The 126,625-nt window shown below is 43.2% G+C and overlaps 1 protein-coding gene across 1 annotated transcript; it reads left to right on the top strand.

The window, feature by feature from the left end:
• Positions 1–1,753: 1,753 nt before the first annotated feature.
• WIPI2 (WD repeat domain, phosphoinositide interacting 2) lies at positions 1,754–82,119 on the top strand. The gene is made up of 12 exons (XM_068244847.1): positions 1,754–1,942; positions 10,970–11,052; positions 22,182–22,351; positions 32,075–32,171; positions 33,038–33,135; positions 37,100–37,192; positions 45,684–45,754; positions 52,578–52,685; positions 54,078–54,242; positions 61,254–61,361; positions 70,249–70,376; positions 80,276–82,119. The coding sequence occupies exons 1-12, from the start codon at positions 1,869–1,871 to the stop codon at positions 80,386–80,388; spliced, it is 1,308 nt and encodes a 435-aa protein (XP_068100948.1). The 5' UTR covers positions 1,754–1,868; the 3' UTR covers positions 80,389–82,119.
• Positions 82,120–126,625: the final 44,506 nt, after the last annotated feature.

Consider the following 126,625-nt stretch of genomic DNA (forward strand, 5'->3'; position numbering starts at 1 on the left):
AGGTCCCTCCCTCAACAGGCAGGACAGCATGAAAGACCCCATTTGAACAAGGATGGATGCCAAGATAGCCAGCTCCTCTTCCTCACTGAGGTCACAAAAGGTTTCCTCCTCTCCCAGCCCTTCAGTGACAGTGTTCTGTCTGTGGCGTATCACACAAACACAGAGCTATGCAAAAGTGCACACACAACACAGTGATAACAGAGGCCCTGCTACAGTGTTAGTAGTCTGCTGCTTGTGTAATGTAGGCTGTGGCACACAATTATATCACACTAGAAAGGTCCACACCTGTGCGTCAGTGAAAGTGTTCTGTCTGTGGAGTATCACACAGACACGGAGCTGTGCAATAGTGCAAACACAATACAGTGATAACAGGTTTTTTTTTTTTATTTTGACATTCTTCACTTAGGCCTCTTTCCAAGCAGTTCAGTCTCCTATCTGCCACCCACCAGTGCAATTCTGGGGCAATTTAACCCTCCTGGCGGGTTATAAAAAATCCGCCAGGGGGCAGCAAAGTCTTTTTTAAAAAATTTTTTTTTTCATGTAGCGAGACAAAGTCTCGCTACATGATAACCGCTGCTCAGCGGCATCCCCCCAGCCCCTCCGATCGCCGCCGGCGATCAAAGAACGGGATCTCCTGGAGGGCTTCCCCCGTCGGCATGACGTCACCGACGTCGTGACGTCATTGGGAGACCTGATCTACCCCTCAGCGCTGCCTGGCACTGATTGGCCAGGCAGCGCACGGGGTCTGGGGGGGGGCCTCACGGCGCGGCGAGCGCCGCGTAATCGGTGTGGAGCGGCGGCGATCAGAGGGCACACGCAGCTAGGAAAGTGCTAGCTGCATGCTGCAAAAAAAAAATTATCAAAATCGGCCCAGCAGGGCCTGAGAAATCCCCCTGCGCGGCATAGCCCGTGCTCAGCACGGGCTTACCGCCAGGGAGGTTAAATGCATCCCAACTGCAGCTTGAGTAATGCCCTTTAAACTATATGAAAGGAACACGATTATGCAATGAGTAAAAGTTTATCTCGGACCCACTTTCAGCTAGCTGTTGTGGTCTGGCTGCAGATGTGAATCTAGCCTCACTTCACTTCTAATGCTGGGAATACACGTTACGCTTTGCGCGATCTATTAGCCATTCAATTTTCTGCTCGATTCTCTTATCTTCCACTCGTTTTTATCTTTTTTCCATTGACTTCTATGAGAAATCAAGCGGAAAAGAATCGAGCGGAACATCGGAATTTTATCATCGAAGGCATCTGTCGGCACGATTCTTAGCAAAAAAAAAAAAAAAAAGGGTACCGTGTATTCCCAGCATAATTGACTAAAAGAAATTTCGAGTTACTTGCTAAGAGCTGAACAGAGCATTAAACTTTCTCATGTTATAAAGAAAGTTTGGGTGGAAGACCCATTTCAATAATAATCCTAATTATTAGCCAATCAATATGGTGTAAACAGTAACCCTTCAATTACTGATGTCCCATCCCATATAATACGCAGCACACAAATCCGAAGGCATTGGCACTTCTGTAAAACAGCAAAGCTCTGATATACATGTTATAATTATTTTTTTGTTGTGACATAAAGAAGATGACTGCTACAGTTACAGCTTGCCTGCCTGCCTGTCTCACAATACACCACCACCACTCCACCGTATACTCTACCAAACACTAACATACTTCGCGCACATTATAAAGCGTCATTGTGCACCTGGAACACATGCGCAGTGAAGTGCTTTAACAGAGTGCGCTTGCGCAGTGGAGCGTCACGTTCAGGCCGGTAAACAAGGAATGAGGCAGCTGCAGGATCGGAGTTTTCAGCCAGCGAAGTAATCACACTGTTGTGCTGTGGCCGCTCGCACCACAGTCTCGCAATGAACCTGGCCAGTCAGAACGTGGAAGCCGGAGCTGTGCAGCTGTTGTTCGCGAACTTCAACCAAGATAACACGTACGTGTGTCAAGGCTGAAGACTGGGAGTAATTTGGGATGGTTGGGAAGCGGATGTGAATGGAAGCCTAGGAAAAATGGCGAGTGGACAAACAGCTGGAGCTGGCAGTTTACTTCTGTGTAACCATGTTCAGAGTGTGTCTCCCATTAAGAGTCAAGTGTTTTGGCAGAATATATATTTATATATATATATATATATATATATATATATATATATATATATTCTTTATACTGTTTATATTTATGGTGTTACGTGTGCTGTGTTACACTTGATTAACTTAAGATAATACTGTAATAGACTTAGAGGTGTGGCATAATATGTATATTCTCTATCTTTATATCTATGCACACACTGTTCCTCACTGTCTAGATTTAATGTGACTAGTCCATTCCTTTGCTCAGTGGGTTGGCCTTCCCATGAATCATTACAGATTTACATTTCCGAATGAGACTGTGTAAATGTACCCATAGTCTTAGGCTTCTTGCACACAGGGACGTTACAGGCGCACGTTAGTGCAGCCTGTAACGCTCCCCCAACGCACAGCAATGTAACACAAGTGGGCTGTTCACACTGCCCACGTTGCGTTACATTGTAACGCAGCAAAGTGCTGCATGCTGTGCGTTCTAGGCGGCTAAGCCGCGTTAGACTGTTTGCCCATGCTCAGTCATGTTGGGGAGGAGGGGAGAGCGGCCGGGCACATGGCTAATTAATATTCACTGCACTCAGTGACGTGCAGTGTTTACTTCATGGAGCAGCTGCTCTGTGCGGCGATTGGCCGGGCGGGACCACGTGATGCCGCATGCGTCCAAGAGTACGCATCAGGGCATCACGGACGCCAGAGTGATCTGCACAATGCGGCTCACTCCGACGTCCACACCAGAGAGCACCAGGCGTTGCGTTAGGGTCACGTCCTGGTGTATCACTAGCCTTAAAGAGTACTGGTAACTGTTGGGCATAACATCAAAAATCAATTCTTTAATTTTTATCTGCTAAACAAGTAATAAGGATGCTAATCAGGCAATCCAAAAGTTAAAATCACTATTACTTTTCTTGTTAAATTGTCATTCCCCAGTTTTCATGACTCTCTTATTTGGTACACAGAAAATTTGGTACACAAAAGAGAAGTTGCAGGGCATGCTGGGTTGTCTTTTTTTGCTTCTCTACTTCCCCTCAGACTTAACCAATGCAGCCTGATTGGCTGAAGCCTCTTTCCCTCCTGGTTTCCCCTCCCACACCTCTGTTCCTCTCTGGCTGATACAATGCACTTTCTATAGTGAAGGGCAGGCAAATCGGGCAGAGGAGACGAAGGGCGGATATTACATCATGGCTGGCTTCAAAATAGCCACAGTATATATGGAAACTGTCTAGAATAGGATTCTTTACTTTTCCTTTATAAAATTCACAGGAATCATAATGTGGACAGTGCAATACATATGTTATGTAAGTAGAGCAAGTATTTATCGATAGATCGGCTGTTGCTGATCTGTCGTGCACACGCTCCCGTGTGCTAGCGGCTAGCTACATTTGTAGCTCATGAGTATGGGCCATTAGACCTGAACGATTTTAGGAAAAAATTAAATTGAGCGATTTCTGACTGAAATCACGATTTCGATTCATGATTTCTTTCAAATCAAGCATTGTTCCCCTCCTCTGTGCACCTCTGTCCCCATCTCTCCTTGTGCCACCTCTGGGTTTGTCTCCCTCTGGGTCTCTCTCTCTCTTGCTGGACATACCTTCCAGCACAAGTCCACTTTGCCTCCTGCAGGCTCTAATGCACGGCATACTTCTTGTATGTCATGTGACACACAGGAACCAGGAAGTATGCCGCGCACAAGAGCCGGCAAGAGAGGAAGGTATGTCCAACACTGCCGATACTGCGGGCTGCATGCATCCGGACTTGGGGTAAGTTTGAAGCTGCTTCTTCAAACTTCCCCATGTGGAAATGATGTAATCACAGAAATTGTCGCTTTGATGATTTTGAAATTGTGATCTTGGTGATCGCGATTTCGGTTTAAATTTGATTTATCTTTCAGGCCTACTGTTTATCATCTTAAACTTTACCTGTTTATAATTTTGTAATTGTTTAGCCCTCTCTGTAAGGGCTGGGACCCTGTAGAGCGCTTTTGTGAGTGTTTTTGGGTCATCAATTGCTGGCGATTTTTAAAAAACGCTTTGCCAGTTAAAGTGAATGGTGGTGAACCCACTAGATCGATTACGATTAAAGTTAATTGCAATCGCAGGACGTGCAGCATTTTGTGAGCATATTGGAGAATGGAAATTGCTTCTAAAATTGCTTACAAAGCGCTACCTTAAAACGATAGAGATTTGCATTTGGTATACAAATTTTAAGATTAAGGTCCCAGCCCTTACACGCTACTGGACTTTGTCAGTCTTTGTGCTGATGCAGGTGGAGATTTTCTTGGGTCCGGAATCTAAGTGAACCCTGATCGGGCTGGATGAGTTGTTGGGGAGCAGGCCAAGATAGTTGGTAGTCCAAAACAATGTGACAACCATGCTGGAATTGTGAGGGCAAACAGCACTGAGCGTGGCACTAGTGTACTTTAGAGGACCCAGCAGGAAACCTCATAGGGAACCGTTCTCCAACCACCACACCCTCTACAGAGCGAAGCGCTGCAATTAGTCAAATAGTGGGTGTAGTTTACTACAGGGCTGAGGAGTCGGAGCAATTTTGGGTACCTGGATTTGGAGTCGGTGGTTTAATAAACTGAGCAGTCGGGAGTCAGATTTTTTTTTTTTTTTTTCTTTTTTTCTTTTTGTACCAACTTCACAGCCCTGGTAAGTATTAGACTAAAAGCAATAAGAGCAAACTGCAGCGAGTGCACTATGTATTAATGCCAATAGCCACATACCATAGGTGGTGCAACATCTGGAACAGGTTTATAATTACATGCACTATATGGTAGAGAAAAGGCTTTCCAGGAGCAGCTCAACCAGTAAAAAATAACTTTTAATAATCCTCTTCATCTTAAAACGACAGTGGCATAACAATGGCATAAAATGACAATAATAATGTATCCAAGTGGTACTTAGCCAGACACTGCAGCAACATGGAGGTGCGGAGGTGAGGTCGACGGCCGTTTCGCCCCTACATCAGGGCTTTCTCGAGACTCGAGAAAGCCCTGATGTAGGGGCGAAACGGCCGTCGACCTCACCTCCGCACCTCCATGTTGCTGCAGTGTCTGGCTAAGTACCACTTGGATACATTATTATTGTCATTTTATGCCATTGTTATGCCACTGTCGTTTTTAGATGAAGAGGATTATTAAAAGTTATTTTTTACTGGTTGAGCTGCTCCTGGAAAGCCTTTTCTCTACCATATAGTGTAAGTATTAGACTAAGGGGTTGAGAAGTCTGGGTCAGAGCAATTTTAGGTGCCTGGAGTTGGAATCGGTGGTTTCATAAACTGAGGAGTTGGAGACGGAGTCGTATGATTTTTTTTTTTTTTTTTTTTTACCGACTCCGCAGCCCGGATTTACTACAACCTATCTAAAACCTAGCATTTCAAGAGGCTGCTGTCCACCCAATCACATTAGCAGAATTTCCTTATCCCCCTAAAATAGACTAGTGCCCTGAGTGCTGTTAATTCAGAGTTTAAATAGCCCTGACTGTCACGCCAGTGCTTTAGCAACTCCTACCACCAGGCTTATAAGTGGAGCTAGGCATGTCTCAGCAGGGAAAGAGCCTTGGAAGATGGCAGAAACTAGAACAGGATGAGGACAGCGCTTGATCCCTGTGAATCCTGGAACACATGTTGTTGTATTTTAAAGTACACCTGAAGTGAAAATAAAAATGCAAATTAAATATAGTTTTAATTTTACTTTCTTTTTATACTCCTCATGGATACTCTTCAGTATCCTTTCAATTCCCTATTCTCATGATCTTTAACATTGAACTGGCCCTTCAGTTGAATACTCTGCAGGAATTGGCATTGCAGGAGCACATTTGAAATGGGACATGTGCGAGTCCCAAACTGCGAATGCCCAGTAAAGGGAAGTGCTCATGCACAAAAGGAAGAAGATATGCAAAAGCGCATGCTTTCACTAGGCATGGGCAGTTCACAACTGGACCATGCCCAGATACTATTGTTTACAGCCTGGTGAACTTCCTGGACACTGTAAACAGTGGGACCAGTAACGGGAGGCACTTAAACGACAACGAGAAGCAACAAAAGTGTTCAGAAAAGCCTCTTGAAGGCCTTGTTTACATTATAAATCGCAAGCACTGAGTGATTTATTGAGCGTTTTAAGCACATCTCCCTGCTCTTTGCGTTTACAAAAGTGTTTTTCTAAGCGGTTTTGCAGAGCGATTCATTTTTTCACTTCCTGACATCAGTCAGGAAGTGAACTCTTCCACCCGAAAATGGATAAATACTATGTATTTATTCATAATAAATAAAGGTAGAGGCCACCGCTCAACTGCACCGTGCAGAGTAGTGCTGGACCCAAGGCAGCCAGACCCAGATATTGAAGCAAATATGAAGAAAGGTGTGGTCCGCAACAAAATTCTCTCCACAAAACCGTAATTTATTTAGGACATATCCTCAAGCAAGTATAAAAGTACATAAGTACATAATTATTCATAGATGCACTCTGGAAATCAATATACAAAGCGCTTTTTCAAGCGCTTTGCGATTTCCCTATAACTTCCGTTGAGCCAAAGTGCTCAGAAAATGGTACAGGCAGCGCTTTCGAAAGCGGATCGCTATTGAACCGCTCATATGTGAACACTCTCATAGGGGATCATTGATAAGCGCTTTTAGGGCAATTTCTAAAATCGGCGCTTGGAAAAAAAAAATCGCAAACACTCATAATGTGAACAAGCCTGAACACCACACATTTTATTTTAATGTTTTGGCACACTTTAGATGCACATTTTAAAATGTGCCCCCTCCTTTATTAGCATATTGTCAGTTTAACATGGCATCCTTGTTTCAACATTCCACTCTATAAATTCCTTCCTTAGACCTCTTTCACGTTAACAACGTGTGCAGGAGCCGTTCTCCTGCACGCGTTAAATAGGCTGCGGCGTGTCGTCGGGAATCTGCGGTGCGACGCTGAGTAGCTGCGGTAGTAATTGATTAACTAACGGGGAAATGCCGATTCCCGACCATAAAATGCTCCCGGGTGCGTCATACCGCAATGCAGTGAAAGTTCTATAGGCTTTCATTTTACCTTGGTCAACGCAAAGTTTCGACTTCCCATTTTACCTTGGTCAACGCAAAGTTTCGACTTCCCTACTATGGCAATATCCATCTCTGGGTATTTCTAAAAAAAACAAAACAAAAAAAACAAAACAAAACCCAAACGTGTTACATGTGTTTTCTATTGAAACAGGTTATACATGAATTGTACGCAACACACAATCGCACCTGCAAAATTGCTGCATGCGTTTGTTTTGTTTTTTATCGTGGAGTTGGAGTCGGGGCAATTTTGGGTGCCTGGAGTCGGGGAAAAAATGCACCGACTCTGACTCCTAATGAATTTAATCTGTAGTTAAAATAGAAAACATGATAAAATGTTCTATTTCTCAGATAATAGTCATCATAAATAATTTATACATACAGTAATAGCTGTGCTTAGTCCACAAAAATGAAATAAACCAATCAAAATTAGTTGTGCTGCTTCAATAAAGCAGTCCCCGTATTTTTAAAGTCAGATATACACATCTGATTGTGACTGTATATATGATGTGTACACAGGAAATCTCTTATATATATACTAAATAACGTCTATGCTGTAAGTATAAAGCCTGATGTGATGTGTAGCCGTGTCACTAATAGAGATGGTCAATGAGATGGAAATCTGCGTTTATTTTGATCTTTGCTCATGAAATCAAATGTTGGTAAAATTTGGTTTGGTGACTACGAAGTAAATGGTACCTGAGAAGGATGAAAAGAAAAGTTTTATACATACCTGGGGCTTCTTCCAGCCCCCTTCAGGCTAATCGGTCCCTCGCTGTTCACCACCTGGATCTTCTGCTATGAGTCCTGGTAATTAAAGCCAGTCAGCGCAGTCCGGCCGCATGCCGCTTCCACAGCCAGGAGCGTTCTGCACCTGGCAATAGTGATGCGCAGGTGTAGTACGCTCCTGGCGGCGGAGTGTGTACATGCACACTACACCTGACTGGCTCAAGTACCTGGACTTATAGCAGAAGATCCAGGTGGCGGAGGAGGACAGCGAGGGACTGATTAGCCTGAAGGGGGCTGGAGGAAACCCCCCAGGTATGTATAAAACTTTAATTTCATCTGTCTCAGGTTTACTTTGTTACACAGTAGTACTATACTCTACATATGCACTCTCCAAAGAGCTGCAGGGAATCCACTCAGAATGTTGTGCACATTGAACACAGAGGTGTTGTCTATCACCCATAAACCTGGTTCAGGTTGTGCATGAAGAATGTGTAATAGAGGAAGAATCTCCTTATTCCCCTGCAGAGTACCTGCACATCACTCTTACATGTACCCACAGTTACATTGCCTAGGGCCTGATAGATGTTCTTTGTTCCGGTCTGTACCTTTTTACAAGTACTCTTACTAAGGACTAGTTTTAGTCTATAACTAAAGGGAATAAATATGGCAGTCTCCATATCCTTCTCACTTCAGTTGTCTTTTAAAATTTCTAAGCGTTGGCAGTTAAGAGACGAATTTCATGTTACATACTTTCAATCAACGAGATTGTAATATGGAAATTAGGAGTCGGAGTCGCTGAAATCCTAAACTGAGGAGTCGGGAGTCAGTGGATTTTTGTACGGACTCCACAGCCCTGCTTTCACATACCATGCGTTCTAGTGCAAATTTGCATGTGCGGAAAATGCATGTAGTGGAAATGGGCCCATAAAGGTTGCTGCATCAACATCTTTGTTTTACTGTATTTTATGCTGGGGGGCAGAGTTTGCACTTATTAGTACATAAACCGTGAACGTTTTTGGCATGCAAGTTTTCCGGACACAATTTGTGGTTGTTTGTGGTTTTTTTTGCATGAGTTCTTTTTAGAGCATCTAATTTTATTCAATGAGAATTTGCATGTGATATGCAATTTTTTTTTTTTTTTTTTTTTTTTTTTAATAGTAGCCAGTGATTTTCAGTGAGGAATTGCATGCGTTATGTGAAAAAGTAATGCAGTTGTTACTTTTTTTCAATGCTATTGCATATAGTTACCCAAATCGCTGCAGGCACATAGAAAAACCATTACTTGTATTTTCGCATGCAATATCATTACTTGTATTTTCGCATGCAATATCAGACTGGCTGCAATTTCCACAGGTGTGACCACTGCCTGAACCTTACCTGACTCCCCTGCATAATGGGGTAAATAAACCATTTGTAACATACCCAGTCAGGATCTGCTTATTAGGCAACCAATAAGCTATAGGTCAGCATTAACAAACGTTAATGACAGAATTATATTGTAAAATACCATAATATCCTATACAGTAGGTCAATATAGACAATTGAACAAAAAGAGAAAAACCAAAAGGTCCCACCAGGATATGCTAATAATGTTACCTTTATTAATCACATGAAAGTATTAAAAGAACTCGGTGAGGTGTAGTGCGCTAGTTTGCTGTCTCCATCCAGGTAGTATACCTTCCCCGCACCGTCACATTCTTTACCTATAGAAAATAATTTCCGTTTCACATGCTATTTGTTTTTTTTCACCTTTCTATGTGTGGCTGTCACTTCTCTATCTCACTCTTTCCCTCACTGGGGTGGCTTTTCTCTCCAGGAACTTTAAAGCTCTGTGTGTAACCATTCCAATACTGGTCTAGTAAAAAAAAAAATATGCTGGTTGCATATAATATACTGTAAATAATGTTTTAGAGCAAAGTTGAAATGCAGGGTTATATTCCACTTTAAAATGTATTTTACATTTCACCCTCCCTCCCCCCGCCAGCCAATCAGCTTGATCGGCTGTCATAAGTTTCAGCCTATGTAGATCACTCCATACGATTCGCATATCTTACACATACCCACATGTGGATTTTTAAGATGTTGTAACTGTTTTTAAGAAGCCGGATAAAGAACCTTTTTAGATGGTGCGAATCGTATGGAGTGATCTACAGTGACTTGCGACTCCAAAGGGGATTATGGCACATCTATTCACCATTGGTGCAGTGGCAATTACGCTATTTATAGGCTTCAGCCGATCACTTCCCTGCCTACAGAGGGGGCAGCCCTGTCACACGGCTGTCCCCAATACAGCGCTGCCTTAGATCTCAGCGCTGAACAGGATTATTAGACTGCAGTTTCGTCGTCTAACAGTCTCCGAGAGATGATTGCTGCTGGGAGACTGAAGGCGGAGCTCCACCTTCCAAACGGAGATGCACGCTCTCCTGCAAACCCCATAGAAAGCCATTCAGTGGAGTGGTCCTGGCTGGGGCTGCCACAGTGTACACGCCAATCGGCAAGCAGTTAATAAAGGTAACCTATATTATTAGCATATCCTGGTGCGAACTTATAGTTTTTCTCCTTTTTGTTCAAGGGTTCTGCTTATTACGGATGATCAATGAAATGCAAATATTTCCAAGTGAATCCAGGATTATGTACATTTGTATACAAATTTATGCAGCTTGTCCCATCCAGGATTAAATTGATTGGTCCACTTTCAAGCTGTATACATTTACATTCAAATTTACGTAATCCTGCGTGAACTCAGAAATATTTGCATCTCATTAGTGCCTGCATCTCATTAGTGCCTCTCTATGGTGGGAAACAGCTTATTCAAGTTCCTTTTGCTGAAGTGGTGGGCTGTAAGTGGCTTCGGACAGCCTCTGAACCATTCAGAGGCTTTTCACTACTGAGGTAAGAATGGGCATACTAGAACACTTTTCTGAAATGAGTGCATCAAAAATATTTATTTTGCTATTTTATGTAGTTCTCGTTTTTTAGCTTTGCGAACACTGAAAAATCTGGGAGAGTGAACTAGGGCTTTAAAATTGATTCACCTTCTTATAATTGTCTAACATCCTACTCACTGTAATACATGGTATGTGTTTTTTCTCTTACAGATCTCTTGCTGTTGGAATCAAATCAGGTTATAAGTTTTTCTCCTTATCCTCTGTGGATAAACTTGAGCAGATATATGAATGTAGTAAGTTTACAATTACATTAGGAAGTGTAAATAGTACCGTAGTTATTTTATGTCTGTGCTCTCTAGCCATTTTCTGTAGGGCTAAATGTAATGCTGGCCATACACTGGTTGTATATGGATCGATTGACCTATATCGATTTCTTAGAATCTATTCAAAATAAATGAATTGATCGAATATGAATCAATTTTTTGCCTGTACACTAGGGTCACATTTTTTTTTTTTTTGTCTCTCTCCACCATTAAGCGATTGGAGGCTATTTTCAATCATAAAATGAGCACCCTAAGGGCCCTTTTTCACTAGCAGTCGCTAGCGTTCACGCTGAACGCTAGCGATTGCTGAATCGCAAAACTAAAAAATTACCGGCGATTTCCCGACGTTTACGGCCGCGATTTTGCTATGCACTACATAGCAAAATCGCGGCAAATATCGCGCCGCGATTGCGTTTCAGGCAAAAACGAATTGCGGTAGTGAAAATACCCTACCGCGATTCCTATGTTATTTAGCAAACCCTAGCGATTGTAAAATCGCTAGCGGTTTGCGACTCTGCTAGCGCAAATGCGCTAGTGGAAAAGGACCTTAATCAGATTAAAGGTCAATCGAATACATAATGAAAAGCTCTCGATTCTTGTTCCATCGATTGAAATAACCCGACATACTTGATTGGTTCATTTTAAAGCAGAACTGTAAAAACATTTTAAGCACAGTGTTTCACTTACCTGGGGCTTCCCCAAGCCCCCAGCAGCCGACCTGTCCTGCGCCGGTTGCACCCGAGCTGCCGTTCGCCTGCCGCCAGCTAGTTTCGGTTTCGCCGCCGGGACACTGCGCCTGCCTCTCGCCACGCGTATCCTTTTCGCGTCCCCTGCTATTGCAGGCGGCTGCTGGGGGCTTGCAGAAGCCCCAGGTAAGTGAAACACTGTGCTTAAAATGTTTTTACAGTTCCGCTTTAAGAACTTGATCGAATATCGGGCAACAAGAATTGATTCGACATCAAAATGACAACTCTATATTTGATTCATTTATCGGTTATACTAATCGATCAAAGTAAAAAATCAACCAGTGAATGGCAACCTTAAGGCGTAAAAGCAGCTTTGTTTCTATCTATATTTCACTTATGTATTTATAGTGTAAGGGGTCTTGTGCATGTTTGTAAAGTATCTGAAAGAAATATGCCATTTTAAGAAAGATTGTTTATTTCCTAAGTTTTAATGAACTTTTAAAGCTGGCCCTACACTAGATTTTCACCCAATGTTCCAAAACAATCGATTCAGAATGAATTAATTCTTACCATACAATGCACATCAGTTTCCAATAGATTGCAGCAGGGAATCTATTGAAAAGTGATCAAACTGCAGAGTTGCTCTGCTATAGACCATCTGTCAGTGCTCTAGCCTGGCCCGATTATTTTAAATTTCCTGTCCGATCGTTTTTTTTTTTCGATTGCTTTTAAGTCAAGATTGATCTGCCATTTTGGGGAGTCGATGCCCTCCAGATGTGAATGTGAAAATTGATATGTATGGCCACTTTAAGCGGACTTAAAGTGGACCTGAACTCTTGCAAAGGACAGAAGTAAAACAGAGAAATGCACCCTGTATGTATTCAGAAAAGTTAGCCTGTCTCACCCCCCCCCCCCCCCCCCAGTCTGTGACTAATCACAAGTTGTGGAAACAAAATATAGGTAGAAGGCTGCGCATCCCTGACCCAATACTGTACAATTGAATGGTTAATCGCTGTGGCGCACACCGCCCCCCCTGGACTAAAATGTACGCCCGCATCCAAACAATGCAATACTGGTCTATGGAGAAATTTTAGCTTCCATCATAGTTTTGCATGCAAAAATATAATATACTGGACATCTGCACCAACGTTGAGGTAAATCTCCAGAGCAGATTTCCTAACACTAAACTGACCTATGTTAAAAGCAAATGTCTTTACCCTGGCAGCAGCTATGCTAAAATGTGTAACTTACAGAAAACAGAGCAAGCGCTCACCAACATGGGCTACAACTGAATGACTCATCACCTCATATGCACTGCTTAAATAGCTCAAATGCACACTCAGCAATCAGACAGATGCAAAACATATGCAAAACTAAATACTTACCATGCAAAACAGGATAGCACAATTTTAGCTAAAATTTCTCCATAGACCAGTATTGCATTGTTTGGATGCGGGCGTACATATTAGTCCAGGGGGGGCGGTGTGCGCCACAGCGATAAACCATTCAATTGTACAGTATTGGGTCAGGGATGCGCAGCCTTCTACCTATATTTTGTTTCCACAGTTCTGTAACTACCAGGCTAGCAGCACCCATTGTGCTATCCTGTTTTGCATGGTAAGGATTTAGTTTTGCATATGTTTTGCATCTGTCTGATTGCTGAGTGTGCATTTGAGCTATTTAAGCGGTGCATATGAGGTGATGAGTCATTCAGTTGTAGCCCATGTTGGTGAGCGCTTGCTCTGTTTTCTGCTGTCTAATCACAAGTTGTAATTTGATCTCTCTGCTTACTGCCACAGCAGAGGAGCTAATTGGTAAACATAAGATGTTAACCCTATGTCTGCTGCCATGAAAGCAGGAAGTAGATGAATTTCAGATTTATTGCAGGATTTGTATCAGCTGTAACAAATGTTTTCCTTTAAAGGTAATTATGCTGTTTCGTATCTTTTAGAGAACAGAGGAAGTTCTGAGTTCAGGTCCATTTTTAAATTGGGGTCCTGGCCAATATTGTAATATACATGCAGTGTATATACTGCCTTTTTATGATAGATATATTATTCCTAGTATGTACACTTAAAGTGGCCATACACTTATAGATAGCCACCAGATTTTTCTTATCAGATTACTGTCAGATCAAATCCAACAGAAATCCGTGTCCCACACATTAGGAACAGACTTTCAATAGATTACAAAATTAAATCAATCAAAAATCTACCAAGGCACAGCGTTGCACTATTCAATCCAGTGCAATGCTATAGGCCGTTTGTTCTGCTGCGCTTTCGACATGCTGCCAATCGAGCTATTTGATAGATTTTAGCCAGAAATGGGTCAGTTGAGCAGGCTGCCTGCTACATGCATTTCTAGCCAATTCCATCAGTGAAAGAATCGGGCGTATTTCGAGAGTTGAAATCAATGAGTGTATGGCCATCTTAAAATCTATGTCTCTGTGTATGCTATTAGTAAACTTCCTACAGTGTGTGCTAATGTTTTGAAAAATGTGCTTTTAAAGAGGATCTGTAAGAAAATAAGTCCCCCTATGGGATACTTACCTCAGGAGGGGAAAGCTTCTGGATCCTATCAAGGATTCCACAGTCATACTCTGTACGAGCGCTGCCAGCCGGAGATGCTTGACTCTGCATGTTACTCTGTCGGCTCACTCTACTGCAGTTTAATGTGCAAAGGGAAATGATGCAATTTACCTGCCCCAGGCTCTCATGCCACAGGACATTCGCACCGCACCATGGGACATTAGCTTTAAAAAGCACCTGGCAATAACCGATTAAGGCTGGACTCGCTGTGGTGCATTGCATAACGCATGCATTATGTGTATGTGTAGCGAGTTAGAATAAACTGATCCATTACAATGTAAAGATGTTAACAGGCCCATAGAATTGTATGGGCAGTGATTTGGCATTTATTTAATTCTTTAAGTATTTATATAGCGCCAACATATTACGCAGCGCTGTACAAAGTATGCTATGAGGATACATAGCAGGAAAGCAGAGCCACAAGGGGGCAGGCTTGGGCTTGAAAAGACATCACAGAAGACCTGACTCAGCTATAACATTCCCGGGCAAAGCTAGACTGAATGCTCAGTCGGGGATTCTTATCAGAGCTGATAACAGACAGACTTAGCAGTATTATATATGTATGTATGTATGTATGTATGTATATGTGTGTGTATGTATGTATGTATGTATGTATGTATATATGTATGTATGTGAGGGTGCTTCGTCTCTGGTTCTCTTTAAGAGCATCTGCTGCTGGATACTTTTCTGGAGTAAAACTGGGAATCTTGTCTTTAATTGCTAATTTTTTTTTTTTTTTTTGTACTGTACATGTTTCTTTTGATACTCTCCTCCATAGTATGGCATTTATTATGGCTCGATAAGCTATCTGGCTGAAGGTCTAGGATATAATTTATTAGTTATAAAGCACTGACCTCTTCGACAGTGTTTACCAGTCTTTTTAACCACTTAAGGACCAGCCTATGCTGGCCCGATCTGTGCTGCGTGGGCTCTCCAGGCCACCGCACAGATCGTTTTGAAGCCAGGGCGACCAGACTACGCCACCCCCCCCCCCCCCCCCCCCGAGTTCCGTCCTGCGCATTGAAGGATAGGCTTCCGCCTATCAGATGCCGGCGATCCCCGGCCAATCAGAGGCCGGGGATCGCCGATCTGCCTTACAGTGCTGCCGTATGATGTAAACAGCGGGGATTTCTTCCCCGCTTGTTTACGTTTTGCCGGCGAGCTACGATCGGCGGCTCTCCGGCTGTTCACGGAGACACCCTCCGTGAACTGACATGGAAAGGCCGCTCGATCGAGCGGCCGTTTCCATGGTAACCCACTTAAGACCTGCTGACGCCTATGGGCGTTAGCTGGTCGTTAAGTTTAAAGAGACTCTGAAGCGAGAATAAATCTCGCTTCAGAGCTCATAGTTAGCAGGGGCATGTGTGCCCCTGCTAAAATGCTGCCATCGCGCGGCTAAACGGGGGTCCCTTACACCTGGAAATCCCCCTCCGTGCAGCCGGGGATCACTTCCTGATTGAGGCAGGGCTAACTGCCGCAGCCCTGCCGCACGCGCGTCTGTCAGCGCGTATCTCCGCCTCTCCCCCGCCCCTCTGTCTTCCTTCACTGAGAGGGGCGGGGGAGAGGCGGCGATGCGCCGCTGATAGACGCGACTAGAGGCAGGGCTGCAGCCGTTATCCCTGCCTCTAGGAGCAGCAAAATCTACGACCAATTTGGTCATTGATTTTGTGGGGGGGGGGGGAGGTTGGGGGTGAAGGGACCCCTGTTTAGCCCCTGCTAACTATGAGCTCTGAAGCGAAAGCGAGAATTATTCTCGCTTCAGTGTCTCTTTAAGGTGTTTACGGTGTTTACGAACTCGGGACCTGATCCACCAGCATAGTCAGCCTGCAGGTATATGGGTCAACAGGGCCGGCGCTACCATAGAGGCAAAAGAGGCATTTGCTTGGGCCCCAGTAGCGCCGACCCTGCGATAGTTTCTCCCCCCCCCCTCGCACTCCTCCCTGGGGCCCTGCTGCAAGTATATTAGCAGCCATAATTACCTCCTTATCCCCGTTGGGTGAGCGGGCGAGCAGCGGCTGCACTCGGAGACACTGTCTCCCTCCTTCTCTATGACCCGGCACGTCTAAACACACGCTGGGTCATAGAGAAGGAGGGAGACAGTGTGTCTCCGAGTGCAGCCGCTGCTCGCCCGCTCACCCAACGGGGATAAGGAGGGCCCCGGGGAGCAGTGCGAGGGGGGGCCCCCAACACTGAAGTTTGCCACAGGGCCCCTTGAACCGGCCCTGTGGGTCAATGTCCTTTGGTTGGCTAAGGGGTTTCAGCGGCTGCACCTGTTCACTAGTAATTTGGCAAGTCATGGACAGTCATGTGCACCCCTTTTGTACTTCTGTATAGGTGCAGGATGGTCCCGGGTGCGGGAGCGCTACATGGGGTGAGCGCGGCCAGCCAGATTACAGTGCTGCCCATAATTCATGCCCCATGGAAAATTTTGACTTGGTTACTGTTATTCAACCAGGAAGTATCTTTATGATAGGAAATGACATAAGAGTCTCCCAAGAAATAAGACAATGTACAAGAAGCATTATTGTGTGGAAAAAAAATTCTCAGCTTTTATTTACATTTGAGCAAAAAGTGTCCACTCCAAAATTATTCATACCCTTCACAAACTGTCAGTCTATGGGAAAATCCAAAGTTCTATACCATTCCACATAGTGTGCACGCACGCACACACACGCCTCTTGTACATTGTCTTGTCTTGTCATTTCCAATCAGAATTACTTGCTGCTTGAATAAAAGTAACTTTCAGTCAAATTTTGCCAGGGGGATGAATAATCATGGGCAGCATTGTACATGACTCTTAAAGGGACATTTAAGCCAGGAATAGAAAAGTCATTTTTACTCACCTGGTGCTTCTACCAGCCCCCTCTAGCCGTCCCGTGCCCTTGCAGTCACTCACGGATCCTAAGGTCCCACGCCGCCAGCTAGCTTCGTTTTTGCTGACAGGCCCAACAGGACTGGCCACACGTATTTTTCTTTGCGTTCCTATCTGCATTCGCATCCTGCGCCTGCGCAGGATGCTGTTGAGGACGGGAACATGAAGAAGAATACACGTGGCCAGGCCTGCGCAGGTACAGAGCTGCCTGTCGGGGCCTGTCAGCGAAAATGAAACTAGCTAGCGGCAGGGGACCGGAGGCTCCGTGAGTGACTGCGAGAGCACAGGACTGCTGCATGAGTCTGGAAGAAGCCCCAGGCAAGTAAAACTGTTTTTTTTTTTTTTTTTTCTGGCTTAAGTGTACCTTTTTTTAAGCCCCATACACACACTCAACAGCAGTCTTTTATGCAGCACAATTATCAATCAACTTTTGTTGTGAAACAAGCTTAACAACCCCAAAAAAAGTTGCTTACTATTGTTCACACAACTGATAAGACGTCAATCCAACTTTTGGATTGCTGTCTTTATCAGCTGTGTGAACAATAGCAAGCAACTTTTTTGTTGTTGTTGTTGTTCAACTTGTTTCACAACAGAAGTTGTTTAATAATGGTGCTACATAAAAGACTGCTGTTGAGTGTGTGTATGGGGCTTTATTTCATAGCCAGGGCAATTGTTCTCTTCTCAAAAGATGTCCTTGAACTTTAGGTACCTGACCAAGATGTGCTCCCCTACTGACTTTGTTTGTTTTGCTGGTCTCTTAGGCATGTCCTGTAAGATAACTGGGGAAATGCCATTATACTTATGGTAACAGTATTTCTGGAAATCTTCACGACAGTAGTCCTATTTCCTGTTGGTCACTTTTTTTTTTTTTTTTTTTTTTTTTTTTTTTTCCTCAAAGAATGAAACCAGTTATCCTTCAGATATAACTAACCTGGATGATTCCTATAAATTCATTTATTTTAAATTTGAACAGATTAGAAAGATTGTTTTTATGTCTATCTAGAGTTCAGCTTTTTAGGTAAATTGAAATGAAGTCTGCTGAATTGGTGAGAGTGGCTAAAGATGCCCACTAATTATACAATCTCAGTTGTACAAACTTACTAAAACTATGTAGTAGAAAACGGAGTAAATATACTTTCAATGGATACTTTAGGTAGTCGATCCTATTACATAGAAGTTGTAAGATTGTACAATCATAGATTGTGTCGTTAGTGGGCACTTTTAGATTCTGACAGTTCCAATTGTTCCCCACTTTCCAGTAGCAGGTTATAAAATGTAATACTGTAGAACATCATTTTCTTATTTGATTTGTGGTTAGTCAGAATTCTACAATATGAGAATAAACCCCATAAAGATCCTCTCAACCCTAAACACTATCACCCCATTTCCCTCTAAAACTTAGACTACAAAATCATAATGGCGGCTCGACTCAATACATTCCTTCCTCGTTTGGGCTCCAGGGATTAGGTAGGCTTTGTCCCACACAGAAAGGCCTCTGACAATCTTAGGCAACATTTTTTTATATCATTGCTCGTGCTCAACAAATAAGGGCTTCTCTGGTTCTATTGTCCCTAGATCTAGAAAAGGCCTTTGACACTGTGACCTGGTCGTATATGTTTGAGGTCTTCCGGAGGATGGAGATATGGGGGACTTTCTTACAACGGTTCACCCTGTTGAATTCTTCCCCTCAAGCCACTCTGAAACTACCTGGGACTTCCTTTCAACCAATTAGTATTTTCTGTGGCACTAGACAAGGTTGCCCCTTGTCCCCTGCTATTTTTGCACTAGCCAGGGAGCCACTTGCAGAATGAATCCAAAATCACACAGATATTTTGGGTTACACTATTCCCCCTCCCCCCCCAATGTGTCAAAACTAAGCTTATATGCGGACGATTACCTCCTCACTTTGACTAACCCCAATGTTATCGATCTTCCCCCCCCCCCCCCCCCCCCCCAGGTCTCAGGCCTGCAGCTCAACATTGAGAAATCAGAAATTATGTTCTGTGATCATTTGAAAGATATGGGTAGGAATAATGGCCTCAATTTTTCGTTTCCAGTACCAGCCTCACTATATCCAATACCTGGGGGTTAAACTGTGTAATAATATCTCAGGCTTACAGATGGAATTATAGGCCTCTAATGCAAGGATTGTTGACCCTCCTGTCCCAGTGGGATTTCCTGCACCTCTCATGGCTTGGTCACAGTCATAAAATGTCCTGGCTTCCTAAGCCTTCATATTTTTTCAGGGTCTTACCTATTCAGGTCTAAGCCTTAGATATAGCTAAGCTGCAAACAGCATTATTTAAAATTTTTTGGAGGAACAAACGCCCTCTGATTTCGAGAAGGACTATGCATTGGCACAGGAAAGAAGGGTGCCTTTCGGTTCCCCATCTAAAGCAATATTATAACTCTTCTCAACTAGCCTCATTACCCTTGATCTATGCTGGCTCCCATACCCCGGTCTGGGTTCACATTGAAAATGCTCTTCTTTCTCCCCCCATCATGGAGGGGTGCCCTATGGGCTCAAAAACTTCTTACTGTGGCTATAGCTAAAGAATCTCCCCTAACAGCTCATACACTAGCTATCTGACGCAGAGTTCGTTTTAAGTTCCTCCAAAAAACCCCAATAGTAGAGTTCCTCCAAAAGCCAGACTTCCTGCCTGGCCAAGACCTTCTGGCTTTTTGATGGTGGCGATCCCAAGGATTAGTTTCTCTCAGGAATTTTTTTGATAAGAGGTAAATTTTGTACCTTTAACCAATTCATTACTGAGAAAAATGTGCCATCCTTAGTTTTTTTTTTTTTTTTTTTTTTTTTTTTTTAGAACCCTTAAGCTTATCACTAGTTTAGCTCCATAGTAAAACCTGAACAGGAAGTCTTGCAGTCTTCCTTTGAGAACATATACCTCATTGACCCACTACGCAAGGGCATTTTTTTTTTTTTTTTTTACTCTTCTTTTAACCAGCTTCCTCTCAATTACAAATTCCCATATGGGCTGGAATGGGAGAAGGACTTATGGTACGTACACACTTGCGACTATGGTCGTTTGAAACAGCAGCTTAACGATCGGTCTGCCGACAATTGGGTAAAGAACTTTACCAAACTATCATTAAGTACAACGAGGAACGAACGATATCGGCACGATGAGAATATCCAACAGGACGGATCATATTGAACGACAATCGTTACAAAACTATAGTGTGCACAGTTATCTGCCGAGAACGATCGTTACAAAGACCAATGCGCCTGCGTTGGATTTTGACCAGCTTCCGTACTTCCTGTGTAGCGTAGCCTGTTAAGATTGTTACATTACAAATTTCAAATAAACTTTGTTTGCAAGTTAACTATCATATATTTGTATCACCCCATGTTTGTGTTTTGTTTTTTTTTCTTATATAAATATGTACACAACATTTCCCTCTGATCATTCTTTTCTGCAAAAACGATCATTAAAATGTGTATGATTGCTGCATCCGATCGTTGCATTCCAATCGTTCCAATATTTTTCGGCTGGTAACTATCGTTCCTTGTAAATGATTGTTATCGCAAGTGTGTACGTAGCATTAGCCTCTTCAATGACAACAGAACAGTGGTCTCAGCGTCTGGATACTCTTTCCAGAGGAAGCCTGCAAACCTCCAACTTTGAATCCTCTCTGAAGGTTCGTATACACGTCCGATAAAGATCGTTCGTTACGAACGATTCGTGACGTTTACACGATATTCAAATTAGACGGAAAAGATTGTTCGTAATGAACGATTGTGTACACACGTGAACGATATAAGTATAAAGTACTGAACGACGAACGATTAAATGCGTGCGCAAACGGAAGTGACGTTATGACAGGCAATAAGAACATGCGTTATCGGACGATCTTTGTACACACTGCAACGATTGAACGATTATCTTTCGAAAAAATCCGCCGGGTTGGATCGGTCCGATTGAACGATAACGATCGTTATCGTTCACAAAAACGATCGTTCACACTTTTTGAACGCACGATTATCGTTCCGATTGTCATCGTTCGTTTTTGAACGATCGTTATCGTACGTGTGTACTCAGCTTTAGACTCCTACACTGGTCTTATTTGGACCCAGTCCACCTCCATAAAATTGACCCAACCCGCTCTTCTCAATGTTTTAGAGGCTGTATTGTTGTTAGTACAACCTTCCATACGTGGTGTCGAAATTTTGGTCCAAACAGAGCAGAAAGGTAACCAATCTTTTTTTTCTCCTCCCTTAATTAAATATCCCAAAGTATCTTTGTTAGGCCTTAAGCCCCCGAAACTTAAAAACTCACAACATAGGCTCCTCCAGTTTATACTAGTATCTGCTAAAACTTACATAGCCTCTCAATGGGTAAAGCCTTCCCTTTCACTGGCAGTTCTGGAACAAAGAATTGACCATATTATGGTTTGTGAGCTAACAGACACTATGGACCAGTTCACCACTATCGGGGAACCTTGGGTAGACTTCCGTGGGAACCTTAGACTCTCCTTTGTTTTGGTAGCTTGACTTTTGTGGCTGTGTTCTGCCAGGACAGGACGGTCGTCCTTGAGCTCTTTAGCATTTATTGTGCTCTAATCTCACGGCAATCTATGTGCAACCCCCATACCCCTCATTTGGTAAAAAGTATGTGGAATCGCTACGCTACATGTATGCACTCTACTTGCCTTTAAATTAAGTCCCCTTTGATATTTGCTATTTATGTAATTTTTTTTCTATGATGTATATTGTCAGGATTGTAGTGGATTTTTCTGTTCTAGTTGTTGGTCTACCCTGCCCATGTTGTGCAGAGGTAAATTTCTGGCTGCTGTGTACCATTTTTATATTTAATTAATAAAAGATTTTGAAACTAAAATTCTACAATATGAGAATAGAGCTTAACATGAAGACTTGAACTGTGTATAAGTCACAAGCTATTAATACACTTCTTTTTCTATCCCACTTTTCCTAAGCTGATACAGAGGATGTCTGCATTGTGGAACGGCTATTCTCCAGCAGTCTTGTTGCTATTGTTAGCCTCAAAGCACCACGAAAGCTTAAAGTCTGTCATTTTAAAAAAGGAACAGAAATCTGTAACTACAGCTACTCCAATACTATTTTGGCCGTGAAACTGAATCGTCAGGTGAGTGAGGGATGTGGATTTGGATTGTAATAAGAAAAAGCGATTGATTTGCAGGGGAACTATACAGTAAATAAGATGTTATGAAATTTAGCATGGCTATTAAAAAATGGCTACTTGTCCGGCTTCCTTACTGATCTTTTGGCTTCTGCAGTTTGAGACCTACTGAAACAAGCCTGTAGCTCTTGTTTAACAGGTGAAACAAAGTAATGCTGGGAATACACGGCTCGATTTTTGCCGCTTGATTCTCCTGCTCGATCGATTCCCCCCTCGATTCCGCAGGCAATTCTCTTATCGTCCGCTCGTGTTTTTTATCTTTTTCCATTGTGCTCAATGCGGAATCGAGCGGAGAAACGATTTAGCGGGAGACCGGACGAGTCAGAAATGATCTATCAAGCCATCTAAATGGCTCAAAATCGAGCCGTGTATTCCCAGCACAAGACAGGTGTAGGCAGCAAACATTTTTTACAATAAGGTCAGTAGCTGTTTTATAATCTCAGTATATTTTTTTTTTTTTTTTTTTTTTTAATTATGTTTTTGTTACCCGTGCAGCTAGCATTTTTTTGCTACCTTACCAAAATGCACTATGGGCTTGATGCACTAAAAGCTGGTAATATTACCATGTAAATGGGTAATGTGCCTTATACGTTTGTAACTCATGTTACCATAGCAACGTTCACATTGCCGATGTTCCACAGATTGCACTGATTGTTAAATGCGCTACACTTTGCTTGTGTAAATACCGGTAAATTTGTTGTGAGCTGTCTGTGCACAGCAGTATTACCGGCTTTTAGTGCATCAAATCTATTAATACAAAGTGATATTTCAGCCTGAAGCTATAGGAATGTTATGCTGGATGCATTTTAGGCAGACTATGTCATTCTTTCTTGTTGCTTTCCAATCTTTCTCTCCAAGCCTGTAATGGATATTTTATTGTGAGTGCACTTTCACTTCTAGGAATTTAGGATCTGGCTTAAACTCTGTAGACACAGTACTGCTTTCATCTTCTTGCTGTCAAGCTTTATATAAAGTTGCATAATAAACCTCTTTTCCATTTCTAAAGATCTAATTCAAAATCCTGTGCAAATAGTATGGGGAACGTGCAGAGCATATCTGTTCATAGCATCCAATTACTTTTCTTTATATCATAGCTAGATTTTAAATGAGACACTCAATGGATTAGAAAAGACTTAGTTGACTTTTCAATTTGCAATCTACTATAGAAAATACCGCCTGTAATACAGTGTAGGTGAAGTAACTGCCATGGCAAGAAAACCATCATATTTTTCATTGTAATTTAACAAACACAAATTTAACAAAATGTAAATTAACAAAATGTTCGTTTAATTGCAAATTTCTGCACAGCGTTCAGTGTGGATTTGTACTGGGGTTAATAGGAATTGTGAACAGCTGGTCATTTAACTACCAGCTATTTATCAGCTAGGGCCTGTTTGATCTGCAGGTACTTGATGTTGTCCCTTATGCAAGCTAGAAGCTGAAAATGTCCCCAGGGAAGTTGATATAGCTCTGTAAACACACTTTGTATTAAATCAAATTTGTAGGTAGTTGTATTACATATTATGAACATGTGCCTCCTGTTGCACAGCCCTTAGCTGCACTCTATCCCATACCAGTACGACCTATTGAAATGTTCAGGCATTGGCAGTTGTGTACCAGGTGCCGAGGGGAAGGTTACAGTCGAGCTGCTTTTTCTGAATGGGGGCAGGGATTTCTCCTTGTATGGCATGTAGTGGCCGAGCAAGTGTCTCTTTCCAAATTTAATTATAGTATACAGAGATGGTGTCATTGACTCAGTTTGAGTACTCGATGCTCGTTAAAGGTAACTTGAGATAAAGTGTGTAGATTTATACTTACATGGAGCTTCCTGCAGCCCCCTGTAGTCTGCTTGATCACCATCCTCCTGGGTTGCTCAATTCTCCGTTGCGCACTACTGCGCATATGTGGTCCTAGCCGCGCTCCTGTGATCGCACTCCTGTGGTTGAGAGCATTCTGCGTTACATATTTAATGGACTGCACGTGTGCAGAACGCTACCAGTCATGGGGGCACACAGTTGAGCGCGACTAGGCCAGTTGAGGAATTTTCTGGGTCACACTGAGGGAGAATGAAGTGTCCCGGGAATACAGTGATTAAGCAGACGGACTACAGGGGGCTGGAGGAAGCCCCAGGTAAGTATAAATCTATACACTTTGTTTATTGCAGGTACACTATAACTGATATTTGACAATATTAGAAATGAAGTATCAGTTTAACAGCTTTTTCTAAATTATTTGCTCATTTGTTCTTGTTTTATGACTTGGAACATTACTGAAGCCAAAAGTCCTCATGTTGGTGAGGCAACTAACATGTTTTAAAAAAGTATTCCTTTACCAGTAAGGATTGTATTTTTTTTCTTACAGGAAACCTGTAATGCTACAAACATTAGATAGTAACCTAAGTAGAGGGAAGCCTCTAAATGGTCCAGAGGCTTCCCAATCAACCCACGAGCACACCATTTCTGTGCAGGGTCCCTCTGAACATATACAACAAGCACCCATGGCCACCCTCTCCTTTGTGTAAGAACTGGGCCATACTGTGCATGCACAAGTATGGGAACAGTGGCTGTGGCTTACAGTGCAGGCGCTGTCCTACTCGCACCTGCACTGTCCTTCCACACTTGTACATATAGGAGAGCAGTGACAGTAGGCTGCTAGATGGTTCAGGAAGCCTCTGGACCATCCAGAGGCTTCCCTCTACTTTGGTAAGTATTTTTGTTTGCAGCATTACAGATTTGGTTTATATTTCACTTACATTTTTTCTAACCATAAACTGATCAATGTAATTTTGTGATATTGCTTACAGATGCGGACAAATTTGATGGTACTCCTACACGTTTAAAGCGAATATGAACTGTTCAACACCCCCACCCCCATCCCCCGGGAAAATTCCTAAAATATCAGCCTCTTACTAGGCTTTACCTGCAGCTTTCTCAGTATTATACCTCCTGTGTTTCTTCTTTTGCCAAGAAAGTTTCCATCTTTAAAATGGCACTAATCCTGGCATTAATTTGGGACCACACCGTGGACAGATGTTTAAACAGGCTGTGACCAAGTGCATTTGTACTGAGCATATGTGAGTTCATGAACCATACATACCCAGTAACGGGACCTGCCCGTACACGAAAGATGTTCAGGAGTTATTCCCATTGGTTCACAATCTGCACATGTTCAGTACAAATACTCGTTCACAGCTGTGGCTAAAGATGGGAATGCAGCTAGAGAAGGTAGGCCACATGAAGGCAAATGGATTTTGCTCCTATCAGTGGACTAAAATGATCTTTAACTGGGAATTGGAGGGACACAGGATGAAAACAGAGTGCAAAAAGAGTAGTTAAAATAAAAGGGACAATATTACATAATTACATTTAAAAATGTAGAGTTCAGGTACACTTTTTTTTTTATGAAATAACTTAAAACTGACAAAGTGATTGGCACCTGTCATTGTTTGTTCTGTACTTATCAAGAATCAGACTTTGTTGTAGTTTTGCTTCAACAGAATATTTAATACAGTAACACAAATGGAAAACATAATGGGACCCATAACCTAGTATTTTGATACAAAACCTTTTCAGAAGCGGTCACTGAAAACAAGTGATTCCTGTAGCTCTCAATAGGGTATGTTCACCATACTGCAATAAACGTAATTAATGCAGGCAGAGCACATAACATTTACCAACTTTTATGCAAATTATGTTACTCATTATGCAGCTTGTGTAATTCTCATTATACATGCAGCATCTACATTGCTTCTGTAATTGGCAAACTAGGTGTTGCATGTATAACACAAGTTATGTACAGTGCTGCCCCTAATTATTCCCTGGCAAATTTTGACTTACTTTTACTCAACCAGCGAGTCATTTTATTTTTTATTTTTTTAACCGGAAATGATGTCTCCCAAAAGATAAGATGATGTACAAGAGTCATTATTTTGGGAAAAAAAATTTCTCCGCTTTTATTTACATTTTGAGCAAAAATTATCCTGTCCAAAATTATTCATACCCTTCTCAATAGAAACGCCTTTATTGGCTATTACAGCAATCAAACGCTTCCTGTAATTGCAGACAAGCTTTTTGCATGTCTCCACGGGTATTTTTGCCCATTCATCTTTAGCAATGAGCTCCAAATCTTTCAGGTTGGAGGGTCTTCTTGCCATCACTCTGAGCTTTAGCTCACTCTACAGATTCTCAATTCGATTCACGTCAGGGCTCTGGCTGGGCCACTCCAAAACGTTAATGTGGTTGTCTGCTAACCATTTCTTCAAAAGCTGAGAAATGTTTGTTTTTGTCCACAATAATGCCTCTTGTACATCAGCTTATTATCTTTTGGGAGACACCTATGTAATTTCCAGTCAAAAATGTACTTGCTGGTTGAATAAAAGTAACTTTTTAAATTCGCCAGGGGTATGAATATTTATGGGCAGCGTTGTAACACTTTGCCTGCTCTGACTGTGCATGTAACGTTTACCACACTATAGTGTGGTATATACACCGATGAGATTTCTGCACCTATGAACAGGTAATTTAGCCTGCTATTTCTGAGCAGACTGCATGCATCAGCCCTTCTCATATATGTTTGATAGGAGTTAAATCGGGGATTGTAGAAGTCCACTTCAGAGTGGACCAATGTTTTGACCTTAGCCATTTTTGGATGCTTATAACTAGGAGGTGTGGGTCATCATTCATGTTGGAGAAAACTCAACCTTTGACTGAGATGCAGCTTTTTGACACTGGATAGTACGTTTCATATTTTTTTTTTTATATATATATATATATATATATATATATATATATATATATATATATATATATATATATATATATATATATATATATATATATATATATATATATATATATATATATATATATATATATATATATATATATATATATATATATATATATATATATATATATATATATATATATATATATATATATATATATATATATATATATATATATATATGTAGCTATAGTGCTTATGTGACATGCCAAGAAACTCGTTTTTTTTCTCACCTTTTGAAAAGGCATTCTTCTACAAGCAGTATGGATCATCAGTATGCACTTTAGCAAATTCTTGTCCTGGCTTTTTCATAGTTTTCAGTAGTATAATCGTTTGGAACTTCTTCTTTGAACCCCACTGTCGCCTTTAAAAGTCATAGTGTAGGCACACACTGATGAACCCTGACCCTGGAGTTCAGCTTGTATCTCTTTGGAAGATGCCCCTTGGTTCTTGTCTACTATTGTCTTTCTGTCTATTCTAGGATTCCTTTTCCCATTGTGGTAGTGTCCTGGCCGGTTCTCTACAATTCTGTGGGGTTGATTCACTAATGTAACCTCTTGTTACTCGTGCTATTTAATCAACGTGCCTTAATACCGATTCCCTAAACACTGCAGGCGCTAGTGGCAGCCTATTGGGCCAATCAAAGTGCAGGCATCACGTCCTTTAAAGCGGTATAAAACCCTGACATAATATTTAATAAAAACATGTTTTCCTACTTTTTATATGCCATACGGTTATCATATTTGCTTTTATGCATAAGTATCATTATTCATTTAGAAATTACAAGTTTCCAAAGTACACTTTTTTGCTTTGAGAGCTGACTTTGCATGTTGTTCATTACGGTTTCTTTTCATGTTGAAATACAAGCAGAAATACTTTGTCTTTGTTCAGGAGACTCTGCAGTGTCAGAGGAGTGTTGTGTTTAATTGTATCAAGTGGGAAATGTAAACAGATAACATTATCTCTAGTTCGGATTTGTCCAGCTTTCCCCGCATTGAGCTTTTCTGTCCTGTGTTTAACCCTTTGAATGGTGTTCTAGTAAAAAAAAAATGCTGGTAGTATATAATATGCTGTAAATAATGTTTTAGAACAAAGAAGAATTGCTTGGATTAATTCCGCTTTAATGTCATTGGACTTTAAGGGGCTAGGGGCAGGACAAGTGGAGTGCCAGTTGCTGGCAAGGAACGGGCATAAGTTACCGGCGCTCGCAATGCTGCACTGCCGCAGCCTAACGTGCGCCGAGCGGACGCTCCTCTGACTGACCTTAATTGCGCACGCTACACTGCCACTAGCACGCAGGGAATTGGAATTAAGGCAAGCTGATTAAATAGTGCGAGTATCAGGAGGTTACTCACGCTATATACGTTAGTGAATCAACCCCTTTGTGCCTTAACAGTTGCTCTCCGACCGCAGTCACTGGAACATCAAGCTGCTTGGAGATGGTCTTGTATGCAATGCATGTCTATATAGTTTTTTTTTTTTCTTTTTTTTTCTTTCTGACCTTCGACAACTTTCTCCTTCTTGCTTTCTCTGGTCCATGGTCAGTGTGGGACACATGATGATACCAAACGGCAGAGCTACTACTTTTTCTTCATTTAAGTAAGTTGAATGATTGCTCAATTGGAAACACAATACAAATATAAAAGGAAAGATTAGTTTGTAGAATTACCTTTATCCAAATACTTGTCTGTTTTTAGTGTAATCAGCAAATGTCTTTCCCAGTTAAGCTCTTCTTTTATTTTTTTTACAATGAGCAATACTTTCTCTGTTAACACTTGCCCATTGCTTTACTTGATGGCATGCAGGTAAACCCTTGAATGAGCAATAGGAGTACCAGCATAGTTGTCCACGTCTGTATTAATTACTGAAAAGTAGAAAACTACTGCAGAAGGCAATGTGTTGAAAAACTGTGTATTTGCAATTGGTAATGCCTGGTTAGTTTTCATTTAATGACCTTTAACCCTTTCCAATCAATTAAAAGCATGCCGCCTCTGCCAGCGTTAACTTTTGTATGTGCTGGGGGGAATGAATGTCTTCCTGCTCTGCTGAGGGGAGCTGATGGGTCACGTGCACGCTAGCTCCGTGCTGCAATGCACTTGCACCGACGTAATGCATTATTTACACTTAGTCTGACACTTTGGTCAGAGGGGCTTGACACCGTGCCAGACTAATTCTGACAGTGCTGCCAGGGGCAGCCCATACACTTCCACATTATTTATATTACGTGGCGCAGCATGGTCCTGGAGATGATCACCTGACACTTTGATCACAGGGCCTGCACCGTGTCTGATTAGAACCGGCGGCACTGGCAGTAATATTGCTCCTTATCGGAAATTTTCTGACATCAGGAACTGGGGGAAAGAGGTCAGTGGATCGGAAAGGGTTAATCTTATGGCGCTTCAGAGTTTATTTACCACTAACATGAATACAACCTTGACTACACACATGAAATGTGATAAACACCCCAAACAGAGGACCCACAATACATTAAAACAAATACTAGCACACAGATACAGCATGATCTGTAGAAATCAACATAGTTAAATAAATGGAGTACTTTTAGTTCTCCTCATACTCACCCTGCTTACTTGCCTGGCTCTGGCTCCACATGTGACCTTTCTAGTGTGAAGGCCAACCTATATAACCTGATTTTAACACATTTAAAGTGGACCTGAACTCAGAACTCCTCTCTGCTCTAAAAAAAACACAACCACATACAAAACTTTAAACAAAAACCCTTTTTCTTTCAGCTGATTCAACTCCTTAAATAAATCTGCACAGTTTCTACTTCCTGATTCATGAAAACAGACGCATTGTTTACAGCCTGTACTTTCAAATGGGCTTATCTGCCATAGGCAGTCATGTGACAGAGGGAGATCAAATTACAACCAGTGATTAGACACAAATGAGTGGGAATTACACAGGCTAAACTCTTTGACTACATACAGGATGCATTTCTCTTATGATTTCCTTGTGTCCTGTACAAGAGATCAGGTCCACTTCAAAGCAGGAGGATTAGCCATACTATGCCAGGGAAAAAACACTTATATAAGTAGATAAATACTTGATCTACTTACAAAACAGATGTATTGTACTGTCCACGTTTTTTATTTCCGTGAATTTTATAAAGTAAATGAAGAGAATTCTGTTCCTGGTGGGGACCATGTATTTTTCCCACAGTTTGAGGCTAAATCCTAATGTCATTTCTTCCCTTAACTTTTTTTTTTTTCTTTCTCCTCCAATCGCTGAGTCACCTCAGCCTTGCTTGTAAACAGAGTGAGCAGAGGATAATGTTTCAGCTAGGCAGCTTCACACTGCATTCTGCTCAGCCAATCAGTGAGAAGCAGACTGGTGGGAGGGGAGATGACAAGCCTCCCTTCTCTCACTGTCCTTGGCGATGGCATAGAACAGAGCCTGAGAGAAAATAACAGAGAGATTCCAGAATAGATTGGAACACTTGTACTGTAGGGTGATTTTTTTTTTTTTTTTTTTTTTTTTTTTTTCTGGCCGCATTTTAAACACACTGCAGTGTTTTAAATAGAATTTGGTTTTGTGGCTGAGAATCCCGCTTTAAGTACACCTACCCCATCCACTACACAGTTTATTTTGTTCGACTTTAAACAGTCTACTACTAGTTTGGCTACCATAAGAAAATGGAATGTATTTTTATTTTACATTCTTACCAGTAAATTTCACCAAGGCATAGCCACAGCTAAGAAATACATTATTAAAGAATTCCATCACAAACCAATGGGGATGGTCATTGAGATGCAAACAATACCGAATTGATGTATGCAGCTTGAAATAGGAATAATTGAATTTGGCCAAGGTGGAATTTAGTCCATTGTTAAAGAGAATCTGTATTGTTAAAATCACACAAAAGTAAACATACCAGTGCGTTAGGGGGCATCTCCTATTACCCTCTGTCACAATTTCGCCACTCCCGCCGCATTAAAAGTGGTTAAAAACAGTTTTAAAAAGTTTGTTTATAAACAAACAAAATGGCCACCAAAACAGGAAGTAGGTTGATGTACAGTATGTCCACACATAGAAAATACATCCATACACAAGCAGGCTGTATACAGCCTTCCTTTTGAATCTCAAGAGATCATTTGTGTGTTTCTTTCCCCCTGCATCTCCCAGGCACTGAAGTTTCAGGCTGCTCTTTTCTTCCTGCAAACAGCTTTGCCCTTGTCTGTAATTCCTCACTATGTGAAAGCCCAGCCAGCTCAGAGGACGATTTATCCAGCTTGTAAAAGATGAGAGAAGAGAGAAGCTGCTCTAATCTAAATAACACACAGGCAGTGTGCATAGAGGGGCCTGGAAGGGGGAGTTCATAGCAGAACCAAAACACTGAAGAACTTGGCAGCCTTCCAGACACAGGCTGGCAAGTCTGACAAGAGAGAGATAAGTTGATTTATTACAGTGACTGTGATAGTACAAAGTGCTGCAGTAAGCCAGAACACATTAGAATAGCTTTTGGAACTTGTAGGATGATAAAAAACAGGATGCAATTTTTGTTACGGAGTCTCTTTAAGCTACATGTTGGTTTTTGTTTTTTTACATTAAAAGCTGCATGTATTTGCATAATCCTGCATCAGATTTGAATGATCTGCATTTCATTGGTCATCCTTACTTTCATCAACAAGTGATATGCTGAATGTGTGAGAAAAGTACTTGTGTCCTAGAAAATCTGTTCTAAAGACCCGAAATGGGATCAGTGTCTGCCCTGCTCCACCCAGAACTGAAGCTTTAATAGTGTGAACATTTTTGAAACCTTGTTGAATGGCATTTGTTGTGGGGCTTGTTGGGTACAATTGCCATTTTTAGTTATCTGTCAAATATCCTTTGAGAGCCATCTCAACCACTATTCTTTCACTGCAGAGGCTGATAGTATGTCTGGAAGAATCTCTCTACATACACAATATACGAGACATGAAAGTCCTGCACACAATTCGAGAAACTCCTCCTAACCCTGCAGGTATGTTCTTTAAGTCCTTTTCTTCTAGGACGCTTGAACGCTAGAATATCACACATGCCTTTTAAATGTATCAATGTAGCTGGTAATTTAAATTGTAGTTAGACCTCCATGACAGAAAAATGTAATCCTATGTTTGCTATCAGAGGTTTGAATGTTGCTAGTTTTCTTGTTGGATGTTACTCAACTCTAATGAATGGAACTTAACTTTTTTTTCAGTTATGTAGGAAACTTATGTATGTGAAGTCCCATAAGTAATCTGTAGTAGTAATGGTTGGAGAAAAAATTCCACCCACGAGGCACTGTTAAGAAAATAAGGCTTTGCCATCACTTTGGGTACCCTTTTAAAGGGAATCTTAAGTAAAAATAAATTTATATGTATGTAGATATGAGTCTAATATTGTTTCCAGTACAAGAAGAGTTAAGAAACTCCAGCTATCTATGCAAATAGCCATTGTTCTCTCCACGACTTCCAAAGTCGCAGAGAGCTCTGTCTTCTGAAGCTTATCTCAAGTGTCTGTCATTTTGTTTTTTTCTGCAGAGGAAAGTTCAGAAGTTCACTAGCCTGCTCGTGAAATCATTTACAATGCTGAATGTAGTGTGTAAACTGTAAATATTAGAGAATGATGCAATGTAATAAAAAACAACAACTATATAACTGAAAATAAAAATGAGAATATTTTATTTTCTGCTAATGTTCTAGTAATTATCTGTACTACACAACCAATGCATTATATCATATTTTTTTTTCACTTCAGTGTCACTTTAAACTGGCTGCAGGTCCATATATGCAGTCCTTGTTGGATGTTAAATTGGAATTTGTTGTTATGGAGGGCACTTTCTAATGTTCGGGTCTTTTTTATTTTAAGGTCTGTGTGCTCTGTCAATCAATGGTGATAACTGCTATTTAGCATATCCTGGAAGTGCTTCCATTGGAGAAGTCCAAGTGTTTGACACTGTTAATTTGGTGAGTGAGTGCTTAGTGTGCTTTATAGTTGATTAACATCCCACATATACGTTCTAAATTAAATGCCAAATACTCACTTGAACATAAACTATACAGCATTGCATAGATCACTTGTTTACTTTTGTTTTCCAAGTGCTGTGGATTGTGGATACAGGAAGCTGCTGACTCGCATGCATGCTGTTGATACTGGATTTTTCTCCCAGCATGTATCTTGGTAAACTGCTTCCTTTTAGGCACAATCGTTTGATCAGTGCTCAGGGAATATGAAAGGAAAACTTTTAAGGTTCAAAACTAAATTTACTTGTTTGCATAGTGTTTCTTGCTGTTGTTTCAGACATCCTAAACATTAAATACACACATTTCACTGCTTGTAGGAGATAAATAATCTTGTTTAAATTTTAACTTTTTTAATATTTACAAACAATTGCTGCGTTTGCCTATGATAACAGCATAAGAGAATGAAGGTAGAATATGAATATGACCCACTTTTAGTGACCGTAAGGTACACAATATCTTCAGGATGTTTCCCCTTTAAATCCCTCTTATTCTGAATATATGTTTCTAAACACAACACCACCTTCCACCTAGCCCAGTGATCTGCAAACTTGGCTCTTCAGCTGTTAAGGAACTACAAGTCCCATAGTGCATTTGCCTTTATGAATAATGACACTGGTTTTCAGACTCCTGCAATGCATTGTGGGACTTATAGTTCCTTAAAGTGAACCAGAGACGAAACACCCTTTAGCTCGGGTTCCCATTGACTTCAATTAGGCTTGGTGTTCGGCCCAATATCCCGCACATCTGGACCATGTCCGGCCGACCCGAGCCCGAATACACTATCAGCCCTGATCAAATCCCCGACTGAGCATTCAATCTGGCTTTGCTCAGGAATCATAGCTGAATCTGTCTTCTCTGATGTCTTTTCAAGCCCAAGCCTGCCCCCTTCTGGCTCTGCTATGATTCCTGAGCAAAGCCAGACTGAATGCTCAGTTGGAGAATTTATCAGGGCTGATAACAGGCAGACTGAGCAGTGAAGGATGAAGCAGAGAGCAGGGTAGGTGCTTTCTCTAATGTTCCTACTGATATAGATGGTAAAATACATGAGTCATGCTCGGGTTCCCATTGACTTCAATTAGGCTTGGTGTTCGGCCCAATATCCCGCACATCTGGACTATGTCCAGCCGAGCTGACCCGAGCCCGAATAACTGGGTGTTCAATGCTCAGCCTGCTTGTTATCAGTAGTGTTGATTGAAGTATGAAACAGAAAGCAGGGTAGGTGTTTTCTCTAATGTTCCCACTGATATATATGGCAAAATACATGAGGGTGCTTCGTCTCTGGTTCGCTTCAACAGCTGGAGGGCAAAGTTTGCAGATCACTGACTTAGCCCAACATGTTTCACCCTCATAGTTTCTGGGGGCTTTGTCAGGGGACAAATGCAAAGTGCAGTAGTGCTTTGTGCAAAACATCAATCAAACATCAATTTTGTTACAGATTTATTTATCTGAATTTGATCACTGTTATTACAGATTCTGTACTTTGTGCTGATTCTGTACTTAATGCCAACTCTGTATTTTGTATATTGGTGTATACCATTGTCTGTATTCTTCCTCATGTTTGTTTCTTTCTTTGTACAGCGCCACAGAATATGTTGGCGCTTTATAAATTAATAATAATAATAATAATGGATTTAATTCATCAAAGATCATAAATAGTAAAAGCCTAAATCAGATCACTATGTGATGTGACCTTACCCTTAAAACAACATCCAGTGGCTGGATAGTGTAATGGTTAAGGGCTATGCCTCTGACGCAGGCGACCTGTGTTCGTATCTTGACTCTGCTTGTTCAGTAGGCAAGACTCCCTAAGGGCCTGTACACACTGCTGCGCTTGTGCTGCGCTTTTCAAATCGCATGCGCTTTTTAATCGCAAGGTCTTTTGAAAAATAAATAAAATTGTGAAGACCTGTACACACTGGTGCGATGCGCTTTTCATAATTGAACACAAAATGCAGTTTTAAATGATGGTTTTTATTATTTAGTGAGAAAAAAACTCCAAATCTACATGGCCCTGTATGAAAAAGTGATTGTCCCCCCCTTGTTAAAAAATAACTTAACTGTGGTTTATCACACCTGAGTTCAATTTCTGTAGTCACCCCCAGGCCTGATTACTGTCACACCGGTTTCAATCAAGAAATCACTTAAATAGGAGCTATCTAACACAGAGAAGTAGACCAAAAGCACCTCAAAAGCTAGACATGCAAAGATCCAAAGAAATACAGGAACAAATGAGAACAAAAGTAATTGAGATCTATCAGTCTGCTAAAGGTTATAAAGCCATTTCTAAAGCTTTGGGACTCCAGCAAACCACAGTGAGGGCTGGTGCACACCGAGCGGCTTTTTGGGCGTTTTCAGATCCGCTTGCGGCTGCGGATCTGCTTGGTCAATGTATCTCAATGGGGTGGTGCACACCAGAGCGGCAGGCGTTTTGCAGAAACGAAAAATGCCTGGGTGAGGCATTTTTTGGATTTCGGATGCGTTTCTGCCTCAATGTTAAGTATAGGAAAAACGCAAACCGCTCTGAAAAACGCCTGTTCAGAGCGGTTTTGCAGGTGTTTTTGTTACAGAAGCTGTTCAGTAACAGCTTTACTGTAACAATATATGAAATCTACTATACTGAAAACCGCAGCAGCAATCCGCAAAACGCTAGCAAAACGCCATAGAAAAATTAAAAAAAGCGTTTCAAAATCTGCTAGCATTTTGCGGATCTGCTTGCGGTTTTTGGTGTGCACCAGCCCTGAGAGCCATTATCCACAAATGGCAAAAACATGGAACAGTGATGAACCTTCCCAGGAGTGGCTGGCCGGCCGGCCGACCAAAATTACCTCGAGCGCAGAGAAAACTCATCCGAGAGGCCACAAAAGACCCCAAAAGACCCCATCATCTAAAGAACTGCAGGCCTCACTTGCCTCAATTAAGGTCAGTGTTCACGACTCCACCATAAGAAAGAGACTGGGCAAAAACTGCCTGCATGGCAGATATCCAAGGCGCAAACCACTTTTAAGCAAAAAGAACATTAAGGCTCGTCTCAATTTTGCTAAAAAAAAAGCATCTCAATGATTGCCAAGACTTTTGGGAAAATACCTTGTGGACCGACGAGACAAAAGTTGAACTTTTTGGAAGGTGTGTGTCCCGTTACATCTGGCGTAGAAGTAACACGGCATTTCAGCAAAAGAACATCATACCAACAGTAAAATATGGTGGTGGTAGTGTGATGGTCTGGGGTTGTTTTAATGTCTGGCCATCTGTTCGTCAACGCAAGCTGAAGCGATCTTGGGTGCTGCAGCAGGACAATGACCCAAAACACACCAGCAAATCCACCTCTGGCTGGAGAAAAACAAAATGAGGACTTCGGTTTGGCCTAGTCAAAGTCCTGACCTGAATCTTATTGAGATAGATAGATAGATATATATATATATATATATATATATATATATATATATATATATATATATATATATATATATATATATATATATATATATATCTATCTATCTATCTATCTATCTATATAATTTTTTTTTTTTTCTCGGTTTTATTAGATGAGTGGAAACACACGTGATTTTTTTTAATAAGTGTTTAGCCACCCTTAGTACATCTGCCATTGCTGCCATGTTTGTTTGTTGCAGTATATGTCCTACATGAATACTTGCACTTGTTCAGCTTAGGTGCTAATTTAAGACTACTGTATTATTTTTGCAGACCTCATTTTAATATTAGGCCCAGAGTTCTTCTTTAGTTTTGTATGTTTTTTTTTGTTTCCATTTGCCCCACTCTGTATGCCACTTTAATTTGCAGATTATGGATAATAACTTAAAGCATGCTAAGCAGGTTACCATTTTTTTTTATAAAGAAAACTACAATGAACTTTCGTGATCCTAAACCTTCATTTACATTTACTTTACAGAGAGCAGCTAATATGATCCCTGCTCATGACAGCCCTCTGGCAGCTTTAGCTTTTGACGCAAGTGGCACAAAATTAGCAACAGCATCAGAAAAGGTAAGATATGTGTTCCTTCTCTTTAAATAACAATCTTTGACTGTGGGATGTCAGTTATGAGTTTCCAAAATGTAAATACAAGTGCAGTTTTTGGGAGTACTATAGATCAGTGTTTCTCAACATTTTATTGGTATGTACCCCTTTTAAAACCCTGAACTCGCCATGTACCCCCCTAGCATAGTAAACATTATCACAAAGTACCCCTTAATACATGATAATTGGTTCTAAACAACTTCCAAGCATTTTGCTATTGCATTTAATTTGCTAAAATGCTAATTTGATGTTGTTTAAATAAGATGTAGTATTTTCTAAAACTCTAAATTTGTTATTCTTGGTTAATTGTATCAAGCCTGAGTACCCCCTGGAACCATCAGAAGTACCCCCTGGGGTACGCGTACCACACGTTGAGAACCTAGGCTATAGATGAAGCAGAGGTACATTTTCTCCCCGGGGAATTCCACAGAGTTCAAAAAGACTGCTGAGCAACAGAGGAACTTTTTTAAAGGCAGTGCGGAAGCCTGACACAGGAGAACCCAAAGTGGCTGGCCAGAACGCGAAGTGGCCACACTTCGGGTTCTGGCCGTAACATATATACTAAATAACATCTATGATGTAAGTATAAAGCCTGATGTGTAGCCGTGTCACTAATAGAGATGGTCAATGAGACCATGCGTTGATTCTGATTTATGCAAATGTATGCACTCTCTTTGCTCATGAAATCAAATAATTTGATATGTTGTTAAAATTTGGTTAGGTGACTACGAATTAAATTGTACCTGAGAAGGATGAAATGGCTGGAGGGTGTAATGGTTAAGGGCTCTACCTCTGACACAGGAGACCAGGGTTCGAATCTCGGCTCTGCCTGTTCAGTAAGCCAGCACCTATTCAGTAGGAGACCTTTGGCAAGTCTCCCTAACACTGCTACTGCCTATAGAGCGCGCCCTAGTGGCTGCTGCTCTGGCGCTTTGAGTCCGCCAGGAGAAAAGCATGATATAAATGTTATTTGTCTTGTCATGAAAAGAAAATTTTTGTACATACCTGGGGCTTCTTCCAGCCCCCTTCGGGCTAATCAGTCCCTCGCTGTCCTCCTCCACCACCTGGATCTTCTGCTATGAGTCCTGGTAATTCAGCCAGTCAGCGCAGTCTGGTGGCGGAGTGTGTGCATGCGCACTACGCCAGACTGCTTCAAGTACCTGGACTCCTAGCAGAAGATCCAGGTGGCGGAGGAGGACAGCGAGGGACTGATTAGCCTGAAGGGGGCTGGAGGAAGCCCCATGTATAAAACTTTAATTTCATCTGTCTCAGGTTTACTTTGTTACACAGTAGTACTATACTCTACATATGCACTCCCCACAGAGCTGCAGGGAATCCACTGAGAATGTTGTGCACATTGAACACAAAGGTGTTGTCTATCACCCATAAACCTGGTTCAGATTGTGCATGAAGAATGTATAATAGAGGAAGAATCTCCTTATTCCCCTGCAGAGTACCTGCGCATCACTCTTACATGTACCCACAGTTACATTGCCTAGGGCCTGATAGATGTTCTTTGTTCCGGTCTGTACCTTTTACAAGTACTCTTACCAAGGACTAGTTTTAGTCTATGACTAAAGGGAATAAATATGGCAGTCTCCATATCCTTCTCACTTCAGTTGTCTTTTAAAATTCCTAAGCATTGGCAGTTAAGAGATGAATTTCATGTTACATACTATCAATCAACAAGATTGTAATATGCAAATTAGAGGAGACGGAGTCGAGGAGTCTGAGTTGGTGGAATTCTAAACTGAGGAGTCGGTGGATTTTTGTACAGACTCCACAGCCCTGGTGATAAGCTGTACCAAGTACAGGTAGTCCCCGGGTAACAAATGAGATAGACTGTAGGTTTGTTCTTAACCTGAATCTGTTCTTAAGTTGGAACATAATTGTGCCATCTCTGTCCCCTGTACCCCCTCTGTGCCTCCAGTGTGCCCCTCTGTAACTGCTTATACAAGTTTAAGTAAATAAGTCGGGGACTACCTGTAGTGATATTTCTGTGTACTATCTGCTAACACATTGTGAAGACTTAGGCCCCATTTACACTTAATCAGTTAGTACACGTTTATTCTTCTTCTCCATAGCAATGCATTATGAAAAATCTTTCAATTAACACATCTACTGTGAACTGAGCCATTGGGGAACATGGGCATAACTTTTAAATTCATTTGTCCTTTCAGTTATAACTGAGAGCAACTGAAGTTTAAAGAGAATCTGTATTGTTAAAATCACACAAAAGTAAACATACCAGTGTGTTAGGGGACATCTCCTATTACCCTCTGTCACAATTTCGCCACTCCCTGCCGCATTAAAAGTAGTCAAAAACAGTTTTAAAAAGTTTGTTTGTAAACAAACAAAACGGCCACCAAAACAGGAAGTAGGTTGATGTACAGTATGTCCACACATAGAAAATACATCCATACACAATCAGGGCCCTTTTCCACTAGCGCGTTTGCGCTTGCTGAATCGGAAAGTCGCAAACCGCTAGCGATTTTACAATCGCTACGGTTTGCTTTTTAACATAGGAATCGCGGTAGGTCATTTCCACTACCGCGATTCGTTTTTTACAGGAACGCGAACGCGCGGCGGAGCGATATTTGCCGCGATTTTGCTATGCATAGCAAAATCGCGGCCGCAAACGTCGGGAAATCGCCGGTAATTTTTTTAGCTTTGCGATTCAGCAATCGCTAGCGTTCATCTTGAACGCTAGCGACTGCTAGTGGAAAAGGGCCCTCCGGCTGTATACACACAGGGGAGTGTGCATAGAGGGGGCATGCATAGCAGATCACACTGAAGAGTTGGCAGCCTTCCAGACACAGGACGACAAGTCCGTCAGGGGAAAGATAAGCTGATTTATTACAGAGATGGTTATAGTAGAAAGAGCTGCAGTAAGCCAGAGCACATTATAATAGGTTTAGGAACCTGTAGGATGGTAGAAAACACAACATTTTTGTTAGAGTCCCTTTAAAGCCCCGTTTCCACTACACGCAGTGCAATGTGGCTGAACTGAAACCAAAGCATGTCACTGGAACAGTTTCCATTGCGTGCTGTTTATCCGCAGCGGTGCGGGATCAGATCTGCAGCATGCTGCATATTCTTGCACGGCTGCATCCGTCCTGTCTCCACCTTTCACTTCCACATCGGGGGATGCTGAAGTGATGCATAGCCTCATCACATCCCTTTGGCTCCCATTCGTAAATGAAAATGGGGCCTTAGATTCATTATGGTCAGTTTTCGTGAATTTAAAGGGACTCCGAGCAGTGCAGAAACTATGAAAAGATGCATATCATTTTAAAGCTCTCTTTCTCCTCTTTCCAATGATATATACACCGCTGCCCTACGCCTTTTAGTTTTCGCTATTTTCGCTATTGAAATTGCAGCGGCCGCAATTTCGATCGCGAATATAGAGAAAACTAAAAGGCGTAGAACGACGATTTAGGTGTCGTCAGAAAGAGGAGAAAGAGAGCTTTAAAATGATACCCATCTTTCCATAGTTACATTGTATTACACAGGGCGACTTTTTCTCAAAGTCAGCAGCTCCATTTAGCAGAAAAAGTCGCCCTGTGTAATACAAGTTTGCAAGCGCTTTGCAAGACAAGCAAAAATTATGTATACCATTTTGGCTCGACAGGCAAGCAACGTCTTGCAGTAAAAGCATAGTACATATACCTTGTACAGCGCCACGGAATATGTTGGCGTTTTATAATTCGTAATATATGCACGGCACATCATCACAGCTGAACCGATAATTCTATACTTGCTGCTGCAAGATGGTACTTAAAACACACCTGAAGTATGAGAAATATGGCGGCTTCCATATTTTTAGTTTTAAACACTACAGTTTGCCTGGCTGTCCTGCTGATCCTCTGCCTCTAATCCTGAACAAGCATATCAGCAGATCAGGCAGTCTGACTGGATTAGCTGCTTGCTTTTTTCAGGTGTGTGATTCAGACGTTACTGAATCCACAAAGATTAGCTGAACCTAAGCAATTGGTATGATATTTTTTTTTTTTTTTTTTTTTTTTTTAAAGGAAAAAGTCACATCCCTCTGACTTCAGGTGTCGTTTAAATCAAGCATTATGTATATTAAATGTCACATTTTTCCATAATCCTCAAATGTAGACAAGAGCAACTGTCATTACATAAGTTCTTTCTTAACCACTTGAGGACCGTGGGCTTTACCCCCCCTTAAGGACCAGGCACTCATTCCGACCACTGCAGCTTTCACGGTTTATTGCTCGCTCATACAACCTACCACCTAAATGAATTTTGGCTCCTTTTCTTGTTACTAATAAAGCTTTCTTTTGGTGCTATTTGATTGCTGCTGTGAGTTTTACTTTTTATTATATTCATCAAAAAAGACATGAATTTTGGCAAAAAAAATGATTTTTTTTTTTTACTTTCTGTGCTGACATTTTTCAAATAAAGTAAAATTTCTGTATACATGCAGCGCGAAAAATGTGGACAAACATGTTTTTGATAAAAAAAAAAAAACAACCCATTCAGTGTATATTTATTGGTTTGGGTAAAAGTTACAGCGTTTACAAACTATGGTGCAAAAAGTGAATTTTCCCATTTCCAAGCATCTATGAGTTTTCTGACCCCCTGTCATGTTTCATGAGGGGCTAGAATTCTAGGATAGTATAAATACCCCCCAAATGACCCCATTTTGGAAAGAAGACATCCCAAAGTATTCACTGAGAAGCATAGTGAGTACATAGAAGATATTAATTTTTTGTCACAAGTAAGCGGAAAATGACACTTTGTGACAAAAAAAAAAAAAAAAGTTTCCATTTCTTCTAACGTGCGACTAAAAAAATGAAATCTGCCACGGACTCACCATGCCCCTCTCTGAATACCTTGAAGTGTCTACTTTCCAAAATGGGGTCATTTGTGGGGTGTGCTTACTGTCCTCGCATTTTGGGGGGTGCTAATTTGTAAGCACCTCTGTAAAGCCTAAAGGTGCTCATTGGACTTTGGGCCCCTTAGCGCAGTTAGGCTGCAAAAAAGTGCCACACGTGTGGTATTGCCGTACTCAGGAGAAGTAGTATAATGTGTTTTGGGGTGTATTTTTACACATACCGATGCTGGGTGGGAGAAATAGCTCTGTAAATGACAATTTTTTTTATTTTTTTTTTACACACAATTGTCCATTTACAGAGAGCTTTCTCCCACTCAGCATGGGTATGTGTAAAAATACACCCCAAAACACATTATACTACTTCTCCCGAGTACGGCGATACCACGTGTGGCACTTTTTTGCACCCTAACTGCGCTAAGGGGCCCAAAGTCCAATGAGTACCTTTAGGATTTCACAGGTCATTTTTGTTTCAAGACTACTCCTCACGGTTTAGGGCCCCTAAAATGCCAGGGCAGTATAGGAACCCCGCTAATGACCCCATTTTAGAAAGCAGACACCCGAGGTATTCCGTTAGGAGTATGGTGAGTTCATAGAAGTTTTTTTATTTTTTTGTCACAAGTTAGCGGAAATTGATTTTAATTGTTTTTTTTCACAGTGTCATTTTCCGCTAACTTGTGACAAAAAATAAAATCTTCTATGAACTCACCATACTCCGTACGGAATACCTTTGGGTGTCTTCTTTCTAGAATGGGGTCATTTGTGAGGTTCCTATACTGCCCTGGCATTTTAGGTGCCCTAAACCGTGAGGAGTAGTCTTGAAACAAAAATGACCTGTGAAATCCTAAAGGTACTCATTGGACTTTGGGCCCCTTAGCGTACTTAGGGTGTAAAAAAAGTGCCACACATGTGGTACCGCCGTACTCAGGAGAAGTAGTATAATGTGTTTTGGGATGTATTTTTACACATACCCATGCTGGGTGGGAGAAATATCTCTGTAAATGACAATTGTTTGATTTTGTTTACACACAATTGTCCATTTACAGAGAGATTTCTCCCACCCAGCATGGGTATGTGTAAAAATACACCCTAAAACACATTATACTACTTCTGAGTATGGCAATACCACATGTGTGGCACTTTTTTGCAGCCTAGGTGCGCTAAGGGGCCCAACGTCCTATTCAAAGGTCATTTTGAGGCATTTGTTTTCTAGACTACTCCTCACGGTTTAGGGCCCCTAAAATGCCAGGGCAGTATAGGAACCCCACAAGTGACCCCATTTTAGAAAGACACCCCAAGGTATACCGTTAGGTGTATGGCGAGTTCATAGAAGATTTTATTTTTGTCACAAGTTAGTGAAAAATGACACTTTGTGAAAAAAAAACAATAAAAATCAATTTCCGCTAACTTTTGACAAAAAATAAAATCTTCTATGAACTCGTCATACACCTAACAGAATACATTGGGGTGTCTTTTTTTCTAAAATGGGGTCACTTGTGGGGTTCCTATACCGCCCTAGCATTTTACGGGCCCAAAACCGTGAGTAGTCTGGAAACCAAATGTCTCAAAATGACTGTTCAGGGGTATAAGCATCTGCAAATTTTGATGACAGGTGGTGTATGAGGGGGCGAATTTTGTGGAACCGGTCATAAGCAGGGTGGCCTTTTAGATGACAGGTTGTATTGGGCCTGATCTGATGGATAGGTGTGCTTAGCAGTGACAGGGGGTGATGGGTAATTAGTGGGTGTTTGGAGGAGAGAACAGATGCAATGCACTTGGGAGGTGATCTGACGTCGGATCTGCGGGCGATCTATTGGTGTGGGTGGGTGATCAGATTACCCGCAAGGGGCAGGTTAGGGGCTGATTGATGGGTGGCAGTGCCAGGGGGTGATTGATGGGTGGCAGTGACAGGGGTGATTGACAGGTGATCAGTGGGTTATTACAGGGAAGAACAGCTGTAACTAATGCACTGGCGAATTGATAAGGGGGGGGGGTCTGAGGGCAATCTGAGGGTGTAGGCGGGTGATTGGGTGCCCGCAAGGGGCAGATTGGGGTCTGATCTGATGGGTAACAGTGACAGGTGGTGATAGGGGGTGATTGATGGGTAATTAGTGGGTGTTTAGGGTAGAGAACAGATGTAAACACTGAACTTAGGAGGTCATCTGACGTCGGATCTGCGGGCAATCTATTGGTGTGGGTGATCAGATTGCCCGCAAGGAGCAGGTTAGGGGCTGATTGATGGGTGGCAGTGACAGGGGGTGATTGACAGGTGATCAGGGGGATAGAGGTATACAGTACACGGGGGGGTCTGGGGAGAATCTGAGGGGTAGGGGGGGGGTTGATCAGGAGTCCTCAGGGGGCAGTTTAGGGTTAAAAAAAATAGTGTTGACAGATAGTGACAGGAAGTGATTGATGGGTGATTAGGGGGGTGATTGGGTGTAAACAGGGGTCTGGGGGGTGGGCAGGGGGGGTCTGAGGGGTGCTGTGGGCGATCAGGGGGCAGGGGGGGGGGAGAGATCAGTGTGCTTGGGTGCAGACTAGGGTGGCTGCAGCCTGCCCTGGTGGTCCCTCGGACACTGGGACCACCAGGGCAGGAGGCAGCCTGTATAATACACTTTGTAAACATTACAAAGTGTATTATACACTTTGTATGCGGCGAACGCGGGGTTAACATCCCGCCGGCGCTTCCGTATGGCCGGCGGGATGTTGCGGCGGGTGAGCGGAGTCAGGCGCCGGCGGAGGATTGCGTCACGGATGACTCGATCGCTCCACCCATGCCCCTAAAAGGACCGCCGCCTCTGTGGGTGAGCTGGTCCTTGCGGGCTCCACTTCCCGGCCGCCCCTGTGCGTTAGGCGGTCGGGAAGTGGTTAAAGCCCCACAAAAAGAAAAACATTCAGATGAGCCAATAGAAACCATTGATTCAGGTACTTATAGTGAAAGTCTTGCTACACAATAACCCCTCACCCTATCATCTCTAACAGCCACAATTCTTTTCAGACGTAGTAAAATGCAGGTTAATATGCTTTATGTATTTTTACTTTATACAGCACTTTGTATTAAATATTTTTCTATAAACAATTTTTAGCTGTGGAATGAACCGTCTGAACTTCCATTAATTCTTATGGAGAAATGCACTTTGATGTATGAGCGTTTTGCATACAAGCATGTTTCTGGAACAAATTATGCTCGCAAACCAAAGCTCCACTGTAATAAAGGGATACTGAGCAGTGCCCTGAAAAAAAAATTTGGACTTTGGATTCAGTCTTTAGAGAACCGCGCATGTGCAGGATTCCTACGGCGACCGGCTTGATGGTGCGCATGCACAACTTTAGCCGAAATTGACGGATTTCTGCAGCCACCAGCGGGACTGCAAAAAAGTAAGAGTTTGCCGGGGGACCTCACAGCATACGGGAGGCTGGAGGAAACCCCAGGTGTAAGTCCAAATTTCCTTTTTTAGGGCACTGCTTGGGGTCTTTTTTTTTTTTTTTTTTTTTTTTTTTTCTCCAAGCAGGGTTTGCTTAGACTTTCCCTTTTTTATGATTTGTTTTACTTAACAGAGTTTTTATAGAAATAATTGTTGTTTGTTTGTTTGTTTTTAGGGGACAGTGATAAGAGTTTTTTCTATTCCAGAAGGTCAAAAATTGTTTGAATTTCGAAGGGGAGTGAAAAGGTGATTAGAAAACTCACCATTTGCATGTTTTATTAAGTATTGAATGTGATTTTAGCTTTTCTTTTTATGGATTAACCGGGCATTGATGATTTCTGTATCTGAATGTTTATTCTTCCATACATCTTCACTCCTGTTGAGATCAGTGGTTTCATTAATTCTTTTTAAAAATAAGTTTACCACCTAAAAGCCTCCATAAAAGGGGGGAAAACATGTTAAATAGAAACAGGAGGTTTTTATGAGCAAAAAGGCATTGTTGTGATGCATCAAAAAAAAAATTTCAGTGAGTCTGTATTCAAATCACTTACTGAAAAGGTGTTTCAGTACCTTTAGGGCTCTTTCACATCAGAGCTTGCGTTGGAGAACGCTCAAAGCATAAGTTTTGTTGTATGCCTTTTAATGCGTTTTGATATGCGTTGCACTGCAGTGAGTGTGCGTTTTTAATCCGTTTTCAATCCGTTACTGCACAAAGAAAAACGCAGGTAATTTTTTTTTCTTTTAGTTTTCAACTTTCTACATTGTTCCTCTGTTGCATTCTGGGACTGATTGCCTGCGTTAACGGATTGAAAACGCGCATAGTGTGCGTTTTACATTGACTAACATTGTAACGCATAAAGCTAGCGTTGGCTGAAAAACTGCGCCTGGGTGCAGTGTAACGCAACGCACAAAAAGGCTGCGTTATATGTGAAAGCTAAAATGAAAGTCTATGGACTTTCATTTCACCTTGGGTAACGCAAACTTTACCCTTTGCGTTGAAACGCAGAAAATCTGCCCTAATGTGAAAGAGCCCTTAGTCCTTAGAAAAGTCTAGGTGAACCTAGGATTTTGTTATGTATTCTATAAACGTTTTACAAGTTGTTTTAGAGTTCTAAGAGTTTACTGTCTTTCTGATAAGCACCCAGAAGGGCAGAGATACTGTAGTTTAACCACTTTATGACAAGCAGACTTATAAAAAAAAATCCTGCTAGAGCCTCTTAATGGCTCCAGGACGTTTTCATAAGTCAAACAGTGCTGCTGCCGTTGGGCACGTGCGTTCCTGTGCACGTGAGATTAGTGAGAAAAAAACCAGAACAAATACACCTTTTATTTCCAAATAATATACAGAGGTTTGCAAAAGTGTTCGGTCCCCTTGAAGTTTTCCATATTTTGTCATATTACTTCCACAAAACTGAATCAATTTTATTGGAATACCACGTGAAAGACCAATACAAAGTGGTGTACACGTGAGAAGTGGAACGAAAATCATACATGATTCCAAACTTTTTTTTTTCTTTTTTTTTTTTTTTTACAAATAACTGCAAAGTGGTATGTGCGTAATTATTCAGCCCCCTTTGGTCTGAGTGCAGTTGCCCATAGACATTGCCTGATGAGTGCTAATGACTAAACAGAGTACACCTGTGTGTAATCTGTCAGTACAAATACAGCTGCTCTGTGATGGCCTCAGAGGTTGTTTATTAGGAGCAACAACACCATGAAGTCCAAAGAACACACTAGACAGATCAGGGTTAAAGTTATTGAGAAATTTAAAGCAGGCTTATGCTTCATACACACTTGAGATACCAATTTTACCCCATTCCATGTAGTATGAGAGCCATACTCTACACAGTCTATTCTATGGAGCTGAACTCCCCATCAAATAAATGCACTCCCCATCAAATAAAATCTTTGCACGATGCTGCACACAAAGATGCCCGTACACACTCAAAAGATCATAATCTGCGTTTATTTGATGGGGAGTGCAGCTCCATAGAATAGACTGTGTAGAGTATGGCTCTCATACTACATGGAAGGGGGGTAAAATTGGTCTGTGATCTTGCCTTTTCCAAAGACTTTTATCTCAAGTGTGTATGAAGCATAAGGCTACAAAAATTTCCAAAGCCTTGAACATCCCACTGAGCACTGTTCAAGTGACCATTCAGAAATGGAAAGAACCTAGCAGCTTGCTGGTTGCAACCTTCTCTCTCCACTACGGCTGTGTACAATAAAGTTACTGCCACTATGATATGTGAACATATATTGGCTAAAGTTGAAGACACAATGTTGAACTTTCAGAGGACATGGACTCCCTGGTTTATGTCCCTTAATAGTCAGGGACTAGGCCCTACATTATTGACCTAATTTATTTTAATATTTCAAATACTATCCGCCCCTGGCATTATATCACTCTACTTTGTATTATGTTATATTCCTGTCATGGCATTGTGGCAATCCTATGTGATCTATAGGTTGAATATATTATTCTTTTTCTTTCTTTTTGTTATCAGTTTATACCACAATTCATTAAATGAGTACGCTAAAATGTGATAACTCTCGATTTTCACTAAATACAGTGGTTTGCAAAAGTATTTGGCCTCCTTGAAGTTTTCCACATTTTGTCATATTACTGCCACAAACTTGAATCAATTTTATTGGAATTCCACATGAAAGACCAATACAAAGTGTTGTACACGTGAGAATAGAGGGTAAAGAGACGCCCAATGTATATAAAACACTTTAAAATCAATAAAATGAAAAAAGGATGAGGTGGCTTACCTCACAGACGACAAACTCACTTTAGGTAAGGAAGTTTAATTGATGATTAAGCACATGCTTGTGCTTAATAATTAAACTTCCTTACCTAAAGTGAGTTTGTCGTCTGTGAAGTAAGCCACCTCATCCTTTTTTCATTTTATTGATTTTTAAAGTGTTTTATATACATTGGGCGCCTCTTTACCGTCTACTGTACCTTACTCCCCCCACCCTTCTGGGAGGGGCGCCTTGCGCACCTATCCAAGGGGCGCAGGTTTTTTGCGAAGAGAGCGACCGAGTCCAGGACTGCTGGTAGGCCTGAGTGGAGTCAGGTTTAAAACACTCTACCTGCCTGAAGTGGTCGGTTGCCCCCTTTGCAACCCACCTTTGTGAGTACCCTTCTATAAAGTACTTTTTTATACCCAATACTTGTTACATACTGCACCATTTGGGCTCCTGTTTGTGTTTGGTTTTTTCCCTCCAGTACTGTACATGTGAGAAGTGGAACGAAAATCATACATGATTCCAATTTTTTTTTTTTTTTTTTTTTTTTTTTTTTTTTTTTTTTACAAATCACTAACTGCAAAGAGGGGTGTGCGTAACTATTCAGCCCCCTTTGGTTGAGTGCAGTCAGTTGCCCATAGACATTGCCTGATGAGTGCTAATGACTAAACAGAGTGCACCTGTGTGTAATCTAATGTCAGTACAAATACAGCTGCTCTGTGACGGCCTCAGAGGTTGTCTAAGAAAATATTAAGAGCAACAACACCACGAAGTCCAAAGAACACACCAGACAGGTCAGGGTTAAAGTTATTGAGAAATTTAAAGCGGGCTTAGGCTACAAACCTTTCCAAAGCCTTGAACATCCCACGATCATTTAGAAAAGGAAGGAGTATTGCACAACTGTAAACCTACCAAGACAAGGCCATCCACCTAAACTCACAGGCCGAACAAGGAGAGCGCTGATCAAACATGCAGTCAAGAGGCCCATGGTGACTCTGGATGAGCTGCAGAGATCTACAGCTCAGGTGGGGGAATCTGTTCATAGGACAACGATTAGTCTTGCACTGCACAAAGTTGGCCTTTATGGAAGAGTGGCAAGAAGAAAGCCATTGTTAACAGAAAAGCATAAGAAGTCCCATTTGCAGTTTGCCACAAGCCATGTGGGGGACACAGCAAACGTGGAAGAAGGTGCTCTGGTCAGATGAGACTAAAATTTAACTTTTTGGCCAAAAATGCAAAACGCTATGTGTGGCGGAAAACTAACACTGCACGTCACTCTGAACACACCATCCCCTCTGTCAAATATGGTGATGGCAGCATCATGCTCTGGGGGTGCTTCTCTTCAGCAGGGACAGGGAAGTTGGTCACAGTTGATGGGAAGATGGATGGAGCCAAATACAGGGCAATCTTGGAAGAAAACCTCTTGGAGTCTGCAAAAGACTTGAGACTGGGGCGGAGGGTCACCTTCCAGCAGGACAACGACCCTAAACCTAAAGCCAGGGCAACAATGGAATGGTTTAAAACAAAACCTATCTGTGTTAGAATGGCCCCGGCAAAGTCCAGATCTAAATCCAATTGAGAATCTGTGGCAAGATCTGAAAACTGCTGTTCACAAATGCTGTCCATCTAATCTGACTGAGCTGGAGCAGTTTTGCAAAGAAGAATGGGCAAGAATTTCAGTCTCTAGATGTGCAAAGCTGGTAGAGACATACCCTAAAAGACTGGCAGCTGTAATTAGAGCAAGAGGTGGTTCTACAAAGTATTTACTCAGGGGGCTGAATAACTACTCGCCCCACTTTGCAGTTTTTTTTGTTTTTTTAAATGTTTGGAATCGTGTATGATTTTCGTTTCACTTCTCACGTGTACACCACTTTTGTATTGCTCTTTCACGTGGAATTCTATTAAAATTGATTCATGTTTGCGGCAGTAATGTGACAAAATGTGGAAAACTTCAAGGGGGCCGAATACTTTTGCAAACCACTTTATGTTTAGATTTATTCATGTTTCCTAATGCCTACTGTTTTCACTATCACCCCCAAGGGGACATATATACTATTGTATGTTTGTTTTCTCCTGTGGTTATAAATAACTTTTTTTGAAACTAGAAATGGAAGGAGTATGGCACAACTGTAAACTTACCAAGACAAGGCCGTCCACCTAAACTCACAGGCCGAACAAGGAGAGTTCTGATCAGAAATGCAGTCAAGAGGCCCATAGTGACTCTGGACAAGCTGCACAGATCTATAGCTCAGGTGGAGGAATCTGTCCATAGGACAACGATTAGTCTTGCACTGCACAAAGTTGACCTTTATGGAAGAGTGGCAAGAAGAAAGCCATTGTTAACAGAAAAGCATAAGAAGTCCTGTTTGCAGTTTGCCACAAGCCATGTGGGGGACACCGCAAACATGTGGAAGAAGGTGCTCTGATCAGATGAGACCAAAATGGAACTTTCTGGCCAAAATGCAAAATGCTATGTGTGGCGGAAAACTAACACTGCACATCACTCTGAACACACCACCCCCACTGTCAAATGTGGTGGCAGCATCATGCTCTGGGGGTGCTTCTCTTCAGCAGGGCCAGGGAAGCTGGTCAGAGTTGATGGGAAGATGGATGAAGCCAAATACAGGGCACTCTTGGAAGAAAACCTCTTGGAGTCTGCAAAAGACTTGAGACTTTGGCGGAGGTTCACCTTCCAGCAGGACAATGACCCTAAACATAAAGTCAGGGCAACAATGGAATGGTTTAAAACAAAACCTATCTGTGTTAGAATGGCCCAGGCAAAGTCCAGATCTAAATCCAATCGAGCATCTGTGGCAAGATCTGAAAACTGCTGTTCACAAACGCTGTCCATCTAATCTGACTGAGCTGGAGCTGTTTTGCAAAGAAGAATGGGCAAGGATTTCAGTCTCTAGATGTGCAAAGCTGGTAGAGACATACCCTAAAAGACTGGCAGCTGTAATTGCAGCAAGAGGTGGTTCTACAAAGTATTGACTCAGGGGGCTGAATAATTACTCACCCCACTTTGCAGTTTTTTTATTTTAATGTTTGGAATCATGTATGATTTTCGTTCCACTTCCCACGTGTACACCACTTTGTATTGGTCTTTCACGTGGAATTCCAATTAAATGTATTCATGTTTGTGGCAGTAATATGACAAAATGTGGAAAACTGAATACTTTTGCAAACCACTGTATTGTCACCATACTTTGTACTAGCGACATAATTAAAATCTTGTGATAACCAGGACAAATAGGCAGATAAAATGTGTGGTTTTTATGTACAGTAGCAGTGTTTATATTAAAGCTATAGGGGATGAAATTGGATAAATAGTGTTTTTTTTTTTCTTTTTTTTCCTTGTTTTTTTTCCCTTTAAAATGCATAGAAAATAAAGTAATTACTGAAAACAAGAAACTGAAAAAACAAGATTTAGATCATTTCATGGCAAATGAAAGGGATGAGTACTGAAAGGTGAAAATCGCTCTTGTCTGTTAGGGTAAAAAACGCTTTGGGGTGAATTGGTTCATTTCTATGAAATGCTGACTTAAAAAGCAGAAAAGAGAAGAATAACATTTTTCTACATGAATAGACTCTAGTCTAAAGCTCTTGTCTCTGTCAACTGAAACTTCATCTATTTTAGAGCCACAAACACTGGCTCACGCGACAGCTGGGGGCCCTGGACTCTCTCTCTCTCTCTCTCTCTCTCTCTCTCTCTCTCTCTCTCTCCCTCTCTCCCTCTCTCCCTCTCTCCCTCTCTCCCTCTCTCCCTCTCTCCCTCTCTCCCTCTCTCCCTCTCTCCCTCTCTCTCTCTCTCTCTCTCTCTCTCTCTCTCTCTCTCTCTCTCCAAACCACCATGCGATACCTAGAGGGAAGTGCGAGTAGGCCCCAGAACTCACCACCAGGGAATTCACCCCCACTGCCTCTATACTGAATGCTGACTGCAACACACACAATAGCTTACACTCAGCTCTAGCAATTTCCTACCTTTATCTAGTCAGCAGGCGCCTGTCAGCCAATCAGGTGCACAGTTCTACACCCTTTGCCTGCTGTACCAAATCTAACAGGAAATGCATAAATTAGGCAGCATTCAGGTGGGAGGTTTTGGTTGGACTCCCTCCCTAACCACTCACCTGTCACCTGCATCCTGGAAGCTGAATTTAAAACCACAAACAATGGTTCACAGGACAGCTGGGGGACCCCACACTCTCTTGCTATCTGTTTTAGAGACCAAACTTGTTGAAAATTGCAGTTAATGTAGTTATGTTTGCATTACTTATCAATGGTTATTTTGAGGCTGATTTATGTCTTATGTTTTTAGGTGTGTGACGATATTTTCCCTAGCTTTCAGCATGGATGGAATCTTTCTTTCGGCTTCAAGTAACACAGAGACTGTGCATATTTTCAAGTTAGAGACTGTGAAAGAGAAGTATGTATTTGCTTTGCTTACATTTGTCAATATCTTGTTTTCAGTGTTCCCTGAATACTTGTAGTTTGCAATTGGTGATCATAGAATTTTGTAATGCAGACATTGCAAGTGTTACAATTCATGGTTAAATATTAATGAACATTCATGTAATCCTTCCAGTTTGAGATATGGCCTCTTAATTAGAGCTACATTATTGCAGTATATTTGAATACTTGGGGGGGGGGGGGAGAATCAGTTGAAATCAGGATTTTATAAACCAGCTAGGGGACCTAAGCCCTTTTAAAAACTGCTGGCTCTAGGTCTGTCCCACATGTCTGTGCGCAGCCGCCGCACGCTTGCATCCCGCACCAACAGCCGCCCACAAAACCATGGGCAGGAGGAGGATGACGGAGGGACACTATGGGTTTTATTATAAAGGATACATAAATATTGAATGCATTGGTACTATTTGAATATATTGCTTGGATCTGGAAAGTATCAGCCAATAATGTTTAATTTAATCCAATCCCTCTAGTCCAAGTGGGCAACAGTCCTTGTATGTGTGTACGGAACTTTAGTTCTCAGTCATAAATTGCACTCTTAGGGCTGGAACCCACAAGAGCGTTTTTTTGAGCATTTTGGCAGCGCTGCGATACGCTAGCGTTTTGCCAAAACGCTCAGCTGATAATGGATGGGGCAACTTCCACAGGAGCGTTTGCGTTTCCCAGAAACGCAAACGCAGGACCTGCAGCATTTTGGGAGCGTTAGCGCTTCAATGTAAAGTATTGAAACGCTAGCAGAAACGCTCAGCAAAACCTAAACTGAGCGGTTTTGCTAGCGTTTTGCGGTTCAGCACACTGTAACAAAATTAAAAATAATTCACAGGACCAATCAGGATAAAAACGCGAAACGCAAAACGCTACACAACCGCTGAGGAAAAAAATACACTGTTGCAAAACGCGACCGAAAACTCGCATGAATCCGCTTGCAAACCGCTCATGCAAAACGCTAGCGGTTGCGTTTTGCGTTTGCGGATTTCAGTGGGTTCCAGGCCATACTGTTTCAGAGTTGCACGCCATAAAGTTGGGCAGTTGCTTACTTGAAATGTTACAGCATTGTGTATTATTGATACTGTTTGATGCCACAAACAATAACTAAAGGGGCTGTTCATTCCCACAAATGAGAATCATCATCATTATCATGGCTTGTGGTAGAGATGTCTCCATGAATAGTTGAATGCATACCTAACATTGAAGTAAACTGATGATAAACTCTGTGTTGTATAAAATGTTAACTTGCGGCAAACAATTACCGAGCCTTTCTAGACTAATCTGACTACAGCAAATTTAAATATCTATTGTGATGCATTTTACCATGTTTTTCTTTAATTGAGATAAAATATTTATTTTTCAGGCCTGTTGAGGAACCGACCACCTGGACTGGTTACTTTGGAAAAGTCATCATGGCTTCTACAAGTTACTTGCCCTCTCAAGTAACCGAAATGTTTAACCAAGGAAGAGCTTTTGCAACTATCCGCTTGCCTTTCTGTGGGCACAAAAACATTTGTGCATTAGCAATGTAATTTGATTTTTTTTTTTTTTTTTTTTTTTTTTTTTTTACTTTAAATCCTCATTGTGACTATGTGTGGGGAATATGTTTTTTTTTACCCTTTACAGCTCTTGATTAAGGATAACCTCCCTGTTGACACAGATTTGGATGGGGAAACATCACTTATCCCACTAACACAAATCCTGGTACACACATCCAATTTTACCACGTCCATGTAGTATGAGGGCTAACCTGCACAATCTGTTCAAGGTATCTTAAAATCGGTTGGCCCTCATACTGCATGGTGGTGGTGGTAAAATCGGTCAGTGATTGGCCAATTAAAATTGGATGGATGTACACGACCTTAAACTAAAAGATTATTTTTAACATTCAAATGGCATGTACAGACATTGGTGTATATGTTACGGCCAGAACCCGAAGTGTGGCCACTTCGCGTTCTGGCCGGCCAATGTGCGAAGTGGCCGCAGCGCAGCGGCCAATGTTAGAAATGTTATGTTTATGCCGTCTCGCTGCGGCCAAATTTAGGACAACTTGCTTAATTGAATTAAATATAGCCGGTGGCAATGTTAAGCCGCCGGCTTTCCCACTGCCTCTCCCCCCCCTCCTCCCCCGCCTCTCTCCTCTCCCTGCCTCCCATACAATAAGTAGCAGCCGGCAGGGACACGCATGTCCCCGAGAGTCGTTCGTCACGACAGGGGAATCCTGCCGTTCCTGCAGAGCGGGTGCTGGCAGAAGCAATGTCTGCAGCCTCCCCGCTCTGCTGCCCCTGCCGCGACGAACGACTCTCCGGCTGCATGTCCTCGCCGGCTGCTACTTATTGTATGGGAGGCGGGGAGAGGGGGGGGGGGAGAGGAGGAGAGAGGCAGTGCGAAAGCCGGCGGCTTCATCTATTACATTGCCGCCGGCTATATTTCATTAAATTAAGCAAGGTTGTCATAAATTTGGCCGCAGCGAGACGGCGTAAACATAACATTTCTAACAGTGGCTGGCCAGAACGCGAAGTGGCCACACTACGGGTTCTGGCCGTAACATATATAAAGAAAGCGGAGTTGTTTCTGTCTAAAAGCTGTACTCCTTCTGGATTCTGTGGCAGAGTGAGAGGCTTAATGCCTCTATCATTTGTATTGTTGCCCCCTTTCTCAATTCCATGCATGATCAGAAGTCTCTTCTATCTTCTGTCGCCTATTAATCACCTTGCTAGGCTTAATGAGCTGAAATGTGTATTTTGCATTGCATAAATACCATCTGAAGGATTTTAGTTTTTGCCTAGAAGTAAACTTTTTTTTTTTTTTTTAAGATTTTAGTACAGTAATACAACTAATGTAACCATAGTTAAAGGATACCCGAGGTGATGTGACATGAGATAGACTTGTGTATGTACAGTGCCTATCACACAAATAACTATGCTGTGTTCTTTTTTTTTTTTTTTTTTTTTTTTTCTCTGCCTGAAAGATTTAAAGATCAGGTATGTAAGTTGCAGTGCCTGTCTGAGTCAGGACGGGGTCAGACTACAGTGTGACCCTCACTGATAAGAAATTTCAACTATAAAACACTTTCCTAGCAGAAAATGGCTGCCAAGAGCAGGAAAGCGATAAAAAGGGTCAAGTTCATAGATTTTAGCCCTGGCATACTTCAATGAATGTCATTAAGCAAAAACAATAGAACAGTAAAAACTTAAAGTAGATTTCAATATAAACTAAAGCTGTTGAATATCTTAAGTCTTTTTTTAGGAGAAGGAGGATAGATACAATTTCTTATTTCATTAGTTTATTTTTACTTCAGGTGTCCTTTAATGTATACTTGAAAAATATATAAGTGGGGGTGGAGAAGAGATGTGGCTAGATACTTAAAGGGCAGTTTCTAGGCTAAATTGCTCCCAGGGCTAGGGTGTAAAATATTGTGCCCCGCATGGGCTAGAAAACTTTATTTACAATGGGATATGTAGCCCCAAGTATAGGTAGCCAGTTACAGGGGCCCCAGTGAAGGTTAGCCAGCCATAGGTACCCCAGTATAGATTACCAGACATAGGTGCTCCAAGTAAATGTTAGCCAGCCATAGGTGCCCCAGTATAGGTTAGCCAGCCATATGTGCTTCCGTATAGGCTAGCCAGCCATAGGTGCCTCCCAGTATAGGCTAGCCAGCCATAGGTGCCCCCCAGTATAGGCTAGCCAGCCAAGGGTGCCCCCCAGTATAGGCTAGCCAGCCAAGGGTGCCCCCCAGTATAGGCTAGCCAGCCAAGGGTGCCCCCCAGTATAGGCTAGCCAGCCAAGGGTGCCCCCCAGTATAGGCTAGCCAGCCAAGGGTGCCCCCCAGTATAGGCTAGCCAGCCAAGGGTGCCCCCCAGTATAGGCTAGCCAGCCATAGGTGCCCCCCTGTATAGGCTAGCCAGCCATAGGTGCCCCCCTGTATAGGCTAGCCAGCCATAGGTGCCCCCCTGTATAGGCTAGCCAGCCATAGGTGCCCCCCTGTATAGGCTAGCCAGCCATAGGTGCCCCCCAGTATAGGCTAGCCAGCCATAGGTGCCCCCCAGTATAGGCTAGCCAGCCATAGGTGCTCCCCAGTGTAGGCTAGCCAGCCATAGGTGCTCCCCAGTGTAGGCTAGCCAGCCATAGGTGCGCCCCAGTGTAGGCTAGCCAGCCATAGGTGCCTCATTATAGGCTAGCCAGCCATAGGTGCCCCATTATAGGCTAGCCAGCCATAGGTGCCCCATTATAGGCTAGCCAGCCATAGGTGCCCCATTATAGGCTAGCCAGCCATAGGTGCCCCATTATAGGCTAGCCAGCCATAGGTGCCCCATTATAGGCTAGCCAGCCATAGGTGCCCCATTATAGGCTAGCCAGCCATAGGTGCCCCATTATAGGCTAGCCAGCCATAGGTGCCCCATTATAGGCTAGCCAGCCATAGGTGCCCCATTATAGGCTAGCCAGCCATAGGTGCCCCATTATAGGCTAGCCAGCCATAGGTGCCCCATTATAGGCTAGCCAGCCATAGGTGCCCCATTATAGGCTAGCCAGCCATAGGTGCCCACATATAGGTTAGCCAGCCATAGGTGCCCACATATAGGTTAGCCAGCCACAGGTGCCCCCGTATAGGTTAGCCAGCCACAGGTGCCCCCGTTATAGGTTAGCCAGCCACATGTGCCCCCGTATAGGTTATCCAGCTACAGGTGCCCCCATTATAGGTTAGCAAGCCACAGGTGCCCCAGTATAGGTTAGCAAGCCACAGGTGCCCCATTATAGGCTAGCCAGCCACAGGTGCCCCATTATAGGCTAACCAGCCACAGGTGCCCCATTATAGGCTAGCCAGCCACAGGTACCCCATTATAGGCTAGCCAGCCATAGGTGCCCCAATATAGGCTAGCCAGCCATATGTGACCCCAGTATAGGCTAGCAAGCCACAGGTGCCCCAGTATAGGTTAGCAAGCCACAGGTGCCCCAGTATAGGTTAGCAAGCCACAGGTGCCCCAGTATAGGTCAGCCAGGTATATGGTGTGTCTTCCTATACACTCCTCCCACAGGCTTGGGGGGATTACAGAGAAGGAGGGGGAGAAGCCGCACAATGGGACTTGGCCGCGGTGGAGGGGGTCCCGTCTCCTTCCTCCCTCTCCTCAGGTCAGCCTCTGTGCTCCCTCCTCCATTGCTGAAATGTCTGGCGGCGGGGAGTGTGTAATCGCTCACCTTTCAGGCTCTAGTTGATGTCTATGTAGTAGTTACACTATTTTCTGTGAGCGGCGATGTAGAGAGCAGCCCAGCAGCACGTGGACATCACCTGGAGCCCGAAAGGTGAGTTATTACACGCTGCTGCCAGGCATTCCAGCAATGCAAGCTGGAGCACGGAGGGGGAGACGGGGGCCCTCTCCACCGCGGCTGATTTCCATTGTGTGGCTGCTCTCCCTCACAGCACCCCGGGTGGTAACCCGGCCCCGCCTGCCCCTAGAAACGGGGCTGGATAGTGAGAGCTTGCCCACACACAAGTATAAAAACGTTGCTGAAGTTTTTCTGAGCTCAGGAATATGCAGACACTTTTTTCAGTCCCTATTCTGCAACGGTCTATATGACCGCTGTAATATTTATAAAGGTTTTTGTTTGTTTGTTTGTTTTTTTTTTTGCCCATTTTACAAAAAAAATGCCTCAAACCCTATCCCATGAGGGATTGTACACTGATAAATCCAGATGCTGCATAATTCAATATTTAAAAGTGCTGATGAAGTCATAACTTGCAATTACAATTTGTTACTGTTACTTTTTACATAATGACAGCCAAGTTCATTTCACGGTTCATCTTCCCTCTTCAGACTAGGAATAAACTAGGCAGAATCGCATATGCGTTTTCCACTATGTGCTATGGGGGAAAACTCATGCTATTCTGCTTAGCGTATTCCTACCCAAAATGTGGCAGGAGAGAGCACATGCCTTATGTGCTAGTTTTAAAACGGTGAAAGGTAAACCTGCAATGTGTAACCTTTAAACTGAATAAATGAGTTACCATTGAAGTTCTGAAACTCAAGTAAAATGGTATTGTGCATTCTGTGTGGTGTCTTAAAGAGTAACTGTCGGGCATAAAATAAAAAAATCTATTCTTTATTTTTATCTGGTAAACAAGTAATAAGGATGCTAACCAGGCAATACAAAAATTAAAATCACTCTTATTTTCCTTCTCCATAAAACATCATTCCCCAGTTTCCCTGGCTCTTATTTGGTACATCTGCCACACAAAGGAAGTTGCAGGGAATGCTGGCTTTAGTTCCCCCTCAGACTTAACTAATGCAGTTTGATTGGCTGAAGCCTCTTTGCCTCCTTTTTTCCCCTCCCACACTTCTGTTCCTCTCTGATTGGCCAATATTTCTCATGCTGAGACAATGCACTCTCTATTGCAGAGCAGGGTGGGAGTGTCTGTAGACTGGGAGGAGTGCTGGCAATGATACAGAGTACGGGCTTGTCACACACAAGTTTGCAGATTTTTTGTTTTTTTTAAGCGCTGGCAATTTAAAAAATCGCCCTAAAAGCGCTTGTGCAATGATTTTCTATGAGACTGTTCACGTGTGTTTTGATTTTATTAAAATCGCAAACGCGCTACATGTACCATTTTCTGAGTGCTTAATGGAAGATATAGGTAAATCGCAAAGCGCTTGAAAAAGCGCTTTGTATTGCGAATTACCAAGTGCTTTTATAAATAAATACATTGGCCCATATGCAATTAATTTTTCTCCTGCATTATCTCCTAGGAGATAATTTTCATCTTCTCTTTAAAATAACTTTTCAGCATTTTAAAATTGAAAAGGTACTGAAATGTTGATAAAAACCCACTATCAAAATCATTTTGAGTATTTTCTTGCTTACTGGTAGTTAGAAAATGCATTTTATGTCAAGGTATGAAAATATCACCTAAGAGAAAAAGTGAATTGCATATGACCCCTTGTATTTATCTATTTCCGGGTCAAAGAGTTCACTTCCTGAAAATGGTAACTGCTCAGCAAAAGCGGTTAGAAAAGTGATTTTCTAAGTGCAAATCGCAGGGAAAAGCGCTTTAAAAAGTGCTCTATAAATCGCATAGCGCTGGCGATTTATCATATGAACAAAGCCTAAGGGAGGAAATGTCAGGATTGGCTTCAAGATAGCCACAGACAAAATGGAAAACCCTAAGGGTTTTCTCTTCTTTTAGTATAGAAAAATCGCTAAAATCAAAATGTGGACAGTGCAATACATATGTAAGTAGAGCAAGTATTTATCTACTTATATATGTGGGATTTTTTTCTGAGATAGTATGGCTGACAGCTCCACTTTAAAGGACAACTGTAGTGAGAGGTATATGGAGGCTGTCATATTTGTTTTCTTTTAAACAATACCTGACAGCCTAGCTGGTCTATTCGGCTGCAGTAGTGTCTGAATAACACCAGACACAAGCATGCAGCTAATCTTTTCAGATCTGATAATGTCAGGAACACCTGATATGCTGCATGCTTGTTCAGGGTTTATGGCTAAAAGTATTGAGGCAGAGGATCGGCAGGATAGCCAGGAAACTAGTATTGCTAAAGGGGCACTATGGTTAAATAACTGCTTATAATATCATTTAATATAAAATATGTGCAATTGTAGCAATGTTTAACACATATATTGTGGCAGGATAAACGTCTATTTCAATATTACATTACCCTTAGTTAGAGATGAGTTGCGTCGGCAGAGGAAATTATCTGACGCCAAATCAGCACATACCATTGTGCAGTAGGAGGCAGCATATCCGCTGTATGAGCTGCTGTTTTAATCCCCCCCCCCCTTATATATTTCAAGAGAGGATTCCTCCAACTACTAACTGCTCCCTCAAGCAGTTTTACTACTCATGTAAGCCGCCGTACATCTCAGGACATTGACGTACGGCTCTGATGAAAATAATGCAGGACACAGCTACATCGCAGAGAGCTGGTCTCCACAGCAATGGACAACAATATGTGTCCGTTCCTGAGCCAGCTGGGATGCCTCAGAGGGGAGCATTTTTTCATCAGAGCCGTACGTCAATGTCCTGAGACGTACGGCGGCTTAGATGAGTAGTAAAACTGCTCGAGGGAGCAGTTAGTAGTTGGAGGAATCCTCTCTTGAAAAATATAACGGGGAATTAAAACAGCAGCTCAAAAAGCTGATACGCTGCCTCCTACTGCACAATGGTATGTGCTGATTTGGCGTCAGATAATTTCCTCTGCCGACGCAACTCCTCTCTAACTAAGGGTAATGTAATATTGAAATAGACTTTTATTCTGCCACAATATGTGTTAAACATTGCTACAATTGCACATATTTTATATTAAATGATATTATAAGCAGTTATTTAACCATAGTGCCCCTTTAAAATGAAATCTATAAAAAGCCTCCATATCCCTCTCGCTTGAGTTATTCTTTAACTGCTGTCATGATTTTATAGAAGCACACGTCTTTGGGAGGTGGAGGCAATTATAGTTGCTGTATTTATTATTGTTACCTATTTATATTCTTGATGTGTTAACCTATAATCTATGATATTTACATTTAGGATCCAAAAGATCCCACGTTTACTTGTGGGTGCCGCAGATGGTTACCTTTACATATATAACCTGGACCCACAGGAGGGTGGTGAATGTACGCTAATGAAACAACACAGGTAAAATGAAATGGCTCTAATGCAATATGTTTAAAAATAATAATTTACCAGGCGATTAAAATTTCTCAACCAAAACTGGCTGCAGAAGGCTCTTTTACGATTTAAAGAGACTCTGTAACTTGAAAAAGATCCCCTGGGGGGTACTCACCTCGGGTGGGGGAAGCCTCCGGATCCTAATGAGGCTTCCCACGCCGTCCTGCGGCCCACGGGGGTCTCGCTGCAGCCCTCTGAACAGCCGGCGACAGGCCAGACTGTAATTTCAATATTTACCTTTGCTGGCTCCAGCGGGGGCGCTGTGGCTGCATTCGGCTCGGAAATAGACGGAAATACCCGATCTCCGTCGGGTCCGCTCTACTGCGCAGGCGCCGGAGACTTGCGCCTGCGCAGTAGAGCGGACCCGACGGCGATCGGGTATTTCCGCCTACTTCGGAGCCGACAGCCATCAGAGCGCCTGCGCAAGAGCCAGGAAGGTAAATATTGCGTCACAGCTGTACGGAGGGCTACAGCGAGACCCCCGAGGGACGGAGGACGGTGTGGGAAGCCTCATTAGGATCCTGAGGCTTTCCCCAACCGAGGTGAGTACCCCCCAGGGGACGTTTTACCGTTACAGTTCCTCTTTAAGCACTTTAGTACTTGCTCTTTTAGCACATTATTTGTCATCACCCCCCAAACTACAACCAGCTGCAGTGATAAACTGCTATGCATACAACTGAATGGAGTTGCATGCTTGCTGGCCTTTTAATGAAAGTGAGAACAAAAAGTTCTTGCGTGAGAAGAGCAAACCGGTTTCTGCAGCAGAATTTTAAAAGCAGTTGTAGGTTGCATACATTTTTGAAAACCCTTGGTCAGAATAAGTAAACAATGTTTTCTTATCTATTTAAGTAGTCTTGCAATGTATAAAATGTAACTTTCAATAACTTTCCTTTACATTATTATTTAAAGGGAACTTAAACTGAGAAGGATATGGATTTTTCCTTCTAAAATAATACCAGTTGCCTGACTTTCCTGCTGATCCTGTCTCTCTAGTCACAGCCCCTCAACAAGCATGCAGATCAGGTGCTCTGATTGAAGTCAGACTGGGTTAGCTGCATGCTTGTGTCAGGTGTGTGATTCAGCCACTACTGCAGCCAAAGAGATCAGCAGGACTGCCAAGCAACTGGTATTGTTTAAAAGTAAGCATCCATATCCCTCTGTTAAGGTTCCCTTTAAACCAGTGATGGCTTACCTTGGCACTCCAGCTGTGGTGGAACTACAAACCCCATGATGCATTGCAATACTCTGACAGCTCTAAGCATAACTCGGGGAGGCAGAGGAATGATGGGATTTGTAGTTTTGTCACAGCTGGAGTGCCAAGGTTAGCCATCACTTCTTTAAACGATACATGACACAAGGCAAAGCTAAGCACAGAGGTACAGTATCTTCATGCTGGATCAACCTATGTCTGTGCAAAGTCTGTTCACCACTTCCGCATAAGAGCTGCAGCCAATTGGGTTCCACTCAGTAGGCCAACCTGGAGTGTTTGAGAGTCTGGCCCAAGGGTTCTTTACTGGTTAGCTACTGTTCTAGCTAGGATTTGAACCCTGGTCCCCTATGTGAAAGGGTGTCATTTTAAACAGCCCATGATTAAAGGACTTACGAGGCGAATCTACTAAATAAAGTTATTTACCTTATTGCAATAGCTGACCTCAGACCAGACGATCGGTGCCTCCCTTGTCATTTTCAGACTCTCTCTTATCTAAATCCACGCTTCATTACACGACCCGACCCTCCCTTGGGTCGCCTTATCTGATGGCGATTAGAATCGCAGCTTTAAAATTCAAATGCCTGCGTAGGTTCGCATAGCCGCTATTGCCGCTACATAACGTAGTTCAGCGTGCACGGAGCTAGGTCGGCCCGCAGACAGGGCTGGAAACCTGCGCAGCCGCAATTGCGGCTATGCGAACCTACGTAGGCATTTGAATTTTAAAGCGGCGATTCTAATCGCCATAAGAGAAGGCGACCCAAGGGAGGGTCGGGTTGTGTAATGAAGCGTGGATTTAGACGAGTCTGAAAATGACAAGGGAGACGCCAATCGTTTGGTCTGAGGTCAGCTATTGCAATAAGGTAAATAACTTTATTTAGTAGATTCGCCTCGTAAGTCCTTTAAGCATTTACATTGATATAGGTTACATCACTGGATAAACATGCTTTGTGTCCTTTTTATTATGCAAAATATTTATAGTAATCCAAAAACTTAAGAGGACCCAAACCAAACATTTTTTTTAATTAAAAATATTTTGTTGCACCACTCTCACACATACAAAGATAAATAAACACTCCTTCAAACCTATGAGCATTTCAGTGCATGCTTTTCACCCTTCTCTTTTCATAACTAGGGTTATACTGGGTGCAGCCATTAGCAATTGCTCCATTGCTACTCCACCAGTTTGCCGGATTTTGTCCCGACAATTTGAAAGGAAGGGAGGGGTTCCTCCAATAAATGTAAAATATTTTATATTTGTCGTCATGCAGCTGAAAAAAGGCTGCTATTTATTATTCTAATTTAGAAAATAGATTTTATTTCTGAAATCTTGTATTTTTAATTTGGGTCCACTTTAAGCAATATGTTTACTCCTTTAAATTGGTTTTACATTTTTAAGTTGGGGGCAGGTGTATGGTATGGATCATATTTTATCTCAGATTAAAGCCTTGTGCTAGGTGGTTCTAGGTCAAGGAGTGTACAGCGGCTCCCCGATACACTGCAATACGTTGGCGAGTGATTAGTCTGGTCCATCATGGCTGAGCACAAACCATGAAGATTGTTTTGGCTAGCAGTGCATCTGTACAAAATTGAACCCCAAACTGTCTCCCAAGGGAATAAATCTAGATAACTGTGCATGTCAGTCCTCGTGTACGATGCTTAAGGCCAGTCTGGGATTGTAAGAGTACCTTGGCCCTCAGAAAGAAATTCCCAGTAATATTTAGTATTTCTGTTGGTAATGGAGGACTTTTTGAGGGCTGCTTGGAAAGCCCTTTTGTAGGCTCTGCAGGTTGTGATTAAGCAGTTTTTTCATGCCCAATCAAAATGTCTGAGGCATGTGGTGTTTGTTTTGCTATATTATCATCCCCAATCAAAACACCCACTTCCATTTAGGCTACTTGCACACTAAGACGTTGCGTTAGGTGCTACGTTAAGGTCGCATAACGTGCACCTAACACAACGTATGGTGCTGCAAGTGAGGACGGTAGAGTGAGCAGCGTTAGGCGGCTCGATTCCTATAAGGTCTCCCAGAGTGGCGCTGATTGGCCAGCGGGACCACGTGATGCGGAGCGAGACACTCCGCATCACGTGGTCCCGCCGGGCCAATCAGCGTCCGCCAGTGCAGTGAATATTAAGTAGCCATGTGCGCGGCTACTGTAGCTGGCTCTCCCCGCCTCCTCTCCGCCCCCCACTGCACATGTGCAAACAGTCTAACGCGGCTATAGCCGCTCTAACGCCGTAGCATGCTGCACTTTCCGGAGAACGTGCAGCGTTACATGTAACGCAACGTGGGCTGTGTGAACAGCCCACTTGTGTTACGTTGGGGGAGCGTTACAGGCGCACTAACGTGCGCCTGTAACGCCTTAGTGTGTAAACAGCCTTATACTGGGTAAGTCCATATTTCTGTTGGACAGGGCTTCATAATTTGTAAACCAGTATATAATTTTATCAGCATGAAAAGGAGTTGATAGAGACCAAATGTGACATGTAAATGTCATGTTCTTATAGTGGTTCTAAAGTCTTACTAACCATCTGGACCTGGTAATATGGTTTTAATTGGTGTCAGATTTGTATTTTCTTCCACTTTAACATAACCACTTCTCACGAACGTTACTCATTTGTAGTAAAAAATAAATCTTTAATATGTATGAAAATATACTCCATATTTGCTAAGTTCAGTCCTGGGTTAGTAAACTAGCCTCACAGTTGTGTTTTCCTGCTACATACCCAAGTTTATGTTCTTGTCCGCCTCTATACAGTGGGTTGCAAAAGTATTCGGCCCCCTTGAAGTTTTCCACATTTTGTCATATTACTGCCACAAACATGAATCCATTTTTTGGGAATTCCACATGAAAGACCAATACAAAGTGCTGTACACATGAGAAGTGGAACGAAAATCATACATGATTCCAAACATTTTTTACAAATAAATAACTGCAAAGTGGTGTGTGCATAATTATTCGGCCCCCTTTGATCTGAGTGCAGTCAGTTGCCTATAGACATTGCCTGATGAGTGCTAATGACTAAATAGAGTGCACCTGTGTGTAATCTAATGTCAGTACAAATACAGCTGCTCTGTGAGGGCCTCAGAGGTTGTCTGAGAATATTGGGAGCAACAACACCGTGAAGTCCAAAGAACACACAAGACAGGTCAGAGATCAAGTTATTGAGAAATTTAAAGCCGGCTTAGGATACAAAAAGATTTCCAAAGCCTTGAACATCCCACGGAGCACTGTTCAAGCGATCATTCAGAAGTAAAAGGAGTATGGCACAACTGTAAACCTACCAAGACAAGGCCATCCACCTAAACTCACAGGCCGAACAAGGAGAGCGCTGATCAGAAATGCAGTCAAGAGGCCCATGGTGACTCTGGACGAGCTGCAGAGATTTACAGCTCAGGCGGGAGACTCTGTCTATAGGACAACTATTAGTCATGCACTGTACAAAGTCCCGTGTTCAGTTTGCCACAAGCCATGTGGGGGACACAGCAACCATGTGGAAGAAGGTGCTCTGGTCAGATGAGGCCAAAACTGAACTTTTTGGCCAAAATGCAAAACGCTTTGTGTGGTGGAAAACTAACACTGCACATCACTCTGAACACACCATCCCCACTGTCAAATATGGTGGTGGCAGCATCATGCTCGGGGGGGGGGGGGGGGGTGCATCTCTTCAGCAGGGACAGGGAAGCTGGTCAGAGTTGATGGGAAGATGGATGGAGCCAAATACAGGGCAAACTTGGAAGAAAACCTCTTGGAGACTGCAAAAGACTTGAGACTGGGGCGGAGGTTCACCTTCCAGCAGGACAATGACCCTAAACATAAAGCCAGGGCAACAATATAATGGTTTAAAACAAAACCTATTCATGTGTCAGAATGGCCCAGTCAAAGTCCAGATCTAAATCCATTTGAGAATCTGTGGCAAGATCTGAAAACTGCTGTTCACAAACGCTGTCCATTAAATCTGACTGAGCTGGAGCTGTTTTGCAAAGAAGAATGGGCAAGGATTTCAGTCTCTAGATGTGCAAAGCTGGTAGAGCCATACCCTAAAAGACTGGCAGCTGTAATTGCAGCAAAAGGTGGTTCTACAAAGTATTGACTCAGGCGGCCGAATAATTACGCACACACCACTTTGCAGTTATTTATTTGTAAAAAATGTTTGGAATGATGTATGATTTTCGATCCACTTCACACATGTACACCACTTTGTATTGGTCTTTCACGTGGAATTCCAATAAAATTGATGCATATTTGTGGCATTAATGTGACAAAATGTGGAAAACTTTAAGGGGGCCGAATACTTTTGCAACCCACTGTATTTCTTCTAAGTTGACTCATGCTTGTTTTAAATATGCAGACTTCCATGGCTGCATAAGCACAGACAAGGTATTTTAATCTGTCAATATTGTTTCCTACTTTGAGTTTTTTATGAAATGGAGGATGTTGTTCAGCATCACCTTCCTATTCTCCCAACTTAGTTTGGGGATCTCACCATAGTCTCATGGAAGTGGGTGAGTCTCAGCTTGTCCATTCATTGGTTTGGAGGTCAAAGTTTTAGAAAAAAAAAGGGTTGGGGTGTCAGATCATGTAAACAGTACAGTTTTATGAGTGTAAGCTAGACATTCCGTACACTTTTAGATTTGTACCGAATGTTAACCCCTCCACTAGCCCTACCCTTAACTCTATGCTTGCCTTTTTTATTAACGTTAACCTTTTTAAACAGTGCCTAATCCTAACCTTTCTTCTGCTTGATCATTAACCTTAAAGTGTACTCAGCATGATTTAAATTAAAAAAAATAAAAAAAGTTTGATACATACCTAAGTAGAGAGAAACTCTTGCATTGCCCTCCCTGCCCCCAATCACAAGAGCTTGTCTGATATGGCCATCCTTGTGCAGTATGGTTACGCTCTTGCTGAAAGGGGAGCGGGCTTGTGATCTTTCAGGGGGTCTCTGGCTGAGGTGGTGGTTTCAAGCAGGATGTAGGAAGCCTCTGGAACCTTCTTGGGTAAGTAACTTATTTTCACTGACCTTTGGGTTCACTCAGCCCAACCCTTATTATTCAGACCTTTTACATTAAGGCCCCCTAAACCTAGCTATAGGACGGTAATAGCCCTGCCCTCAAAAGGAAAATCTACCACCATACCTAGTAATTCCTTAATGTGATCCCGAGATGAGAGTGATATGGAGGCTGCCATATTTATTTCCTTTTAAATAATACCATTTGCCTGAAAGCCCTGCTCCTCTATTTGACTGTGGAAGTGTCTGAATCACACCAGAAACAAGCATGTGGCTAATCTTGTCAGTTCTGACGGCTGGTAGTTTGTGGTTTTACATGGAAACGGGCGTTCGAGTGGCCTTTCCATGTCAGTTCACAGAGGGTGTCTCCGTGAACAGCCAGCGAGCCTCCGATTGCGGCTCACAGGCTAATTGTAAACACACTGGGAAGAAATCCCCGCCGTTTACATCAATACGGCACTGCTGCCGTAAAGGAGATCGGCGATCCCCGGCCTCTGATAGGCTGCAGCCTATCAGAGGTGGCGCAGGACGGATCGCCGTCCTTTGCCGCCCATGGAGGGAAGGAGAGGGAGGGAGGAATAGGACTGCGGAGGGGGGCTTTGAGGAGCACCCAATCCGGCCACACGGAGCGGCGGCGATCAGACCACCCCCCCCCCCAGCATGTCATCCCCCTAGTGGGGAAAAAAAGGGGGGGGGGGGGGGAGTCTGGTCGCCCTGCCTCACTGCTGATCTGTGCTGTAGGCTGGAGAGCCCACGCAGCACAGATCAGAAAACAGCCCGGTCCTTAAAGAAAACCTGAACTGAAAATTAAAAGTCAAAATAAGCATACACAAGTCATACTTACCTTCCATGTAGTCTACTCCTCAGTGTCTTTTTCCTGTCCCGCGTCCTGTTTGTTCACTGTGTTCAAGTGAATTTTCCGTCCTCCATTTTGAAAATTGCCATTATCCATAACAGCTTTCTGGTCAGCACACAGTTAAACTGCAACATCGCCCACTTGAGCCCTAGGGAAACATGGACATAACCTGGTACATCAGTTTTCTTCTCAGCTATAACTGACAGCAACTGATATTTTACTGACAGCAACTGATATATTTCAGTTCTGACAAAATGTTGTCAGAACTGGAAGGGATCATTGTCTGAAGAAAATGGTGAGCTTCTGAGAGGAACTGATGGCAAGGTAACTATGTAACGTTCATTTGAAGTTACCTCATGTGTTTATTTTAAATATTTTTACTCAGTACAGGTTCTCTTTAAGTGGTTAAAATATTAGAGGCAGAGGATCAGCAGGACAGCCAGCCAACCAGTATTGCTTAAAGGGAAATAAATAAATAAATAGTGCAGTTTTAGAGCAGGTGCAGAGACGAGCAACAAAATTGATACGTGGGATGGAAGGTCTCACTTACCAAGAAAGGTTAGATAAACTGGGTTTATTTAGTATAGAGAAAAGACGCCTTAGAGGGGATCTAATTAACATGTATAAATACATCAGAGGGCAATATAAAATCTTGGCGGATGAGCTTTTTGTCCCTAGGCATTCTCAAAGGACTAGAGGACATGATCTGCACGTGGAGGAAAAACGTTTTAGCTATTTATTTAGGAAAGGGTTCTTTACAGTAAGAGTGATTAAGATGTGGAATGCATTGCCACAGGAAGTAGTTATGGCAAATTCTATACCTGCATTTAAAGGGGGCTTAGATGCTTTCCTTGCGTTGAAAGACATCCATGGCTACAATTACTAGGTAATGCCCAATGATGTTGATCCAGGGATTTTATCTGATTGCCTTCTAGAGTCGGGAAGGATTTTTTTCCCTTTTGGGGCTAATTGGACCATGCCTTGTAAGGGTTTTTCGCCTTCCTCTGGATCAACAGGGATATATGATGGAGCAGGCTGGTGTTGTACTTTGTTCTCTGGTTGAACGCGATGGATGTATGTCTTTTTTTTTAACCCAAATAACTATGTAAAATATGTCAGTCTCCATATCGCTCTCACCTTTGCACCTTTAAAGTTGAAAAAACACTCAAAATCGTATCATTTGGGTATGTTGCGATCAGTGGAAGATTCGACCACAGCATTAAATCTGCTAGAAATATTTGGCCATGTTTTTAAGCCTATTTCTATATTTTTTTTATTTTATTTTTTTGTAATCTCTTCCCCCCATATAACCTATATGTGTGTATGTCTCCTCCCAAAGCCTCAAGTGGTCTTCTGGACAAATTGGTGCTGCCCTGACTCCTCGCTTCCATTATGGTTTTTTTTGTTTGGTTATGTGAGTGACGTAGTGTCTAATATTGTCATGAGGCAGCATGTAGGGTATGCAAGTGGATCTGATTTACCAAGCATCTCCAAGAACTGGAAAGAGAAGTGATCGTACAAATCTGGCTTAGGTTTTGTTAAAAATATCCTTTTTAGATGGTGAAAGTTTACTACCCACACCTGGTTCTTAGAAGATCACAGAAAAGTTAAAAAAAAAAAAAAAAAAAAAGAGGGGGGGGGGGGGGGGGTCTTGTGGATGCAGTTCTGAAAGGACATTTGTGTTTATCACCAAATCCATACACAAAACTGCAATCATTTTAGAGCAGTCCTGTTTTAGTTAAAATTGGTGGTCATTAATTTTTCTGTCTTTCATTCAGGTTGGATGGTAGTATGGAGCCTGCCAATGAAATTCTAGAGTCAGCATCACATGAAAGACCATTAGTATCAAAGAACTATAGTGGTGCAGCAACAAAAGACACATACTCAACATCACCAACAAATCATGGTAAATGTTTGCTTGATTTGATTTTCATTGCACATTTTTTAAATTAATCCTTTAACTAAAGTAGTACTAAATATAGTACAAATGCAAATAAAACCATTAAAAATCTTTAACTGGACACCTACAACACAAAATGCCATCTAGTTGAAGCTACCTTTATTTTGGATATGCTTTGACTTGAATAAATGAGAAGGTTCTCAGAAATGTATAAATATCATAGGGAGCAAGCACTTTTGGGAGGGTTCTTTCATGGTTGTGCTTGTAGTTATCGGAGATATTATCTTAAAGGAATACTATCAAAACCCAAGTGTTCTAAAATGACAGTGTGCAAATAATGTCTAAGTAGCTGTGTAAACATTTTCCTACTTTTCATGTTAAATCTCAGAGTCAAAAACTGTAATTTATTGAGGGTAGGATTTAGCTATATTGGGACAAATCAATTGCAGAAGGGGTGTCTGCTTCAATGCACAGCCAGAGTTGCATATCAGACTACAGAAAGCAAATATCAAACATATCAAACTCTGAAAGCAAAAACAGTATGAAAAAGCAGTGACAATTAGTTACATTTCCTCTGCTCTTTTCAGACACTTCAGTCAGAAACACAGGACACATGAGCTGCAGCTGTTGGGAGCTCTCTTCTCTGTCACACACAGAGCTACACATAGAGTTAACTGACCAAGTGTGAGGGGAATCTCCCCTCTCCTCATGGCTCAGTCAGCCGTCAGTTTTGGCGTCAGTAAAGTTTGAATGTATAGTGATAACAGTAAACAAAGAAGTTGCTTCTAAAATGTATACACCAGTGCTTAGCAGCACTTCCCAAACAATTCCTGTGTCAATTGAAAAAAATATGTGAATCGATAGTATTCCTTTAACTTATACAGCATGTGAATTTGCAGTACTTTTTGGGATTGGGTTACTTTAGCAGACAGCCAAAAGGCCAATCCGACCAATGGACTCCTAAGATAGGCTAATGATCTGCTGGCCGTGTGATGAACCTGTATGAATGTAGGCTTTTCGCTTTTGAATCCTTTTACTGCTTGATTTAAGAAGGAAGAGATAGTCTCAAGTTCTCTTAAATACAATTACCTCTCTTGAAACACGGTTTACAGTATATTTATTTTTCCCAATACTGTATATTAGGGCTCACATTACCACTAGTACTAGGAGAACTTTAGTTCTGCACACAGCATGTACTCTCTGGTAATAATCATCCCTTCAGTTCTGAAGTCGCCAAATACATATGCTGATGGTCAGAACCATTTCCTGCACATGGTGTTTGCTACCAACCCATCAACTCTTCACAGCATGCAGGGAACAGACTAAGCCGATTGGAGGAGATTTAACCGGGAGCTAGAAGTGCTGTAATATAACTAGCTAGCAATGCAGGAACAGGAAAAAAGGCCATTTTAAATGCAGCGATTTGTAGCACAGAAGGGAAATTTGGGCCCACAAAGGCACCCGATAAAATCACGGGCACCGAGGATTGCCACAATTTGCGTATCGGGAAGCCTTGGCGCTCGCGATTTTATCGTCCGCCTCCATGAGACCAAATTTCTCTTTTGCCACACATTGCGGCAGGTGGGTAGGTTAAAGTGGAGCTGTCAGCTATACTATCTCGGAAAAAAACATTGTCTGTATAGATAAATACTTGCTCTACTTACATAACATATGTATTGCACTGTCCACATTTTTCTTAGTGATTTTTCTAAAGTAAAAAACAAAATCCTTTTTAGGATTTTCCATTTCGTCTGTCTATCTTGAAGCCAATCCTGACATAATTTCCTTCCTTACTCTGTGTATCATTGCCAGCACTCCTCCCAGTCTTCAGGCACTCCCACCCAGGTCTGCAGTAGGAAGTGCATTGAGAAATATTGGCCAATCGGAGAGGAACAGACGTGTGGGAGGGGAAAACAGGAGGGAACGAGGCTGCATTAGTTAAAGCGGACCCAAACCAAACTTTTTTTTTTTTTTTTTTTAGTTCAAAATATTTAGTTGCACCACTCTGACACATACAAAGATAAATAAACACTCCTTCAAGCCTATGAGCATTTCAGTGCATGCTTTTCACCCTTTTCTTTTCATAACTAGGGTTATACAGGTGGCAGCCATTAGCAATTTCTCCTTTGCTGGACACTATCTACTCCACCAGTTTGCCGGATTCTGTCCCGGTAATTTGAAAGGAAGGGAGGGGTTTCTCCAATAAATGTAAAATATTTTATATTTGTCATCATGCGGCTGAAAAAAGGCTGCTATTTATTATTATAATTTAGAAAATAGATTTTATTTCTGAAATCTTGTATTTTTAATTTGGTTCCACTTTAAGTCTGAGGGGAAAGTAAAAAAGAAAACCCAGCATGCCTTGCAACTTCTTTTGTGCAGCAGATGTACCAAATAAGGGCCAGGGAAACTGAGGAAGGATGTTTTATGGAGAAGAAAAATAAGTGATTTTTAATTTTTGGATTTCCTTGTTAACATCCTTATTACTGGTTTACCAGATAAAAATAATAAAGAATTGATTTTATGCCCGGCAATTACTCTCTGAGAGGGAGGGTTCTGTGTGCGAGTAGAGTTAGGTTTAGACCTAGTAAAATATTAAGATTACTGATATTTTACTCTTTTACATGAATGCGCCAGGGAGATGTGTATTCACCACTCCTGACTGGCTGCTTTGTCATTTTACAACACATCTGGCTATCTGCAGTATTTCCTGTTTTCTGGGCTCGTCTGATGTCCATACTGGGAGGAGACACTCAGATAAAGGAGAATGTCTTTGTGAGGAGTCAAGACCATAACCATACACTGCTGGAAGCTTTAACCCCTTACCACCACCTCTACAAATTTCTAACTACAAGGTGATTATCGCAGTGTAATTTGAGGAGTGGGTAACAACCCCTCCTGTGCAGGAAATGGTTCAGTCATCCGTTTCTTTATCTACACATCTCAAAACTGATGGAAAGATTTTAAAGTGAACCTGAAGTGGGGTTAGAAAAAAAAGTTAGATACTTTTGTAAAGGGAAGGCTCTGGGTCTCATAAAGCCTTCCCAGTCCTCACTTCATCCCCTTGTTTCACGACTGTCTTGATGAAAGTTTTTGCCTGCTTCTTGAATACATCTTATGCAATCCTCGTGCAGGCTTTGGTAGTTCTCACATCCCCAAGTACTTTCGAAGAAGAGCGGTGCTGTACTGCGCACCCTAGAGTCTGGGCTTACTCATGTGCAGTACAGCTGTGCCAGTCTTTCAGCTGTGCCAAACTTTCGACACAAGTACTTCCGAAGCCCACTGAAGAGTATTGAAGGGCGTAAATTCAATGTGTGCCAGCGGTAGAGCGAACATACTGTAGAGCAGTCATCTCAAACCATGTTCTCAAGGCCCACCAACAGTGCATGTTTTGTATAAATCCACCGAGGTAGTTAATCGGCTTGCTGAGACTCGAAATTACCTCACCTGTGGATGTTTGTGGTTTTCTGCAAAGCATGTACTGTTGGTGGGCCCAGAGGACATGTTTAGGGAACTCTGCTGTAGAGAGTAGAGAGTAAGGCTCTATTGGATCCAGAGCCTTCCTTCTATTGGTATCTATCCTGAAGAGTTTCCTTGGCAAAGTGGGGCATGGTCTAAAGAAAATCTGAGACAAACGACTAACAGCTGACCTAACGCTGGCTCTCTGCTACCATAAGTCGAAGTAGCAAGACACTGGGACGGCACCTGGAGCTGGTAACTACCACACTCATCACCAGCAATCAGTAGCTGGTTTTAACGCTGGCTGCTTTTCGCACGCTGTTGTAAGTCAAACTGAGGAAACTCTGAGATGCTTGGCAGACACTTGCGTCTGGTAACTGTCACACACTGCAAATCGCCTCTTCAAATGAAAGCTTATCACCCAGCTGGTGATATCTTGCTAACATTGGTCGGCAAACAACCCTCAGATCACAGCTGATTGGGTAAAGATGGGATCACACTGATCAGTGCCCGGTCCTCAGCGAGCAGCACACAGGAACAAGTGAGTGTACAGCAGGCTTGGGAAAACTTAACACGTCCCGTGCTGCATTGTGTGGGCCGCATTCTTTGAATTCCACCCCCCCCCTATGTAATATAGCGAGCGGGCGGCAGGGGATTTTGAAGCTCAACCCCACTCACAGAAGTCCCGCGTTGTCTCTATGGCAATAGGACGTCTTATGACATCAGGACATGCCAGCGTAGTACACTCTGGCTGCCAGCGTGTAATGTGCTGGCGCTTCCTGGCGTCGTATCATGTGACATCCTGTTGCCATGGAGATGACGCGGGACTTCTGCGAGCGAAGGTGGGTTTCAAAATCCCCCACTGTCCACTCGCTATTTTATAGGGAGGGAGGGGGGAAGGCCAGGAATTCAGCCGCCCGTTGGCAGGCCGGTGTAACAGCACACGTGGACCATAGTTTGCCCAGCGCTGGTATAGAGGCTACCGGCCGGAGCCTCGTAATACTTATGTGCCATTTCACCTAGTGCAGTGATCTGCAAACTTGGCTCTCCAGCAGTTAAGTCCCACACTGCATTGCAGGAGTCTGACCGCCACAGTCAAGATGCATGAAGGCAAATGCATTGTGGGACTTGTAGTTCCTAAACAGCTGGAGAGCCAAGTTTGCAGATCACTGACCTAATCCAACTTCTGTGTCCAATATTCCATCACGCCATTAAGCAATGGAAATTAACCTTTTTGTTGAAGCAAGCGTACAGGGTCTTGAAAAAGCCTTAATCGTGGGGCAAAACGATCGTCGACCCTCCTCCACACCTCCAATCTGCTGTATTCTGTGCCATCTGAATAAAACCTGTTTTTATCATGCCTGGTGTCTTATGAAGATATGGAATTAAAGATGTGGAAGTTTTACTAATATGGCGAGTAGCTCCTGGAATTTTTCTACTTGATTGTATACCTATGCCTTTCTTCATGCGGATGTTGCACCGCTAGAGGAGTATTGCTGAGTATTAGGCATTTATTTTGGAGTGAACTCACTTTCTCTCTTTTTTTTTTTTTTTTTAATTGTATCAAGCGTACAGTTACTGTTTGGAACTTTTGCTTTTCACTGTGACCTTAAAGGAAGACCACAATGTCTACTGTCAGTTGAGAAGATTAAAGGACCACTATCGCGAAAAATTTAAAAAATACATGAATACTCAAATAAAAAGTACATTTCTCCCAAGTAAAATGTGATTTACAGTATTACTTTTCTCCTATGTTGCTGTAACTTACAGCAGGCAGTAGAAATTAGAATTGACAGATTTTGGACTAGTCCATTTCCTCATGGGGGGATTCTCAGGGTTTCCTTTATTTACAAAAGTACTTAGTGAGCGCTGGTTGATCTATCTAACTGCTTGAATAGTGTGCAAACAGGAAAGGTGTGACCTGCATATTTGTATAGAACCTTTTCAGGGATTGCTTTTGTAAATAATGAAATGCTGAGAACCCCCATGAAGAGATGGAGCATACAAAAACCTGTCAGTTCCATCTTATATCTACTACCTACTGTAAGTGACAGCAACATAGGAGACAAGTAATGTACAGGATCTTCTAAAAAAAATAGCATATTGTGATAAAGTTCATTATTTTCTGGAATGTACTGATAAACATTAGACTTTCATATACCGTATTTTTCGGACTATAAGACGCTCCGGACTATAAGACGCACCCAGGTTTTGAGGAAAAAAATTCAGGAAAAAAACTAAACTAAACCTAGGTGCATCTTTAGTGCAAGGGCATCTTATGGACCTTTCCCCTCAAATTTGTTAATCAGATGATGGCAAATCATACTGCAAAATGGCTTAGGAAAGTTATTTGCCTGCTATGAGGTTCTCACCCTTCTCCTCCGCTTCTCTTGTCTTGGAATAGCTTCTTTGCTGTGTGTGGCAGACAACATCCAGTGGCCACTGATAGGCTGGTAATCGGCTGGTTATCCTGCTTGAGCCCTTGTCAGCTGCTTACTACAGCTTGTCACTGTGGGCTGGAGTCGGCTGTGCATATACACTGCCCCAGACTCCTGACGCTTTCACAGCCACCTCTGTGGGACAGAGTCAGAGATAAGCGCAGGAGCGCTGTAGCGTGATTGCGGGGCGAACGCTGTATTTTGATTGGCGCTGTCACTGGAGCCCCGATAGCATCTTGGGTGGGCTCAACAAAGCCTGCGTGTCCGGGGCTCAGCGCTGTACTGTGATTGGCGCTGCCCTGCGCCAATCACTGGAGGCCCGACAGCACCTTGGGCGGGCACAACAAAGCCTGCGTGATTGCTCGGCGAGTGCTGTATCGTGATTGACGCTGCCCTGCGCCAATCACTGGAAGCCCAACAGAAACTCGAGCGAGCACAACAAGCGTGTCCGGGGCTGAGCGCTGTATTGTGATTGGCGCTGCCCTGCGCCAATCACTGGAGGCCTGACAGCACTTCGTGCGGGCCCAGCGTCTATGTTGCTATTGGCCAGGAGGAGGATGGAGGGCACCAAGCTAGAAGTGGATTATGGCTGCCGTCTATGGACTAGAGTGGAACTTGAAGTGTCGCCGGATATGTAAGGGCTTCCCTGCACATTACACTGGCATACATTCGGACTATAAGACGCAGGGACTTTTTCTCCCCACTTTTGGGGAAGAAAAAGTGCGTCTTATAGTCCGAAAAATATGGTATTTTGGATTCATTACACACAACTGAAGTAGTTCAAGCCTTTTATTGTTTTAATATTGAAGATTTTGGCATACAGCTCATGAAAACCCAAATTTCCTATCTAAAAAAATTAGCATATTTCATCCGACCAATAAAAGAAAAGTGTTTTTAAAACAAAAAAAGTCAACCTTCAAATAATTATGTTCAGTTAGAGCTGGTTCAGACGGACGCTTGCGGAGCGTTTACCGCAAGCGTTCGGAACGTCGCGGTAAACGCTCCCATTCAAGTGAATGGGAGAGTTTACTCCAAGCTTTTGCACGCTTTTACCCGAACTCGGCGTTCGGGTCCCGATTTTCGCGAGCGTTCGGGCTGCGGCTAACCGCGACGGCTAATGTTCCCCTACGGGAAAAAAAACCGCGACCGCATCAGAACGCGACCGAAGGCTATAGAAATCCTGACCGCACAGCCGCCGCAACACCCCCAGACGCGACGCTACGCAGACGTCCGTCTGAACCAGCCCTTATGCACTCAATACTTGGTCGGGAATCCTTTTGCACAAATGACTGCTTCAATGCGGCGTGGCATGGAGGCAATCAGCCTGTGGCACTGCTCAGGTGTTATGGAGGCCCAGGATGCTTCGATAGCGGCCTTAAGCTCATCCAGAGTGTTGGGTCTTGCGTCTCTCAACTTTCTCTTCACAATATCCCACAGATTCTCTATGGGGTTCAGGTCAGGAGAGTTGGCAGGCCAATTGAGCACAGTAACACCATGGTCAGTAAACCATTTACCAGCGGTTTTGGCACCGTGAGCAGGTGCCAGGTCGTGCTGAAAAATGAAATCTTCATCTCCGTAAAGCTTTTCAGCAGATAGAAGCATGAACCCACTTTTGAACCAGAAACAGCGGCAGAAGCCCCTAACCTGGGCTACAGAGAAGCAGCACTGGACTGTTACTCAGTGGTCCTAAGTACTTTTTTCGGATGAAAGCAACTTTTACATGTCATTCGGAAATCAAGGTGCCAGAGTCTGGAGGAAGACTGGGGAGAGGGAAATGCCTGAAGTCCAGTGTCAAGTACCCACAGTCAGTGATGGTCTGGGGTGCCATGTCAGCTGCTGGTGTTGGTCCACTGTGTTTCATCAAGGGCAGAGTTAATGCAGCTAGCTATCAGGAGATTTTGGAGCACTTCATGCTTCCATCTGCTGAAAAGCTTTATGGAGATGATTTCATTTTTCAGCACGACTTGGCACCTGCTCACAGTGCCAAAATCACTGGTAAATGGTTTACTGACCATGGTATTACTGTGCTCAATTGGCCTGCCAACTCTCCTGACCTGAACCCCATAGAGAATCTGTGGGATATTGTGAAGAGAAAGTTGAGAAGCAAGACCTAACACTCTGGATGAGCTTAAGGCCGCTATCGAAGCATCCTGGGCCTCCATAACACCTGAGCAGTGCCACAGGCTGATTGCCTCCATGCCACGCCGCATTGAAGCAGTCATTTCTGCAAAAGGATTCCCGACCAAGTATTAAGTGCATAACTGAACATCATTATTTGAAGGTTGACTTTTTTTGTTTTAAAAACTCTTTTCTTTTATTGGTCGGATGAAATATGCTAATTTTTTGAGATGGGAAATTTTGGGTTTTCATGAGCTGTATGCAAAAATCATCAATATTAAAACAATAAAAGGCTTGAACTACTTCAGTTGTGTATATTTGAATCTAAAATATATGAAAGTCTACTTCTGATTTGTATGTGTTTGTGTGTATTTTAAATTTGTGTGATAGAGGTTTGATGTAGTTGTTCACATTTTGAAGTTAACCTCCCTTGCGGCCGCGGGAGTTTTTTTTTTACCTTAAGCATGAAGCTACCCTAGCGCTAGCTACATGCTTTCAACCCCCCCTTCCCCTGCGGCGTCCCATCGTACAGTCCGATCGCCGCCGGCTCGTATGCCCATCCGGAAATCCTGTTCTGAACGGGATTTCCTTGAGGGCTTTCACCGTCGCCATGGCGACGAACGGAGTTACGTCATCGACGTCATGACGTCACATGGAGTCCTGATCTACCCCATAGCACAGCCTGGCGGTGATTGGCCAGGCTGCGCAAGGGGTATGCGGGGGGGCATGTATCGCGGCGGATCGGCGGTGATCGGACGCGATCGGACCAAACACGCAGCTAGCAAAGTGCTAGCTGCGTGTTTGAAAAAAAAAAGCGTGTTTAATTCACCCTCCTTTGTGTATAATCACTAGTTGTAATCTGGCCTCTCCCCTCTGTTACATAACTGCCTATGGCAGAGATGGCAGATGAGCATATTTGAAAGCACTGGATATTAACAATATGTCTGCTTCTATGAATCAGAAAGTAGGAACCGTGCTTATTTATTTAAAGAATTGTATCGGCTATAACAAAGAAATGTTTTTTGTTTAAAAGAGTAACTGTTAGTCATAAAATACACAATAACTTCTCTATTGCAGGCTGATATATTAGTAGAAAGGATGCTAATCAGGCAATTGAAAAGTTTAAAATCATTCTTACTTTTTTTTTTCATGTGGAGTTTCTCTCCCCATGCACCCAGGCTCTAAGATCGTACGCAGACGCAAAAGAGAAGTGACAGGCATGCTGAATCAGCCTGATTGGCTGATGCCTCTGTCACTCACTTTTCTCCTCTTTGATTGACCGCCTTGGTCTCCCCTTCTCTTTGGCTGCCTTGGTCTCCGCTTCTCTCTGGTAGTCCAGCCGCTGTTAGAGCGCAGGGAGGGGGGCTAGAGGCTGTCTTCTGTCACTGTCCTCTGTACCCCTCCTCCAGTGGCATGTCCACGCCCCCTCCCTCTGCCCTTCTGCCACCCAACGTCGCCGCATTCTCTCTCTTCCCCGCACTGAACATCGGGGAAGGATAAAGGCGGTGCACACAGTCGCTGAATAATGGTCCCAGGCGCTGCAGTATCCTTCTATACTCTGCACTACCGCCGGCGGTAGTGCAGAGAATAGATGGGAACGACAGCGCTTGGACCCATTAAGGTGCGTACACACGCACTACTGTAAGGAACGACGGGTCCATCAGACCCTCCCGCTGGGTGGGCGTTCCAGCGACAGTAGAGCGTGTGTACAGTCTGTCGACAGACTGATAACACTGTTTCTGAACGATCTGCTCAGCGGATCGGTCAGAGCAAAGATTTCACGTAAGCACAGCAGGTAACTATCGATAAGTTAAGGGAGAATAAACTTGCACACAAATATGCTCCAAATATGCCCCAAAAATAATTATTCTATGTTTTTTGTCCATATAGCCTTTTCAGATGAACTTGGAGCTGTGGGTGGTACAAGCCTGGAAGAGGACACTCACGCTCTGCGACTAGATGAAGACAGCGAGACCCCACCCATGGTTTTGAGAACAGATTGAATATTCCACATTAGCAGTTTGTCATTGTAGATACAAACTCGCACGACAATTTCATGAGGAATATCTCGTGCGTTTGCTGCTATGGACTTCTGCAGAAGTCAGGGAAATATTATATCTGATGCAGTTTTGAATTCTTCAGAAAATATTTGGGTCCTTCAGAGTATAGTATGGGTTCTTTTAAACAGTGGGATTGATACAGATATTTTCACTTCAATTTTAGTGCAATTTTAGCTGTTGTCTGGTTGCCAAATTAGGATATGGTCTGTCGCTTAGCATGTTGCTGTGTGCCAACCAAGCCTAGAAATGATAGAAACTGCTACACTAATTTACAAATCTTTTTAAAACCTTAAAGTGTGTAAAATATATTGTGTGTATATATTTATGATTTTTTTTCTTGGCTAAAGTAAAAAAAAGGCTCATCTGTGAATATATTATAATTGTTTCTTATTCCACCATTCTGCCGTTGTAGCTAAATGCAGACTTGTATAGTCATCTCATTGTGAAATAAGTTCAAGCTGTCATTTGACCAAAGCAGTGTTGTACAACTTTGCTACATCTCTAGCAAAACCACGTCCCAGAATCTTTACTACATGTTTCAAGACTGCAGCATTCCTTCCTCAGTTATGTTTGAGGAATAATTGCCTATATATGATACAGCTTTCTACTTGCTCAACAATATTTTCTTTTCTTTGCAGTAGTGTTTTTTTGTTTGTTTGTTTGTTTGTTTTTCCTTCCTGCATACCAAATACTTGCTTTTTTTTTCTTATTTGTTATATTCTGTTTTACCCATGTAATTAAATGCTGAACATGTTTGCCCATGATAGTGTGCTACAGTTAAATACTGTGTTATGCACTCTGCAACACCCAGAACACACTGAAATAATTTATGTACAATATTTACTTACGGATATTACATTTTGCATACATTTTTCCTATATGCAATTTAGTTTTTATGCAAATTTTAATGCTAATTTGTATGCGTCTAACAATCATTACATGGGACACAATGCTTGGTGCAGACATCTTTTCTGCATGTGAAAAGTCGCCTTCAATGGATATTGCTCCATTGACATTGGTTACATTGTTAATGTGAAAATTCACATTGTGAATTCATACTTAGTGGAAACAGGCCCTTAGCTGCCATATTTATCATTTCAACTTGTATAGGGTGGTGGCAATTTTTGAAGAAAACAAATTTGCAGTGACACTGGTATTGTGTTTGAGAGCAGGGATTATCAAGCACAAAACTTCTAGGAATAATAAAAAAAAAGCCTCTATGGATTAATAGAAAAGTTAGAAAGAAAAGTAAGTGGAAAAAGAATGACTGTAAGACCTTAAAACAGGGGGGGACAGAGGCTGCATTATGTAATTTTAAGGAGTGCAATTAAAGTTGTTAAAAATAATTGACTGGCAAAGTTTGAAGCTGAAAATCAAATTTGTCGGGATATCAAATCCAAAGAAGTTTTACAAGTATATCCACTGAAAGGTGGACTGTGTATAGGACTTCTAAAATGAGGTAGGAAACTCAGTGATGGATGACTGAAGTAGGGCAGAGCTATTGAATGCTTGCTTTGCTTCTGTCTTCACAAAAGAAACCGCGTTGTCACATATTACAGATGCGGAAGGGTCTCAATCTTCCAATTTTAATATCAAGGGCCATAACGCACTGAATGTGTCACCTATCATTAAAGCGGTTTAAAACCCTGACAATAAAAACATGTTTTGCTACCTTTTATATGCCATACGGTTATCATATTTGCATTTGTGCATAAGTATTATTTATTTAGAAATTATAGGATCCCAAAAGTACAGTTTTTTTGCTTTGTGAGCTGACTTTGCATTTTATTAACTGGTTTTATTCTTTATATATTGAATGCAGACATGCTTTGACTCTGTCTGTGTTGAGCTTTTTCTCCACATTCAGAGAATGTCACATTCCTCACTTGATACATTTAAGTAAACACAAGATAACATAATCTACAACTTCGGATTCGTCCACATTTCACTGCACTGCACTGCACTGAACTGTCAAGTTCTGTGTGTAACCCTTCGAATGCTGATCTAGTAAAAGAAAAAAAAAATGCTGGTTGCATATAATATGCTGTAAATGTTTTAGAGCAAAGATGAAATGCTAGGTTAGATTCCACTTTAAATCACATTGAAACCAGCGCAATGCAACTTTTTTTTTGCCATAGTGATGCAACATTTCCCTGCAGCCCACACCTACTGCATTGCGATGCAACAAAACTGTGTGTTGCAACCAGGGGTGCTGCTAGCCCCAAAGAGTAGTGGCACGTGCCCCGGATATATTCTGGGGTGCCCTGGATGTTCCCCAGGTAGAATCCTCTGTGTTACCTCAATGGTGGGCATGCTGAGAGCTGTGGTGCATCAATTGGGGGTATACTGGGTGCTGTGGTGCCTCTGGGCATACTGGGTGCCGTGGTGCAATGCTGGGCACTGTGATGCCTTTATGGGTGCATGCAGGGTGCTGTGATTCTTCTATAGGGGCATGCTGGGAGTTGTGGTGCCTAAATGGGAGGCTAGTGGAAGCATGGGAGGGGGTCCACTAGAAGGTCAGGGAATGCTATGGGGGGACTGCCAGATAACCTGGTGGCAGGCCAGTACTCCCAGCACAGAAGCCAAGTAACTGTTTAACCACTTCAGTCTATCTGGACGGATATATCCGTCCAGATAGACGGCACAGCAGCTGCGGGGCTGTGCGCGCTCGCTGCCTTTTGCTGCCCCTCAGATCAATGAATGGGAATACAGATCCCATTCATTGATCAATGTCCCGCTAAGAAAAACCGACAGCTTTCTCTGGAAAGCCGCGATTTTTCTATGTCCCACGTCACCCCTTCTGTTCTTGCAAGCGAGAGCTCTCACTTGCAAGACAGAAAAATCAAAAACTCACCCATCTTGTGGCCAAATAGTAAAACTACATTTACATTTTTTTTTTTTTTTTTTTAAATATACACAATACATTTCATTTAAAATCCTCTGTTTACATCCCCACTCTGAAAAACCCCACATAAAAGTTTTAATAAAAAAAAATTACAATAAAAAACAATATAAATAGTTACCTAAGGGTCTTAACTTTTTTAATATGCAAGTCAAGCGAGTGTATTACTGTACTGTTTTTAAATTCTAAGCTTGTAAATAGTGATGGATGCAAATTGAAAACAATGCACCTTTATTTCCAAATAAAATATTGGCGCTGTACATTGTGATAGGGACATATTGTAAATGGTATAATAACCGGGACAAATGGGCAAATAAAATACATGGGTTTTAATTATGGTAGTATGTAGCATTTTAAAGCTATAATGGCTGAAAACTGAGAAATTTTTTCTTAATATTCCAGTTAAAATGAATTTAGAAAAAAATTATTCTTAGTAAAATGTCCCACCCAAAGAAAGCCTAATTGGTGGTGGAAAAAACAAGATATAGATCAATTAATTGTGATAAGTAATGATAAAATTATTGGTGAATGAATGGGAGGTGAACATTGCTCGGATGCATACAATTTTCTACGCTGTAGGCTGAAGTGGTGTGACACTGCCTATTAATATGATGCTGCATTTTTTTTTCAGCATTAATGGAGTGGGGGCTTCATCCATCATTTTGCTGGGCAGGGTTTCTTAAACCGCTGTTTATTTCATGACCACACCCACATTCTGTTGCATGGCCACACCCATTTTCTGTCTGGAGTGCCCAGGATCTCATCGGATCCTAGCAACGCCACTGGTTGCGACCCAACGCATTATGTGTTAACTTGAGTCATGACGCACTAATGATAACAAATGGCAATGCAAGTGTGCCTGAAAATGTGATTATACTGTTTACCACAACTGTCTAGTAGTGCAAAAGTTTGAGAATGCAAGGACTGGGGAAGAATCTGTGTGCATATATAAGGAACTGACTAATGGACAGTGTTGCCAACCGTCAGTAAATTTACGGATTGTCCGTAAATAAACATTTAAATTTTGGTGCCCGTGATTTCCGTAATCACTTTTGCTGTGTCCGTAAAAATTAAGCAGATCCATTCACTTGCTGGGGGCAGGTTGTTGCAGAGAGTTTATTTCGCCCCTCGGCTCACTGTGGCAGCCAGTAGCAGGCATTTCTGTCTCACACATCCCCTCCCCTTTTTTCCCCGGCCAGCTCTACCCCCGCCTCTGTCAGTCAGCAATCTAGCCCGGGAAAGGAATGTGTGCATGGCGCGGATTATTTCAATGTGACTGATGACTGAGAGTCAGAGCCTCACTCAGGCCCCGTTCACATCACAGAACGCAGGCGCGTTCCGTTCAGAACACAACGCACAGGAACGCACGTCATGTGCGTCTCTGTGCGTTGCGTGGCTGATCCCATTCACTGAAAGTGAATGGGACAGCCGCGCGTTTTGTTAGGAAACGCATGCAGCATGTGTTCCTGGACCACACAGGTCCGGAACGCATGCAGTGTGAACATCAGACAGTGTAGTCTGTGCACTGTCTGATGTCGTGCGTGTCGGCCTCCAGCACGCGTTCCCGAAATGCGGACGGGAACGTGTGCAATGTGAACGGGGCCTCAGTCTTCTCTGACAGTGGTGCTGGCTGGGGTGGGCAGTGAGCAGCCTGAGGACTCCAGGAGCCAGCGAGCAGGGAGACGGAGATCGGTGATCATTACAAGAGGAGTGGTGAGGAGACGCTAGCTTGTGAAAAAAAAAGTTTAACTGTTTCTGCTGCTCCAGGGGCCAGAGGAGGGCAGGAAGCATTGATGGCTGCTCTGGGTTACACGTATGGGCACTGTGAGGCATTCCGTTAGGGACCACACATACCACAGCCTGTGCAGGCTTTATTTCATCCCTGTGCTGTATGCTAATCATCACTTGTGCAGGGAAAAGAATTCTGGCAGTAAGGGGGCCATATGAGAGGGATCTGAAGTTAAATGTGGTGCAATAGCTGTGTAGCTCATACATTATAAGAGCCACAGTCACAGCAGACATGTCCCAAAACCAGTGATCAGCAGCTCATGTGACTTGCTCTGTCTGTGATCAGAACCTCCACACATCCCTGAGATGATGAGGCATAAAGCTGCTGAGCTGGAAATGGCTTATGGATATTCAGGCAAGAAATACAGATCTATCACAGCAGGGAAGGGGTGTCTCTTTCCCCCCCCCCCCCCCTCCTTCCCTCACCTTAGGGCTCCCCCTTCCTCGCTCTCCCCTCCAGAACTAAGTTGTGTAGCAGCGGGCGGAACTTACCTCCGTCTCCTTCCAAGCGCCAGAAGTTCTGGTACCGCTGCTCTGGTCTAGACCAGACTAGCGGCAAATGCAGAGAGACCATCTCACGCCTGCAACGAGATGGAGGTAAGTTCCGCCCGCTACCAGCTGCTGCACAACACTTAGTTCTGGAGGGAAGGGGTAGCCCTAAAGGGGGGAGATTTTCCCGCTGCTGTGCCCATGATCGCTCCCTCTTCTTTGCGCTATGTAGAAGCTTTCCAGAGGCGCCAATAGAATAAAAGTCACTTAAACGAGCTTAAAACCGATGGGGCAGTGGTGGGCCTATCCCATCCATGCGGACAAAGCAAACAAAGGAAGGACTGTGGCATCAACAGTCAAACAACAATTTATTTATACTCCACAGTAAAACTTTACTGTGGAGTATAAATAAATTGTTGTTTGACTGTTGATGCCACAGTCCTTCCTTTGTTTGCTTTGTCCGCATGGATGGGATAGGCCCACCACTGCCCCATCGGTTTTAAGCTCGTTTAAGTGACTTTTATTCTATTGGCGCCTCTGGAAAGCTTCTACATATTGCTAAGTCCACCCTTGGTGGAGGGTTGTACCCATCTTCTTCCCATCTACAGAGAGCGACTTTTAATCCTGAGTGGGGTCAGGTTAATCTCCCCACCTGCCTTCACAGTGGTTGCCTAATGGTAACCCTGGTTTGTGAGTATTAAATTGTTATATTACTCATTATTAATTATCATCTATACAATATCACACTATTGGGCTCTTGGTGTCCCCCCTCCCTTTATCTCTTCTTTGCGCTGCTCCCCTCCTGCTGGGGGGACATTTGGCTACCTGTTCTGGGGACATCTTTACCCCCGGCTACCTGTTCTGGGGACATCTCTACCCCCGGCTACCTATTCTGGGGACATCTCCACCCCTGGCCACCTATTCTGGGGACATCTCCACATCTGGCTACCTGTTCTGGGGACATCTCTACCCCTGGCTACCTGTTGTGGGGACATCTATACCCCTGGCCACCTATTCTGGGGACATCTAAAGACCTTGCTACCTATTTTTGGGGAACCACTGCTACCAGATTAAGTGTATTTTGGGGAACTGCTGCCAGATTATGTGTATGTTGGGGGAATCGCTGCTGCCAGATTACATCTATTTTTAGGGAACCACTGCCATATTATCTGTATTTTGGAAGAACCTCTGCCAGATTACGTGGATTTTTGGTGAAATGCTGTAAGATTACATGTATTTTGGGGGCGGGGGAACACTATGGCAGAGCTCAAACTTCGCCGGCAGACCTTTTACAGCACCACTAAAGTCATGCATATTTGGCCCCACCCATGACCACACCCATATTTTGTTGCGTGACCACGCCCATTTTACGGCGCTACACGCGGCGCATTGGGGATTTTGTCAGTAAAAAAAATCTCTTGTCAGTAAATTTTTAGGTATTTGTCAGTAAAAAAATAACGTGAAAGGTTGGCAACACTGCTAATGGAGAGAGAGAAACGAGTTGTGGTCAATGGATCATATTCATAATACGTGACTGTTGGCAGTGGGGGTCACACAGTGGTCGATACGTAGTCCAGAAAGAAATGTTGCTATTTTTGCAGATGATACAAAGTTGTGCAGAATTGTCAATACACAGGAAGATAGTGACATATTGCAGAAGGATCTGGATAGGATGGCTATATGGGCAAGTAAATGGCACATGTTGAAAAAAGGAAAGCCATACATCTTGGTTGTACCAATGGTCTAGCACCATACAGGGTAAAGATGGGGACAGCAGACTCGGTGAGAAACTTAGGAGTACCTGTTGACAACAAGTTAAATAATCATATTCAATTTCAGGCAGCTGCATCTTAAAGTGAACCTCCAGACTAAAAATCTACTCCACAGAACTGAAAAGGCTTGGTGTTTAGGTTTCACAGCATCAGAACTTTTTTTTCTTACTAAAGCATCATTTTTAGCTGCATTTTTAGCTTAGCTCGGCCCCATCAAAGAAAACTATGCTGTGCAAAGCATGATGGGATTTCTGATGATGATGATCTTCTTGTTGCCTAGCAACTGGGAGGGGTGATCAGGACACAGGACAGTTGGAACTGTCTCATGCTCCCTGTCACCTCCTTTCAACCAAAAAGATGTCTGCCCTCATGAAATCAGACATTTGCCTGTTCTTTTAAAACAGGGTGGGTAAGAGATTATATTACCTATCTATTTTAATTAACATAACTAATGTAACTTAATGACAGTAGTTTATTTAGGCTGAAGTTCCTCTTTAAGGCACATAAATATTGGGATTCATTAACCCCCTTGGCGGTATGAAAAATACCGCCAGGGGGAAGCGCAACAGTTTTTTTTTAATTTTTTTTTTTTTCTTTTATCATGTAGCGAGCCGAGGGCTCGCTACATGATAGCCGCTGCTCAGCGGCATCCCCCCAGCCCCGCCGATCGCCTCCGGCGATAGGCGATCAGGAAATCCCGTTCAAAGAACGGGATTTCCTGGAGGGCTTCCCCCGTCGCCATGGCGACGGGGCGGGATGACGTCACCGACGTCAGCGACGTCGGGACGTCATTGGGAGACCCGATCCACCCCTCGGCGCTGCCTGGCACTAATTGGCCAGGCAGCGCTCGGGGTCTGGGGGGGGGGGGGCCGCGCGCCGCACCGGATAGCGGCGATCGGGCGCGCGGCGGCGGCGATCGGGGTGCTGGCGCAGCTAGCAAAGTGCTAGCTGCGTCCAGCAAAAAAAAAATTAAGTAAATCGGCCCAGCAGGGCCTGAGCGGCACCCTCCGGCGGCTTACCCCGTGTCACACACGGGGTTGCCGCCAAGGAGGTTAAAAGGAAAATAACAACTTTGGATGCTAACATAATACTGCCCATTTAGCTTTTTAGTGAGGCTACATCTGGAATGTGGAATTCAGTTCTGGGCATCACATTACAGAAGGTACATTGCAGTTTCGGAGCAAGTGCAGTGCTTCTGCAACTTTAATTTAAACTCAAAAAGGACGAGCAAGCAAAATTATCATTGTACAATCTCAATAACCTATGTAGGTATCAGTAATAGGGGGGGGGAGAGGTCATCGACCTCAAAAACTGACATTTGAAACAAAAAAGAGCAAAAGAGCCCCCTCCTTAATAATCTAATAGTAATAGGCATTCAAACAGGTATAACTCAAAACACCAAGAATAATGAGAAAGTCTTTATTGATACCAGCTAATAAATTTAAAACCAATTAAAAACAAACAGCCAGACCTGGTACATAAGTCCTAAATTATCAATAATCACATGAGTCTGATGAGAAGTATCAATAATGTGGTTTCTTCTGGTTGCTCCTGTGATAATTGTAACAGAGTCCTATTGATTTAAATAATATTGGTAATAAGGACTTCTGTTTCACAGATAGCTATCCCAGAAGGAACACACAAATATATAAAAATAACTACTACTATCACATCCCTCCTGCTAAAGAATAAGGTGCTAGTGCTTAAAGAGAGCTGGGTATAAATTAGGCAGCTCCCTATTGGAATTAAAGTGACAACTGTGCATAGACCACCAATCAATTTGGTAGACACTACAAAAAACACTACATCATATACCGTATATACCGTGCAAACTGTAACAATAGATTCTGGCAAATAGAAACAAGAGCTGAAATAAAGTGAATGTTAGTGCAAAGGGATGGCCGCAATGGCCAGTATAAATAGACCTAAAGTGCAGGAATGAGCAGGGAGAAGGAACGTAGAAAAACAAAAGACTCACCAAGTAAATGAGGTTGAAGGACCAGGAAAGGCTGTACAGCGCTGCCCGCGCTGTCCCACTAGTTCCGCCGAAGCTGCCAAGGGACAATCTAATAAGGAAGCTGGCGCAGTTTAAATAACCCCCCTGGACGCGGCCGCGTCATCAGCTTGACCCCACGCGCCGTCACAAACGTCAGCGCGTAGGGTCAGCCAAGCGTACGTTGGGACGCATAAGGGCAAGGTGGTACGCATAGAAAATCCTATCGCTGCCATCTAGTGGGCTCAAAGCAAATTGCATCGAAAATCAAGTATGAAAATAAAAATGCTGCAGATAGAGAAATTTGCCGCCACCCAGTGGAGAAAAAAGATATTACAATCATAATAGTTGTTCATAGAAACAAAGACCTCCAACACAATTCCTGGATATCAAAAGTAAATACCCAATTACTTGGAGTATATATGAATAGATAACTATAATCATATTTTGGAAAGCTTCCTATAGACATCATTATCAATACATCTTTATATTTATTAATACAATTAAAAAAAAATATATATAAAAACAATATTCCAGAATATGCCTTCAATCAGTGCTTCTGCAACAAAATTGATTAGCGGGATGGAAGGTTTCTCTTACCAGGAAAGGTTAAACAAACTGGACTTATTTAGTCTAAAGAAAAGACACCTTAGAGCTGATCTCATTAACATAGATAAATGCATCAGAGGGTAATATAAAAGGTTGGCAGATGAGCTTTTTGTCTCTAGGCTTGTGCAAAGGATTAGGGGATATAGTCTGTGCATGGAGAAAATTGTTCTTTTACCATTTATTTGGAAAGGGTTGGGTGGAATTTATTACCACAGGATGTTATGGCAAATTCTACTGTATACAGTATCTGCGTTTAAGGTGGGCTTAGATGCTTTCCTTGCATTGAAAGACATCCAATGCGATAATTACTTCATAATTCCTGGTGGTGGTGTTCCAGGGATTTTAACTGATTTCCATCTTTAGTCTGAAGGAACTTTTTTTTTCTGTTGTTTTTTTAGCGCTAATTTGTCAAAGCCTTGTCAGGGCTAGTTTGCACTGCAAGAGCTTATTCTAAGTGTTTGTGATTTTAAAAGCTCTTGCTATGTCTGTGTTTTCCCACTAGAGTTGCATTATCAAGAGTTTTTCAAATCCCAAGCACTTAAAAAGCTCTTGCAGTGTGAATCGGCCCTAACTGGTGTTTGCCTTCCGCTGGATCAACTGAGATATGGAAGGGTGCAGGCTATAGTTATACACACCCATTGAGGTCAACCAGAAAATATGGTATGGTTTTTTTCAACCCAATTAACTATGTAATGCTCAGTGAGACTTCATTTGTGAAATACCTGTTACCTGCTAGTCCACACCTACAGTAGAACTGGACCTTAAAAATAGGTTGAATTTAATGGAAATTTAATATTGCTGTTACAGTAAAATAGATCTTAAAGTGGTCTGAAAGTTAGCATTTCTACTTAGCTCTAAAAGATTCCTCACAGCTTTAAACCTACTATCCCAGCATTTTTTTCTAGCAGAACATCACTGAAATGGTTAAAGTATTTTGTCCTGCTATTCAGCTTCAAATCTGCATCCAAACTGGAGATAAAAGTATCTTTGTTTACATGTCAATGTAGATACATTGTGTGTAACAAGTAAACAATTTCTGAGAAGCTGTCTTTACTCCAGGCACACACAGTTCAGGAACAACTCATTAGAAGATTTTAATATATGATAAATATCAGTTAGAATAAAATGCAATGTAGTAGTTCAGGACAAGAAAAACTACACTTTGGAAATAAAAAGTAGAAAAACACATTTTTATTAAATGCCATGTCAGAGTTTCAGTCCACTTTAAATTGTCCTAACATTAAAACATGCTGCATTTTATTTTACTGTATTCAAGTCTTCAAAGCCCACATCAGTGTTTTCTGGTAGTAGTTATGCACCTCTCATCTTATTCTACAGTGTCTGCTCACAGCAACCATAGAACATCGCAGTGTCCCCAATTAAACACCATAAATGTAATTCACAACATCTAATGCTGGCGGCTCTTCACACATTGGGTCTTATATTACCAAGGAATAATTTCTCCCTCTGCCCTTGTTTATGTTGAATACCCAATCAGGTTCATGAGAATTTAAATTAGAATTTAATCCCTCAAACTCCCTAGACAGTTGCAAGCAACAAGTGTGCATCGGTAGCTGGGCGTATTCTGTTAACAAAATTTTCTCTGTCCACTCCTGATATTCAAGTGTTCTTGCTGTTCTACTGCACCAGCATTCAGATGTTATCAAGAACTGAGCAGCTGGTTTCCACCTCCTAGCAGCTTGGCTACCTCTGCTATTCATTCTCACAGATGTAATACTGACTGTGAACATATCACACAGACAACAGAGACAGTCCAAAGACTATTGCAGTATAACAGAAGGGTGCAGTGAGAACTTCTGTAGTCATACAAGGGAATACATCCGGATTCTGAAACCATTTGACAAACCAATGACCAGGGCTTTATTGCATAAAGTTGCCACAGAGTAACAGACCAGCACACTGTTTCAAGCCAACTGCCCAGGAGCCTAGGTAACTGTTTTTCTCAACCTAAAAGTATATAAAATGTGATCATCTAACTCACAAGCCCTCTCGGGCAAACTTAAACGTAGTTGCCTAGCCTATTAACAGGATAGAGCAGCAGTTGCTGAAAAGATTTTACATTTAATTTTTTTTTTCATTTATATAGCGCCAAAATCTTTCATAGTGCTATACATAGTATAAACATATGAGTAATGTAAATATATGAGCAGTTCAACACACTGTACATCCAATGACACAAGTACTGATAGAATTCATGTGTAGTTGTAGTTTTGAAAATCTCACCAAAACTGCTGCATGCTTTGTAAAAAAAAAAAAAAAAACGCAGGAAATATTAGAGGGGGGGGGGGGGGGGGGTCCCTGCCCTTGCGACTTTATAAACTCAAAGTTAGTGAGGTGGAGACACTAGGGGATTAGACTCGGAGGTTAGCGGATGAGGCAGTTAGCCTCAAATTGTAGGTATAACAAATTATAAGCTCGTCTGAAGAGGTGTGTCCTGAGGGTGCTTTGAAAATGTACAGACTTGGAGCATGATGGATGGGCTGTGGGAGAGCATTCCAAAGGAGAGGCGACACTTGCAAGAGAGAGGAGGTGACTGAGCTAGACAAAGAGGGTTTTATGGAAGAAGTGAAGTTTCCAGAGGGATAGTATCTGGAGAGAAATTAAGAAATGTATGGAGAGGATAGCTTATGTAGAGCTTTGTATGATAATGTTAGGAGTGGGAACTGGATCTTTGGGTGATTGGCAGCTAATGGAGGTATTAGCGAAGAGATGCTGCACCAGAGGTTGATGCGAGGAGTAGCAGAATTGAATAGAGACTGGAGAGGTGCTAGACTGTTTCTTACTAGGTTGCTACAGTAGCTAGGATGGGAAATGATGAGAGCATGTACAATAATTTTGTTAGCCTATTACTTAAGGAAGGAAATAATTCTGGCGATATTTTTTAAAATGGTAGTAACAGGAAGGTGTTAATATGCTTTAAATGAGAGTCCACCTTTACACCCAGACAGTGGGCATTAAGCCTGGTACACACCTTCATTCTTGATTGGCCAGTCACCGACCAATTTTACCACCTTCGTGTAGTATGAGCAAACCATAACGAAAGTGGGTACCAGGCTTTAGAAGTTCAAAGGTTATTGGGGTGTTTGTTTTTTACATTAATGGCAACTATAGGTGGGGGAGCAGTGAGAGAGGGAGGAAATATCGTAATCTCCATTTAACTCGTGTGTTTGAGGAAATGGGATGACTTGAATGCAGAAATAGCAGATAGATTTAAAATTGAATCCCCAATTTATGCCTAAGAGGGTGTGTATATGATTGCTTGTTTTATTTTAGGAGTGAACGCTTCAGTTGAATTGACACCTGAGGAAGGACAGTCGAGCCTATACATTCTAGTCATCCTGTATTCTGCTGCAACTTAGTGCAAAAAAAGTTAAGTCTGAATCTATTGTGTCCCAGTCATGTGCTTTGTCTAACACGTTACATGCATCCATTGTTCAGAACCTGTGGGAGGAAATACATTCTTATATTGTCATTCCAGTTCTGAACAATATGATGGCATAGTGTGGGAATTAGAATGAATGTTTTTTGTAAGCTGAATTGCTATATTTCTATTTTAAAGCAGACCTGAACTCAGAACGTCCTCACTGCTCTAAAAGATACACAACAGCATAATAACCTTTAAACAAAAAAAATTTCTTTGTTACAGCTGATACAAATCCTGAAATAAATCTGCACTGTTTCTACTTCCTGATTCATGGAAGCAGACATATTGTTAACATCCTGTGCTTTCAAACGAGCTTATCTGCCGTCTCTGCCATGGTAGTTATGTGACACTGGGGAGAGGTCAAAATACAACTTAGACACAAATGAGGGGGAATTAAATCTAAACTCTAAATACAAACTGTGTGCATTTCTCTATATTTTCCTGCTGTCCTGTGCAAGAGTTCAGGTCCACTTTATTAATATACACTGCTCACAAATAAGGGGAACACTTCAGACATCCTAGATCTGAATGATTGAAATTCTTATTAAATTCTTCCTTCTTTACATACTTGAATGTGCTGACAACAAAGCCACACAAAAATGATCAATGGAAATTAAATCTATCAACCCATGGAAGTCTGGATTTGGAGTCCCTTTCAAAATTAAAATGGAAAAAAAACACAAGGCTGACCCAACTTTGATGTAATGTCCTTAAAACAAGACAAAATGAGGCTCAGTATTGTGTGTGTGGCCTTCACGTGCCTGTATGACCTCCCTACAGTTCCTGGATATGCTCCTGATGAAGTTGTGGATGGCCTCCTTAGGGATCTTCTCCCAGACCTGGACTAAAGCACCCAGCAACTCCTGGACTGTCTGTGGTGCAATGTGGCGTTGGTGGGTGGAGCGAAACATGATTTCCCAGATGTGCTCAATTCGATTCAGGTCTTGGAAACGGGCGGGCCAGTCTGTAGCATCATTGCCTTCATCTTGCAGGAATTGCTGACACACTCCAGCCACATGAGGTCTAGCATTGTCTTGCATTAGGAGGAACCCAGAACCAACCACACCAGCATATGGTCTCAAGGGGTCTGAGGATCACATCTCACTACCTACACCATCACTGAGCCACTGCCAAACTGATCGTGCTAGATGAGGATGCAGGCAGCAGAACATTCTCCGTGGTGGCTGCAGACTGTCACATCTGTCACGTGCTCAGCGTGAACCTGCTTTCATCTGTGAAGAGAACAGGGCACCAGTGGCTAATTTGCCAATCTTGGTGTTCTGTGGTAAATGCCAAACGTTCCGCACGTTGTTGGGCTGTGAGCACAACCCCACCTGTGGAAGTTGGGCCCTTATACCACCTTCATGGAGTCTATTTCTGAATATTTGAGCAGACACATGCACATTTGTGGCCCACTGGAGGTCATTTTGCAGGGCTCTGGCAGTGCTCTTCCTGTTCCTTCTTGCACAAAGGTGGAAGTAGCAGTCCTGCTACTGGGTTGTTGCCCTCCTACAGCTTCCTCCACATCTGATGTAATGGCCTTTCTCCTGGTAGCGCCTCCATGCTCTGGATATTCAGCTGAAAGACACAACAAACTTTCTTGCCACAGCTCGCATTGATGTGCTATCCTGGATGAGCTGCACTACCTGAGCCACTTGTGTGGGTTGTAGACTCCATCTCATGCTACCACTAGAGTGAAAGCACCGCCAGCATTCAAAAGTGACCAAAACATCAGTCAAAAAGCATAGGAACTCATAAGTGGTCTGCAGTCACCACCTGCAGAACCACTCCTTTTATTGGCAAAAGAAACAAAAACCGCATAGGCAACCACTGTAAAGGCAGGTGGGGGGATTAGACCTGTCCCCACTCAGGATTAAGAAGTCGCTCTCTGTAGATCAAGGAAAAAGGGATAACACTCCTCCACCAAGGGTAGATATGTTTAACGTAGTATGGATACAGAGACGCCAGAAGGATAAAAAGATCTAAAACGTTTAAAAATTAGGAGGTAGTGGTGGACTTACCTCCTCCAGGCAGATACAAGAAAATGGCGAACAATTTTGAGCAAAATAATTTATTTACATACTTCAGTAAAATACAACGTGTTTCACGGGAGTGACCCGCTTCCTCAGGCAATAAGATGACGCATATAAAAAAACAGGTCTGGTATATGCCAAGTGCCTCTGAGAGGTGAATAAGGTGAAAAAAGGTGGTCCCCATTAATAAAGCACAATGATTATTCCTGGCAGTGATATCCCTTCAAATGTTTAACTTTCAAAGCAGCCTATGCGATGAATTTTCTTTTTAATGGGATGGTACATATATGAGGAATATTGGAAGGTATAAGGAAGTGGAAAGCCCATGTGATTTGGAATCTTATGCTGTGTGAGCTGTCTGTGGGGTCTAGGCAGCCATAATTAGAGGTGAGAGTGGTCCCTAGAGGTGGTGGAACACAGGAAGGTGGTGATACCATATAGGACACTGCACGGGCTATAGTTGGTGGAAGATTTTTCCCTGGTCTGACAGCCTATGCGATAAACATTCTTTCTGCTTTTCCTTCTGAGATGCATTGGATGTGAAAACTGAAGTAGATTCAACTTGCAGTTTGTGCGGTTGGCTTCTCCTTTTGGCGGACTGTGTGGCAACGCAAGGTTTATTTGAATTTATTGTAAAGTCTGTATGCTGGTGTAACGTTCTGAACTTTGCAGCATACCCACAGGGGGTTAAAGGTACAGTGTGTGAAGCGCGCTGAGAAATCCCATTTATAATAAATCTGCAGTATTTCTACCCCCTGCTGTTCATATCATGTGCTCTCAAATGAGCTTATCTGCCATGGCAGTCAGCTGACACAGGGAAGAGATCAAATTACTACTTGTGATTAGACAAAGATGAGGGGGAATTAGACAGGCTAAACTCTCTAAATACATACAGGGTAAATTTCTCCAAGTTTTCCTTCTGTCCTGTGCACTTAAATGTGGTGAGCTACTCTGGACAGGAAGCAATAGCTGTGTGCTCTGTTTTTATTTCTACTAATGACACAGTGATAAATCCTATCTTTGCTTGGCCCCAGTGCCAACATATTACGCAGCGTTGGACAGCAAATAGGGATACATACAATGTAAAGAAGGGGCGACAGGCAGAGAGGTAGCAAACTGGTTAACAATATAGCACGCAAACAGGGTATAAGATGCATGATCATGTGATTTTGCAGAGACCCAGCAAATCAAGTCTGAGTTAGTCCATGAGAAGGGTGACATAGCTGGGGTTGCTAGATTAAGAAAGACACAATGAGGCCTCATTCACACCTAAAAACTTAAACGCACCTCCCGGTACTTCACTGCGCGCTGCGTTTCTGGTAAAAGCACTCTAAGTGCTTTTCCTGAGCGTATTTGTAATTCACTCCCTGAGGCAAGTCAGGAAGTGAACTCTTTGACCCGGAAAAGAATAAATACAATGTATTTATTCTAAAAAACGTGAACGCATTTGCTGCATAAAGCGGTTTTGTGAGCTTTTACCAAAAATGGTACAGGCAACGCTTTGCTGTAATGCTATCGGGTTTTTTACAAAACCTCATTGTTCCAGTGTGCACAGACACATAGGATAACATTAGCAGCAGATTTAAAAACTCAAAACGCTCAGAAAAACTCCTCTGGTGTGCACCAGGCCTTTGAGATTTATTGCACAAGCATTTTGTGGACGATTTATGGACGAAGCCTGCGCTTGAAAAAAGGCTGAAAACGCCCCTAGTGTGAACAACCCCTTAGGCTATGTTCACATTATAAATCAACAGCGCTATCTGAAGTGCTGAGCGATTTATTGCGATTTTTTTTTTTTTTATCGCCTTTCCCTGTGCTTTTGCAGAGCAATTTTTTTCCACTTCCTGATGTCAGTCAGGAAGAGAACTCTTTCACCTGGAAATTAATAAATACAATGTATTTATTCATAGAAGCGCACGGGAAATTGCTATACAAAGCGCTTTTTCAAGTGCTTTGCGATTTCCCTACACCTTCCATTGAGCCAAAGTGCTCAAAAATAAGGTACAGGCTGGGCTTTTTGGAGCAGAACACAATCGCAACGTGCAGATGTGAACACTCCCATAGGGAATCATTGCACAAGTGCTTTTTGGGGCGATTGTCAAAATCCCTGACGCTTAATAAAAAACCGAAAACGCTCTAGGTGTGACGTATTCTTAGACACCAATATGAGGCTATCGAGAGATGCTAAATTTGCAATGCGTTGCACTGTGCCACATGCACGTTTCAATGGATTCCGTTTGAACTTATCCTTTTTGAAAAGATACAGATGATATTCTTTAGAGAGAATCTGTACTCTAAAATTCTTACAATAAAAAGCATACCATTCTCTTCATTATGTTCTCCTGGGCCCCTCTGTGCTGTTTCTGCCACTCCCTGCTGCAATGCTGGCTTGTAATGAACAGTTTTAAGCAGTGTTTACAAACAAAAGACTGGCTTCTAACCAAAGTATCATAGGCTGAGAACTAGCTTACTGTGTGACTCATGCAGAGCTTGGAGAGGGTGTGTAAAGCTTCTGCCTATCACACATTCCAGCCTCAGCCGATAGAGCCAACAGAGGAAAGAAGATAAGATTTATTACAGAGACAGTGCAACTAGAATAGGTTGCAGTAAGACAGACCACATTAGAACAGGTATAGGAACTTATAGGATAGAAGAAATAAGGCTCAAAATTTTGTTACAGAGTCTCTTTAACCACTTTACCACTGAGGGGTTTTACCCCTTGAGCACCAGAGCAATTTTCACCTTTCAGCGCTCCTTCCATTCATTCGTCTATAACTTTATCATTACTTATCACAATTAAATGAACTAGATCTTGTTTTTTCCGCCACCAATTAGGCTTTCTTTAGGTGGGACATTATACCAAGAATTATTGTATTCTAAATATGTTTTAATTGGAAAATAGGAAAAATGTGGGAAAAAATGCATTATTTTTCAGTTTTCGGCCATTATAGTTTTTAAATAATGCATGCTACTGTAATTAAAACCCATGAAATGTATTTGCCCATTTGTCCCGCTTATAAAACCGTTTAAATTATGTCCCTATCACAATGTTTGGCGCCAATATTTTATTTGGAAATAAAGGTGCATTTTTTTCAGTTTTGCGTCCATCCCTAATTACAAGCCCATAGTTTATAAAGTAACAGTGTTGTACCCTCCTGACATAAATATTTAAAAAGTTCAGCCCCTAAGGTAACTATTTATGTATTTTTTTTAATTGTAAATTTTTTAATTTTTTTTTAATTACAAAAAAAAAAATGGGGAGTGTGGGAGGTAATGAGTTATTTTTTTGTGTTTAATTAATCTATTTGTATGGGAAAAATGCTTTAGGGTGTAGTTTTACTATTTGGCCACAAGATGGCAACAGTAACTATTTGTTTAATGCGACCTCCAAGCGTCCTTCTGGACGCTTGGAGGAAGTATTTGGGGGGCTGGGAACGGGTTTTTTCTCACAATGATCGCGCTGCTTAGCGGAGAAGCAGCGGATCATTGCGGGGCTTAGATCAACGAACAGGAATGGATTTTCCCGTTCATTGATCTCCGGGCGAGCGGCCGGCAGCGTGTTTACCCGCGGGAATGCACGCTAGAGCAAGCGGGAGCGCGGGCAGCGGCGGGAGCGCAGAAAGTACGGATTTTTCCGTCCCTGGGGGTTAAAGGATGGAAAAAGGGACGGAGAAATTCGTACGGGCGGGGGTAAAGTGGTTAAGATCGAGACCCGCCCTAATACCACTCTGTGTCTTGTTACTTTGCTATTATGCATACCCACCTTGAATTTAATTGGTCTATTTTTAAGCTGCATATATTTCCATCATGTCATGTACACAGGGCCAGGCAGAGGGGGGGCGTAGTATAAGAGGGGGCGCAGTATAGGAGGGGGCGCACAACTCACTCAGCTATCATTCACCTATTGTGTTTGAAGCAGTGAGAAATAAGAAAAGGAGATACATGGCAGTGCTTGCAAGCCAGATAACTAGAGATTAAGGTCTTGGGGGTCCTGCGCCTCTTACTCTAACAGCTATCAGTGTGTGATGGCTGGCGTGGGAGGGATGGGGGGTGGGGTGCACTTTGGTGTCTCAGCTTTGTTGCTGCAGGACCTTGTCCCGGATCTGCATGTACAGACCTGAAGTGATTAAATATTTCCAAGAGTGACAGACACTGCAACAAATAAAACATTTTTAGTAGACTGAAGAAGAGTTATATTCCCTAAGGGCCTGAGCACACTAACGCAGTTGTGTCTGCTTCTGTCTGCTTTTCAGCATCTGTAACATTGATGTGTAACTGAAAAGCGGACACAAGTGCATTAGTGGGCTCAGGCCCTTAGGGAGGGAATACACAAGTCATTGTGGAAAACATGAAAGTTTTTTGCACACAAATTTTTGGATACTAGGCGTTTGCCACCCTCACTGATTGACCATGAGAAAATGCATGGTCATGTGCAAAATGAAGCTCCATGCAAAATTTAATTTAAGTGTGTCAGTCACATTGGTATTAAAGTGGACCCAAATTAAAAATACAAGATTTCAGAAATAAAATCTACTTTCTAAATTATAATAATAAATCGCAGCCTTTTTTCAGCTGCATGATGACAGATATAAAATATTTTACATTTATTGGAGAAACCCCTCCCTCCCTACCTTTCCTTTCATATTGCCGGGAAATTCCGGTGTGAGTAGATGGTGTCCAGCAATGGAGGAATTGCTAATGGCTGCCATCTGTATAACCCTAGTTATTTAAAGAGAAGTGTGAAAAGCATGCACTGAAATGCTCATAGGCTTGAAGGAGTGTTTATTTATCTTTGTATGTGTCAGAGTGGTGTAACTAAATATTTAGAAATAAAAAAAAGGTTTGGTTTGGGTCCGCTTTAAGTAGAAATACAAATTCACCTGTGGGAAAGGCATGCAATTTTGACTAGTGTGAACCCTGCCTGACTGATCTGCATTGACTGTGGGGCTTAGATGTTCCCTCCAGGCACAGTCAGGTAGCAGGGAGGTTGCTGAGAATCTATTAAGTGTGGCCTACTTACACATAACTAAGACCTGTTACACACATCCCATTGTGATTGGCTAATAACTGACCAGTTTTACCACCTCTGTGTAGTGTGAGAGTTTACCTAGACAATTATTTTTTAAAAGTACTGGGGAGGGGAGCTGACTTGTACTGGGGGAACATCTGACTACTGTTGAGGGGGCTATTTTGTGGGAGGGGGCTTATATACGAGTCAATCACTTTTTCCTGGTTTCTGAGGGAAAAGTGGGTACCTCGGCTTATATGCAAGTATATACGGTAGTCAAAATCTGTTGGCCCTCCAACTTGGAGGTGGTAAAATTAGATGTTTGTATGCACCCTAAAAAGCACATGTATCAGAAATCTCTCACCCTATAAACATACAACTACAAGAGGAAACATTGTTGTATACATTCCCACCCCATATATCATGACCCACAAATTGGATGGGATAAAATACAATATCAAGATCAATTAATGTCATTGGGGGTACAGTTTAACAATTTAGACATTAAAGGGATGTACCAAAACAAGAAAGGTCAACCAGCAAAACTGAGTAAGAGCTGGGACCCACTACAGGCGCTTTGTAGAATTGCAGAGTGCCCAAGATCTGCTAAATTGCAGAAGTGCCCCGATTTCCCGGAGTGATTGTGATTTGGTTACTGTAGCCACTAATGCCAGTGCTCCAGGATCGCGCCCAAAATGCTGTAAGCACCGTTTTGTGATCACAATCAGTGAACGCTGCCAAATCGCTCATAGTGGGTCCCAGCCCTGTCTGCATGAAGGAGAACCTGCAGAGTTACATGCCTTAGTAATTAAGACTTAGGCTTCTTGCACACCAAGACGTTGCATTAGGTGGCACGTTAAGGTCGCATAACGTGCACCTAACACAACGTATGGTGCTGCAAGAGGCGACGGTAGAGTGAGCCGCGTTAGGCGGCTCGAGTCCTATGTCTCCCAGAGTGGCGCTGATTGGCCAGCGGGACCACGTGATGCGGAGCGAGACACTCCGCATCACGTGGTCCCGCCGGCCAATCAGTGCCCGCCAGTGCAGTGAATATTAAGTAGCCATGTGCGCGGCTACTGTAGCTGGCTCTCCCTGCCTCCTCTCCGCCCCCCACTGCGCATGTGCAAACAGTCTAACGCGGCTATAGCCGCTCCAACGCCGTAGCATGCTGCACTTTGCACAGAACGTGCAGCGTTACATGTAACGCAACGTGGGCTGTGTGAACAGCCCACTTGTGTTACATTGCTGTGCATTGGGGGAGCGTTACAGGCGCACTAACGTGCGCCTGTAACGTCTTGGTGTGTAAGCAGCCTAAAAGGAATATTGTATACAACTATTTTCGGCTGTTGCATTGCTTACAGGAGAGTGGTGAGAAAAAAGCTACAGTTACGTAAAACATCCATGATATTTTGCCTACAGATGTTCAGAGTTTGACTTCTACTAAAGTAGTGGATGTGCAAAATCAGCTTCTGGCCACTAGCATAAATAGTAAGTTTGATGTTCAGGAAACTGTTTATATCTTGATTTGGGATTGTCATTGAAATGCTAATAATTCTGCCTTGCATGCAAGTAAATTGTGTGTAGATTTGAACTGTTGGAAATGCATTTCATTTGCTCAGTTCCATACTACACACAATTTAAATTTGCATACAAGCCATAATCACTTGCATCCCCTTGACTGTTAGAGATTGCAATGCTTAGGGGAACTCATGGAGAAGCATGTGATCAGTTTGATCAGCTGATAGATTTGTAAGGTTCTGGTTTGCTGTGATGACTTTCTCCCACGGTGTAGATTTCATAGTTACATAGTTAGCTTGGTTGAAAAAAGACATTTGTCACTCAAGTCCAACCAGAAAAAAAAGAATAATAAATACAATAATAAAACACCATCCTCAACCTGCACATATCTCAGTTGATCCAGGGGAAGGCAAAAAAACATATAAGACCTGGGCCAAATAACCTTAAAAGGGAAAATTCCTTCGCGCATCCAGATGGCAGTCAGATAAATCCCTGGATCAACTCTTCCGGGAATTACCTAAAAATAATTGCCGTGGATACCCTTCAATGCAAGGATTTCAATTACCGCACTGACATGGACCCGCCCCTACCGCCATTCGCGCAACTCTCCCATCGCCACAGGTCCCTTGCTCCGAACACTTTCATTTCAGTGCAGGAGATTTGTGCGCAGCTGGCGCCACCATAGGCCATAATAGGAATTACGGCTATAGCTGCGCACAGTGAGTAACTTCAGCGCCTTCAGAAGACGGAGCTAAAGTTACTTATAAAACACTATAATTCGGCCTTTGGCAATTGCTGGAAGCCGAGTTATTTCATTCCCCACCATCCATGGCAGCCTGGAGGGGGAATAGTATTTAACATCACCGGGAACTTGTGCAGGAGCAGGATAAGCCATACCGGCTGTATCCTGTACCCAAGTCTCCCGGCGGCGATTCCTCTCGTACACCCTTGCTCTGCCATCGTTATGATGGCAGAGCTTTGTGAGCCAGTCAGGAGGTGATTTCATTGGCCCTGACCCTGTGATCACTGTGACCCAAGACGTTTTTTGGTACCAGCAGTCTCTGGTCCTTAAGGGGCCAGAGATTGCTAGTACGCAAGTAGTTAACCTCCTTAGCGGTAACCCTGCGTCAGGCTAGGGACAGAAATCCACAGCTCAGAGCAGTAATACCATGGAATGTGCAGGGCTGCCACAGATCTATCAAGCGGTATAATTTTTAGGGTCTGAAAGTTTGTGAAAAAATTGCACTGCTTGTGGAAAACAAATCTGGAAATAATCATACCGCCAGGGAGGTTAAACCAATTTGCAGAAAACAAACAAGCTATATTCATACATCAGAAATCCTAGGGCTTTATGGCCATTATCAGACAATTGATCTATATTGAACAATATGCTTTTAAACAGCCCTTAACCTCCTGGGCGATAATCCCGAGCTGAGCTCTGGGTATATCGCGCAGGAGGATTTCGCAGGCCCTGGTTTGCCGATTTGCATAATTGTTTTTTTTTTTACACGCAGCTAGCACTTTGCTAGCTGCGTGTAACTTCTGATCACCGCCGCCCGCCGCCGATCCGCCGCTACCCGCCGTGCCGCGCAGCCCCCCCCCCCCCCCCCAGACCCCTTGCGCAGCCTGGCCAATCAGAGGGGTGGATAAGGACTCCCTCTGACGTCCATGACGTCGGTGACGTCATCCCGCCCCGTTGCCATGGCGACCGGGGAAGCCCAGCAGGAAATCCCGTTCTGAATGGGATTTCCTGCTTACTCTGATCGCCGAAGGCGATCGGAGTGGGTGGGGGGATGCCGCTGCGCAGCGGCTATCATGTAGCGAGCCCAGGGCTCGCTACATGATTTAAAAAATTAAAAATTAAAAAAAAAGTGCTGCGCCCCCTCCTGGGCGATGCAATTGTATCGCCCAGAGGGTTAAGCAGTCATCATCAGGGAAGTCACTATTACAGTAGAATCCCTATAAAATAAACTCAAAGGGAGCGATAAGGTGGTTTACTATGTCCGAAGTATATTATATCAGAAATTGTCATCAGAGCAGGGACAAGGTCCTCCAACACCCAAGGCTGAGACACAAAAGTGTTCCCCTCAATCCATCCCACCCCAGCCAGCACACACTGATTGCTATTAGACTAAAAGGCACTCCAGAGCCCCCAACATCTTAATCTTTAGTTATCTGGCTTGCAGTCACTGCCATGTATCCCTTTTCTTATTTCTCTCTGCTTCAAACACAATAGGGGAATGATAGTTAAGTGAGTTGTGCGCCCCCTCCTACGCTGCGCACTGAAGCTGGAGCCTCTCTTGCCTATGCCTCGGCTTGGCCTTGATTGTCATACTCAAGCATCACCCGGCATCACTCCACTAACGGCGCCTGGCCCTGCCTCCCCTCTCTCCTCAGAGAAAAAGAACGAAAAAAACTACAGCAAATAGCTTGGCGTCTTTTTCCCAGGAGAGAGGGGAGACGGGGCCAGGCACCGGAAGTGGAGTGATGCGGGGTCTTCGGGATGGCTTCGTGGGACGAGATTCTGCAGGTAAATATAGCTTTTCTCTGTAGCAGCGCTGATGGATTTTTATTTTATAGCTGGAGATTCACTTTAAGTATACCATAGTACTGTATCTTAATTCAGTCAATAAGTGGAAGTCATTTTTTCTTTTTAATGAATCTGCAAGCGAGCACAGACAGCGTCTCCGCTATATCAAAATGCACAGTGCTCAATATACAGGGAATTGCATACAATAATCATGCAACAGCTTGCACAGGAAGCATAGTAGGTCTCACCACTTAATACAGAAAAGGGGGGGTAAATAAGAACAGAAATAAAACAAAAAAAATATAAATGGGCAACTCAGACTATATAGTCTATATGCAAAAAATATAGCAGTCTATATACTTAATTTACTGCAAAAAGGAGACAAGTGCAGGATAGGAGCAATACTTACAGGGATCAGGCATCAGAGTGAAGGAACAGTGTAAAGTTCGCTTTCCAGAGGCATTCAAATGGCAAGTGACAAATTCCATGGCATCAGAATGGGATATTTTGGAGTCTCAATTGTTTCTTGACCTCCAGGAAAGTACCTCTTTTCTTCTGCAGGGCCAAAGAGAAATTAAGGAATATTTGTGTCTTAGCTTTCTCATGTATAAACTCTTACTTCCTGAGAGCAAATCAAAGAACAGAGTTCTGATGTCTGAAATTAAGAAATCATGTGACAAAAGACCACAGTGGAACTCCAGGCTGTGGGGCTCTCCCAGGATCCTATGCACTCTCTGAAACACAAATACCACTGAGAATCCCTCTTGACTCAAGGTAGTTTTAATCCACTGCTCTAAGAAAACTTCCGGTCCATTAGACCTCATTTCCACTTAGTGCGCTTCTGCCTGCTTTTTATTAGCACATCAATGTTACAGACTGATACATGTTGCTGAAAAGCGGACAGAAGTGCACTAGTGGAAATGAGACCTTACCCTCTGAAAGTTCCGGCAATTCGATCAAGTGAATATTATTGAGCTGGAGATGATCCTCCATATTGTCCAGCTTGTCTTTAGTTGCAGCATCAGATACTTGCAAGTCATGCACCTGTGGAGGTTAAGGATTCACCCAATCCTCTAGGTCCGAGACCATCTGCTCTATGGCGTCAATTCACCAGAGAGGATTTATTAAGAGAAAAAAGGTAGGTAGTTTATCTCATGAAGTATTTTAACACTCTGGAGTCAATTCACCAGTGTGAGAGGAGAGAGAGAAAAGTGTTCGATAGCAGGGGATAATGGAGAGATATGCATGAGGAAAGTGTTAGAAAGCAGAGAGTTAGGTAATCGGTATTAATGATTTACATGGGATACTTTTCCTCTCTGTAAGCTTCAAAGTGAAGCATTGTGGGTAGGAGGCAGAGTTTTACCACTACCTGACCAGAGTATTCCCGCCTTTTACTGCCGGATGATATCATAAATCATATCACGAGTGAGTCTGAACTTCTTCACCACCTCTGTCTCAGTAAAATTATCAAGAACTGTTCTCTCACGAAAAATACGAGGGGCGATTAAACAGACCCTCCTCCTGCGCCTTCGTCTCCTCATAATAGAAGCAAGCTCTAAGGCCTAGACGCAGCCAGAGCGGTTCGGCTGCGTTTTGCGATCCGCTTGCGGCTGCGGATACGCTTGGGTAATGTATTTCAATGGGCTGGTGCACACCAGAGCGGGAGGCGTTTTGCAGAAACGCATACTCCCGGGCTGCTGCAGATTTTGGATTGCGGAGGTGTTTCTGCCTCAATGTTAAGTATAGGAAAAACGCAAACCGCTCTGAAAAACGGCACTTCAGAGCGGTTTGCCAGGCGGTTTTTGTTACAGTAGCTGTTCAGTAACAGCTTTACTGTTACAATACATGAAATCTACTACACCAAAAACGCTTCACAAAACCGCAAAATGCTAGCTGAAACGCTACAGAAAAATAAGAAAAAGCGTTTCAAAATCTGCTAGCATTTTGCGGATCTGCTAGCAGTTTTTGGTGTGCACCAGGCCTAACAGAGTAAGCTCAAAAGGCTCCATCTTCCACAGCAGCAGCTACTGTGTGAAAACCACGATATCTCCAGGTTCATTCAGGGGATAAAGAGATGAAAAAATAACGAATGGCCACACCCCCTTTCTTCCCTGGTGAATTGTGATTTGGAGAAAAACTAACTACTAACTATCACTTATTTATCTCATACTTATCTCACATTTATCTCTTGCATTTCTCTCTGTCGATAGTTTCCCCTATACTTCTGGAGAATTGCTATTTGGAGATATCACAGGAGGTAAATTACCTCCCAAGAGGTAAATAGGTTGGTAACCTCTGGTGAATTGATGCCTATCTCAGTAGTACACTGCCTGAGCTTGCTTAAACTCCACCTTAATCTACTCCATTTTTGTAGTCAGGTACATGTTTGGTTCGGCAATCGCTTCCATTAGGCTTTCATAGCACTGAGCTAGTGAGGGCTCCTCCGTATTCCCCGTGATAGGCACCAGTATAGGTGGCTTGGTATTGCCACTCCAGTTATCCTCTTTCTCCTCCATCGTAGCATCTCAGGCTTCACCATCTTGGGTGGTGGCCTACTTTCCATGTGAACATTGTTTTCAGCTACCGAGACCGGTATTTGCTCAGTATTCATGGAAGCATCAAGTGCAAGTTGCCATCTCCCACTCTCCACCATTTAAAAAAAAAGAAGAAAAAAAGAAGCTATTTATATTTGTTACACATTATCATAAACTGCTAATACGTTGCAGATTATGTAGCACCTGCATTTCATTAAAAATAATGCAAAGCTAACACGGGCAATATGTGAATGTGTCAACTGAGAGACGTTATTACTTTATGAAAATATATGTTCTTATGGAATTTGATACCAGCAACATGTCAAATTGAGGGACATGAGCATGCTTAACATTGTATTGCATCAAATCTTTTAACAACATGTGCAATCGGGAATATTTGGGAACTAAGGAAACTGATGTAGTTTTGAAAGTAAAATGTCGCCTTTTTAGATCTAAGACTTTGAACTGTACACAGATAACGAGCAGGATGGTACTTCTCCTTTTTAGCCTAGAAGGTGCAGCATCCACAATTTCCCCCCCAAAATGTCAAATTTAGATGTATCAGCCTGTTTGCAGTCACTGCATACTTTTCACTGCATCTGTGACTGCACATTATACCTGGCAGTCAGTGCATAACTTGCACTTGAATAGATACACTTTTAAACAATTTAAAAATACAACCACCTAAACTTTCAAACCATTTAAAAATACAACCATCTATCATTTTCAAAAAATTTAAAAAAAGGGCAAAAAAAACTTGCCCTCCGTAAAACATTCTTGGCAAATGTTTTCGACTTGGTTTGTCTTCCGCTGGCTCAAGGGTCCATCTGACCACAGATGCTTGGTCTGCAAAGCACGGTCAGGGCAGCTACAGCATGGGTCTCAGCAGGCTCCCACTTCGGGCCGGAATCCAACCTTCATTCCCCGCGGTGACAATGGCAGACTTGCCCTCCATAACGGATTCCCGTTAAAGGATTTAAAGTTAATTCATTTCAATTAGGGCCGCAAAAGGTCCTCCTGAGTCCTGTATTGTTATTTTTGGTCACTACCTCGGGGCGGGCGTGCATGCCTGCCTGCCTACCTCCTTGCCTGGATGTGTGGTGGTAGACGTTGATCAGGCTCCAACTCCGGAACGCAATACAAGAGGGAGCTCGTCCTCAGAAACAGCTGGGGGCAGTGTCCGGCGCCATGTATCGCCCGCTATGGCCAGACAGCCAACATGCCCTTCAACCTCAGCTGCTGATGCCACCGTAGCGCCATCAGCCCAGGGGGGCTCAGCGGTTTGGAAATTTTTTAACCTGTGTGTCTCAGTTCGGAGCAAAGCCATCTGTTGTCTCTGCCAGCAAAAATTGAGCCGTGGAAAGGCCAACTGTCACGTAGGGACAAGTGCTTTACGAAGGCACCTGGAGAGAAGGCACAAATAGCTATGGCAAGAACACCTGAGATAAAACAGCACCCCTCAAAAGACAAGCCGCGGAGAACAACCGCGGCAGCCGTCACAGGGGGCTTCTGCTGCTCCACATTCCCATGGTATTGTTCGTGGCTGGGGGGAGGAAGAATGGATACACTTTTAAACAATTTAAAAATACAACCATCTAAACTTTCAAACAATTTAAAAATACAACCATCTAAACTTTCAAACAATTTAAAAATACAACCATCTAAACTTTCAAACAATTTAAAAATACAACCATCTATCATTTTCAAAAAATTAAAAAAAAAGGGCAAAAAAACTTGCCCTCCGTAAAACATTCTTGGCAAATGCTTTCGACTTGGTTTGTCTTCCGCTGGCTCAAGGGTCCATCTGACCACAGATGCCTGGTCTGCAAAGCACGGTCAGGGCAGCTACAGCATGGGTCTCAGCAGGCTCCCACTTCGGGCCGGAATCCAACCTTCATTCCCCGCGGTGACAATGGCAGACTTGCCCTCCATAACGGATTCCCGTTAAAGGATTTAAAGTTAATTCATTTCAAATACACAGCAGGGCCTTGAAAGTCCGCCTCCTGTATTGTTATTTTTGGTCACTACCTCGGGGCGGGCGTGCATGCCTGCCTGCTGCCCTCCTTGGATGTGTAGTGGTAGCCGTTTCTCAGGCTCCACACCGGATTCCATTCCTCATTCCCCGGCCATTACCCGGGGTCACAAATGGCAGACTTGCCCGCCTGCATATGATTCTCGTGAAATGAATGTGGTGTCATCTTTGCCCGCCATAACTGGTTCTCGTTAAAGGATTTAAAGTACATTCATTTCAAATACACAGCAGGGCCTCGAAAGTCCTCCTCCTGTATTGTTATTTTTGGTCACTACCTCGGGGCGGGCGGGCGTGCATGCCTGCCCGCTGCCCTCCTTGGATGTGTAGTGGTAGCCATTGCTCAGGCTCTACACCGGATTCAAACCCCTCATTCCCCGGCCATTACTTGGGGTCACAATGGCAGACTTGCCCGCCTCCACAGGATTCTCATTGTAGCGGTACTGAACACGTACACAGCAAGTAGAAAATGTAAATTAAAAACAAAACGTAAGCTTTTTAACAATGCCATGGAAAGTTGAGAAGGAAGTCACACATTACCTGACATCACTGAGTGAGGAAGAGCAATCTCGCCATGTTGCGCAGTAGTCCAGCATGGCCGTCACTACACAAACAGCTGTTTGCGGTGCGTTACACAGTGAGTTTGGTGTGTCAGTGTGAAGCAGTACTCTAATTACACTCCCTGATTCATGTATACACATGCAAGATGTTTGAAAGCACGTTAGGCCTGCAATTTAGCATTCAATGTGATTTCTGCCCTTAAAACGCTGCTTTGCGTCACATCCAGATTTTTCCCCGGGACTTTTGGCATGAATCCCACTCCGCCATGCCCCCCTCCAGGTGTTAGACCCCTTGAAACATCTTTTCCATCACTTTTGTGGCCAGCATAATTTTTTCTATTTTTCAAAGTTCGCCTCCCCATTGAAGTCTATTGCGGTTCGCGAACTTTTCCGCGAACCGAACCTTCCGCGGAAGTTCGCGAACCGAAAATCGGAGGTTCGCGACATCTCTATTACCGAAGTAGCCTGTCCGACCTCGAGAACTATCTTCCCTGTTTGGAGATAGTTCACAGACCTGTCAGTGACACTTCACCATTGGTGTCACACACACTCTGATCCTTCCCACTTTCAGCCTGGCTCCGCCCCTTGGGGAGCATCAGACCATTGGAAGGAACCTGTTCTCTGAGCAGTATCTCTTACTGCCTGGCACCCTCTATACGGGTGCTCTCCTCAAAGTATTACTGTTGCACAAACACTCATATTTCTCAGGTGTCCAGAGGTTAGAAATATATCTGTTTATCGGTGATACTGCAGATCATCAATAATCGGGTATATATCTGTATTCTCGGTGATACTGCAGATCACCGATAATCAGATCCTCTCTGTGTTACACCGATCGTTACACCTACCCACCTATACTGAGGGTAACATTTTTCGGGTACTGTGCGATCATTCCAGGTCGGGGGGGGGGGGGGAATTCACAGAAGTTTGCCTCAAGTAGCAAAAAGTCTAGAACCTTTGCAATGGTAAGTCCAAACAAAAGTTATAAAGTCCAATTATGGAGAGAGCTCAGATCTGTGATGGAATATGGATACTGGCTGGGAAGGACTCACCTTCTCACAGCCTGTGACCAGCCATTTAACCCTTTCTCTGCAGGAGGCTGGGGATAATAACAGGAGATGGTTCACCCACTCTTAGCAATCTGACCCCAGGCTGTAGTCCAGCCCTTTGTCTTTGATATTTTCTCAAATTATGCCATAACTCAGTGGTTATCCACATATGATGTAAAAACCAACATTTTACACTCAGTCATCATGAACTGAACCCATAGATATCAAACTTGCTTCGGGTGATACCTTCTCTGTCTAGGGAATCGATATCTCAGGCTGGGAACCCGCTATAAGCATTATTCACCTCTTTAACCACTTGAGGACCTAGGGCTTTCTACCCCTTAAGGACCGGCCACTTTTTTTCCATTCAGACCACTGCAGCTTTCACGGTTTATTGCTCGCTCATACAACCTACCACCTAAATGAATTTTGGCTCCTTTTCTTGTCACTAATAAAGCTTTCTTTTGGTGCTATTTGATTGCTCCTGCGATTTTTACTTTTTATTATATTCATCAAAAAAGACATGAATTTTGGCAAAAAAATGATTTTTTTAACTTTCTGTGCTGACATTTTTCAAATAAAGTAAAATTTCTGTATACATGCAGCGCGAAAAATGTGGACAAACATGTTTTTGATAAAAAAAAAAACCCATTCAGTGTATATTTATTGGTTTGGGTAAAAGTTATAGCGTTTACAAACTATGGTGCAAAAAGTGAATTTTCTCATTTTCAAGCATCTATGACTTTTCTGACCCCCTGTCATGTTTCATGAGGGGCTAGAATTCCAGGATAGTATAAATACCCCCCAAATTACCCCATTTTGGAAAGAAGACATCCCAAAGTATTCACTGAGAGGCATAGTGAGTTCATAGAAGATATTATTTTTTGTCACAAGTAAGCGGAAAATGACACTTTGTGAGAAAAAAAAAAAAACTTCTAACTTCTAACTTGCGACAAAAAAAAAATGAAATCTGCCACGGACTCACCATGCCCCTCTCTGAATACCTTGAAGGGTCTACTTTCCAAAATGGGGTCATTTGTGGGGTGTGTTTACTGTCCTGACATTTTGGGGGGTGCTAAATTGTAAGCACCCCTGTAAAGCCTAAAGGTGCTCATTGGACTTTGGACCCCTTAGCGCAGTTAGGCTGCAAAAAAGTGCCACACATGTGGTATTGCCGTACTCAGGAGAAGTAGTATAATGTGTTTTGGGGTGTATTTTTACACATACCCATGCTGGGTGGGAGAAATATCTCTGTAAATGACAATTTGTTAATTTTTTTTACACACAATTGTCCATTTACAGAGATCTTTCTCCCACTCAGCATGGGTATGTGTAAAAATACACCACAAAACACATTATACTACTTCTCCTGAGTACGGCAATACCACATGTGTGGCACTTTTTTGCACCCTAACTGCGCTAAAGGGCCCAAAGTCCAATGAGTACCTTTAGGATTTCACAGGTCATTTTGAGAAATTTCGTTTCAAGACTACTCCTCACGGTTTAGGGCCCCTAAAATGCCAGGGCAGTATAGGAACCCCACAAATGACCCCATTTTATAAAGAAGACACCCCAAGGTATTCCGTTAGGAGTATGGTGAGTTCATAGAAGATTTTATTTTTTGTCAAAAGTTAGCGGAAAATGACACTTTGTGAAAAAACACAATTAAAATCAATTTCCGCTAACTTGTGACAAAAAATAAAATCTTCTATGAACTCGCCTTACTACTAACGGAATACCTTGGGGTGTCTTCTTTCTAAAATGGGGTCATTTGTGGGGTTCCTATACTGCCCTGGCATTTTAGGGGCCCTAAACCGTGAGGAGTAGTCTTGAAACGAAATTTCTCAAAATGACCTGTGAAATCCTAAAGGTACTCATTGGACTTTGGGCCCTTTAGCGCAGTTAGGGTGCAAAAAAGTGCCACACATGTGGTATCGCCATACTCGGGAGAAGTAGTACAATGTGTTTTGGGGTGTATTTTTACACATACCCATGCTGGGGGGGAGAAATACCTCTGTAAATGGACAATTGTGTGTAAAAAAAATCAAAAGATCCGCCGCCTCTTCCTCCTCCACAGAAACACCTTCCTCATCATCACCATCATCAGAGTCTGACTCCTCTCCTTCCCCACACGACTCCTCTTCTTCCTCCTCCTCCCCCCTCTGTGCTGCCGCCGGTGTTGTGGAAACATCGTGTTCGTGTGTAAATGGCTCCCACGACTCCTGCTGCCCTAGCTCTTCTTGTTCACGCTCCTCCACAGCTGTATCCACCACTCTACGCACGGCACGCTCCAGGAAGTAGGCGTAGGGGATCAAGTCGCTGATGGTGTCCTCATCGCGACTCACCAGTTTGGTCACCTCCTCAAAGGGCTCCATGACCCTGCATGCATTTCGCATCAGTGTCCAGTTGTTGGGCCACAACATCCCCATCCTCCCAGATTGTGTCCTTGTACTGTAATGATACAGGTACTGGGTGAGGGCTTTCTCCTGGTCTAGCAGGCGAGAGAACATCAGCAGGGTGGAATTCCAGCGAGTCGGGCTATCGCAAATCAGGTGTCTCACCGGCAAGTTGATTCTACGCTGAATCTCCGCAAAGCGTGCCATGGCCTTGTAAGAGCGCCTGAAATGCCCACACAACTTCCTGGCCTGCTTCAGGACGTCCTCTAAGCCTGGGTACTTGGACACAAATCTTTGCATGACCAGATTAAGCACATGTGCCATGCAGGGTATGTGTGTCAGCTTTCCCAAATTCAACGCAGCAATGAGATTGCTGCCGTTGTCACACACCACGTTGCCGATCTCAAGCTTGTGCGGGATCAGCCATTGCTCCACCTGTTTGTTAAGAGCAGCCAGGAGAGCTGCTCCAGTGTGACTCTCTGCTTTCAGGCAAGACATGTCTAACACTGCATGACACCGTCGCACCTGGCATGCAGCATAGGCCCTGGAGTGCTGGGGCTGTGTAGCTGGAGAGGAGATGGCGGCACCAGCCAAGGAGGAGGAGGAGGAGGATGACGACAGCGAAGCGGTGATAGCAGGTGGAGAGGAGGTGGCTGGAGGCCTGCCTGCAAGCCGTGGAGGTGTGACAAGTCAGTCCTCTGCGCAGCCACGTACTCCCTGCTTGCTGCCATCGGTCACCAGGTTGACCCAATGGGCTGTGCATGTAATGTAGTGGCCCTGCCCGTGCTTGGCAGACCAGGCATCCGTGGTCAGGTGGACCCTTGACCCAACGCTGTGTGCCAGAGATGACACCACTTGCCTCTCAACTGCACGGTACAGTTTGGGTATGGCCTTTTGTGAAAAATAATTGCGGCCTGGTATCTTCCACTGCGGTGTACCAATGGCCACAAACTTACGGAAAGCCTCAGACTCCACCAGCTTGTATGGTAATAGCTGGCGAGCTAATAGTTCCGCCACGCCAGCTGTCAGACACCGGGCAAGAGGGTGACTGGCAGACATTTGCTTCTTACGCTCAAATACTTCCTTCACGGACAGCTGGGTACTGCTGTGGGCAGAGGAGAAGGAACCGCTCAAGGGAAGAGGCGGTGTGGAGGAGGGTGGCTGTGAAGGTGCAAGGGAGAAAGTGGATGAAGACGATGCACCTGAGGGAGGAAGAGGAGAAGGAGGGTGGCTTGTCTTTTGAGGGGTGCTGCTTTTCCTCAGGTGTTCTTGCCATAGCTGTTTGTGCCTACTCTCCAGGTGCCTTCGTAAGGCACTTGTCCCTACGTGACAGTTGGCCTTTCCACGGCTCAATTTTTGCTGGCAGAGACAACAGATGGCTTTGCTCCAATCTGAGACACACACGTTAAAAAATTTCCAAACCGCTGAGCCCCCCTGGGCTGATGGCGCTACGGTGGCATCAGCAGCTGACGTTGAAGGGCATGTTGGCTGTCTGGCCATAGCTGGCGATACATGGGGCCGGACACTGCCCCCAGCTGTTTCTGAGGACGAGCTCCCTCTGCTTCTATCATGGAGTCGTCTCCTCCTAGTCCTCTCTGAATCCCCCTCTGAACTGTCCCCCCGGTCATCTCCTCTACCGGGAACATATGTGGTATCCGTATAATCGTCATCATAATCCTCCTGGCCAGCTGCGCTTTCCTCAGAAACCTCCTCAACTGCACCAACTTCAGGTGGTCCATCATCCACATCCACACACGTTACGTCCATACTATCGCCACCTAACTCAGACGTAGGAGGTGGTGTACCTGCGCCTTGTTCTTGTTGTTGCAGTAGTGGCTGTGAATCGGTGATTTCACCACCACCACCACCAAATAACTCCTGCGAAGTGTCAAATGCAGCGGATGTGGTGCTTGTTGTAGCACTGGTGGCTGCAGGAGATGAGGTGTTCTGTGTTAAATACTCAATCACCTCCTCACGATTTTGGGAAGTGATGGCACGTGCCTTCTTCTGAGCACTGTATTTTGGGGCAGGTCCGCACGAAATCACAGCAACACCACCTCGCACAGACCTGCCGGTGCCTGGTGGCCTTCCTCTGGGTCTGCCTCTACCTCTTCCTCTACCTGGTTTGTCCATGTTGTCCATCTCGGGGGGATGCTAGGTATATGCAGTGAGCTGGGTTTACTCAACACAACAGGTAGTTATGTGCACTGATGAGGTGGGTTAAGTAAACGCAGCAGGCAGTAGGTATATGCAGTGAGCTGGGTTCACTCAACACAACAGGTAGTAGGTATATGCAGTGAGCTGGGTTCACTCAACACAACAGGTAGTAGGTATATGCAGTGAGCTGGGTTCACTCAACACTACAGGTAGTTATGTGCAGTGATGAGGTGGGTTAAGTAAACACAACAGGTAGTAGTAGGATGCAGTGAGCTGGATTCACTCAACACAAAGCTAGGTATATGCAGTGATGAGGTGGGTTAAGTAAACACAACAGGTAGTAGGTATATGCAGTGAGCTGGGTTCACTCAACACAACAGGTAGTTATGTGCAGTGAGGAGGTGGGTTAGGTAAACACAACAGGTAGTAGGTATATGCAGTGAGCTGGGTTCACTCAACACAACAGGTAGTAGGTATATGCAGCGAGCTGGGCTCACTCAACACAACAGGTAGTAGGTATATGCAGTGAGCTGGGTTCACTCAACACAACAGGTAGTAGGTATATGCAGTGAGCTGGGTTCACTCAACACAACAGGTAGTTATGTGCAGTGATGAGGTGGGTTAAGTAAACACAACAGGTAGTAGTAGGATGCAGTGAGCTGGGTTCACTCAACACAAAGCTAGGTATATGCAGTGATGAGGTGGGTTAAGTAAACACAACAGGTAGTAGGTATATGCAGTGAGCTGGGTTCACTCAACACAACAGGTAGTAGGTATATGCAGTGAGCTGGGTTCACTTAACACTACAGGTAGTTATGTGCAGTGATGAGGTGGGTTAAGTAAACACAACAGGTAGTAGGTATATGCAGTGAGCTGGGTTCACTCAACACAACAGGTAGTAGGTATATGCAGTGAGCTGGGTTCACTCAACACAACAGGTAGTTATGTGCAGTGATGAGGTGGGTTAAGTAAACACAACAGGTAGTAGGTATATGCAGTGAGCTGGGTTCACTCAACACAACAGGTAGTAGGTATATGCAGTGAGCTGGGTTCACTCAACACTACAGGTAGTAGGTATATGCAGTGAGCTGGGTTCACTCAACACAACAGGTAGTAGGTATATGCAGTGAGCTGGGTTCACTCAACACAACAGGTAGTAGGTATATGCAGTGAGCTGGGTTCACTCAACACAACAGGTAGTTATGTGCAGTGATGAGGTGGGTTAAGTAAACACAACAGGTAGTAGGTATATGCAGTGAGCTGGGTTCACTCAACACAACAGGTAGTAGGTATATGCAGTGAGCTGGGTTCACTCAACACTACAGGTAGTAGGTATATGCCGTGAGCTGGGTTCACTCAACACAACAGGTAGTATATGCAGTGAGCTGGGTTCACTCAACACAACAGGTAGTTATGTGCAGTGATGAGGTGGGTTAAGTAAACACAACAGGTAGTAGTAAGATGCAGTGAGCTGGATTCACTCAACACAAAGCTAGGTATATGCAGTGATGAGGTGGGTTAAGTAAACACAACAGGTAGTAGGTATATGCAGTGAGCTGGGTTCACTCAACACAACAGGTAGTTATGTGCAGTGATGAGGTGGGTTAAGTAAACACAACAGGTAGTAGGTATATGAAGTGAGCTGGGTTCACTCAACACAACAGGTAGTAGGTATATGCAGCGAGCTGGGCTCACTCAACACAACAGGTAGTAGGTATATGCAGTGAGCTGGGTTCACTCAACACAACAGGTAGTAGGTATATGCAGTGAGCTGGGTTCACTCAACACAACAGGTAGTTATGTGCAGTGATGAGGTGGGTTAAGTAAACACAACAGGTAGTAGTAGGATGTAGTGAGCTGGGTTCACTCAACACAAAGCTAGGTGTAAGGCTTGGTGGTGTATTCTCCACAGTCAGCATGCAACGCATGAGCTGACGTGGAGGAGGTACACACACTAGCACAAGGAAACAGGCTATCCCTAGTATAGTGGAGGGGAGGACTGACTCCAAAAGGAGATTGTGGCGCACAGAGCCGGTGCAGATCCGACAGCCACAAACAATGCTTTCGCTATAACGTCTCAGCGCAAAGTAGCGCTGAGCGCATAAACCAGAACTGAGGAGAGCAGGACAGGTAGACAGAATGAACGCTTGCTAGCTAGCCGCTACTTAGTGACAGCAAGCGTCCACAACAAGACAGACTGGAATGAGGCAGCCAATGCGTTGCAGCGATGGCGTGCCTCACAAAGACAGGACAGGATAGTCAGGAAATAGCAGGATCAAGATAGATGAACGTAACACAGACAAATATACAATAAGTATGTTTTCCTAGCGTATTACAATTACAGCTATCAATGAAACTATTTGTAACGTCTGACTAACATATGTATATATCGGCAATGAACCGATATATGACATAAGCAGGAACGCTGACTAGGACTGGAGTAATACAGGGAACAGGACTCAGAAGGATTCGCTATCTCTTCGCAGAGATGAACGCAATCCACAAACGGTAACAGGACAGGATTCAGAAGGATTCGTTATCTCCTCGCAGAGATGAACGCAATCCACAAACAGGACCAGGAACAGGATAACTAGCTCAGCACGGGTGATCAACGTGCTAGAACTGACTAACTGAACACAGGATATAAACAGTTCGTGTACGTATATATCAGCGTCACTGATGTATCAACGTAACACGAATACAAGGAAAATAATAAACGTGCTGGTATGCATATATATGGGCAATGAACCAATATATGATGCAAAACCAGCAAAGTATCTTTAGAACAAGAAACACGATCGGGGGCTGAAGCGACAGCAAGACAGGCTTAAACTGAAGCTATGAAAACCCGAGGAGTCCTGCAGGAAGCAGATCTTTATACTGAGGTCATCCAATGGGAGCAGACATGCAGATTCCCACACAGGTGAATGATAATCAGTCACAAGCTGACAGCAGGGAAAGGCAGACAAAGCTATGCAGCTTGCATGGAAAGAGATCAGAACTGCCTGAGCTGCAGCACTACTACTTCCAGCAATACCTGCTGCAGCAGGGATCATGACAGTACCCCCGCCCTTAAAAGCGGATTCCAGACGCTTTTCAAAACTGACCTTCCCAAGGAGACAACCTAACTGATAATTCATGATGACCGGGACAGCCCGGCAAGACCAAATTCCAGAATCAGTCATCACAAGACTGGACCCATCAGAACCAGAACCTACAGAACCATGCCCATCAGTACTACAAGTCTCAGTGTGACACCCATCAGAACCATGATTTCCAGAAGAAAGCCCCCCGAAGCTCTCTGAGCGATACCCACTGCCTTCCAGGGACCGTCCAAAAATGCCAAAGCCTTTGCAATGCCCACCGGAACTGTCTTTACCAACACAAAACCCACTGTTGAACCAGTCCAAGGTACCAGGACAAGCTTCTTCAGAGATCTCCCAGAACACTTTAAAGCTCCAAAGAGATCCCAAAAGGTCAGAACGCCCTTTAGGCTCACATGGAGAACTATCAAGAATCCCCATTGAACCTATGGCAATTCCCGAGTCAGGGTTACAAGGACAAACATCAAGATCAGGGCTTTCAGGGACCAGAACCATCTCTGGGCATGCAGGCAGACTGGCAACATCAGAACATGTCTCCCCTAAGGAAGCATCTGAGTACGCTAACACCTTAGACACACTTGGGCATTCTGGCACACAAAGCACATCTGGGCACACTGGTACAAGAGAAACTTCTGGGCATGTCAAGGAACTGTGAACCTCAGGGTCAGCCAAGATAGGACCGAAACCAGGACTGGACAAAAATTCATCATGACTAGACTTCACAAGCACTGGACTCTCACTAAAGAATGCAGGAACAGACTTGGATGTCGCTGATTCTAGCAAGGTTGTTAACAAATCAGGTTCAGGGGCATCAACAAGACAGGACAAGTCTTCTGATGTATGGCCTGAGCTAGATAGGAATTCCACAACTTCCTCTGGACTGGACAGAGACTCATCTAGTACCTGGGATTGGGGCTCCAAAGTAGCTGCAAAACAAGTCAATATTACAGCATCCCCCACTGAACTGGGCAAAACTGAGGAATTCCCTGGACAGGAAGGGGACTCTGGAAACTCTGCCACAGCGGCCAGAGAACCAGAATCTTTCAGGATACAGGGCTGGGTTTCAGGAACACTCATCAGACCGGACTGAAATTCTGAGATTTCTATTATTTTGACCAGAGAATCAGAATTATCCATGTTACAGGGCAAGACTTCTGAAACATTCAGAGGACAGGGCTGGAGTTCCTCGGCTGTTACAACACTGGAGAGGGACTCAACAACATTGGTTAAATCAGACTGTGTACAGGGCAAGGTATCTAACACACTTGCTGACGAGGACAATATTTCAATGGCTTCTGCTTTGCTGGGCAGAAATTCATCAAGTTTTATTAGAGCAGACTGTAATTCCAAAACAGCTGCTAGACAAGTGAATATTACTGCAACACCAACTGAGGTAAGCAGTGCCTCAGACTCCTCTGCTAGAGGGTTTGAAGTATCCAAAGTACTGGGTGAAGCATAAGACTCTGCGACCACAGCTTCACTGGACAGGATCACTGAACAGTCCATATTGCAGGGCAAAACCATGGAAGCACCTGCTGGACAGCATAATGATTCTGTGACCTGAGTTTCATTGGAGAGATCTACTGCACAATTCATGGTACAGGGCAAATTTACTGGAACATTTTCTGAACAAGGTAATAATTCTGCGATTTCAGGTTCACATAGCAGATGCTCTGAGCTATTCACGATACAGGGCAAATTTACTGGAACATTTTCTGAACAAGGTAATAATTCTGCGATTTCAGGTTCACATAGCAGATGCTCTGAGCTATTCACGAAACTAGAGCGAGGTGTAGAAACAGGAAGATCAAGACACAATGTTTGCGCATCTGAATCACCATTCATTTGTAAAATTGGAAAATTCAGATGCTGGGGTTCTGAGGTTTCTAGACAGGATTGCTGGGACTCGGAAACTGATGTAGTGCATCTATTGGCATCTGCTGGATCAGACAGGAGTTGAACTTTATTAACACAGGTAATTTCTGCAGAAGTGTTTGCAGAGGCAGGCAAGATTTTTCTGGTGTCTGTTTCACTGAACAAAGACTCATGAGTACTGGCTAGACTGGACTCGGAAGTCAGCAGGACCTCTGGATTCTCTGCTGAGAAATTTGTGCAGGGCAAGGTTAAGAAAGTATCAGTGGCTTCTGTTTTACTGGGAAGTAACACTGAGTTATCCATGGTACAGGGTGGAGTTACAGGAACATTCACAAGACATGGCAGGGACTCAGTAACTGGAGAAGTGGGACAGTCTCCAATTGACAGTGTGTCTTCCCTGGTATCAACTGATTGAATCGCATAAAAATCGTCCAAAATCATTTTCCACACATCGATCAATGGAGCCACAAAGTCATACCCACACACACCAGTTTTTATTAGGTTATAGGCAGACTTAATGCATGCATTCAATACTAATTCACTTTTTGCACTGTAAAATTGACAAAATGAACTTGAATCATTCTTCCATTCATTAACCAGAGCTTCCATCTCTCCTTTCTCAAATGGAGGATTCCAAGCATACTTAACAGGCAGATCATAGTTTGCAGATATGATTGTGGCAGGGACATATATTGGGTTAATTAGCAGGTGATTGGCAGATTCCTTATTCTTAAGAATCTCCAATACCTGTAGCAAGTGTTGAACTGTAGTGTATGCAAACTTTCCTTGCTTCACAAATAAGTTGATTTGTTCAATACTCTGTAATATCTCCTCATAATCATACTCAGATAATTCTTTTAAACAAAAATCTTTATTTTCCCTAGCCAGTGATGAAAGTTCATTAGTAGTTTCATAAGTCCATTTAACTCCCCTGAAAGACAATTGCATTTCATTATCTGTTAATGGCAGAATCTCATTATAGGTCTCAGTCGCTAAGGATAACGACTCTGCAGATCGGACACGTTTCTTAGAACGTTTGCGTTTTGCCTTAGACCCTGCTGTTTTTGGTGATTTATTCAAGGCTGCAGGAAAATTATCAGGAACACTCTCTGCTTGCTGATCATTTTTGCAAACAATTGAAGGAGCAGCTGATTGGCCTGCTGCCAGGAGTTCATTTAGAGGAAAAGGCAATGGATCTATGCGCAACCAGTTATGGATCACAAACGCTAGAAATTCCAGCGGTCTCGCATTCAAATCGGAATGATTGAGAACATCACATGCCCACTGAAACAATTGCCCTTTAAACAAAATATAAACTAGCTGGAGTGCCCAGGTTGAAACAGGAGTCGCTTGGAGATCAGGATTGGCCAGGAACCTGGCACATTCAGAGAAAAACTCATTTTCTGTTTCAGAGCTAAGTTCTTCAAATTTCTTAAAGGAACAGGAACCATAATTAACAGTGTCATACTTTCTGGGAATCCCCCCCACAATGGGGATTGGTAATGGGGTTTTCATAATGTAAGGCTTGGTGGTGTATTCTCCACAGTCAGCATGCAACGCATGAGCTGACGTGGAGGAGGTACACACACTAGCACAAGGAAACAGGCTATCCCTAGTATAGTGGAGGGGAGGACTGACTCCAAAAGGAGATTGTGGCGCACAGAGCCGGTGCAGATCCGACTGCCACAAACAATGCTTTCGCTATAACGTCTCAGCGCAAAGTAGCGCTGAGCGCATAAACCAGAACTGAGGAGATCAGGACAGGTAGACAGAATGAACGCTTGCTAGCTAGCCGCTACTTAGTGACAGCAAGCGTCCACAACAAGACAGACTGGAATGAGGCAGCCAATGCGTTGCAGCGATGGCGTGCCTCACAAAGACAGGACAGGATAGTCAGGAAATAGCAGGATCAAGATAGATGAACGTAACACAGACAAAAGTATTACAATTACAGCTATCAATGAAACTATTTGTAACGTCTGACTAACATATGTATATATCGGCAATGAACCGATATATGACATAAGCAGGAACGCTGACTAGGACTGGAGTAATACAGGGAACAGGACTCAGAAGGATTCGCTATCTCTTCGCAGAGATGAACGCAATCCACAAACGGTAACAGGACAGGATTCAGAAGGATTCGTTATCTCCTCGCAGAGATGAACGCAATCCACAAACAGGACCAGGAACAGGATAACTAGCTCAGCACGGGTGATCAACGTGCTAGAACTGACTAACTGAACACAGGATATAAACAGTTCGTGTACGTATATATCAGCGTCACTGATGTATCAACGTAACACGAATACAAAGAAAATAATAAACGTGCTGGTATGCATATATATGGGCAATGAACCAATATATGATGCAAAACCAGCAAAGTATCTTTAGAACAAGAAACACGATCGGGGGCTGAAGCGACAGCAAGACAGGCTTAAACTGAAGCTATGAAAACCCGAGGAGTCCTGCAGGAAGCAGATCTTTATACTGAGGTCATCCAATGGGAGCAGACATGCAGATTCCCACACAGGTGAATGATAATCAGTCACAAGCTGACAGCAGGGAAAGGCAGACAAAGCTATGCAGCTTGCATGGAAAGAGATCAGAACTGCCTGAGCTGCAGCACTACTACTTCCAGCAATACCTGCTGCAGCAGCGATCATGACACTAGGTATATGCAGTGATGAGGTGGGTTAAGTAAACACAACAGGTAGTAGGTATATGCAGTGAGCTGGGTTCACTCAACACAACAGGTAGTAGGTATATGCAGTGAGCTGGGTTCACTCAACACTACAGGTAATTATGTGCAGTGATGAGGTGGGTTAAGTAAACACAACAGGTAGTAGGTATATGCAGTGAGCTGGGTTCACTCAACACAACAGGTAGTAGGTATATGCAGTGAGCTGGGTTCACTCAACACAACAGGTAGTTATGTGCAGTGATGAGGTGGGTTAAGTAAACACAACAGGTAGTAGGTATATGCAGTGAGCTGGGTTCACTCAACACAACAGGTAGTAGGTATATGCAGTGAGCTGGGTTCACTCAACACTACAGGTAGTAGGTATATGCAGTGAGCTGGGTTCACTCAACACAACAGGTAGTAGGTATATGCAGTGAGCTGGGTTCACTCAACACAACAGGTAGTAGGTATATGCAGTGAGCTGGGTTCACTCAACACAACAGGTAGTTATGTGCAGTGATGAGGTGGGTTAAGTAAACACAACAGGTAGTAGGTATATGCAGTGAGCTGGGTTCACTCAACACAACAGGTAGTAGGTATATGCAGTGAGCTGGGTTCACTCAACACTACAGGTAGTAGGTATATGCCGTGAGCTGGGTTCACTCAACACAACAGGTAGTATATGCAGTGAGCTGGGTTCACTCAACACAACAGGTAGTAGGTATATGCAGTGAGCTGGGTTCACTCAACACTACAGGTAGTTATGTGCAGTGATGAGGTGGGTTAAGTAAACACAACAGGTAGTAGTAGGATGCAGTGAGGATGCAGTGAGCTGGGTTCACTCAACACAAAGCTAGGTATATGCAGTGATGAGGTGGGTTAAGTAAACACAACAGGTACTGGGGTATATGCAGTACTGGGTAGTACAATACAGGAGCAAGCTAAGCAGCCAAGAACCTAACTAATCTGTCCCTAGAAGAACAAGTCTGCAGCAGCACTCCCTAGTCTGCCTAATAGCAGGCAGACGAGTGACTGTAATGGCCGCCGGAGGCTGCCTTATATAAGGGGGGGGGGCTCCAGGGCTTAGTGTAGCCTAAATGGCTACAATGTGCCTGCTGACTGTGATGCAGAGGGTCAAAATTGACCCTCATAGTGCATTATGGGGCGAATCGAACTTCCTGAAAAGTTCGCCTGGCGCAGGCGAACGCAAACCCCCAATGTTTGCCTGGAACCGTTCACCGGCGAACCGTTCGCTACATCTCTAGTCGGCAACAGACAAACAGATCAGATACAGAGACAGGAGACAGATTCGGAATCTAAAGACAAGCAGGGTTCAGCAACAGAGTATCAGTTATAGCGAAGTACCAAATCAGAGATCAAGAGAGTGGTCAGGAAAGCAGAAAGTCATAACAGATAATAACAACGCCTAATCTTAGGTGTGAGTTCCGTGATCTTCATCACCCTGGAACTAGTCTGATATATAACAGAGAGATAATACAGTTCCCTAGTCTTGGGTGTGAGTTCCTTGATCATCAACACCCTGGAACTAGTCTGAAGTACAACAGAATGGTAATACAGTTCCCTAATCTTGGGTGTGAGTTCCTTGATCATCAACACCCTGGAACTAGTCTGAAGTATAACAGAATGGTAATACAGTTCCCTAATCTTGGGTGTGAGTTCCTTGATCATCAACACCCTGGAACTAGTCTGAAGTAATAACACAGAAATATCACAGATACTGACAAGGTCTGAGTGCTACCACGTAGTGATCGCAACGCCAGACACCAGAGAAATGACCAGCACCCAGTATATAAACTATAGCGCTCTCCAGCGCCTCCCCTAAGTGCTGGACCAATCAGAAATGGTTGAATTGTCAGCTGACCGGCTTGGTCAGCTGACACCGTTCTGGCTGTCATAAAAGTTCTGCCTCTCCACGCGCGCGCGCGTCCTTCTGAATCTGTGTGGACTATCAGTCCCAGCCACACCAGACATGTCTTGCAATGTATCCGCTGTGCAGGGCGCGGAACCAGCCGCACCGCTATCCGGGCATGCGGCGGTTTCTCCGCGTTCAGCCATGCTGACAGATGTAGGCCTATGCGTGCAAACCGCCGCGTCAGATGCGGAATCCACCGCATTGGACGCGGAAACAGCCGCCTTGCTCTGAGCACCCGCTGCGGCTTTTCCGCGTTTTTTCACAGTAGGTAGCCAGATAGAGTTGCCCCCAGTATAGGTAGTATAGTTGCCCCAGTACAGGTAGTATAGTTGCCCCCAGTATAGGTACTATAGTTTTCCCCAGTATAGGGAGTATAGTTTCCCCCAGTATAGGTACTATAGGTGCCGGCAGTATCGATAATATAGTTGCCCCAGTATAGGTAGCTAGTATAGTTGCCACCAGTATAGTTAGTGTAGTTGCCCCCAGTACAGGTAGTATAGTTGCCACCGGAACAATAGTTGCCCTCATTATAAATAATATACTTGGCCCAGTATATGTAGCCAGGAAGGAGGAGCGGGCACACAGCTGTGGGAAGGTGTTCCAGACCCCCCTCCCTCACCTTGGGTTCCCATCTACCCCCTACAGATATTGCGGGTAACGTGAGCGTGGCAGCGGGTGGGCAATTAATAACTCACCTCTTCCTTCTGTGTTCCAGGCGTGATGTTGAAGAGCTGCGTGGGAGCCACAGGTCTCCTCCTTCTTCAATACCGCCCACCGCGTACAATACGTAGTATGCAGTGGGCGGCATTGAAAAAGGAGGAGACCTGTGGCACGCACGCAGTGCTCCGATGTCACCCCTGTAACAATCACGCTGCCTGTAATATCTGGATGGGGGAGCGGGGAAGGGGGAGCCCCGGGTTAAGGGGGGGGGAGGTTCTGGTCCCCCTTCACAACACTGTGTGCCTGCACCTCCTTCCTGCGCTGGTACCCCCTCCTGATGACCTAATCACGATGGGCCCCCCGACCAGCCTGGCGCCGCCCCCAAACTTTTGACGCCTGAGGTAGACTCCTCACTTGGCATCATGGGTGGGCCGGTCCTGAGGGCATAATAACTTGACCCGCAACTCAGTTATTTTCACATTTTATTCCTTTTATTTTTGATGTATCGCTATGCCTCAATTGCTGTATTTTAGTTTATGCGTTATTTTGATATAAAATAAACAATTAAAAAACGTTTTTCTAAGTGCTTGTGTTGGAAGCTCCGCAAAGAATTACTTGTCTCCTAAGGTAAGCGTTATCAAAAACTTATTATTAATATTTTTAGATTTTGCTATCTTTAGAAAGATTGGTGAATTAACCGTTTTCCTACAGGATTTAGCTAGAGTTAGATTTGCCTATCCGCACGCTTATTGTGAATTGGTGGAAGTGACCTGGTCTCTATATGAGATCATAGATTGTATCTATTGTACATACAATCAAAATTGGACTGTGTGTGGACTCACCAACCAATCCAAACGGTTACTTTGCCTATAGTGTTGAATGCCTTCAGGATTCCCTAAGGGTATGAGGTTGAATGGTAAACTGCGGAAAAGGGAACAGGAACTGGAGGGTGATTTTGCATTCTGTCACAGATGGTGAATCCCTAAATGCTTTGCAATGTATAATGTTTCACCAAATGGTGACTCTCTCAGCATCTTTACTTTTGAGAGTCTCTCTGGGATACTCTATTTTTGTATACCCAATTGCCGTGTATACCCAATCCCCTGAAAGTAA

Source organism: Hyperolius riggenbachi, chromosome 7 (genome assembly GCF_040937935.1).
Source record: "Hyperolius riggenbachi isolate aHypRig1 chromosome 7, aHypRig1.pri, whole genome shotgun sequence".
Classification (NCBI taxonomy): Eukaryota; Metazoa; Chordata; class Amphibia; order Anura; family Hyperoliidae; genus Hyperolius; species Hyperolius riggenbachi.

What these genes read in the sequence shown, in the direction of transcription:
- WIPI2 (XM_068244847.1), top strand. Translation starts at nt 1,869, where the DNA reads ATGAACCTGGCCAGTCAGAACGTGGAAGCCGGAGCTGTGCAGCTGTTG. An exon ending in AACTTCAACCAAGATAACAC is followed by an intron (nt 1,943 to 10,969) that starts GTACGTGTGTCA and finishes TTTCTCTTACAG; the next exon opens with ATCTCTTGCTGTTGGAATCA. An exon ending in TGTTTGACACTGTTAATTTG is followed by an intron (nt 33,136 to 37,099) that starts GTGAGTGAGTGC and finishes TTTACTTTACAG; the next exon opens with AGAGCAGCTAATATGATCCC.